Source organism: Rhinoderma darwinii, unplaced genomic scaffold (assembly GCF_050947455.1).
Source record: "Rhinoderma darwinii isolate aRhiDar2 unplaced genomic scaffold, aRhiDar2.hap1 Scaffold_543, whole genome shotgun sequence".
Taxonomy (NCBI): domain Eukaryota; kingdom Metazoa; phylum Chordata; class Amphibia; order Anura; family Rhinodermatidae; genus Rhinoderma; species Rhinoderma darwinii.
The window spans coordinates 59,503-203,681 of record NW_027464093.1 but is presented as its reverse complement, the minus strand read 5'-3'; the positions used below and the strand labels follow the sequence as shown (position 1 = coordinate 203,681).

Here is a 144,179-nt window from a genome sequence, read left to right as displayed (position 1 = left end):
TGCGCAGTATATTTCTCCCAGTGACCTCTGTGCGCAGTATATTTCTCCCAGTGACCTCTGTGCGCAGTATATTCCTCCCGGTGACCTCTGTGCGCAGTATATTCCTCCCGGTGACCTCTGTGCGCAGTATATTTCTCCCAGTGACCTCTGTGCGCAGTATATTTCTCCCAGTGACCTCTGTGCGCAGTATATTTCTCTCGGTGACCTCTGTGCGCAGTATATTCCTCCCGGTGACCTCTGTGCGCAGTATATTCCTCCCGGTGACCTCTGTGCGAAGTATATTTCTCCAAGTGACCTCTGTGCGCAGTATATTTCTCCCGGTGACCTCTGTGCGCAGTATATTTCTCCCAGTGACCTCTGTGCGCAGTATATTCCTCCCGGTGACCTCTGTGCGCAGTATATTCCTCCCGGTGACCTCTGTGCGCAGTATATTTCTCCCAGTGACCTCTGTGCGCAGTATATTTCTCCCAGTGACCTCTGTGCGCAGTATATTTCTCCCAGTGACCTCTGTGCGCAGTATATTTCTCCCAGTGACCTCTGTGCGCAGTATATTTCTCCCAGTGACCTCTGTGCGCAGTATATTTCTCCCAGTGACCTCTGTGCGCAGTATATTTCTCCCAGTGACCTCTGTGCGCAGTATATTTCTCCCAGTGACCTCTGTGCGCAGTATATTCCTCCCGGTGACCTCTGTGCGCAGTATATTCCTCCCGGTGACCTCTGTGCGCAGTATATTTCTCCCAGTGACCTCTGTGCGCAGTATATTTCTCCCAGTGACCTCTGTGCGCAGTATATTCCTCCCGGTGACCTCTGTGCGCAGTATATTCCTCCCGGTGACCTCTGTGCGCAGTATATTCCTCCCGGTGACCTCTGTGCGCAGTATATTTCTCCCAGTGACCTCTGTGCGCAGTATATTTCTCCCAGTGACCTCTGTGCGCAGTATATTTCTCCCAGTGACCTCTGTGCGCAGTATATTTCTCCCAGTGACCTCTGTGCGCAGTATATTCCTCCCGGTGACCTCTGTGCGCAGTATATTCCTCCCGGTGACCTCTGTGCGCAGTATATTTCTCCCAGTGACCTCTGTGCGCAGTATATTTCTCCCAGTGACCTCTGTGCGCAGTATATTCCTCCCGGTGACCTCTGTGCGCAGTATATTCCTCCCAGTGACCTCTGTGCGCAGTATATTTCTCCCAGTGACCTCTGTGCGCAGTATATTCCTCCCGGTGACCTCTGTGCGCAGTATATTTCTCCCGGTGACCTCTGTGCGCAGTATATTTCACCCAGTGACCTCTGTGCGCAGTATATTTCTCCCAGTGACCTCTGTGCGCAGTATATTTCTCCCAGTGACCTCTGTGCGCAGTATATTTCTCCCAGTGACCTCTGTGCGCAGTATATTTCTCCCAGTGACCTCTGTGCGCAGTATATTTCTCTCGGTGACCTCTGTGCGCAGTATATTCCTCCCGGTGACCTCTGTGCGCAGTATATTCCTCCCGGTGACCTCTGTGCGAAGTATATTTCTCCAAGTGACCTCTGTGCGCAGCATATTTCTCCCAGTGACCTCTGTGCGCAGTATATTTCTCCCAGTGACCTCTGTGCGCAGTATATTTCTCCCAGTGACCTCTGTGCGCTGTATATTCCTCCCGGTGACCTCTGTGCGCAGTATATTCCTCCCGGTGACCTCTGTGCGCAGTATATTTCTCCCAGTGACCTCTGTGCGCAGTATATTTCTCCCAGTGACCTCTGTGCGCAGTATATTTCTCTCAGTAACCTCTGTGCGCAGTATATTTCTCCCAGTGACCTCTGTGCGCAGTATATTCCTCCCGGTGACCTCTGTGCGCAGTATATTTCTCCCAGTGACCTCTGTGCGCAGTATATTTCTCCCAGTGACCTCTGTGCGCAGTATATTCCTCCCGGTGACCTCTGTGCGCAGTATATTTCTCCCAGTGACCTCTGTGCGCAGTATATTTCTCCCAGTGACCTCTGTGCGCAGTATATTTCTCCCGGTGACCTCTGTGCGCAGTATATTTCGCCCAGTGACCTCTGTGGGCAGTATATTTCTCTCAGTGACCTCTGTGGGCAGTATATTTCTCTCAGTGACCTCTGTGCGCAGTATATTTCGCCCAGTGACCTCTGTGCGCAGTATATTTCTCTCAGTGACCTCTGTGCGCAGTATATTTCTCCCAGTGACATCTGTGCGCAGTATATTTCTCCCAGTGACCTCTGTGCGCAGTATATTCCTCCCGGTGACCTCTGTGCGCAGTATATTCCTCCCGGTGACCTCTGTGCGCAGTATATTCCTCCCGGTGACCTCTGTGCACAGTATATTTCTCCCGGTGACCTCTGTGCGCAGTATATTTCGCCCAGTGACCTCTGTGGGCAGTATATTTCTCTCAGTGACCTCTGTGCGCAGTATATTTCGCCCAGTGACCTCTGTGCGCAGTATATTTCTCCCAGTGACATCTGTGCGCAGTATATTTCTCCCAGTGACCTCTGTGCGCAGTATATTCCTCCCGGTGACCTCTGTGCGCAGTATATTCCTCCCGGTGACCTCTGTGCGCAGTATATTCCTCCCGGTGACCTCTGTGCACAGTATATTTCTCCCGGTGACCTCTGTGCGCAGTATATTTCGCCCAGTGACCTCTGTGGGCAGTATATTTCTCTCAGTGACCTCTGTGCGCAGTATATTTCGCCCAGTGACCTCTGTGCGCAGTATATTTCTCTCAGTGACCTCTGTGCGCAGTATATTTCTCCCAGTGACATCTGTGCGCAGTATATTTCTCCCAGTGACCTCTGTGCGCAGTATATTTCTCCCAGTGACCTCTGTGCGCAGTATATTCCTCCCGGTGACCTCTGTGCGCAGTATATTCCTCCCGGTGACCTCTGTGCGCAGTATATTCCTCCCGGTGACCTCTGTGCACAGTATATTTCTCCCAGTGACCTCTGTGCGCAGTGTATTCCTCCCGGTGACCTCTGTGCGCAGTATATTCCTCCCGGTGACCTCTGTGCGCAGTATATTCCTCCCGGTGACCTCTGTGCGCAGTATATTCCTCCCGGTGACCTCTGTGCGCAGTATATTTCTCCCAGTGACCTCTGTGCGCAGTATATTTCTCCCAGTGACCTCTGTGCGCAGTATATTTCTCCCAGTGACCTCTGTGCGCAGTATATTCCTCCCGGTGACCTCTGTGCGCAGTATATTTCTCCCAGTGACCTCTGTGCGCAGTATATTCCTCCCGGTGACCTCTGTGCGCAGTATATTCCTCCCGGTGACCTCTGTGCGCAGTATATTTCTCCCAGTGACCTCTGTGCGCAGTATATTTCTCCCAGTGACCTCTGTGCGCAGTATATTCCTCCCGGTGACCTCTGTGCGCAGTATATTTCTCCCGGTGACCTCTGTGCGCAGTATATTTCACCCAGTGACCTCTGTGCGCAGTATATTTCTCCCAGTGACCTCTGTGCGCAGTATATTTCTCCCAGTGACCTCTGTGCGCAGTATATTTCTCCCAGTGACCTCTGTGCGCAGTATATTTCTCCCAGTGACCTCTGTGCGCAGTATATTTCTCTCAGTGACCTCTGTGCGCAGTATATTCCTCCCGGTGACCTCTGTGCGCAGTATATTTCTCCCGGTGACCTCTGTGCGCAGTATATTTCACCCAGTGACCTCTGTGCGCAGTATATTTCTCCCAGTGACCTCTGTGCGCAGTATATTCCTCCCGGTGACCTCTGTGCGCAGTATATTTCTCCCAGTGACCTCTGTGCGCAGTATATTTCTCCCAGTGACCTCTGTGCGCAGTATATTCCTCCCGGTGACCTCTGTGCGCAGTATATTTCTCCCGGTGACCTCTGTGCGCAGTATATTTCACCCAGTGACCTCTGTGCGCAGTATATTTCTCCCAGTGACCTCTGTGCGCAGTATATTTCTCCCAGTGACCTCTGTGCGCAGTATATTTCTCCCAGTGACCTCTGTGCGCAGTATATTTCTCCCAGTGACCTCTGTGCGCAGTATATTTCTCTCAGTGACCTCTGTGCGCAGTATATTCCTCCCGGTGACCTCTGTGCGCAGTATATTTCTCCCGGTGACCTCTGTGCGCAGTATATTTCACCCAGTGACCTCTGTGCGCAGTATATTTCTCCCAGTGACCTCTGTGCGCAGTATATTTCTCCCAGTGACCTCTGTGCGCAGAATATTTCTCCCAGTGACCTCTGTGCGCAGTATATTCCTCCCGGTGACCTCTGTGCGCAGTATATTCCTCCCGGTGACCTCTGTGCGCAGTATATTTCTCTCAGTGACCTCTGTGCGCAGTATATTCCTCCCGGTGACCTCTGTGCGCAGTATATTCCTCCCGGTGACCTCTGTGCGCAGTATATTTCTCCCAGTGACCTCTGTGCGCAGTATATTTCTCCCAGTGACCTCTGTGCGCAGTATATTTCTCCCAGTGACCTCTGTGCGCAGACTCATCCTTCCGGCCTCCGCCTGGATGAACATCCTGCTCTTTGATCCTCCTCCGGAGACTTTGCCTCCTGCGGTTGGAAATCCTTCCTTACTCTTCATCCAGCAGCAAAAATACACAAAAAATCCCGAATTGTCTGAGTGATAGGAAATGCCTGAAATGTATTTACAGCCTCCCGAAGCAGGAAAAACCTTGCGCCTCCGTAATCCCTGGGAGATAATCCTGCTCTGATATGATGCCGGCTGCGAGCCGCACGTTACAGATCCCCACAGATCACACCAGATCCTCAATAAACGGTTTACTGGACTATACCAAGTGATTGACAACAATAATTATCTCAAGTGACATTAATAATGGATCAAACCATTCTCCTGTGTGACAGGTTATCGAATAAATAACGTGCGATTAACCCTTGACATGAAGTGCCGCAGATATCTCATTATAATAATAGGAACCGTAGCGGGATTATATACTGGACACACCGAGAATAACAAACCAGTATACAGAACAGGAGGAGTGGTACTGTGCAGTGTATATATACATATATACAGAATAATACAGATACTGAGAATTACACCCAGTATACAGGACAGGAGGAGCGGGTGTGTGCAGTGTGTATATATATACAGAAAAATACAGACACTGAGAATTACACCCAGTATACAGGACAGGAGGAGCGGTACTCTGCAGTGTATATATACAGAATAATACAGATACTGAGAATTACACCCAGTATACAGGACAGGAGGAGCGGGTGTGTGCTGTCTGTGTGTTGGAGGAAGCTCTTTCCGGGTGTCGGCTCTTTCCTCTCCAGGGAGAGAGTTTGCTGCTTGGGATGAGAGGAAGTTCTTCCCAGCCAAGTGCTTCTCAGCCTCCTGTTACCCGGTCTAGGCCGGCGGGTAGCGGGAGCGTTCAGCAACCGGCCGAAGTTGTGGGGGTGAGAAGATCTAGTCGGGGTCACAGCGATGTGGCCTCGATCCTGCCCCCGCCTGAAACCAGGACAGAAAGCCAGGAAAGCCGCAAGGTTCCTGGTGTTGCAGCCGGCAGGATCGCTCCTGGAGATGTGCAGCAGAGCATGCATGATGGTGTGGAGGCAGATTGGGGTGAACTACGTGCCACGGAGTCAACAACCACCTTTAGCTCCCGTGTTGCGGAGTGCCTCCGTGGGTATGAGGACGCCGGGAAGGCCATTCGGAAGCTCCAGGAGGAGCTGAAAGCAGCCCGGGTTCGGTCGCACGCCACTTCTGGAGCAAAGAGGTTGGTAGTAATGGCGACTATCAGGGATCTCAAATCTGAGGTGGATGCCCTGAAAGAAAAACGGGGATTTATTTTGGAGAATAGTGGACCTTTCAAGGAGAAACTCCTTAATGATGATCGGTTCCGGGCAATGAAGGGTGTCTGTGACCCTGGAAAGCAGACAGATGATGAGGGTGAGGAGGAGGAGATGTGTCCGGGTGCGTCTGGTCAGTGGAGTACGTGCAGCGAGCTGCCTGCAGAGCAAGTGGCTTTACCCATGGACTCCAGCTCAGCTGGTGAGGGGGACACCTGTGACCAGGACATCAGCAGCAGCAATTCAGGTGGGAGGCTGATGGCGGAAATACGGCAGCTCCAGTCTCCGGTGAGCCTGCAGCATTTTTCTTTTGGCGCGGACTTGGGTCCAGAGGAGAAAGTTAATGCCAAGCGCACAGCAAAGCGCAAAGCCCGGCGGCGACTAAAATCCAGAAAGGCTGGAAAAATCGTGGAGGAGGTCAGTTTTAAGTTTGTTCCCCACCCAGTGCTACCCCAGCTGGCCGCAGGGTCAGCTCACTGCACAAGCCCCGTGATCCAGCCTAGCCCGGGCCCTGAAGTGGGTCCGGTGCAGGAAAGCGGGGAGATCAATGATGGCGTGATAATGGAGGCTGATGTCCCTGCTTGTCGTAGTAGCGGTGGCGTTTTTGGTGGCGTTTTTAAGGCGTCAATAGCGCCAGATAATGTTGGTGGCCCAGCGTTGGGTGCAGAACAAAGCTCTGGTGCTCAGGTTTCCTCCTCAGTAATGGGGGGCGGCTCGACACCAGAGCTGGCAGCGAATATTCCAGTGTCCCTGGAACCCGTTGGTGCTACTGAGCTGCGGCAGCATGAAGGGGCTGCTGGGACTGACGGCACGGTTGAATGTCCCCCCAAGCTTGCGGTCATTGGGTCCGGTGGCGCAGTCACTAGTATTCCTATGGTGGCTGCGTCACATGAATCCCCAGCCCGGGAGCCAGCTTTTCCAGGGGTGAGGGCGAGTCTGGGCATTGCTGGCTCTAAGAAGGAAGGATTGTCTCAAGTAAATAAATGTCACGCTAATGAGGTTGAGGGGAAACCTGATGACACCGAGGCGATAACATCCGGCCCAGAAATACTTTTTACTGCTGGTCCAGAGGGTGAGGGTATGAATGGTGCCGGTACAAGTGCTGCTAATAATGGTGAGGGTATGAATGGTGCCGGTACAAGTGCTGCTAATAATGGTGAGGGTATGAATGGTGCCGGTACAAGTGCTGTTAATAATGGTGAGGGTATGAATGGTGCAGGTACGAGTGATATTGATAATGGTGAGGGTATGAATGGTGCCGGTACGAGTGATATTGATAATGGTGAGGGTATGAATGGTGCCAGTACAAGTGCTGTTAATAATGGTGAGGGTATGAATGGTGCAGGTACAAGTGCTGTTAATAATGGTGAGGGTATGAATGGTGCCGGTACAAGTGCTGTTAATAATGGTGAGGGTATGAATGGTGCAGGTACAAGTGCTGTTAATAATGGTGAGGGTATGAATGGTGCCGGTACGAGTGATATTGATAATGGCCCTCTCCTGTGTCTGGGGCCGGGGTGAGTGCTGGGAATGTTACTGCCAGGGGTATGAGGTCTAGTGAGGCCGGTCCATCTGCCACCCCAGGAGTGACTACTCGAAGTTATGCCAGTGTCACTGCTGGGGCCTCCTCCTCATCTTCAGGCTCTGGGGACGGTATTTTACAGCGGCGCCTCCTGGAGGCCCTTAAAAAGGGTGAGAGAACAATAATGGTAGAGGGCCGAGCGGTTGATCTGTCCTTCTGGATAGACAGGCATGGCCTGACTGCTTTCCGAGATGAAAGGGAAGGGGAAACTGTGTGGACCCTTCCGACAGCCGGGCCTGGGGGGGCTCGTAGGAATGTTGTTCGTCTTCGCTGGAGAGGCAATGATACGTGCCCACCTAGGGCAAAAATAGTTGAGCTTCTCTTGAAGATGAATTTCAGGGCGATCGACATCTTTGCCCTGATACATCCCTATGGCACCCCAGTATTTGACATCAGCTTTGTTCGGCCGGAGGGCCTGGAGCTCTTTTGGTCAAATTATGAGCTGGTGAAGAATGAGCCCGGCTGGCGAGACTTCGCTGTACAAGCGTTGTCTCGTCAGAGCGAAATCAAGAAGGTGACCGTCCTAACTTGCAATGAGTGTCTTTCTTGTATGGACATTATGACCTGGCTCAGCAGGTACGGGGAGGTAACGGAGGTCCCCAAAAAAAACAGGGATGAATTTGGCATCTGGTCAGGGGCCTGGACCTTTATGGTTAAATTAAAGCGTTCAGGAAGTACTGTCACCCACATCCCTTCCTCAGCCTTTTTAGGAAGGGACCGAATCCTGGCCTTTTACCAGGGGCAGCCGAAGCTCTGCCACAGGTGTGGTGACCCCACGCACTTCAGTGCCCACTGCAGAGTGCAGAAGTGTGCGTTGTGCGGGGGGATAGGTCATCTTGCCACAGCCTGTGGGGATATTCGGTGTCACCTGTGTGGGGATCTAGGTCACCCATTCAGTCGCTGCCCTCGTTCCTTTGCCAACGCCATGGCGGGCCCAGCGGGAGAAAGCCGAGAGGTTGCTCCTGCCGTGGTTGGCACTGGTGGAGGTGAAGGGGCTGAGGGGCCAGGGAAGAAAGGCAAGTCACCCTCCAAGTTAAGGCGATTGGAGAACCGTCGAAGGAGTAGGGAGCTCGGGGAGCCCCAGGCAACTGGGGTAACCCTTGGCCCTGCTCCGGGGGCGAGTGTCATTGCTACTGAGGCCCTGGGGGAACAGGACTTGAATGAAGAGGTCAGGAGGTTGGAGAGGGAGGAGGAAGCCGCTTCTTCATGTTCCTCGCTATATGAAAGTATGGATGAGGACAGTAGACGGTGGCTAGATGAAAAGCGCAAGCAGGGTGCTAAAAAGAAAAAAAAGGGAGATAAGAAATCTTCTCCTCCCCTGGTCCAGGTGCCTAAGGAAAGCCCAACCGACTCACCTCTTGTTGTTCTCTCAAACCGCTTTCAAACCCTCAAGGACATCTCCTCTTCAGATGAGGAGTGTGGGGGTGAGGATGTGGGGAAGGTGACGAGGGGGTCTGTGGGGGGCGTCCAGCTTCTTGCCTCAGGGCATGCGGAACCCTCAGGGAGAAGCGCTGTCCCGGAGCCTGGAGGTGAGGTTGATAGTGGTGCTGGCGGGGAGGTGGAGGAAGGGAGGGATATGGACACATCAGCATCCCTCAAAAGGGCCCTCGGCTCTTCATCAGACAGTGATAAAAACCAGGGGAAGGGCAAGGGGAAGGGGAAAAAGGTCATCTAATTCAATCACCCAGGATGGCGGCACCCACCCCGTTGACGCTGGCATCTATTAATGTCGCCAGCATTAAATCTGACAAGGCTAGATTTGCGGCCTTTGATTTTCTCGGCCGAATTGAGGCCGACATTTTATTTTTGCAAGAGACCAGGCTGACAGACTTGGCAGCCATACATAAAGCGAAAAAGGAGTGGAGGCGTGGACCATCTTATTGGTCTCTTGCGGCCGAGCCGGGTAGCGGGGTGGCGGTTCTTTTCACCGCATCGGTAGAATGCAGACGGGTTATTGAATTAGAAATGGGGAGGTGCCTGATCTTGGATGTCCTCATGAAGGGACAGGAGCTCAGGCTCATTAACATCTATGGTCCCCAAACCAGCTGGGACCGGAAAAGTCTCTTTATGAGGATCAAGCCCTATCTTTTTACGAGTCGGCAGGTGGTCTTTGGAGGGGACTTCAATGCTGCCACGAGGTCCCAAGATAGGGGAGGTTCCAGAGACAGGCTGACTTATGACTGTGTGGCCCTAAATAGGATAGCTAGTGAGGCTCGCCTGGTGGATGTCCACATCCGGCACACCCCAGGCCACGCGGGATTCACCTTTTATCGAGGTAGTTGTAGGTCTAGAATAGATAGGTTTTATTTAAAGGAGGATGCCATCTCTTCGGCAGTGTCCGTCGTTGAGGTGGAGTTCTCCGACCACTGTTTAATTTTATTTTCTCTGAATGTTGCAGAGACCCCCCGGATGGGAAGAGGCTTTTGGAGGCTCAATTCGTCTCTCTTGGAAGAAGCGGAGATAAGACGGTCCTTTGAGGATTTTTTTCAGAGCCAGGTACCATTACTGGATCTTTGTAGCAGTAAGTCGGAGTGGTGGGAGATGTTCAAAAAAAGGGTGGCGAGTTTCTTCCGCCAGCTCTCGAGCCTCAGGAGCCTGGACAGGTATCGCCTGTATCAGGGCCTGAGGAGGAAACTCGAGCATCTTGTCTCGACTGGAGGTGACCGCGAGGACATTTCCAGAGTGAAATCTTTGCTTAAGAGTTGCCAGTATGATAGACACGCATCTTTAGTTTTTGAGAGGGATTTTGGGAAGTACCGCTCGCCCGACCCCTACAAGAACTGCAAGATGTCAGTAAATAGTAAAGTGGTTTCAGGACTGATGGACAGTACAGGATCCCTGAAAAGGTCCAGATCAGGGATCTTGGAGGTCGTCAGATCCTTTTACTCGCACCTCTTGGGAAAGATGGATCTTGATCGGGATGCGATGTCGGCTTTCCTGGCTGAAACTGTCCCCGAACCAGGAGTAGACCCCTCTCTTGGTGTCTTGGCAGAGGCGATCAGGGAAGAGGAAGTGAGACTGGCGATTGAAGGGCTTGCCCTCAAGAAGTCGCCAGGTCCAGATGGCTTAACGTCTGAATTTTACAAGACCTTTAAGGACATTTTAGTTCCCCTGTTGACTGAGGTGTTGAATGAGTGTCTTTCCTCGGGCACTTTGCCGAAGTCAATGAGGAGGTCGGCCCTGATCATCCTGTCAAAGGGTAAAGACCCATCGCACATTGAGAATTGGCGTCCCATAGCGCTACTCAATGTGGACAGAAAGGTTCTGGCAAAGGTGCTGTTTAATCGGCTGGTGAAATTTGCACCCCGGCTCCTTTCGGGGGCTCAGCATTGCTCTGTTCCAGGCCGCAGCGCGTTTAGCGCTGTACTCGGTGCCCGAGAGGCAGTGGAGCAGAGTAGGGCGGGCCGTTGGAAGGGGTACTTGCTGTCCTTGGATCAGGCAAAAGCGTTTGATCGGGTTGATCACGAGTATCTCTGGTCGGTCCTTCTGAGGTATGGTCTGCCGGGGGGGTTTGTTGATTGGCTTAAGATCTTGTATGCAGGGGCAGAGAGTTTTCCGCTTGTGAACGGTTGGATTGGCCGCTCTTTTGAGGTTGGGTCTGGGGTTCGCCAGGGTTGCCCGCTGAGCCCGCTTTTATACGTGTTCGCGATTGACCCCTTCCTTAGGAGGGTAGATCGTGGACCGTTGGTGGGAGTCAGCATGGACTTGGCAGCCTCGGAAGCCACTCTGAGAGTGGTGGCGTATGCGGATGACGTCACCGTCTTTGTGTCCTCGAGAGGGGAGGCAGAGTGGGTGATGTCTGAAGTTGACCGCTACTCGGAGGCATCCGGGTCCATGATCAACCAGGATAAGTGTAAGAGTCTCTGGCTGGGAGGGGGAGATCCTACCTTTGATCTCTCGGACACTCTTCCAGGGCCTCAGGAGTTTGTAAAAATTCTCGGCATCGAATTTGGCCAGGGGGATTACCCCAAACAAAATTGGGACAGCAGGCTAAAGATCGCCGCTCAGAAGGTCGACCAGTGGAAGGGTTGGTCTTTGACCCTCAGAGAAAGGGTCAACTTGATCAAAACTTACCTGCTCCCTTTGTTAATCTATTTGGGCAGTGTCTGCATCTTGCCAGAACCTCTCTGGACTCGGGTCTACAGCTTGTTCTTCCAGATGTTATGGGGGAATAAGCTGAACCTAGTCAAGAGGGAGGTGACATACCGTACGAGGAGACTAGGGGGGTTGTGTATGGTCAACCCTGTGGTATTCCTGGTTAATACCTTTGTAAAGATCAACATGTCAAACCTCTGGCAAGAGAGGGCTCCTCCGTGGGTAGTCTCCTGCAGGGGGTGGTTTCGGCCTTTCTTCCAGGAATGGGAGACAGGAGGGCAAGTGAAGGACCTTCGCACGCCGCATGGGCATCTTCCGGCTTACGCTACCGTGGTTCTGAAAACAATTCGCCGGTGGGGTCTGGGGATGTGGGAGATCAGGACTCTGTCAAGGAGGCTCCTTGACAACAGGGTTCTGTTGACCCATTTCCAGAAGCCCCTGGCGCTCAGGGACTGCCCAAGTCGGGATCTGGAGGTTGGTTTGAGGGTTTTAAATTCTAGTAGGATCCCTTTAAAGTTTTGGGACTTGGCTTGGCGTTGCTTCCATGGGAAACTGTATGTGAGGGACAACTTGAAACACAGGAACCCTGAGGAAAGGGGTTGTCCCCGGGAGGAGTGTGGCGGCGTGCTGGAAAGCATGGAGCACTTCCTGCTTCATTGTCCCCTCAATACAGGGGTCTACAGCAGGGTGGGTGCCTCCATTGGTTGGCCTGGTCTGACCGGTCTCTCCTATGCGGAATGGGCCTATGGAACATTCAGACACCTGGGTGGTCGAGATCGGGGCACTTTATTCTTAGTCAGCTTAGTGGTCAGGTACGGCACGTGGAACGCACGGTGTTTTGTATCAACCAGACAAAAAACCCTCCCGGAGGAAGAGGTGGTGAGGAACATTCTCGGTGACCTGTGGAAGGTTCGTTCTTTGGAGTTCGAGAGACTGGGCACGAGTAGGGCCTCCATGCTTTGGAGGGGTTTCTCCTTCAGCGTGCCCTAGTCTAGTCGTCTCTATTCCTGGTGGGGGGCTAATGCTGTCACTGTAGCTTTTTGTTTTCTGTATAGTTGATGATGGATATAGGGCTTGCAGGTACCGAACCAGGGCCTTGTGGGTAGGATTTGTTAAGGATGTTTTATGTGTTATGTCAGGTAATGTATGTGTTAGGGATCTGCCAGGTACTTCATCTAGCTATACTCCTGGGATTAATCAATCCACACCTGAGGCCAGACCTGTTCGACTGACACCATCTCCCACCAACCAGGGTGGCAGGCTCAGGAGTGGGAGAGCCTATCGCGGCCTGGTCTCTCGGAGTTAGCTCCGCCCCCTGCCCTTTATTACCTGCCCTGTGCTCTCCCTCAGTGCTTGTAATTCTTTTGGATTCCTGGCCCCACTGCTGCTTGCTCCAGCCTGCTTCTGCCGTGCTTCTGCCTTGCTGCAGTTCTGCTTGACCTGCTTTGCTTGCCCTGGCTTGCTTCTGTCTCCGTGCCCGCTCGGGTGTACTCACTTCGTCCTGGTCCTGACTGTTCGTTCGCCGCCCCGTTTCCTTGGCGTTCCGTGGCTACTGCCCCTTCCCTTGCGTGTTCCCTGTTTGTCTTCCAGTGCACTTAGCCAGCGTAGGGACCGCCGCCCAGTTGTACCTCGTCGCCTAGGGCGGGTCGTTGCAAGTAGGCAGGGACAGGGCGGTGGGTAGATTAGGGCTCACTTTCCCTTCACCTCCTTCCTGCCATTACATAATTACAAGCCCTTACCTAGTCTACCCTTTCTCCTACGCTGACGCTATCATGGACCCCCTTGAGACCCTGACCCAGCAGATGCAGGGCCTCTCCCTACAGGTCCAGGCCCTGGCCCAAAGGGTCAATCAGGGTGACGCTGCTTTAGTAGTACCCCTCACCTCACCTCTAGAACCCGACCTCAAGTTACCTGACCGGTTTTCAGGGGACCGTAAGACGTTTCTCTCCTTCCGGGAGAGTTGCAGACTGTATTTCCGCCTAAAGCCCCACTCCTCAGGTTCCGAGAACCAGCGGGTGGGTATCATCATATCCCGACTCCAGGAAGGGCCCCAAGAGTGGGCCTTCTCCTTGGCTCCTGACGCCCCTGAACTTTCCTCTGTTGATCGTTTTTTCTCTGCCCTCGGACTCATTTACGACGAGACTGACAGGACTGCTTTAGCCGAGAGTCAGCTGGTGACCTTACGTCAGGGTAGGAGACCGGTTGAGGAATACTGTTCTGATTTTAGGAAGTGGTGCGTAGCTTCTCAGTGGAACGATCCGGCCCTAAGGTGCCAGTTTAGGTTAGGATTATCTGACGCCCTGAAGGATCTGCTGGTTAGCTACCCCTCGCCTGACTCCCTTGACCAGGTTATGGCCCTAGCAGTACGACTTGACCGACGTCTCAGGGAACGTCAGCTAGAACGCTTCAGTGTGCTCCCCTCTGACTTTTCTGCGATTCCCCCCGAGGTCCCGTCTCCTCGCCCCTCCACGGAGGACTCGGAGGTACCTATGCAACTCGGGGCCTCCATGTCCCCTCGACAACGTAGGGAGTTTCGCAGAATGAATGGTCTCTGCTTCTACTGTGGGGACGACAAGCATCTACTGAACACCTGTCCCAGGCGCAAGAATAAGAAGCCGGAAAACTTCCGCGCCTAAGTGATCATCGGGGAGGTCACTTGGGCGCACAGGTATTTCCCGTTAATGTGAAACGCAATAAAATTTTGCTTCCCTTTCAGGTCTCGTTTGCTGGCCGGTCTGCCACGGGCAGTGCTTTCGTGGATTCTGGCTCATCTGCTAATATCATGTCTGTGGAATTTGCTATGTCTCTAAAGATGCCTTGTATTGATTTACCTTATCCTATCCCTGTAGTAGGAATCGACTCAACACCCCTTGCTAATGGTTATTTTACACAGCATACCCCTGTTTTTGAACTCCTTGTTGGCACCATGCATTTGGAGCAGTGCTCTGTACTGGTGATGCAGGGATTATCGTCTGATCTGGTTTTAGGCCTTCCCTGGTTGCAGCTGCATAATCCCACGTTTGATTGGAATACTGGGGATCTCACCAAATGGGGTAATGAATGTCTTATGTCATGTCTTTCTGCTAACTCTATTTCTCCCCGGGAGGAGGTAAACACGCTTCCTGAGTTTGTTCAGGACTTCGCCGATGTGTTTTCTAAGGAGGCCTCTGAGGTGTTGCCCCCCCATAGAGATTACGATTGCGCCATCGATTTGGTGCCTGGTGCCAAGCTTCCTAAGGGTAGGATATTTAATCTTTCATGTCCTGAACGTGAGGCTATGAGGGTGTATATCCAAGAATGCCTGGCCAAGGGTTTCATTCGCCCCTCGACTTCTCCTGTAGGTGCTGGCTTCTTCTTCGTGGGGAAGAAGGATGGTGGTCTTAGGCCGTGCATTGATTATCGTAACCTGAATAAGGTCACCGTAAGGAACCAGTACCCACTTCCTTTGATTCCGGATCTTTTTAATCAGGTACAGGGAGCCCAGTGGTTTTCTAAGTTCGATCTACGGGGGGCATATAACCTTATCCGCATCAAAGAGGGGGATGAGTGGAAAACTGCGTTCAACACACCCGAGGGTCATTTCGAATACCTGGTCATGCCCTTTGGGTTGTGTAATGCCCCTGCTGTCTTCCAGAATTTTATTAATGAAATCCTGAGAGATTACCTGGGGATATTTCTTGTTGTGTACCTTGATGACATACTGGTGTTTTCCAAGGACTGGTCCTCCCACGTGGAGCATGTCAGGAAGGTGCTCCAGGTCCTTCGGGAGAATAATCTGTTTGCTAAGACTGAAAAATGTGTCTTTGGGGTACAGGAGATACCATTTTTAGGGCAAATCCTCACTCCTCATGAATTCCGCATGGACCCTGCCAAGGTTCAAGCTGTGGCGGAATGGGTCCAACCTGCCTCCCTTAAGGCGTTACAGTGTTTTTTAGGGTTCGCCAACTATTACAGGAGATTTATTGCCAACTTCTCGGTCGTCGCTAAGCCTCTTACGGACCTCACCCGCAAGGGTGCCGATGTCCTCCATTGGCCCCCTGAGGCCGTCCAGGCCTTTGAGACTCTCAAGAAGTGCTTTATCTCGGCCCCCGTGCTGATTCAGCCCAACCAAGAGGAGCCATTTATTGTGGAGGTTGACGCTTCCGAGGTGGGAGTGGGGGCTGTCTTGTCCCAGGGTACCAGCTCCCTCACCCATCTCCGCCCCTGTGCTTACTTCTCTAGGAAGTTTTCGCCCACGGAGAGTAACTATGATATTGGCAACCGCGAACTTCTAGCCATTAAATGGGCGTTTGAGGAGTGGCGGCACTTCCTGGAGGGGGCCAGACACCAGGTAACGGTCCTTACGGATCACAAGAATCTGGTTTTCCTAGAATCGGCCCGGAGGCTTAATCCTAGACAAGCTCGGTGGGCACTATTCTTTACCAGATTTAATTTCTTGGTTACCTATAGGGCTGGGTCCAAGAATATTAAGGCTGACGCTCTGTCACGTAGTTTCATGGCCAATCCTCCTTCCGAGAAGGATCCCGCTTGTATTTTACCCCCTGGTATAATCGTCTCTGCCACGGATTCTGATTTAGCTTCTGATATCGCGGCTGATCAGGGTGCAGCTCCCGGGAACGTCCCTGGGGACAAACTGTTTGTTCCCCTGCAATACCGGCTGAGGGTACTCAGGGAAAACCATGACTCCGCTCTATCTGGTCATCCTGGCATCTTGGGCACCAAACACCTCATTACCAGAAACTATTGGTGGCCTGGGTTGCCTAAAGATGTTAGGGCTTACGTCGCCGCTTGTGAGGTTTGCGCTAGGTCCAAAACCCCTAGGTCCCGACCTGCGGGCCTACTACGTTCCTTGCCCATTCCCCAGAGACCTTGGACCCATATCTCCATGGATTTTATCACCGATTTGCCTCCATCTCAGGGCAAGTCGGTGGTGTGGGTGGTAGTCGACCGCTTCAGCAAGATGTGCCACTTTGTGCCCCTTAAGAAGCTACCTAACGCCAAGACGTTAGCTTCTTTGTTCGTGAAACACATCCTGCGTCTCCATGGGGCCCCAGTCAATATCGTTTCTGACAGAGGGGTACAATTTGTTTCCTTATTTTGGAGAGCTTTTTGTAAAAAGTTGGAGATTGATCTGTCCTTCTCCTCCGCCTTCCATCCCGAAACTAATGGCCAAACGGAAAGGACCAACCAATCCCTGGAACAATATTTAAGGTGTTTCATCTCGGACTGTCAATTCGATTGGGTCTCATTCCTTCCCCTTGCTGAATTTTCCCTGAATAACCGGGTCAGTAACTCGTCAGGGGTCTCCCCATTTTTCTGTAATTTCGGGTTTAACCCAAGGTTCTCCTCCGTCTCCCCTGGTTGTTCCAATAATCCTGAGGTAGAGGAGGTTCATCGGGAACTGTGCACTGTCTGGGCCCAGGTTCAGAAGAACCTAGAGGCGTCCCAGAGCGCACAAGAGATTCAGGCGGATAGTAGACGTTCTGCTAACCCCCGGTTTGTCGTCGGGGATTTGGTCTGGTTGTCGTCCAGGAACTTGCGCCTTAAGGTCCCGTCCAGGAAGTTTGCTCCCCGATTCATTGGACCTTATAAGATCATTGAAGTCCTCAACCCTGTATCCTTCCGTCTGGAGCTCCCCCCATCCTTTCGCATACATGACGTCTTCCATGCCTCCCTCCTTAAACGCTGCTCCCCGTCCTGGTCCCCCTCGAGGATACCTCCTGTTCCCGTTCTCACCCCTGAGGGGGTGGAATTCGAGGTGGCCAAGATTATGGACAGTAGGATGGTCCAGGGCTCCCTCCAGTACCTGGTCCATTGGAAAGGATACGGGCCGGAGGAGAGGACTTGGGTACCTGCCCGTGACGTTCACGCTGGGGTATTGATCAGGAGGTTCCACCTCCTCTTCCCCACTAAACCGGGTCCCCTTAGTAAGGGTCCGGTGGCCCCTCATAAAAGGGGGAGTACTGTTAGGGATCTGCCAGGTACTTCATCTAGCTATACTCCTGGGATTAATCAATCCACACCTGAGGCCAGACCTGTTCGACTGACACCATCTCCCACCAACCAGGGTGGCAGGCTCAGGAGTGGGAGAGCCTATCGCGGCCTGGTCTCTCGGAGTTAGCTCCGCCCCCTGCCCTTTATTACCTGCCCTGTGCTCTCCCTCAGTGCTTGTAATTCTTTTGGATTCCTGGCCCCACTGCTGCTTGCTCCAGCCTGCTTCTGCCGTGCTTCTGCCTTGCTGCAGTTCTGCTTGACCTGCTTTGCTTGCCCTGGCTTGCTTCTGTCTCCGTGCCCGCTCGGGTGTACTCACTTCGTCCTGGTCCTGACTGTTCGTTCGCCGCCCCGTTTCCTTGGCGTTCCGTGGCTACTGCCCCTTCCCTTGCGTGTTCCCTGTTTGTCTTCCAGTGCACTTAGCCAGCGTAGGGACCGCCGCCCAGTTGTACCTCGTCGCCTAGGGCGGGTCGTTGCAAGTAGGCAGGGACAGGGCGGTGGGTAGATTAGGGCTCACTTTCCCTTCACCTCCTTCCTGCCATTACAGTATGCCATTGTACAGGCTGAGTCTTTACTTACTATATCTTGTAGAGTGTAGTATTTTTGTATAGATGTGAGGGGGTTAGGTGTTCGGTGGGGAGGGGGGAAAGGGGGGAGGGGGGGTACAAATAATAAGAAAAAGCCGGGCCCGATCAAAGAGACATTGAAGGATGGACGATGGTGTCGGTCGGAGCTTAAAGGTACGGACTTTGGACTGGACATTGGTCTTGAATTGGGTATAATGTAGATATTATAGATATTATATATATATATGTATGTTCAGTATTGTTTTGTATATATTGTATATATTGGTTACTAATTGGTATTCATATTGCGGATTTGTGGTTAAGAAAAAGGGTGGAGGGAAAAAAAAAAAAAAAATGTAAAAATGTAAAAAAAAAAAAAAAATTAGAAAAAAAAAAAAAGGGGGGGTTATTTGCCAATTAGGCTCATGTTGTGTTTTCTCATGTAGGAATTTCTCATTTTCTTTGGTTAATATAATTTGATGGGCACATGGACCGGTTAGGGTCAGTTTTTGGGTTTATTGTGGTTTAACAATTTTATTTATTTTTTAGACTGTTACTGATTTTGTTCTTTTGAGGCGTCTGGATTGCTTTGTGACTATGAGTTTTGTGTATTTGTATTTATACTGATGTGAGTGACGTGTGGATGATGAGAGTGATGTGTGGATGATGAGTGATGTGTGGATGATGTGAGTTATAATACAGAAGACTGAGTGCTGGTAGGAATGTGATCTGGACCAGAGAGGAGGCGGCCGAGATTCATAATGTGTTTATAACTTGTTCATTTTGTGTTGGTTTATGACCCGTGTATTGTATGTGCGGATTTATGGCATGTGTATGTTTGTTAACATTTATTAAAAAAGATGAGAAGTGATACTGTGCAGTGTCCATATATACAGAATAATACAGACACTGAGAATTACACCCAGTATACAGGACAGGAGAAGTGGTACTGTGCAGTGTCCATATATACAGAATAATACAGATACTGAGAATTACACCCAGTATACAGGACAGGAGAAGTGGTACTGTGCAGTGTCCATATATACAGAATAATACAGATACTGAGAATTACACCCAGTATACAGGACAGGAGAAGTGGTACTGTGCAGTGTATATATATACAGAATAATACAGATACTGAGAATTACACCCAGTATACAGGACAGGAGAAGTGGTACTGTGCAGTGTATATATATACAGAATAATACAGATACTGAGAATTACACCCAGTATACAGGACAGGAGAAGTGGTACTGTGCAGTGTATATATATATATACAGAATAATACAGATACTGAGAATTACACCCAGTATACAGGACAGGAGAAGTGGTACTGTGCAGTGTATATATACAGAATAATACAGATACTGAGAATTACACCGAGTATACAGGACAGGAGAAGTGGTACTGTGCAGTGTCCATATATACAGAATAATACAGATACTGAGAATTACACCCAGTATACAGGACAGGAGAAGTGGTACTGTGCAGTGTGTATATACAGAATAATACAGATACTGAGAATTACACCCAGTATACAGGACAGGAGAAGTGGTACTGTGCAGTGTATATATATACAGAATAATACAGATACTGAGAATTACACCCAGTATACAGGACAGGAGAAGTGGTACTGTGCAGTGTCCATATATACAGAATAATACAGATACTGAGAATTACACCCAGTATACAGGACAGGAGAAGTGGTACTGTGCAGTGTCCATATATACAGAATAATACAGATACTGAGAATTACACCCAGTATACAGGACAGGAGAAGTGGTACTGTGCAGTGTCCATATATACAGAATAATACAGGTACTGAGAATTACACCCAGTATACAGGACAGGAGAAGTGGTACTGTGCAGTGTATATATACAGAATAATACAGATACTGAGAATTACACCCAGTATACAGGACAGGAGAAGTGGTACTGTGCAGTGTATATATATACAGAATAATACAGATACTGAGAATTACACCCAGTATACAGGACAGGAGAAGTGGTACTGTGCAGTGTGTATATATATATACAGAATAATACAGATACTGAGAATTACACCCAGTATACAGGACAGGAGAAGTGGTACTGTGCAGTGTATATATATACAGAATAATACAGATACTGAGAATTACACCCAGTATACAGGACAGGAGAAGTGGTACTGTGCAGTGTATATATATACAGAATAATACAGATACAGAGAATTACACCCAGTATACAGGACAGGAGAAGTGGTACTGTGCAGTGTCCATATATACAGAATAATACAGATACTGAGAATTACACCCAGTATACAGGACAGGAGAAGTGGTGCTGTGCAGTGTCCATATATACAGAATAATACAGATACTGAGAATTACACCCAGTATACAGGACAGGAGAAGTCGTACTGTGCAGTGTATATATATACAGAATAATACAGATACTGAGAATTACACCCAGTATACAGGACAGGAGAAGTCGTACTGTGCAGTGTTTATCTGAATGGCTATTTTAGAATCTCATCCCATGACCTGCGACTTATTTTAGGGGCTTTACTGAAGGCGGAGTGAGGTAACTGAAATCCCAATAATAACATGGAATCCTTAATTACCCAGAAATCTGTGGGGCAGTCTGCAGGGTGAGGTCTCCTGAAGTGGCGGCCAGGACATGAGCAATAGTCTCCCCTGAGGGTGGATATACTGTATCTTTGTAAACTCCGGGACATTTTTGTACAAATCTCCATTTAGTATCTTGTCACTTTTTATGTTCTCTTCTGTCATTTCTTATACTCCAGTAACATCCAGAGCTGTAGCCACAATGCTACTGGCTACTACAGAGCAGTTCATTGTGGAAGCTCAATTAAAAGTTATAAAGGGCTGAGCTGTAGATCACAAGATGACAGCAGAGTCGCCATAAATGTATTTTTAAAGACACAGCACAATTCTGACTGCAGCTCTGGATGTGAATGGAGTATAAGACATGATGTAAGAATAGTATTGTTACTGCAGCTCTGGATGTGATGTGACTAGAATATAAGACACGATGTAAAAGTAGAATTGTGACTGCAGCTCTGGATGTGACTGGAATATAAGACAATGTATCAGCACATCAGTGATCTACAGCTTTGAATGTGACTGGAGTATAAAACATAATGTGTCAGCAGAATTGTGACTGCAGCTATGCGTGTAGCTAGAGTATAAGGCATAATGTACCAGAAGAATTGTGACTTCAGATTTGGATTTGACTAGAGTATAAAACATGATGTATCAGCAGAATAGTGACTGCAGCTTTGAATGTTACTGTAGTTAGTATAAGACATAATGTAACAGCAAAATTGTGACTGCAGTTCTGAATGTGACTGGAGTATAAGATATTATGTATTAGCAGAATAGTGACTGCAGCTTTGGATGTGACAGGAGTATAAGGCAAGATACTGTGCCCCACCTCTGCACTCTTAGTATTGTATACAGCCTGGTAAGGACCATTGTGCAGTAACCCAGAGCAACGCTCTCCAATCTACACAAGGGAGGGGGTGCATCAGGGGTGCTAATACCCAGGGGTAACATTCTCTGCTGCAGACTTAATGTACAGCCTCATCTTATCTGCTGCTGCCCCCTTGTGGCCATCAGCGGCATCACATGGTATCCGGCCCCACTCACAGCTTGTAATTACAATGTATATGAGTGGCAGAGGGGCACTGACAGCAAAGGGAAGTGTGTCTGGGCCCCTGAGTAAGAAGTGTGTCTGGGCCCCTGAGTAATAAGTGTGTCTGGGCCCCTGAGTAAGAAGTGTGTCTGGGCCCCTGAGTAATAAGTGTGTCTGGGCCCCTGAGTAAGAAGTGTGTCTGGACCCCTGAGTAAGAAGTGTGTCTGGGCCTCTGAGTAACAAGTGTGTCTGGCCCCTGAGTAACAAGTGTGTCTGGGCCCCGGAGTAAGAAGTGTGTCTGGGCCCCTGAGTAAGAAGTGTGTCTGGCCCCTGAGTAAGAAGTGTGTCTGGGCCCCTGAGTAAGAAGTGTGTCTGGGCCCCTGAGTAAGAAGTGTGTCTGGCCCCTGAGTGAGAAGTGTATCTGTCTCTGGAGTAACAAGTGTGTCTGGGCCCCTGAGTAAGAAGTGTGTCTGGGCCCCTGAGTAAGAAGTGTGTCTGGGCCCCTGAGTAACAAGTGTGTCTGGCCCCTGAGTAACAAGTGTGTCTGGGCCCCTGAGTAAGAAGTGTGTCTGGGCCCCTGAGTAAGAAGTGTGTCTGGGCCCCTGAGTAACAAGTGTGTCTGGCCCCTGAGTAACAAGTGTGTCTGGGCCCCGGAGTAAGAAGTGTGTCTGGGCCTCTGAGTAACAAGTGTGTCTGGGCCCCGGAGTAAGAAGTGTGTCTGGGCCCCGGAGTAAGAAGTGTGTCTGGGCCCCTGAGTAAGAAGTGTGTCTGGGCCTCTGAGTAACAAGTGTGTCTGGGCCCCTGAGTAACAAGTGTGTCTGGGCCCCGGAGTAAGAAGTGTGTCTGGGCCCCTGAGTAAGAAGTGTGTCTGGGCCCCTGAGTAAGAAGTGTGTCTGGCCCCTGAGTAAGAAGTGTATCTGTCCCTGGAGTAACAAGTGTGTCTGGGCCCCTGAGTAAGAAGTGTGTCTGGGCCCCTGAGTAAGAAGTGTGTCTGGCCCCTGAGTAAGAAGTGTATCTGTCCCTGGAGTAACAAGTGTGTCTGGGCCCCTGAGTAAGAAGTGTGTCTGGACCCCTGAGTAAGAAGTGTGTCTGGGCCCCTGAGTAACAAGTGTGTCTGGCCCCTGAGTAACAAGTGTGTCTGGGCCCCGGAGTAAGAAGTGTGTCTGGGCCCCTGAGTAAGAAGTGTGTCTGGGCCCCGGAGTAAGAAGTGTGTCTGGGCCCCTGAGTAACAAGTGTGTCTGGACCCCGGAGTAAGAAGTGTGTCTGGGCCCCTGAGTAACAAGTGTGTCTGGGCCCCGGAGTAAGAAGTGTGTCTGGGCCCCTGAGTAACAAGTGTGTCTGGACCCCTGAGTAAGAAGTGTGTCTGGCCCCTGAGTAACAAGTGTGTCTGGGCCCCTGAGTAAGAAGTGTGTCTGGCCCCGGAGTAAGAAGTGTGTCTGGCCCCTGAGTAAGAAGTGTGTCTGGCCCCTGAGTAAGAAGTGTATCTGTCCCTGGAGTAACAAGTGTGTCTGGCCCCTGAGTAACAAGTGTGTCTGGCCCCGGAGTAACAAGTGTGTCTGGGCCCCTGAGTAAGAAGTGTGTCTGGGCCCCTGAGTAAGAAGTGTGTCTGGGCCCCTGAGTAAGAAGTGTGTCTGGGCCCCTGAGTAAGAAGTGTGTCTGTCCCTGGAGTAATAAGTGTGTCTGGGCCCCTGAGTAAGAAGAGTGTCTGGGCCCCTGAGTAAGAAGTGTGTCTGGCCCCGGAGTAAGAAGTGTGTCTGGCCCCGGAGTAAGAAGTGTGTCTGGGCCCCTGAGTAAGAAGTGTGTCTGGGCCCCTGAGTAAGAAGTGTGTCTGGGCCCCTGAGTAAGAAGTGTGTCTGGACCCCTGAGTAAGAAGTGTGTCTGGGCCCCTGAGTAAGAAGTGTGTCTGGCCCCTGAGTAACAAGTGTGTCTGGGCCTCTGAGTAACAAGTGTGTCTGGCCCCTGAGTAAGAAGAGTGTCTGGGCCCCTGAGTAAGAAGTGTGTCTGGCCCCTGAGTAAGAAGTGTGTCTGGCCCCGGAGTAAGAAGTGTGTCTGGGCCCCTGAGTAAGAAGTGTGTCTGGCCCCTGAGTAACAAGTGTGTCTGGGCCTCTGAGTAACAAGTGTGTCTGGCCCCTGAGTAACAAGTGTGTCTGGGCCCCGGAGTAAGAAGTGTGTCTGGGCCCCTGAGTAAGAAGTGTGTCTGGGCCCCTGAGTAAGAAGTGTGTCTGGCCCCTGAGTAAGAAGTGTATCTGTCCCTGGAGTAATAAGTGTGTCTGGGCCCCTGAGTAAGAAGTGTGTCTGGGCCCCTGAGTAAGAAGTTTGTCTGGACCCCTGAGTAACAAGTGTGTCTGGCCCCTGAGTAACAAGTGTGTCTGGGCCCCTGAGTAAGAAGTGTGTCTGGGCCCCTGAGTAAGAAGTGTGTCTGGGCCCCTGAGTAAGAAGTGTGTCTGTCCCTGGAGTAATAAGTGTGTCTGGGCCCCTGAGTAACAAGTGTGTCTGGCCCCTGAGTAACAAGTGTGTCTGGGCCCTGAGTAACAAGTGTGTCTGGGCCCCGGAGTAAGAAGTGTGTCTGGGCCCCGGAGTAAGAAGTGTGTCTGGCCCCTGAGTAAGAAGTGTATCTGTCCCTGGAGTAACAAGTGTGTCTGGGCCCCTGAGTAAGAAGTGTGTCTGGGCCCCTGAGTAAGAAGTGTGTCTGGACCCCTGAGTAACAAGTGTGTCTGGCCCCTGAGTAACAAGTGTGTCTGGGCCCCGGAGTAAGAAGTGTGTCTGGGCCCCTGAGTAAGAAGTGTGTCTGGCCCCAGAGTAAGAAGTGTGTCTGGGCCCCTGAGTAAGAAGTGTGTCTGGGCCCCTGAGTAAGAAGTGTGTCTGGACCCCTAAGTAAGAAGTGTGTCTGGGCCTCTGAGTAACAAGTGTGTCTGGCCCCTGAGTAACAAGTGTGTCTGGGCCCCGGAGTAAGAAGTGTGTCTGGGCCCCTGAGTAAGAAGTGTGTCTGGGCCCCTGAGTAAGAAGTGTGTCTGGCCCCTGAGTAAGAAGTGTATCTGTCCCTGGAGTAACAAGTGTGTCTGGGCCCCTGAGTAAGAAGTGTGTCTGGCCCCGGAGTAAGAAGTGTGTCTGGCCCCTGAGTAAGAAGTGTGTCTGGCCCCTGAGTAAGAAGTGTATCTGTCCCTGGAGTAACAAGTGTGTCTGGCCCCTGAGTAACAAGTGTGTCTGGCCCCGGAGTAACAAGTGTGTCTGGGCCCCTGAGTAAGAAGTGTGTCTGGGCCCCTGAGTAAGAAGTGTGTCTGGGCCCCTGAGTAAGAAGTGTGTCTGGGCCCCTGAGTAAGAAGTGTGTCTGTCCCTGGAGTAATAAGTGTGTCTGGGCCCCTGAGTAAGAAGAGTGTCTGGGCCCCTGAGTAAGAAGTGTGTCTGGCCCCGGAGTAAGAATGGTGTCTGGCCCCGGAGTAAGAAGTGTGTCTGGGCCCCTGAGTAAGAAGTGTGTCTGGGCCCCTGAGTAAGAAGTGTGTCTGGGCCCCTGAGTAAGAAGTGTGTCTGGACCCCTGAGTAAGAAGTGTGTCTGGGCCCCTGAGTAAGAAGTGTGTCTGGGCCCCAGAGTAAGAAGTGTGTCTGGGCCCCTGAGTAAGAAGTGTGTCTGGCCCCGGAGTAAGAAGTGTGTCTGGGCCCCTGAGTAACAAGTGTGTCTGGGCCTCTGAGTAACAAGTGTGTCTGGCCCCTGAGTAACAAGTGTGTCTGGGCCCCGGAGTAAGAAGTGTGTCTGGGCCCCTGAGTAAGAAGTGTGTCTGGGCCCCTGAGTAAGAAGTGTGTCTGGCCCCTGAGTAAGAAGTGTATCTGTCCCTGGAGTAACAAGTGTGTCTGGGCCCCTGAGTAAGAAGTGTGTCTGGGCCCCTGAGTAAGAAGTGTGTCTGGACCCCTGAGTAACAAGTGTGTCTGGCCCCTGAGTAACAAGTGTGTCTGGGCCCCTGAGTAAGAAGTGTGTCTGGGCCCCTGAGTAAGAAGTGTGTCTGGGCCCCTGAGTAAGAAGTGTGTCTGTCCCTGGAGTAATAAGTGTGTCTGGGCCCCTGAGTAACAAGTGTGTCTGGCCCCTGAGTAACAAGTGTGTCTGGGCCCCGGAGTAAGAAGTGTGTCTGGGCCCCGGAGTAAGAAGTGTGTCTGGCCCCTGAGTAAGAAGTGTATCTGTCCCTGGAGTAACAAGTGTGTCTGGGCCCCTGAGTAAGAAGTGTGTCTGGGCCCCTGAGTAAGAAGTGTGTCTGGACCCCTGAGTAACAAGTGTGTCTGGCCCCTGAGTAACAAGTGTGTCTGGGCCCCGGAGTAAGAAGTGTGTCTGGGCCCCTGAGTAAGAAGTGGGTCTGGCCCCTGAGTAAGAAGTGTATCTGTCCCTAGAGTAACAAGTGTGTCTGGGCCCCTGAGTAAGAAGTGTGTCTGGACCCCTGAGTAAGAAGTGTGTCTGGGCCCCTGAGTAACAAGTGTGTCTGGCCCCTGAGTAACAAGTGTGTCTGGGCCCCGGAGTAAGAAGTGTGTCTGGGCCCCTGAGTAAGAAGTGTGTCTGGGCCCCGGAGTAAGAAGTGTGTCTGGGCCCCTGAGTAACAAGTGTGTCTGGACCCCGGAGTAAGAAGTGTGTCTGGGCCCCTGAGTAACAAGTGTGTCTGGGCCCCGGAGTAAGAAGTGTGTCTGGGCCCCTGAGTAACAAGTGTGTCTGGACCCCTGAGTAAGAAGTGTGTCTGGCCCCTGAGTAACAAGTGTGTCTGGGCCCCTGAGTAAGAAGTGTGTCTGGCCCCGGAGTAAGAAGTGTGTCTGGCCCCTGAGTAAGAAGTGTGTCTGGCCCCTGAGTAAGAAGTGTATCTGTCCCTGGAGTAACAAGTGTGTCTGGCCCCTGAGTAACAAGTGTGTCTGGCCCCGGAGTAACAAGTGTGTCTGGGCCCCTGAGTAAGAAGTGTGTCTGGGCCCCTGAGTAAGAAGTGTGTCTGGGCCCCTGAGTAAGAAGTGTGTCTGGGCCCCTGAGTAAGAAGTGTGTCTGTCCCTGGAGTAATAAGTGTGTCTGGGCCCCTGAGTAAGAAGAGTGTCTGGGCCCCTGAGTAAGAAGTGTGTCTGGCCCCGGAGTAAGAAGTGTGTCTGGCCCCGGAGTAAGAAGTGTGTCTGGGCCCCTGAGTAAGAAGTGTGTCTGGGCCCCTGAGTAAGAAGTGTGTCTGGGCCCCTGAGTAAGAAGTGTGTCTGGACCCCTGAGTAAGAAGTGTGTCTGGGCCCCTGAGTAAGAAGTGTGTCTGGCCCCTGAGTAACAAGTGTGTCTGGGCCTCTGAGTAACAAGTGTGTCTGGCCCCTGAGTAAGAAGAGTGTCTGGGCCCCTGAGTAAGAAGTGTGTCTGGCCCCTGAGTAAGAAGTGTGTCTGGCCCCGGAGTAAGAAGTGTGTCTGGGCCCCTGAGTAAGAAGTGTGTCTGGCCCCTGAGTAACAAGTGTGTCTGGGCCTCTGAGTAACAAGTGTGTCTGGCCCCTGAGTAACAAGTGTGTCTGGGCCCCGGAGTAAGAAGTGTGTCTGGGCCCCTGAGTAAGAAGTGTGTCTGGGCCCCTGAGTAAGAAGTGTGTCTGGCCCCTGAGTAAGAAGTGTATCTGTCCCTGGAGTAACAAGTGTGTCTGGGCCCCTGAGTAAGAAGTGTGTCTGGGCCCCTGAGTAAGAAGTTTGTCTGGACCCCTGAGTAACAAGTGTGTCTGGCCCCTGAGTAACAAGTGTGTCTGGGCCCCTGAGTAAGAAGTGTGTCTGGGCCCCTGAGTAAGAAGTGTGTCTGGGCCCCTGAGTAAGAAGTGTGTCTGTCCCTGGAGTAATAAGTGTCTGGGCCCCTGAGTAACAAGTGTGTCTGGCCCCTGAGTAACAAGTGTGTCTGGGCCCCGGAGTAAGAAGTGTGTCTGGGCCCCGGAGTAAGAAGTGTGTCTGGCCCCTGAGTAAGAAGTGTATCTGTCCCTGGAGTAACAAGTGTGTCTGGGCCCCTGAGTAAGAAGTGTGTCTGGGCCCCTGAGTAAGAAGTGTGTCTGGGCCCCTGAGTAAGAAGTGTGTCTGGACCCCTAAGTAAGAAGTGTGTCTGGGCCTCTGAGTAACAAGTGTGTCTGGCCCCTGAGTAACAAGTGTGTCTGGGCCCCGGAGTAAGAAGTGTGTCTGGGCCCCTGAGTAAGAAGTGTGTCTGGGCCCCTGAGTAAGAAGTGTGTCTGGCCCCTGAGTAAGAAGTGTATCTGTCCCTGGAGTAACAAGTGTGTCTGGGCCCCTGAGTAAGAAGTGTGTCTGGCCCCGGAGTAAGAAGTGTGTCTGGCCCCTGAGTAAGAAGTGTGTCTGGCCCCTGAGTAAGAAGTGTATCTGTCCCTGGAGTAACAAGTGTGTCTGGCCCCTGAGTAACAAGTGTGTCTGGCCCCGGAGTAACAAGTGTGTCTGGGCCCCTGAGTAAGAAGTGTGTCTGGGCCCCTGAGTAAGAAGTGTGTCTGGGCCCCTGAGTAAGAAGTGTGTCTGGGCCCCTGAGTAAGAAGTGTGTCTGTCCCTGGAGTAATAAGTGTGTCTGGGCCCCTGAGTAAGAAGAGTGTCTGGGCCCCTGAGTAAGAAGTGTGTCTGGCCCCGGAGTAAGAAGTGTGTCTGGCCCCGGAGTAAGAAGTGTGTCTGGGCCCCTGAGTAAGAAGTGTGTCTGGGCCCCTGAGTAAGAAGTGTGTCTGGGCCCCTGAGTAAGAAGTGTGTCTGGACCCCTGAGTAAGAAGTGTGTCTGGGCCCCTGAGTAAGAAGTGTGTCTGGCCCCTGAGTAACAAGTGTGTCTGGGCCTCTGAGTAACAAGTGTGTCTGGCCCCTGAGTAACAAGTGTGTCTGGGCCCCGGAGTAAGAAGTGTGTCTGGGCCCCTGAGTAAGAAGTGTGTCTGGGCCCCTGAGTAAGAAGTGTGTCTGGCCCCTGAGTAAGAAGTGTATCTGTCCCTGGAGTAACAAGTGTGTCTGGGCCCCTGAGTAAGAAGTGTGTCTGGGCCCCTGAGTAAGAAGTGTGTCTGGACCCCTGAGTAACAAGTGTGTCTGGCCCCTGAGTAACAAGTGTGTCTGGGCCCCTGAGTAAGAAGTGTGTCTGGGCCCCTGAGTAAGAAGTGTGTCTGGGCCCCTGAGTAAGAAGTGTGTCTGTCCCTGGAGTAATAAGTGTGTCTGGGCCCCTGAGTAACAAGTGTGTCTGGCCCCTGAGTAACAAGTGTGTCTGGGCCCCGGAGTAAGAAGTGTGTCTGGGCCCCGGAGTAAGAAGTGTGTCTGGCCCCTGAGTAAGAAGTGTATCTGTCCCTGGAGTAACAAGTGTGTCTGGGCCCCTGAGTAAGAAGTGTGTCTGGGCCCCTGAGTAAGAAGTGTGTCTGGACCCCTGAGTAACAAGTGTGTCTGGCCCCTGAGTAACAAGTGTGTCTGGGCCCCGGAGTAAGAAGTGTGTCTGGGCCCCTGAGTAAGAAGTGGGTCTGGGCCCCTGAGTAAGAAGTGTGTCTGGACCCCTGAGTAAGAAGTGTGTCTGGGCCTCTGAGTAACAAGTGTGTCTGGCCCCTGAGTAACAAGTGTGTCTGGGCCCCGGAGTAAGAAGTGTGTCTGGGCCCGAGTAAGAAGTGTGTCTGGGCCCCTGAGTAAGAAGTGTGTCTGGCCCCTGAGTAAGAAGTGTATCTGTCCCTGGAGTAACAAGTGTGTCTGGGCCCCTGAGTAAGAAGTGTGTCTGGCCCCGGAGTAAGAAGTGTGTCTGGCCCCTGAGTAAGAAGTGTGTCTGGCCCCTGAGTAAGAAGTGTATCTGTCCCTGGAGTAACAAGTGTGTCTGGCCCCTGAGTAACAAGTGTGTCTGGCCCCGGAGTAACAAGTGTGTCTGGGCCCCTGAGTAAGAAGTGTGTCTGGGCCCCTGAGTAAGAAGTGTGTCTGGGCCCCTGAGTAAGAAGTGTGTCTGGGCCCCTGAGTAAGAAGTGTGTCTGTCCCTGGAGTAATAAGTGTGTCTGGGCCCCTGAGTAAGAAGAGTGTCTGGGCCCCTGAGTAAGAAGTGTGTCCGGCCCCTGAGTAAGAAGTGTGTCTGGCCCCGGAGTAAGAAGTGTGTCTGGCCCCGGAGTAAGAAGTGTGTCTGGGCCCCTGAGTAAGAAGTGTGTCTGGGCCCCTGAGTAAGAAGTGTGTCTGGGCCCCTGAGTAAGAAGTGTGTCTGGGCCCCTGAGTAAGAAGTGTGTCTGGGCCCCTGAGTAAGAAGTGTGTCTGGGCCCCTGAGTAAGAAGTGTGTCTGGCCCCTGAGTAACAAGTGTGTCTGGGCCTCTGAGTAACAAGTGTGTCTGGCCCCTGAGTAACAAGTGTGTCTGGGCCCCGGAGTAAGAAGTGTGTCTGTCCCTGGAGTAACAAGTGTGTCTGGGCCCCTGAGTAAGAAGTGTGTCTGGGCCCCTGAGTAAGAAGTGTGTCTGGGCCCCTGAGTAAGAAGTGTGTCTGTCCCTGGAGTAATAAGTGTGTCTGGGCCCCTGAGTAAGAAGAGTGTCTGGGCCCGTGAGTAAGAAGTGTGTCCGGCCCCTGAGTAAGAAGTGTGTCTGGCCCCGGAGTAAGAAGTGTGTCTGGGCCCCTGAGTAAGAAGTGTGTCTGGGCCCCTGAGTAAGAAGTGTGTCTGGACCCCTGAGTAAGAAGTGTGTCTGGACCCCTGAGTAAGAAGTGTGTCTGGCCCCTGAGTAACAAGTGTGTCTGGGCCTCTGAGTAACAAGTGTGTCTGGCCCCTGAGTAACAAGTGTGTCTGGCCCCTGAGTAACAAGTGTGTCTGGGCCCCGGAGTAAGAAGTGTGTCTGGGCCCCTGAGTAAGAAGTGTATCTGTCCCTGGAGTAACAAGTGTGTCTGGGCCCCTGAGTAAGAAGTGTGTCTGGCCCCGGAGTAAGAAGTGTGTCTGGGTCCCTGAGTAAGAAGTGTGTCTGGGCCCCTGAGTAAGAAGTGTGTCTGGCCCCGGAGTAAGAAGTGTGTCTGGGCCCCTGAGTAAGAAGTGTGTCTGGGCCCCTGAGTAAGAAGTGTGTCTGTCCCTGGAGTAATAAGTGTGTCTGGGCCCCTGAGTAAGAAGAGTGTCTGGGCCCCTGAGTAAGAAGTGTGTCCGGCCCCTGAGTAAGAAGTGTGTCTGGCCCCGGAGTAAGAAGTGTGTCTGGGCCCCTGAGTAAGAAGTGTGTCTGGGCCCCTGAGTAAGAAGTGTGTCTGGGCCCCTGAGTAAGAAGTGTGTCTGGCCCCTGAGTAAGAAGTGTGTCTGGCCCCTGAGTAAGAAGTGTGTCTGGCCCCGGAGTAAGAAGTGTGTCTGGGCCCCTGAGTAAGAAGTGTGTCTGGGCCCCTGAGTAAGAAGTGTGTCTGGGCCCCTGAGTAAGAAGTGTGTCTGGCCCCGGAGTAAGAAGTGTGTCTGGCCCCTGAGTAAGAAGTGTGTCTGGCCCCGGAGTAAGAAGTGTGTCTGGGCCCCTGAGTAAGAAGTGTGTCTGGGCCCCTGAGTAAGAAGTGTGTCTGGCCCCTGAGTAAGAAGTGTGTCTGGACCCCTGAGTAAGAAGTGTGTCTGGGCCCCTGAGTAAGAAGTGTGTCTGGCCCCTGAGTAACAAGTGTGTCTGGGCCTCTGAGTAACAAGTGTGTCTGGGCCCCTGAGTAACAAGTGTGTCTGGGCCCCGGAGTAAGAAGTGTGTCTGGCCCCTGAGTAACAAGTGTGTCTGGGCCCCTGAGTAAGAAGTGTGTCTGGGCCCCTGAGTAAGAAGTGTGTCTGGGCCCCTGAGTAAGAAGTGTGTCTGGGCCCCTGAGTAAGAAGTGTGTCTGGGCCCCTGAGTAAGAAGTGTGTCTGGGCCCCTGAGTAATAAGTGTGTCTGGGCCCCTGAGTAAGAAGAGTGTCTGGCCCCTGAGTAAGAAGTGTGTGTGGCCCCGGAGTAAGAAGTGTGTCTGGCCCCTGAGTAAGAAGTGTGTCTGGGCCCCTGAGTAAGAAGTGTGTCTGGCCCCTGAGTACGAAGTGTGTGTGGCCCCGGAGTAAGAAGTGTGTCTGGGCCCCTGAGTAAGAAGTGTGTCTGGGCCCCTGAGTAATAAGTGTGTCTGGGCCCCTGAGTAAGAAGTGTGTCTGGGCCCCTGAGTAAGAAGTGTGTCTGGGCCCCTGAGTAAGAAGTGTGTCTGTCCCTGGAGTAATAAGTGTGTCTGGGCCCCTGAGTAAGAAGTGTGTCTGGGCCCCTGAGTAAGAAGTGTGTCCGGCCCCTGAGTAAGAAGTGTGTCTGGCCCCGGAGTAAGAAGTGTGTCTGGGCCCCTGAGTAAGAAGTGTGTCTGGGCCCCTGAGTAAGAAGTGTGTCTGGACCCCTGAGTAAGAAGTGTGTCTGTCCCTGGAGTAATAAGTGTGTCTGGGCCCCTGAGTAAGAAGAGTGTCTGGGCCCCTGAGTAAGAAGTGTGTCTGGGCCCCTGAGTAAGAAGTGTGTCTGGCCCCGGAGTAAGAAGTGTGTCTGGCCCCTGAGTAAGAAGTGTGTCTGGCCCCGGAGTAAGAAGTGTGTCTGGGCCCCTGAGTAAGAAGTGTGTCTGGGCCCCTGAGTAAGAAGTGTGTCTGGGCCCCTGAGTAAGAAGTGTGTCTGGCCCCGGAGTAAGAAGTGTGTCTGGCCCCTGAGTAAGAAGTGTGTCTGGCCCCGGAGTAAGAAGTGTGTCTGGGCCCCTGAGTAAGAAGTGTGTCTGGGCCCCTGAGTAAGAAGTGTGTCTGGCCCCTGAGTAAGAAGTGTGTCTGGACCCCTGAGTAAGAAGTGTGTCTGGGCCCCTGAGTAAGAAGTGTGTCTGGCCCCTGAGTAACAAGTGTGTCTGGGCCTCTGAGTAACAAGTGTGTCTGGGCCCCTGAGTAACAAGTGTGTCCTGCCCCGGAGTAAGAAGTGTGTCTGGCCCCTGAGTAACAAGTGTGTCTGGGCCCCTGAGTAAGAAGTGTGTCTGGGCCCCTGAGTAAGAAGTGTGTCTGGGCCCCTGAGTAAGAAGTGTGTCTGGGCCCCTGAGTAAGAAGTGTGTCTGGGCCCCTGAGTAATAAGTGTGTCTGGGCCCCTGAGTAAGAAGAGTGTCTGGCCCCTGAGTAAGAAGTGTGTGTGGCCCCGGAGTAAGAAGTGTGTCTGGCCCCTGAGTAAGAAGTGTGTCTGGGCCCCTGAGTAAGAAGTGTGTCTGGCCCCTGAGTACGAAGTGTGTGTGGCCCCGGAGTAAGAAGTGTGTCTGGGCCCCTGAGTAAGAAGTGTGTCTGGGCCCCTGAGTAATAAGTGTGTCTGGGCCCCTGAGTAAGAAGTGTGTCTGGGCCCCTGAGTAAGAAGTGTGTCTGGGCCCCTGAGTAAGAAGTGTGTCTGTCCCTGGAGTAATAAGTGTGTCTGGGCCCCTGAGTAAGAAGTGTGTCTGGGCCCCTGAGTAAGAAGTGTGTCCGGCCCCTGAGTAAGAAGTGTGTCTGGCCCCGGAGTAAGAAGTGTGTCTGGGCCCCTGAGTAAGAAGTGTGTCTGGGCCCCTGAGTAAGAAGTGTGTCTGGACCCCTGAGTAAGAAGTGTGTCTGTCCCTGGAGTAATAAGTGTGTCTGGGCCCCTGAGTAAGAAGAGTGTCTGGGCCCCTGAGTAAGAAGTGTGTCTGGGCCCCTGAGTAAGAAGTGTGTCTGGCCCCGGAGTAAGAAGTGTGTCTGGCCCCGGAGTAACAAGTGTGTCTGGCCCCTGAGTAAGAAGTGTGTCTGGGCCCCTGAGTAAGAAGTGTGTCTATCCCTGGAGTAATAAGTGTGTCTGGGCCCCTGAGTAAGAAGTGTGTCTGGCCCCGGAGTAAGAAGAGTGTCTGGGCCCCTGAGTAAGAAGTGTGTCTGTCCCTGGAGTAATAAGTGTGTCTGGCCCCGGAGTAAGAAGTGTGTCTGGGCCCCTGAGTAACAAGTGTGTCTGGGCCCGGAGTAAGAAGTGTGTCTGGGCCCCTGAGTAAGAAGTGTGTCTGGCCCCGGAGTAACAAGTGTGTCTGGCCCCTGAGTAAGAAGTGTGTCTGGCCCCGGAGTAACAAGTGTGTCTGGCCCCTGAGTAAGAAGTGTGTCTGGGCCCCTGAGTAAGAAGTGTGTCTATCCCTGGAGTAATAAGTGTGTCTGGGCCCCTGAGTAAGAAGTGTGTCTATCCCTGGAGTAATAAGTGTGTCTGGGCCCCTGAGTAAGAAGTGTGTCTGGGCCCCTGAGTAAGAAGTGTGTCTGGCCCCTGAGTAAGAAGTGTGTCTGGACCCCTGAGTAAGAAGTGTGTCTGGGCCCCTGAGTAAGAAGTGTGTCTGGCCCCTGAGTAACAAGTGTGTCTGGGCCTCTGAGTAACAAGTGTGTCTGGGCCCCTGAGTAACAAGTGTGTCTGGGCCCCGGAGTAAGAAGTGTGTCTGGCCCCTGAGTAAGAAGTGTGTCTGGCCCCTGAGTAACAAGTGTGTCTGGGCCCCTGAGTAAGAAGTGTGTCTGGGCCCCTGAGTAAGAAGTGTGTCTGGGCCCCTGAGTAAGAAGTGTGTCTGGGCCCCTGAGTAAGAAGTGTGTCTGGGCCCCTGAGTAAGAAGTGTGTCTGGGCCCCTGAGTAATAAGTGTGTCTGGGCCCCTGAGTAAGAAGAGTGTCTGGCCCCTGAGTAAGAAGTGTGTGTGGCCCCGGAGTAAGAAGTGTGTCTGGCCCCTGAGTAAGAAGTGTGTCTGGGCCCCTGAGTAAGAAGTGTGTCTGGCCCCTGAGTACGAAGTGTGTGTGGCCCCGGAGTAAGAAGTGTGTCTGGGCCCCTGAGTAAGAAGTGTGTCTGGGCCCCTGAGTAATAAGTGTGTCTGGGCCCCTGAGTAAGAAGTGTGTCTGGGCCCCTGAGTAAGAAGTGTGTCTGGGCCCCTGAGTAAGAAGTGTGTCTGTCCCTGGAGTAATAAGTGTGTCTGGGCCCCTGAGTAAGAAGTGTGTCTGGGCCCCTGAGTAAGAAGTGTGTCCGGCCCCTGAGTAAGAAGTGTGTCTGGCCCCGGAGTAAGAAGTGTGTCTGGGCCCCTGAGTAAGAAGTGTGTCTGGGCCCCTGAGTAAGAAGTGTGTCTGGACCCCTGAGTAAGAAGTGTGTCTGTCCCTGGAGTAATAAGTGTGTCTGGGCCCCTGAGTAAGAAGAGTGTCTGGGCCCCTGAGTAAGAAGTGTGTCTGGGCCCCTGAGTAAGAAGTGTGTCTGGCCCCGGAGTAAGAAGTGTGTCTGGCCCCTGAGTAAGAAGTGTGTCTGGCCCCGGAGTAAGAAGTGTGTCTGGCCCCGGAGTAAGAAGTGTGTCTGGGCCCCTGAGTAAGAAGTGTGTCTGGGCCCCTGAGTAAGAAGTGTGTCTGGGCCCCTGAGTAAGAAGTGTGTCTGGCCCCGGAGTAAGAAGTGTGTCTGGCCCCTGAGTAAGAAGTGTGTCTGGCCCCGGAGTAAGAAGTGTGTCTGGGCCCCTGAGTAAGAAGTGTGTCTGGGCCCCTGAGTAAGAAGTGTGTCTGGCCCCTGAGTAAGAAGTGTGTCTGGACCCCTGAGTAAGAAGTGTGTCTGGGCCCCTGAGTAAGAAGTGTGTCTGGCCCCTGAGTAACAAGTGTGTCTGGGCCTCTGAGTAACAAGTGTGTCTGGGCCCCTGAGTAACAAGTGTGTCCTGCCCCGGAGTAAGAAGTGTGTCTGGCCCCTGAGTAACAAGTGTGTCTGGGCCCCTGAGTAAGAAGTGTGTCTGGGCCCCTGAGTAAGAAGTGTGTCTGGGCCCCTGAGTAAGAAGTGTGTCTGGGCCCCTGAGTAAGAAGTGTGTCTGGGCCCCTGAGTAATAAGTGTGTCTGGGCCCCTGAGTAAGAAGAGTGTCTGGCCCCTGAGTAAGAAGTGTGTGTGGCCCCGGAGTAAGAAGTGTGTCTGGCCCCTGAGTAAGAAGTGTGTCTGGGCCCCTGAGTAAGAAGTGTGTCTGGCCCCTGAGTACGAAGTGTGTGTGGCCCCGGAGTAAGAAGTGTGTCTGGGCCCCTGAGTAAGAAGTGTGTCTGGGCCCCTGAGTAATAAGTGTGTCTGGGCCCCTGAGTAAGAAGTGTGTCTGGGCCCCTGAGTAAGAAGTGTGTCTGGGCCCCTGAGTAAGAAGTGTGTCTGTCCCTGGAGTAATAAGTGTGTCTGGGCCCCTGAGTAAGAAGTGTGTCTGGGCCCCTGAGTAAGAAGTGTGTCCGGCCCCTGAGTAAGAAGTGTGTCTGGCCCCGGAGTAAGAAGTGTGTCTGGGCCCCTGAGTAAGAAGTGTGTCTGGGCCCCTGAGTAAGAAGTGTGTCTGGACCCCTGAGTAAGAAGTGTGTCTGTCCCTGGAGTAATAAGTGTGTCTGGGCCCCTGAGTAAGAAGAGTGTCTGGGCCCCTGAGTAAGAAGTGTGTCTGGGCCCCTGAGTAAGAAGTGTGTCTGGCCCCGGAGTAACAAGTGTGTCTGGCCCCTGAGTAAGAAGTGTGTCTGGCCCCGGAGTAACAAGTGTGTCTGGCCCCTGAGTAAGAAGTGTGTCTGGGCCCCTGAGTAAGAAGTGTGTCTATCCCTGGAGTAATAAGTGTGTCTGGGCCCCTGAGTAAGAAGTGTGTCTGGCCCCGGAGTAAGAAGAGTGTCTGGGCCCCTGAGTAAGAAGTGTGTCTGTCCCTGGAGTAATAAGTGTGTCTGGCCCCGGAGTAAGAAGTGTGTCTGGGCCCCTGAGTAACAAGTGTGTCTGGGCCCGGAGTAAGAAGTGTGTCTGGGCCCCTGAGTAAGAAGTGTGTCTGGCCCCGGAGTAACAAGTGTGTCTGGCCCCTGAGTAAGAAGTGTGTCTGGCCCCGGAGTAACAAGTGTGTCTGGCCCCTGAGTAAGAAGTGTGTCTGGGCCCCTGAGTAAGAAGTGTGTCTATCCCTGGAGTAATAAGTGTGTCTGGGCCCCTGAGTAAGAAGTGTGTCTGGCCCCGGAGTAAGAAGTGTGTCTGGGCCCCTGAGTAAGAAGAGTGTCTGGGCCCCTGAGTAAGAAGTGTGTCTGTCCCTGGAGTAATAAGTGTGTCTGGCCCCTGAGTAAGAAGTGTGTCTGGCCCCGGAGTAAGAAGTGTGTCTGGGCCCCTGAGTAAGAAGAGTGTCTGGGCCCCTGAGTAAGAAGTGTGTCTGTCCCTGGAGTAATAAGTGTGTCTGGGCCCCTGAGTAAGAAGTATGTCTGTCCCTGGAGTAAGAAGTGTGTCTGGCCCCTGAGTAAGAAGTGTGTCTGGACCCCTGAGTAAGAAGTGTGTCTGGGCCCCTGAGTAAGAAGTGTGTCTGGCCCCTGAGTAACAAGTGTGTCTGGGCCTCTGAGTAACAAGTGTGTCTGGGCCCCTGAGTAACAAGTGTGTCTGGGCCCCGGAGTAAGAAGTGTGTCTGGCCCCTGAGTAACAAGTGTGTCTGGGCCCCTGAGTAAGAAGTGTGTCTGGGCCCCTGAGTAAGAAGTGTGTCTGGGCCCCTGAGTAAGAAGTGTGTCTGGGCCCCTGAGTAATAAGTGTGTCTGGGCCCCTGAGTAAGAAGAGTGTCTGGCCCCTGAGTAAGAAGTGTGTGTGGCCCCGGAGTAAGAAGTGTGTCTGGCCCCTGAGTAAGAAGTGTGTCTGGGCCCCTGAGTAAGAAGTGTGTCTGGCCCCTGAGTACGAAGTGTGTGTGGCCCCGGAGTAAGAAGTGTGTCTGGGCCCCTGAGTAAGAAGTGTGTCTGGGCCCCTGAGTAATAAGTGTGTCTGGGCCCCTGAGTAAGAAGTGTGTCTGGGCCCCTGAGTAAGAAGTGTGTCTGGGCCCCTGAGTAAGAAGTGTGTCTGGGCCCCTGAGTAAGAAGTGTGTCTGTCCCTGGAGTAATAAGTGTGTCTGGGCCCCTGAGTAAGAAGTGTGTCTGGGCCCCTGAGTAAGAAGTGTGTCCGGCCCCTGAGTAAGAAGTGTGTCTGGCCCCGGAGTAAGAAGTGTGTCTGGGCCCCTGAGTAAGAAGTGTGTCTGGGCCCCTGAGTAAGAAGTGTGTCTGGACCCCTGAGTAAGAAGTGTGTCTGTCCCTGGAGTAATAAGTGTGTCTGGGCCCCTGAGTAAGAAGAGTGTCTGGGCCCCTGAGTAAGAAGTGTGTCTGGGCCCCTGAGTAAGAAGTGTGTCTGGCCCCGGAGTAACAAGTGTGTCTGGCCCCTGAGTAAGAAGCGTGTCTGGCCCCGGAGTAACAAGTGTGTCTGGCCCCTGAGTAAGAAGTGTGTCTGGGCCCCTGAGTAAGAAGTGTGTCTATCCCTGGAGTAATAAGTGTGTCTGGGCCCCTGAGTAAGAAGTGTGTCTGGCCCCGGAGTAAGAAGAGTGTCTGGGCCCCTGAGTAAGAAGTGTGTCTGTCCCTGGAGTAATAAGTGTGTCTGGCCCCGGAGTAAGAAGTGTGTCTGGGCCCCTGAGTAACAAGTGTGTCTGGGCCCGGAGTAAGAAGTGTGTCTGGGCCCCTGAGTAACAAGTGTGTCTGGCCCTGGAGTAACAAGTGTGTCTGGCCCCGGAGTAAGAAGTGTGTCTGGCCCCGGAGTAACAACTGTGTCTGGCCCCTGAGTAAGAAGTGTGTCTGGGCCCCTGAGTAAGAAGTGTGTCTATCCCTGGAGTAAGAAGTGTGTCTGGCCCCGGAGTAAGAAGTGTGTCTGGGCCCCTGAGTAAGAAGAGTGTCTGGGCCCCTGAGTAAGAAGTGTGTCTGTCCCTGGAGTAATAAGTGTGTCTGGCCCCTGAGTAAGAAGTGTGTCTGGCCCCGGAGTAAGAAGTGTGTCTGGGCCCCTGAGTAAGAAGAGTGTCTGGGCCCCTGAGTAAGAAGTGTGTCTGTCCCTGGAGTAATAAGTGTGTCTGGCCCCTGAGTAAGAAGTGTGTCTGGCCCCGGAGTAAGAAGTGTGTCTGGGCCCCTGAGTAAGAAGTGTGTCTGGCCCCGGAGTAAGAAGTGTGTCTGGGCCCCTGAGTAAGAAGTGTGTCTGGGCCCCTGAGTAAGAAGTGTGTCTGGGCCCCTGAGTAAGAAGTGTGTCTGGCCCCGGAGTAAGAAGTGTGTCTGGGCCCCTGAGTAAGAAGTGTGTCTGGGCCCCTGAGTAAGAAGTGTGTCTGGCCCCTGAGTAAGAAGTGTGTCTGGGCCCCTGAGTAAGAAGTGTGGTATTGGAGAGACATGATGAGACAGTCAGTGATGGAGGGTCATGATGAGACAGTCAGTGATGGAGAGACATGATGAGACAGTCGGTGATGGAGAGACATGATGAGACAGTCGGTGATGTAGAGACATGATGAGACAGTCAGTGATGTAGAGACATGATGAGACAGTCAGTGATGGAGAGACATGATGAGACAGTCCGTGATGTAGAGACATTATGAGACAGTCAGTGATGGAGAGACATGATGAGACAGTCAGTGATGGAGAGACATGATGAGACAGTCGTGATGGAGAGACATGATGAGACAGTCCGTGATGTAGAGACATTATGAGACAGTCAGTGATGGAGAGACATGATGAGACAGTCAGTGATGGAGAGACATGATGAGACGGTCGGTGATGGAGAGACATGATGAGACAGTCAGTGATGGAGAGACATGATAAGACAGTCAGTGATGGAGAGACATGATGGGACAGTCAGTGATGGAGAGACATGATGAGACAGTCAGTGATGGAGAGACATGATGAGACAGTCAGTGATGGAGAGACATGATGAGACAGTCAGTGATGGAGAGACATGATGAGACAGTCGTGATGGAGAGACATGATGGGACAGTCAGTGATGGAGAGACATGATGAGACAGTCGTGATGGAGAGACATGATGGGACAGTCAGTGATGGAGAGACATGATGAGACAGTCGGTGATGGAGAGACATGATGAGACAGTTGTGATGGAGAGACATGATGGGACAGTCAGTGATGGAGACACATGATGAGACAGTCAGTGATGGAGAGACATGATGAGACAGTCAGTGATGGAGAGACATGATGAGACAGTCAGTGATGGAGAGACATGATGAGACAGTCAGTGATGGAGAGACATGATGAGACAGTCAGTGATGGAGAGACATGATGAGACAGTCGTGATGGAGAGACATGATGGGACAGTCAGTGATGGAGAGACATGATGAGACAGTCGTGATGGAGAGACATGATGGGACAGTCAGTGATGGAGAGACATGATGAGACAGTCAGTGATGGAGAGACATGATGAGACAGTCGGTGATGGAGAGACATGATGGGACAGTCAGTGATGTAGAGACATGATGAGACAGTCAGTGATGGAGAGACATGATGAGACAGTCAGTGATGGAGAGACATGATGAGACAGTCAGTGATGGAGAGACATGATGGGACAGTCAGTGATGTAGAGACATGATGAGACAGTCAGTGATGGAGAGACATGATGAGACAGTCGGTGATGGAGAGACATGATGGGACAGTCAGTGATGGAGAGACATGATGAGACAGTCGGTGATGGAGAGACATGATGGGACAGTCAGTGATGGAGAGACATGATGAGACAGTCGGTGATGGAGAGACATGATGAGACAGTTGTGATGGAGAGACATGATGGGACAGTCAGTGATGGAGAGACATGATGAGACAGTCAGTGATGGAGAGACATGATGAGACAGTCAGTGATGGAGACACATGATGAGACAGTCAGTGATGGAGAGACATGATGAGACAGTCAGTGATGTAGAGACATGATGAGACAGTCAGTGATGGAGAGACATGATGAGACAGTCAGTGATGGAGAGACATGATGAGACAGTCAGTGATGGAGAGACATGATGAGACAGTCAGTGATGGAGAGACATGATGAGACAGTCGGTGATGGAGAGACATGATGGGACAGTCAGTGATGTAGAGACATGATGAGACAGTCAGTGATGGAGAGACATGATGAGACAGTCAGTGATGGAGAGACATGATGAGACGGTCAGTGATGGAGAGACATGATGAGACAGTCGTGATGGAGAGACATGATGAGACAGTCAGTGATGGAGAGACATGATGAGACAGTCGGTGATGGAGAGACATGATGAGACAGTCAGTGATGGAGAGACATGATGAGACAGTCAGTGATGGAGAGACATGATGAGACAGTCAGTGATGGAGAGACATGATGAGACAGTCGGTGATGGAGAGACATGATGGGACAGTCAGTGATGTAGAGACATGATGAGACAGTCAGTGATGGAGAGACATGATGAGACGGTCAGTGATGGAGAGACATGATGAGACAGTCGTGATGGAGAGACATGATGAGACAGTCAGTGATGGAGAGACATGATGAGACAGTCGGTGATGGAGAGACATGATGAGACAGTCAGTGATGGAGACATGATGAGACAGTCAGTGATGGAGAGACATGATGAGACAGTCAGTGATGGAGAGACATGATGAGACAGTCAGTGATGTAGGAGCGCTCTCTTTCAAGGTCAGTAGTGATTCCTCCAGCTGTGGGGCTGCGCTCCTTTCTCCTCCGTTATCTCCTCCTCTTCCTCCTCCTCTTGTTTCCCTCCCATCTTCCCTGGGAATCTCTCCCATCCTCGGGCACCTGCAGCATCCTTCCCTGCCATCCCTCCTGCCCCTGCCCCCTCCCTCCTGCCCCTGCTCCGCTCTGCTCCGTGTGTGTCCTGTGTGTGTCCTGTGTGTGTCCTGTGTGTGTCCTTTGTGTGTCCTGTGTGTGATGTTTGCCCTTTATGTGTGTGACAGGTGAGGACCTGGTCGGTGACACGCAGCCCTACACATGTGTGAACAGCCGCACCAGAGATGTGACATGGACCCTCACACTCGCCACAAGCCCCAGATCTGTGGGGGCTCCCTGCGGAGGGTGGGGGAATGACTCTCCCTCCGGATCACAGCTGGATCTCAACTCCATCCTCCTGGATTGGGCCTTGGACCCGACACTTTCCTACAGACCTTGGCCATGTCGCCACCGGCATCAGCGGCCAGCGAGAGCAGCACCGGATCCGTACCGCAGGAAAGCACCGATGCTGCACGAGAACTGGTGAGCAGACCCGACTGAGGCGTACCACCGGCGACACAGAGCTGTCACCCCGACATGACACAACACCACAATTTATCTACAATACACTATGTCACCCCGTATAACACACTGTCACCCCACTACAATACACAGCTGTCACCCCGTATAACACACAGCTGTCACCCCACTACAATACACAGGTGTCACCCCGTATAACACACAGCTGTCACCCCACTACAACACACAGCTGTCACCCCGTATAACACACTGTCACCCCACTACAATACACAGCTGTCACCCCGTATAACACACAGCTGTCACCCCACTACAATACACAGCTGTCACCCCGTATAACACACAACTGTCACCCCACTACAATACACAGGTGTCACCCCGTATAACACACAACTGTCACCCCACTACAATACACAGCTGTCACCCCGTATAACACACAACTGTCACCCCACTACAACACACAGCTGTCACCCCGTATAACACACAACTGTCACCCCACTACAATACACAGCTGTCACCCCGTATAACACACAACTGTCACCCCACTACAATACACAGGTGTCACCCCGTATAACACACAACTGTCACCCCACTACAATACACAGCTGTCACCCCGTATAACACACAACTGTCACCCCACTACAACACACAGCTGTCACCCCGTATAACACACAGCTGTCACCCCACTACAATACACAGCTGTCACCCCACTACAACACACAGCTGTCACCCCGTATAACACACATCTGTCACCCCACTACAATACACAGGTGTCACCCCGTATAACACACAACTGTCACCCCACTACAATACACAGGTGTCACCCCGTATAACACACAGCTGTCACCCCACTACAATACACAGCTGTCACCCCGTATAACACACAACTGTCACCCCACTACAATACACAGCTGTCACCCCGTATCACACACAACTGTCACCCCACTACAATACACAGCTGTCACCCCGTATAACACACAACTGTCACCCCACTACAACACACAGCTGTCACCCCGACATGACACAACACCACAATTTATCTACAATACACTATGTCACCCCGTATAACACACTGTCACCCCACTACAATACACAGGTGTCACCCCCGTATAACACACAACTGTCACCCCACTACAATACACAGCTGTCACCTCGTTTAACACACAACTGTCACTCCACTACAATACACAGGTGTCACCCCGTATAACACACAACTGTCACCCCACTACAATACACAGCTGTCACCCCGTATAACACACAACTGTCACCCCACTACAATACACAGCTGTCACCCCACTACAACACACAGCTGTCACCCCGTATAACACACAGCTGTCACCCCACTACAACACACAGATGTCACGCCGTATAACATACAGCTGTCATCCAACTACAGCACACAGCTGTCACCCCACTACAACACACAACTGTCATCCTGTATAATAAAGAGCTGTCACCCCACTACAACACACAGCTGTCACCCCACTACAACACACAACTGTCACCCCGTATAACACACAACTGTCACCCCACTACAACACACAGCTGTCACCCCACTACAATACACAGCTGTCACTCCGTATTACACACAGCTGTCACCCCACTACAACACACAGCTGTCACCCCACTACAACACACAGCTGTCACCCCACTACAACACACATCTGTCACCCCGTATAAAACACAACTGTCACCCCACTACAACACACAGCTGTCACCCCGTATAACACACAGCTGTCACCCCACTACAACACACAGCTGTCACCCCACTACAATACACAGCTGTCACCCCGTATGACACACAACTGTCACCCCACTACAACACACAGCTGTGACCCCACTACAACACACAACTGTCACCCCGTATAACACACAACTTTCCCCCCACTACAACACACAGCTGTCACCCCACTAGAACACACAACTGTCACCCCACTACAACACACAGCTGTCACCCTACTACAATACACAGCCACCCCGTATGACACAGAACTGTCACCCCACTACAACACACAGCTGTCACCCCAGTACACCACACAGCTGTCACCCCACTACAACACACAGCTGTCACCCCGTATAACACAGTCACCCCACTACAATACACAACTGTCACCCCACTACAATACACAGGTGTCACCCCGTATAACACACAACTGTCACCCCACTACAATACACAGCTGTCACCCCGTATAACACACAACTGTCACCCCACTACAACACACAACTGTCACCCCACTACAATACACAGCTGTCACCCCGTATAACACACAGCTGTCACCCCACTACAACACACAGCTGTCACCCCATATAACACACAGCTGTCACCCCACTAAACCACACAAATGTCACCCACTACAACACATAGCTGTCATCCCGTATAACACACAACTGTCACCCCACTACAACACAAAACAGTCACCCCACTACAACACACAGCTGTCACCCCAGTACAACACACAGCTCTCACCCCACTACAACACACAACTGTCACCCCGTATAACACACAACTGTCACCCACAAACAACACACAGCTGTCACCCCACTACAATACACAGCTGTCACCCCGTATGACACACAACTGTCACCCCACTACAACACACAGCTGTCACCCCAGTACAACACACAGCTGTCACCCCACTACAACACACAGCTGTCACCCCACTACAATACACAGCTGTCACCCCGTATGACACAGAACTGTCACCCCACCACAACACACAGCTGTCACCCCACTACAACACACAGCTGTCACCCCACTACAACACACAGCTGTCACCCAACTACAACATACAACTGTCACCCCACTACAACACACAGCTGTCACCCAACTACAACATACAACTGTCACCCCACTACAACACACAACGGTCACCCCGTATAACACACAGCTGTCACCCCACTACAACACACAGCTGTCACCCCACTACAACACACAGCTGTCACCCCACTACAACACACAACTGTCACCCCGTATAACACACAGCTGTCATCCCACTACAACACACAGCTGTCACCCCACTACAATACACAACTGTCACCCCACTACAACACACAACAGTCACCCCACTACAACACACAGCTGTCACCCCAGTACAACACACAGCTCTCACCCCACTACAACACACAACTGTCACCCCGTATAACACACAACTGTCACCCACAAACAACACACAGCTGTCACCCCACTACAATACACAGCTGTCACCCCGTATGACACACAACTGTCACCCCACTACAACACACAGCTGTCACCCCAGTACAACACACAGCTGTCACCCCACTACAACACACAGCTGTCACCCCACTACAATACACAGCTGTCACCCCGTATGACACAGAACTGTCACCCCACCACAACACACAGCTGTCACCCCACTACAACACACAGCTGTCACCCCCACTACAACACACAGCTGTCACCCAACTACAACATACAACTGTCACCCCACTACAACACACAGCTGTCACCCAACTACAACATACAACTGTCACCCCACTACAACACACAACGGTCACCCCGTATAACACACAGCTGTCACCCCACTACAACACACAGCTGTCACCCCACTACAACACACAGCTGTCACCCCACTACAACACACAACTGTCACCCCGTATAACACACAACTGTCACCCCATTACAACACACAGCTGTCACCCCGTATAACACACAGCTGTCATCCCACTACAACACACAGCTGTCACCCCACTACAATACACAGCTGTCACCCCACTACAACACACAGCTGTCACCCCACTACAATACACAGCTGTCACCCCGTATGACACAGAACTGTCACCCCACTACAACACACAGCTGTCACCCCACTACACCACACAGCTGTCACCCCACTACAACACACAGCTGTCACCCCGTATAACACACAACTGTCACCCCACTACAACACACAGCCGTCACCCCGTATAACACACAACTGTCACCCCACTACAATACACAGCTGTCACCCCACTACAACACATATCTGTCACCCCATATAACACACAGCTGTCACCCCACTAAACCACACAAATGTCACCCCACTACAACACATAGCTGTCATCCCGTATAACACAAAACTGTCACCCCACTACAACACACAACAGTCACCCCACTACAACACACAGCTGTCACCCCAGTACAACACACAGCTGTCACCCCACTACAACACACAACTGTCACCCCGTATAACACAAAACTGTCACCCCACTACAACACACATCTGTCACCCCACTACAACACACAGCTGTCACCCCGTATAACACACAACTGTCACCCCACTACAATACACAGCTGTCACCCCGTATGACACACAACTGTCACCCCACTACAACACACAGCTGTCACCCCAGTACAACACACAGCTGTCACCCCACTACAACACACAGCTGTCACCCCACTACAACACACAGCTGTCACCCCACTACAACACACAGCTGTCACCCCACTACAACACACAGCTGTCACCCCACTACAACACACAGCTGTCACCCCACTACAACACACAGCTGTCACCCCACTACAACACACAACTGTCACCCCGTATAACACACAACTGTCACCCCACTACAACACACAGCTGTCACCCCACTACAACACACAGCTGTCACCCCGTATGACACACAACTGTCACCCCACTACAACACACAGCTGTCACCCCAGTACACCACACAGCTGTCACCCCACTACAACACACAGCTGTCACCCCACTACAACACACAGCTGTCACCCCACTACAACACACAACTGTCACCCCACTACAACACACAGCTGTCACCCCACTACAATACACAGCTGTCACCCCGTATGACACACAACTGTCACCCCACTACAACACACAGCTGTCACCCCACTACAATACACAGCTGTCACCCCGTATGACACACAACTGTCACCCCACTACAACACACAGCTGTCACCCCACTACAACACACAGCTGTCACCCAACTACAACATACAATTGTCACCCCGTATAACACACAACTGTCACCCCACTACAACACACAGCTGTCACCCCACTACAACACACAGCTGTCACCCACTACAACACACAACTGTCACCCCACTACAACACACAGCTGTCACTCCATATAACACACAGCTGTCACCCCACTACAACACACAACTGTCACCCCACTACAACACACAACTGTCACCCCGTATAACACACAACTGTCACCCCACTACAACACACAGCTTTCACCCCACTACAACACATAGCTGTCACCCCGTATAACACACAGCTGTCATCCCACTACAACACACAGCTGTCACCCCACTACAATACACAGCTGTCACCCCACTACAACACACAGCTGTCACCCACTACAACACACAACTGTCACCCCACTACAACACACAGCTGTCACTCCATATAACACACAGCTGTCACCCCACTACAACACACAACTGTCACCCCACTACAACACACAACTGTCACCCCGTATAACACACAACTGTCACCCCACTACAACACACAGCTTTCACCCCACTACAACACATAGCTGTCACCCCGTATAACACACAACTGTCACCCCACTACAACACACAGCCATCACCCCGTATAACACACAGCTGTCACCCCACTACAACACATATCTGTCCCCCCGTATAACAAAACTGTCACCCTGTATAACATAGATGTCATCCCACTACAACACACAGCTGTCACCCCGTATAACACACAGCTGTCACCCCGTATAACATACAGCTGTCATCCAACTACAACACACAGCTGTCACCCCATATAACAAAACTGTCACCCTGTATAACATAGATGTCATCCCACTACAACACACAGCTGTCACCCCGTATAACACACAACAGTCACCCCACTACAACACACAGCTGTCACCCCGTATAACACACAACTGTCGCCCCATTACAACGCACAGCTGACACCCCACTACAACACACAGCTGTCACCCCGTATAACACACAGCTGTCACCCCGTATAACACACAACTGTCACCCCATTACAATGCACAGCTGACACCCCACTACCACACACAGCTGACACCCCACTACAACACATAGTTGTCACCCCGTATAACACAAACCTCTCATCCTGTATAACACACAGCTGTCACCCGACATGACACAACACCACAATTTATCTACAATACACTATGTCACCCCACTACAACACACAGATGTCACGCCGTATAACATACAGCTGTCATCCAACTACAACACACAGATGTCACCCCACTACAACACACAACTGTCACCCCACTACAACACACAGCTGTCACCCCGACATGACACAACACCACAATTTATCTACAATACACTATGTCACCCCACTACAACACACAGATGTCACGCCGTATAACATACAGCTGTCATCCAACTACAACACACAGATGTCACCCCACTACAACACACAACTGTCACCCCACTACAACACACAGCTGTCACCCCACTACAATACACAGCTGTCACCCCGTATGACACACAACTGACACCCCACTACAACACACAGCTGTCACCCCAGTACACCACACAGCTGTCACCCCACTACAACACACAGCTGTCACCCCACTACAACACACAGCTGTCACCCAACTACAACATACAACTGTCACCCCGTATAACACTCAACTGTCACCCCACTAAAACACACAGCTGTCACCCCACTACAACACACAACTGTCACCCCACTACAGCACACAGCTGTCACCCACTACAACACACAACTGTCACCCCACTAAAACACACAGCTGTCACCCACTACAACACACAACTGTCACCCCACTACAACACACAGCTGTCACCCCACTACAACACACAGCTGTCACCCCACTACAACACACAGCTGTCACCCACTACAACACACAACTGTCACCCCACTAAAACACACAGCTGTCACCCACTACAACACACAGCCGTCACTCCATATAACACACAACTGTCACCCCACTACAACACACAGCTGTCACCCCACTACAACACACAGCTGTCACCCCACTACAACACACAACTGTCACCCCGTATAACACACATCTGTCACCCCACTACAACACACAGCTGTCACCCCGTATAACACACAGCTGTCACCCCACTACAACACACAGCTGTCACCCCGTATAACACACAACTGTCACCCCACTACAACACACAGCCATCACCCCGTATAACACACAGCTGTCACCCCACTACAACACATATCTGTCCCCCCGTATAACAAAACTGTCACCCTGTATAACATAGATGTCATCCCACTACAACACACAGCTGTCACCCCGTATAACACACAGCTGTCATCCAACTACAACACACAGCTGTCACCCCATATAACAAAACTGTCACCCTGTATAACATAGATGTCATCCCACTACAACACACAGCTGTCACCCCGTATAACACACAACTGTCACCCCATTACAATGCACAGCTGACACCCCACTACCACACACAGCTGACACCCCACTACAACACATAGTTGTCACCCCGTATAACACAAACCTCTCATCCTGTATAACACACAGCTGTCACCCGACATGACACAACACCACAATTTATCTACAATACACTATGTCACCCCACTACAACACACAGCTGTCACCCCATATAACACACAACTGTCACCCCGTATAACACACAACTGTCACCCCGTATAACACACAACTGTCACCCCGTATAACACACAGCTGTCACCCCACTACAACACACAGATGTCACGCCATATAACACACAGCTGTCACCCCGTATAACACATAGCTGTCACCCCGTATAACACACAGCTGTCACCCCACTACAACACACAACTGTCATCCTGTATAATAAAGAGCTGTCACCCAACTACAACACACAGCTGTCACCCCACTACAACACACAACTGTCACCCCGTATAACACACAGCTGTCACCCCACTACAACACACAACTGTCATCCTGTATAATAAAGAGCTGTCACCCAACTACAACACACAGCTGTCACCCCACTACAATACACAGCTGTCACCCCGTATAACACACAGCTGTCACCCCACTACAACACACAGCTGTCACCCCACTACAACACACAACTGTCACCCCACTACAATACACAGCTGTCACCCCGTATAACACACAGCTGTCACCCCACTACAACACACAGCTGTCACCCCACTACAACACACAGCTGTCACCCCACTACAACACACAACTGTCACCCCGTATAACACACAACTGTCACCCCACTACAACACACAGCTGTCACCCCGTATAACACACAGCTGTCACCCCACTACAACACACAGATGTCACGCCGTATAACACACAACTGTCACCCCGTATAACACACAGTTGTCACCCCACTACAACACACAGCTGTCACCCTATATAACACACAACTGTCACCCTATATAACACACAGCTGTCACCCTGTATAACACACAGCTATCAATGTCATCCCATATAAAACAGAGTTATCCCCCCATATAACACTCGACTGTCACCACAGAATAAGGCATAGATGTCACCCCAATATAAAACACAGGGCTCACACAAATGCACAGACACCTCTCCATTTAGTCTACACCTGGATGCTGCCAACTTGACTGGCAGAACATGGGGGTCTGGGGACCCCGACTGATCAGGATTCATGACATCTCTTGCGGATGATGGGAAGACTTGTCCAATAAACGTGGCTACGTACAGTATGTAGGTGGAAACTTGTGTTTATCCTGGGGGCAGCCAAACAATAACTCCCACCTCTTACACTACCCTATACAAGACACCGTCCCTGAAATATTACCCCACCGCTGCGTATTACCCCAATACAAATACAAACTGTCCTAAATACCCCCCTACAAGTGTCTAATGGCTGCAGCTCGAAAAAACAAAACAGCATCACACCCCAAAATCCCCCCTACAAAGCCCAATTCTAGAAATCATTCAGATCACCCATAAATGGCTGAATCCTAAAAAACACCCCATGGTCCTGTCCTAGAGAACATCCTGTCATCCGAACATGGGCCAACCCTGGGAAAAAAACTTCTACATGGACCAAAGACCCCAAATCACCCCAAATCACTCGTACATGGTCCAATCCTAGAAAACACCCCAAATCACCTGTACATGGTCAATACTAGAAAATACCCCAAATCACCAGTACATGGTCCAATACTAGAATATACCCCAAATCACCCGTACATGGTCCAATACTAGAAAATACCCCAAATCACCCGTACATGGCCCAATACTAGAAAATACCCCAAATCACCCGTACATGGTCCAATACTAGAAAATACCCCAAATCACCCGTACATGGTCCAATACTAGGAAATACCCCAAATCACCCGTACATGGTCCAATACTAGAAAACACCTCAAATCACCCGTACATGGTCCAATACTAGAAAATACCCCAAATCACCCGTACATGGCCCAATACTAGAAAATACCCCAAATCACCCGTACATGGTCCAATACTAGGAAATACCCCAAATCACCCGTACATGGCCCAATACTAGAAAATACCCCAAATCACCAGTACATGGTCCAATACTAGAATATACCCCAAATCACCCGTACATGGTCCAATACTAGAAAATACCCCAAATCACCCGTACATGGTCCAATACTAGAAAACACCCCAAATCAGCCGTACATGGTCCAATACTAGAAAACACCCCAAATCACCCGTACATGGCCCAATACTAGAAAATACCCCAAATCACCCGTACATGGCCCAGTACTAGAAAACACCCCAAATCACCCGTACATGGCCCAATACTAGAAAATACCCCAAGTCACCCGTACATGGTCCAATACTAGAAAATACCCCAAATCACCCGTACATGGCCCAATACTAGAAAACACCCCAAATCACCCGTACATGGCCCAATACTAGAAAATACCCCAAATCACCCGTACATGGTCCAATACTAGAAAACACCCCAAATCACCCGTACATGGCCCAATACTAGAAAATACCCCAAATCACCCGTACATGGTCCAATACTAGAAAATACCCCAAATCACCCGTACATGGCCCAATACTAGAAAACACCCCAAATCACCCGTACATGGCCCAATACTAGAAAATACCCCAAATCACCCATACATGGCCCAATACTAGGAAATACCCCAAATCACCCGTACATGGCCCAGTCCTAGAAAACACCCCAAATCACCCGTACATGGCCCAGTCCTAGAAAACACCCCAAATCACCCGTACATGGCCCAGTCCTAGAAAACACCCCAAATCACCCGTACATGGCCCAGTCCTAGAAAACACCTCAAATCACCCATACATGGCCCAGTCCTAGAAAACACCCCAAATCACCCGTACATGGTCCAATACTAGAAAATACCCCAAATCACCCGTACATGGCCCAATACTAGAAAATACCCCAAATCACCCGTACATGGCCCAGTCCTAGAAAAGTCCCCAAATCACCCGTACATGGCCCAGTCCTAGAAAAGTCCCCAAATCACCTGTACATGGACCAATCCTAGAAAAGAAGCCACAACCACTGCTTCATGGCCCCATTCTATAAAACACCCCAAATTAACTCTACACGACCAATCATATAAATCATCCCCCGGGCAGGGACCAATCATAGAAAACATCCCCCGGGCAGGGACCAATCATATAAATCATCCCCCGGGCAGGGACCAATCATATAAATCATCCCCCGGGCAGGGACCAATCATATAAATCATCCCCCGGGCAGGGACCAATCATAGAAAACATCCCCCGGGCAGGGACCAATCATATAAATCATCCCCCGGGCAGGGACCAATCATATAAATCATCCCCCGGGCAGGGACCAATCATATAAATCATCCCCCGGGCAGGGACCACTCATATAAATCATCCCCCGGGCCGGGACCAATCATATAAATCATCCCCCGGGCAGGGACCAATCATATAAATCATCCCCCGGGCAGGGACCAATCATAGAAAACATCCCCCGGGCAGGGACCAATCATATAAATCATCCCCCGGGCAGGGACCAATCATATAAATCATCCCCCGGGCAGGGACCACTCATATAAATCATCCCCCGGGCCGGGACCAATCATATAAATCATCCCCCGGGCCGGGACCACTCATATAAATCATCCCCCGGGCAGGGACCAATCATATAAATCATCCCCCGGGCAGGGACCAATCATATAAATCATCCCCCGGGCAGGGACCAATCATATAAATCATCCCCCGGGCAGGGACCACTCATATAAATCATCCCCCGGGCAGGGACCAATCATATAAATCATCCCCCGGGCAGGGACCAATCATATAAATCATCCCCCGGGCAGGGACCAATCATATAAATCATCCCCCGGGCAGGGACCACTCATATAAATCATCCCCCGGGCAGGGACCAATCATATAAATCATCCCCCGGGCAGGGACCAATCATATAAATCATCCCCCGGGCAGGGACCAATCATATAAATCATCCCCCGGGCAGGGACCACTCATATAAATCATCCCCCGGGCAGGGACCAATCATATAAATCATCCCCCGGGCAGGGACCAACCCTAGAAAACACCCCAAATCACTTGTACATTTTTTGCGCTGATTTTGACACCGAAACCGCGTTGGAATCATCACCAAAAAATATCCGAAACCGCCTCCCATTGATTTCAATGGGAGGCAGAGGCGTTTTGTTTCATCGCGGCGGCTTTTAGCTGCTCGCGGTAAAAAACAGGCGTGCTCTTCCTTGCCGCAGTTACGTGAAATCAATGGGAGGCAGAGAAAGCGATGTTCATGGCGTTTTATGCCCATGGCACTCAATGGCCGCGGGCTAAAAACGCAGCGACTATTGCGGCCAGAAATTGCAGGCAGGTCAAAATCTGCACATTTTTCTGCCTGCAAAAAAAACTCTGTGTGAACAGGGCCTAAAAAAAAGGCAGGTTCACACAGAGTTTTTTACAGGAGGAAAATCTGCCTCAAATATCTGTCTGGAATTTTGAGGCAGATTTTGCTCTCCCTGCACGCCGATTTTCGTGACGTTTTTCGCCCACAGTCATTGAGTGCCACGGGCAAAAAACGCTGCGAAATACGCTTTCTCTGCCTCCCATTGATGTCAATGGGAGGTCCGAGGCGTAAACGCCCGAATATAGGGCAGGTCCCTTCTTTCTCCCGCGAGACGGTTTTTCCGCTTGCGGGGAAAAAAACGCCTCCGCCTCCCATTGAAATCAATGGGAGGCATTTTTGGCTGTTTTTTGGCGCATTTTCCGACGCGGTTTCCGCGTCAAAAAGCTCGTCAAAAAACTCTGCAATTTCTGGCCGCGATATTCAACAGCTAAACATCAATCCACGTCCAATATAAACATCACAATAAGAAATCCACAGAATACATAATAACAATAATAAGGCCGGGTTCACACGCACTATTTACGGATGTAATTCAGCCGTATTAGCCCCGAATTACGTTTAAAATGTGGCTCAATAGCGTCAGCAAACATCTGCGCATTCATTTGAATGGGTCTCACGATGTTCTGTGCTGACGGTCATTTTTTTTACGCGCCGATGTCAAAAGACGGCGCGTAAAAAAGACGCCCGCGTCAAAGAAGTGCCGGTCTCTTCTTGAGATGTAATTGGAGCCGTTTTCCATGGACTTCATAGAAAAACAGCTCCAAATACGTCCGTAATGGACGCAGCGAAAGACGCCGGCACATGACATTACGCCTGAAATGACGGAGCGGTTATCGCCTGAACGTAACGGAGGCTGCCGTGTGAACACGCCCATATGGTAATAATCATAATATGACAATCCCCACTAACAGTGAACATTCTATTGGCCGCTGTCGCTGCAGCTCCAACGACTTCATAAACCGACATCATTACCTTATTGCAGAGGAATTAAACGATGACTAAAAATGCTCCATAATATCACCCTCCACTATCCAAGAACTCTTCTATCCCTCATCATCTCAAAACTTCCCAACGGACCTCCCACCATAGACCTAGCTTTCCTAATCAGCTTGTTGTATAGGGTTCAGTCCTAGAAAACACCCCAAATCACCCGTACATGGCCCAGTCCTAGAAAACACCCCAAATCACCCGTACATGGCCCAGTCCTAGAAAACACCCCAAATCACCCGTACATGGCCCAGTCCTAGAAAACACCCCAAATCACTCGTACATGGCCCAGTCTTAGAAAACACCCCAAATTACCCGTACATGGCCCAGTCCTAGAAAACACCTCAAATCACTCGTACATGGCCCAGTCCTAGAAAACACCCCAAATCACCCGTACATGGTCCAATACTAGAAAACACCCCAAATCACCCGTACATGGCCCAGTCCTAGAAAATACCCCAAATCACCCGTACATGGCCAAGTCCTAGAAAACACCCCAAATCACCCGTACATGGTCCAATACTAGAAAACACCTCAAATCACTCGTACATGGCCCAGTCCTAGAAAACACCTCAAATCACCCGTACATGGTCCAATACTAGAAAACACCCCAAATCACCCGTACATGGTCCAATACTAGAAAATACCCCAAATCACCCGTACATGGTCCAATACTAGAAAATACCCCAAATCACCCGTACATGGCCCAATACTAGAAAATACCCCAAATCACCCGTACATGGCCCAATACTAGAAAACACCCCAAATCACCCGTACATGGCCCAATACTAGAAAATACCCCAAATCACCCGTACATGGCCCAGTCCTAGAAAACACCCCCAAATAATCCGTACATGGCCCAGTCCTAGAAAATACCCCAAATCACCCGTACATGGCCCAGTCCTAGAAAATACCCTAAATCACCCGTACATGGCCCAGTCCTAGAAAACACCCCAAATCACCCGTACATGGTCCAATACTAGAAAACACCTCAAATCACTCGTACATGGTCCAATACTAGAAAACACCCCAAATCACCCGTACATGGTCCAATACTAGAAAACACCCCAAATCACCCGTACATGGTCCAATACTAGAAAATACCCCAAATCACCCGTACATGGTCCAATACTAGAAAATACCCCAAATCACCCGTACATGGCCCAATACTAGAAAATACCCCAAATCACCCGTACATGGCCCAATACTAGAAAACACCCCAAATCACCCGTACATGGCCCAATACTAGAAAATACCCCAAATCACCCGTACATGGCCCAGTCCTAGAAAACACCCCCAAATAATCCGTACATGGCCCAGTCCTAGAAAATACCCCAAATCACCCGTACATGGCCCAGTCCTAGAAAATACCCTAAATCACCCGTACATGGCCCAGTCCTAGAAAACACCCCAAATCACCCGTACATGGTCCAATACTAGAAAACACCTCAAATCACTCGTACATGGTCCAATACTAGAAAACACCCCAAATCACCCGTACATGGTCCAATACTAGAAAACACCCCAAATTACCCGTACATGGTCCAATACTAGAAAATACCCCAAATCACCCGTACATGGTCCAATACTAGGAAATACCCCAAATCACCCGTACATGGTCCAATACTAGAAAATACCCCAAATCACCCGTACATGGTCCAATACTAGAAAATACCCCAAATCACCCGTACATGGTCCAATACTAGAAAACACCTCAAATCACCCGTACATGGTCCAATACTAGAAAATACCCCAAATCACCCGTACATGGCCCAATACTAGAAAATACCCCAAATCACCCGTACATGGTCCAATACTAGAAAATACCCCAAATCACCCGTACATGGTCCAATACTAGAAAATACCCCAAATCACCCGTACATGGCCCAATACTAGAAAATACCCCAAATCACCCGTACATGGTCCAATACTAGAAAATACCCCAAATCACCCGTACATGGTCCAATACTAGAAAATACCTCAAATCACCCGTACATGGTCCAATACTAGAAAACACAACAAATCACCCGTACATGGTCCGATACTAGAAAATACCCCAAATCACCCGTACATGGTCCAATACTAGAAAACACAACAAATCACCCGTACATGGTCCAATACTAGAAAACACAACAAATCACCCGTACATGGCCCAGTCCTAGAAAAGTCCCCAAATCACCCGTACATGGCCCAGTCCTAGAAAACACCCCAAATCACCCGTACATGGTCCAATACTAGAAAACACCTCAAATCACTGGTACATGGTCCAATACTAGAAAATACCCCAAATCAGCCGTAAATGGCCCAATACTAGAAAACACCCCAAATCACCCGTACATGGCCCAATACTAGAAAATACCCCAAATCACCCGTACATGGCCCAGTCCTAGAAAATACCCCAAATCACCCGTACATGGCCCAATACTAGAAAACACCCCAAATCACCCGTACATGGCCCAATACTAGAAAATACCCCAAATCAGCCGTAAATGGCCCAATACTAGAAAACACCCCAAATCACCCGTACATGGCCCAATACTAGAAAACACCCCAAATCACCCGTACATGGCCCAATACTAGAAAATACCCCAAATCACCCGTACATGGCCCAATACTAGAAAACACAACAAATCACCCGTACATGGTCCAATACTAGAAAATACCTCAAATCACCCGTACATGGTCCAATACTAGAAAACACCTCAAATCACCCGTACATGGTCCAATACTAGAAAACACCCCAAATCACCCGTACATGGTCCAATACTAGAAAACACAACAAATCACCCGTACATGGTCCAATACTAGAAAATACCCCAAATCCCCCGTACATGGTCCTATACTAGAAAATACCTCAAATCACCCGTACATGGCCCAGTCCTAGAAAACACCCCGAATTACCCATACATGGCCCAGTCCTGGAAAACACCCCAAATTACCCATACATGGCCCAATCCTAAAAAACAACCTAAATCACCCAAACAAGGCGCAATCCTCGATAACACCCCAAATCATCTTTACATGATTCAATACTAGAAAATACCCCAAATCACCCGTACATGGCCTAATCCTAGAAAGTACCCCAAATTACCCGGTTCGCTGCTAGAAAACACCAAAAAGCCGACAGTGTTAGGGCGGGTTCACACGTGGCGGAATTTCACTTAAATTCCGCTGCGGACACTCCGCAGCGTTAATCCGCAGCGGTGCCGTTTCTCCATTGACTTTCACTTTAATTTAGCAGTGTTAGTTTAGACGAGGCGTAAAATTCCGCTGCGGAGCATAGGCTGCGGAGCGGAATTTGGTGTCCGCAGCATGCTCTGTCTGTTGCGGAGCAGTGGCGGACTGGTTGCGGACTCATGGCGGAATTTCTCCATTGACTTCAATGGAGAGTCAAAATTCCGCAATGAAGTCCGCAAATCTTATGTGTGCTGCGGAGCGTATTGGTTTTACTACCGTGACATTTCTTCATTCTGGCTGGACCTATGTATTTCTAGGTCTACAGCCAGACTGAGGAAGTCAATGGGGCTCCCGTAATGACGGGAGCGTTGCTAGGAGACGTCTGTAAATAGTCACTGTCCAGGGTGCTGAAAGAGTTAAGCGATCGGCAGTAACTGTTTCTGCACCCGGGACAGTGACTACCGATCCCAATATACATGTATCTGTAAAAAAACATATAAGTTCATACTTACCGAGAACTCCCTGCGTCTGTCTCCAGTCCGGCCTCCCAGGATGACGTTTCAGTCTAAGTGACGGCTGCAGCCAATCACAGGCCAAGCACAGGCTGCAGCGGTCACATGGACTGGCGCGTCATCCAGGGAGGTCGGGCTGGATGCCGAAAGAGGGACGCGTCACCAAGACAACGGCCGGTAAGTATGAAATTCTTTTACTTTCCCTAGGGAAAGTGCTGTCCCTTCTCTCTATCCTGCACTGATAGGGAGAAGGGAAGCACTTTTCCCGCAGTCCGCAGCAGCCAGTCCGCATCAATTTACTGCACATTTTGTGCAGATCCGCTGCAGAATCTGCAACGCAGATTCTGTGCGGCATTGATGCGGACAGTTGCGGAGGAAATCCGCCACGTGTGGTCATGCCCTTAATGGCCCAATCATAGAAAACACCTCAAGTCAACCGTACATGGTTCAATCCTAAAAGATACCCCAAATCACCCGTACATGGTCCGATACTAGAAAATACCCCAAATCACCCGTACATGGTCCAATACTAGAAAATACCCCAAATCACCCGTACATGGCCCAATACTAGAAAATACCCCAAATCACTCGTACATGGTCCAATACTAGGAAATACCCCAAATCACACGTACATGGTCCGATACTAGAAAATACCCCAAATCACCCGTACATGGTCCAATACTAGAAAATACCCCAAATCACCCGTACATGGCCCAATACTAGAAAATACCCCAAATCACCCGTACATGGTCCAATACTAGAAAACACCTCAAATCACTCGTACATGGCCCAATACTAGGAAATACCCCAAATCACCCGTACATGGTCCAATACTAGAAAATACCCCAAATCACCCGTACATGGTCCAATACTAGAAAATACCCCAAATCACCCGTACATGGCCCAATACTAGAAAATACCCCAAATCACCCGTACATGGTCCAATACTAGAAAACACCTCAAATCACTCGTACATGGTCCAATACTAGGAAATACCCCAAATCAGCCGTACATGGTTCGATACTAGAAAACACCCCAAATCACCCGTACATGGCCCAGTCCTAGAAAAGTCCCCAAATCACCCGTACGTGGCCCAGTCCTAGAAAACCCCCCAAATCACCCGTACATGGTCCAATACTAGAAAACACCTCAAATCACTCGTACATGGTCCAATACTAGAAAATACCCCAAATCACCCGTACATGGCCCAATACTAGAAAACACCCCAAATCACCCGTACATGGTCCAATACTAGAAAATACCCCAAATCACCCGTACATGGTCCAATACTAGAAAATACCCCAAATCACCCGTACATGGTCCAATACTAGAAAATACCCCAAATCACCCGTACATGGCCCAGTCCTAGAAAAGTCCCCAAATCACCCGTACATGGCCCAGTCCTAGAAAACACCCCAAATCACCCGTACATGGTCCAATACTAGAAAACACCCCAAATCACCCGTACATGGTCCAATACTAGAAAATACCCCAAATCACCCGTACATGGTCCAATACTAGAAAATACCTCAAATCACCCGTACATGGTCCTATACTAGAAAATACCTCAAATCACCCGTACATGGCCCAGTCCTAGAAAACACCCCGAATTACCCATACATGGCCCAGTCCTAGAAAACACCCCAAATTACCCATACATGGCCCAATCCTAAAAAACAACCTAAATCACCCAAACAAGGCGCAATCCTCGATAACACCCCAAATCATCTTTACATGATTCAATACTAGAAAATACCCCAAATCACCCGTACATGGCCTAATCCTAGAAAGTACCCCAAATTACCCGGTTCGCTGCTAGAAAAGACCAAAAAGCCGACAGTGTTAATGGCCCAATCATAGAAAACACCTCAAGTCAACCGTACATGGTTCAATCCTAAAAGATACACCAAATCACCCGTACATGGTCCGATACTAGAAAATACCCCAAATCACCCGTACATGGTCCAATACTAGAAAATACCCCAAATCACCCGTACATGGTCCAATACTAGAAAACACCTCAAATCACTCGTACATGGTCCAATACTAGGAAATACCCCAAATCACCCGTACATGGTCCAATACTAGGAAATACCCCAAATCACCCGTACATGGTCCAATACTAGAAAATACCCCAAATCACCCGTACATGGCCCAATACTAGAAAATACCCCAAATCACCCGTACATGGTCCAATACTAGAAAATACCCCAAATCACCCGTACATGGCCCAATACTAGGAAATACCCCAAATCACCCGTACATGGTCCAATACTAGAAAACACCCCAAATCACCTGTACATGGTCCAATACTAGAAAACACAACAAATCACCCGTACATGGTCCAATACTAGAAAACACAACAAATCACCCGTACATGGTCCGATACTAGAAAATACCCCAAATCACCCGTACATGGCCCAGTCCTAGAAAATACCCCAAATCACTCGTACATGGTCCAACACTAGAAAATACCCCAAATCACCCGTACATGGTCCAATACTAGAAAATACCCCAAATCACCCGTACATGGTCCAATACTAGAAAACACAACAAATCACCCGTACATGGTCCAATACTAGAAAACACCTCAAATCACCCGTACATGGTCCAATACTAGAAAACACAACAAATCACCCGTACATGGCCCAGTCCTAGAAAACACCTCAAATCACTCGTACATGGTCCAATACTAGAAAATACCCCAAATCACCCGTACATGGTCCAATACTAGAAAATACCCCAAATCACCCGTACATGGCCCAGTCCTAGAAAACACAACAAATCACCCGTACATGGTCCAATACTAGAAAACACCTCAAATCACTCGTACATGGTCCAATACTAGAAAATACCATAAATCACCCGTACATGGTCCAATACTAGAAAATACCTCAAATCACCCGTACATGGTCCAATACTAGAAAATACCGCAAATCACCCGTACATGGCCCAATACTAGAAAATACCCCAAATCACCCGTACATGGTCCAATACTAGAAAATACCCCAAATCACCCGTACATGGTCCAATACTAGAAAATACCCCAAATCACCCGTACATGGTCCAATACTAGAAAACACCTCAAATCACTCGTACATGGTCCAATACTAGAAAATACCATAAATCACCCGTACATGGTCCAATACTAGAAAATACCTCAAATCACCCGTACATGGTCCAATACTAGAAAATACCCCAAATCACCCGTACATGGCCCAATACTAGAAAATACCCCAAATCACCCGTACATGGTCCAATACTAGAAAATACCCCAAATCACCCGTACATGGTCCAATACTAGAAAATACCCCAAATCACCCGTACATGGTCCAATACTAGAAAATACCCCAAATCACCCGTACATGGTCCAATACTAGAAAATACCCCAAATCACCCGTACATGGTCCAATACTAGAAAACACCCCAAATCACCCGTACATGGTCCAATACTAGAAAACACCCCAAATCACCCGTACATGGTCCAATACTAGAAAACACCCCAAATCACCCGTACATGGTCCAATACTAGAAAACATCCCAAATCACCCGTACATGGTCCAATACTAGAAAATACCCCAAATCACCCGTACATGGTCCAATACTAGAAAATACCCCAAATCACCCGTACATGGTCCAATACTAGAAAATACCCCAAATCACCCGTACATGGCCCAATACTAGAAAACACCCCAAATCACCCGTACATGGTCCAATACTAGAAAACATCCCAAATCACCTGTACATGGTCCAATACTAAAAAAATACCCCAAATCACCCGTACATGGTCCAATACTAGAAAACACAACAAATCACCCGTACATGGTCCAATACTAGAAAATACCCCAAATCACCCGTACATGGTCCAATACTAGAAAATACCCCAAATCACCCGTACATGGTCCATCACTAGAAAATACCCCAAATCACCCGTACATGGTCCAATACTAGAAAACATCCCAAATCACCCGTACATGGTCCAATACTAGAAAATACCCCAAATCACCCGTACATGGTCCAATACTAGAAAATACCCCAAATCACCCGTACATGGTCCAATACTAGAAAATACCCCAAATCACCCGTACATGGCCCAATACTAGAAAACACCCCAAATCACCCGTACATGGTCCAATACTAGAAAACATCCCAAATCACCCGTACATGGTCCAATACTAGAAAATACCCCAAATCACCCGTACATGGTCCAATACTAGAAAACACAACAAATCACCCGTACATGGTCCAATACTAGAAAATACCCCAAATCACCCGTACATGGTCCAATACTAGAAAATACCCCAAATCACCCGTACATGGTCCAATACTAGAAAACATCCCAAATCACCCGTACATGGTCCAATACTAGAAAATACCATTACTATATATTCAGCGCCAGATACAAGGTGTCACTACACCGCAGGACGATGATCACTACTTACATGGGGCGGGATGGAGGTAGAGAAGGTTACATGGTAAAGAGAGACAAGGATTCAATGAAGGTCGGGGGATGGGATGGCAGGCGCTGTCTCACAATGGTTACCTTTGGTGTTGATTGTCACCAGTCTTCTCATCTGAAGGTGCCGGGATTGGGGTGTCAATTCTTTCATGCAGGGGTCACGCTTTTTTTTTGATATGTTCCACTATTTTGCAATGTGAAGGCTACTCCACCAGTCTAGGCGATTCCTTTTAGGCCACTCCGTTCTCCCTCGGGAGGGGTAGTCTGTGTTTTGCCTTCTTGTACATGTGTTCAGGTTTCATATTGTAGCAGAATTGGAGATGTGGAGGGATTGTGTAGGATGTGGAGTGGCATTTCTTGGTCTCCTATATTCGGGGTCCTGATTTTGGACACTTCCCCCCCTGAAGTTGATCCCCATCTCTTTGGTTTTTGAGTCTTCAGGGCAGGGTTGTGGTCATTGCTGTAGTCGATGATGTCCGGATTCATCTTGAGCTCTACGTTAGCAATGTCAACTCGAAATTTGAAGATAATTGGGGGAGAATGGGTAATACTGTCACAGACAGGATAAAACTAGCCCGGACGGGCAGGAACTGCACCAGATATATCACAAGGGTGCAAACTATCATCAATTTGGCTCATTTTGCTGGACATGTTAGAATATTTTCTCTTCCTTATGCGACCTCTTGGCTGACATACTTTAAATTAATATTTTCTGCTCTTAGCCACGCCCCTCTTAGGCACTCCCTATTCACCACGCCCCTCTTAGTCACACCCTATTAGCCACGCCTCTCTATAAACGTTTTAAAACTGTCGAGGAAAGTGAAGAAAGTGTCCAAAACATAATAAATTTGGCACACGCCCTGTACGGCAGTTTTGGTTGCAATTTGTGCCAGAATTCTGACGCTAGTCCCGTACTGTAATCATGTTTTCAGTACGGGACAGTAGTTCCACAGAGAGGCAGGGACTCCGAGCGTCGTACATAACTATGATGCTAGGAGCCCGGCTCCCTGCAGTGTGTTCGGTCCGGGACTTGCGGCCGAAATACGTTCCGTCCTTTACGGACCGAACATGCTCGTGTGAATCCAGCCTGAATCTGATCACTGCCGGTGACTTTATCTGAACACTGCCGGTGACTTTATCTGAACACTGCCGGTGACTTTATCTGAACACTGCCGGTGACTTTATCTGAACACTGCCGGTGACTTTATCTGAACACCGCCGGTGACTTTATCTGAACACTGCTGGAAACCTTATCTGAACACTGCCGGAGACTTTATCTGAACACCGCCGGAGACTTTATCTGAATTCTGCTGGTGACTTTATCTGAACACTGCCGGTGACTTTATCTGAACACTGATGGTCACTATATCTGAACACTGATGGTCACTATATCTGAACACTGATGGTCACTATATCTGAACACTGATGGTCACTATATCTGAACACTGATGGTCACTATATCTGAACACTGATGGTCACTATATCTGAACACTGCCGCAGACTTTATCGGAACACTGCCAATGACTTTATCTGAACACTGCCGGTGACTTTATCTGAACACTGCCGGTGACTTTATCTGAACACTGATGGTCACTATATCTGAACACTGATGGTCACTATATCTGAACACTGATGGTTACTATATCTGAACACTGATGGTCACTATATCTGAACACTGATGGTCACTATATCTGAACACTGATGGTCACTATATCTGAACACTGATGGTCACTATATCTGAACACTGATGGTCACTATATCTGAACACTGCCGCAGACTTTATCGGAACACTGCCAATGACTTTATCTGAACACAGCCGGTGACTTTATCTGAACACCGCTGGAAACCTTATCTAAACACCGCCGGTGACTTTATCGGAACACCGCCGGTAACTTTATCTGAACACCGCCGGTGACTTTATCGGAACACCGCCGGTGACTTTATCTGCACACCGCCGGAGACTTTATCTGAACACCGCCGGAGACTTTATCTGAACACTGCCGGAGACTTTATCTGAACACTGCCGGAGACTTTATCTGAACACTGCCGGTGACTTTATCTGAACACCGCCGGTGACTTTATCTGAACACTGCTGGAAACCTTATCTGAACACTGCCGGAGACTTTATCTGAACACCGCCGGAGACTTTATCTGAATTCTGCTGGTGACTTTATCTGAACACTGCCGGAGACTTTATCTGAACACTGCCGGAGACTTTATCTGAACACCGCCGGTGACTTTATCTGAACACCGCCGGAGACTTTATCTGAACACCGCCGGAGACTTTATCTGAACACCGCCGGAGACTTTATCTGAACACCGCCGGAGACTTTATCTGAACACCGCCGGAGACTTTATCTGAACACCGCCGGAGACTTTATCTGAACACCGCCGGAGACTTTATCTGAACACCGCCGGAGACTTTATCTGAACACCGCCGGAGACTTTATCTGAACACCGCCGGAGACTTTATCTGAACACCGCCGGAGACTTTATCTGAACACCGCCGGAGACTTTATCTGAACACCGCCGGAGACTTTATCTGAACACCGCCGGAGACTTTATCTGAACACCGCCGGAGACTTTATCTGAACACCGCCGGAGACTTTATCTGAACACCGCCGGAGACTTTATCTGAACACCGCCGGAGACTTTATCTGAACACCGCCGGAGACTTTATCTGAACACCGCCGGAGACTTTATCTGAACACCGCCGGAGACTTTATCTGAACACCGCCGGAGACTTTATCTGAACACCGCCGGAGACTTTATCTGAACACCGCCGGAGACTTTATCTGAACACCGCCGGAGACTTTATCTGAACACCGCCGGTGACTTTATCTGAACACTGCCGGACACTTTATCTGAACACTGCCGGTGACTTTATCTGAACACTGCCGGTGACTTTATCTGAACACTGCCGGTGACTTTATCTGAACACGGGCAGAGACTTTATCTGCATGTTGCCGGTGACTTTATCTGCACGCTGCCGGTGACTTTATCTGCATGCTGCCGGTGACTTTATCTGCACGCTGCCGGTGATTTTATCTGAACGCTGCTGGTGACTTTATCGGAACGCTGCCGGTGACTTTATCGGAACGCTGCCGGTGACTTTATCTGAACACCGCCGGAGACTTTATCTGAACACCGCCGGAGACTTTATCTGAATTCTGCTGGTGATTTTATCTGAATTCTGCCGGTGATTTTATCTGAATTCTGCCGGTGACTTTATCTGAATTCTGCCGGTGATTTTATCTGCACTCTGCCGGTGACTTTATTTGCACACTGCCGGTGACTTTATCTGAATTCTGCTGGTGATTTTGTCTTAACTCTGCCGGTGATTTTATATGCACACTGTCGGTGACTTTATCGGCAAATTGCTGGTGACTTCTATGACTCAACTTGCTTGAGACATTCTTGTACCTCCTGCTGCCACACATGAAGGTGGTGATGTTTGGCTCCTCAGGGGTAGGATAGATGTGTCATTATTAGAGGCATCCAATAGATACATAGATGGTGGCAGTCATCTGGGAGGTTCGGTTGTGCTCCTGTGTCGGCTCTTGTGGTCTGGACTGCTTATCATAGTGGTGAATTCACAAAAAAAAATCATTGTGGCATTGTGTCTTGTCAGCATCCTGCTGGGACTGGTGCTTGAACCAGCCATGTATCAGTAAGTTTGGCCTTTCAAAATTCTATCACTAATCGATGTAGGTTTAGGTTGGTATTGCACTGTAGAAGAGCACGGGTTGGCCTTCCTTTCACCTCTACTGGGTATAAAGATATCCTTTCCTTTAGGACATACTGATTAATGGCACCTTCCACATCCAAGAGCCACATCCAGGGGGCGTTCAGTAGCCTTGAGGTAAGGCTGGATAGCTTGCCCAGTCCTGTGTCCTGCCATAGGTGGAACTGTTTTGGCAGGTTGTCTGGTCTTAATTTGTTTGCATGTACTCCACTTGGGCCACACATAGGTCAGCGTGAAGGGTGTCTGTACCACAGCTGTCTCATCTGCAGTCCTTTTCTTTAGACAGGTCAGAGAACAGGTATCGTTTGGAGGCCATCTATGGTTTTATCCATGAAGTTGATGGGTAGATTAAGACTGTCTTTGGCACCGTTCATCCTCATCCATGCTGCAGTGTGTAATATCACTAATGTCACTGGAGGGGCGCGCTGATGACTTACTACTCTAGTGGCACATATAGTGGTGTGAGTTGCTCTCATCTGTTCCATTTTGACATCTTCTAGGCCTTCCACTAGGGACATCAGGGAAGGGCACGTTTGGCATGTTGGTTGCTATGCCAGATGGGGATGGGATGTAGGTGGCATCATTCCGTAGTTGCATTTCCATTTTGATTGGATTTGTGTAGCGCTATGGTTGGTAATGGTGTATGGAACTGAGAAGTCCTGGACAGACGAGGCCAGGAAATGTAGATGCATGGAAACCCCTTGAATTGATGTCTCGACATCAAGGTCCTTTTGACATCTTGGTAATAGAAAGTCGTTCTACTGGAGAACCTAACCACGGATATGAAACGAGCCAGTGACCCGGAATGGATCGTCTTCAATTAGGGCACCATTCCATCTATCAAATGACCCCGGAAGTGGCAAACTGGTGGCTGGGAGAAGTGAGACGCACCTCTAACACCATACATATTGTGTCATACATATAACCTTATATAACAACGTATAACACATACTGTATATTTACCCCATATGTATAACCCTGTGTGTATATATAGGGTACCATAGGTAAATGTATCCCACATGATTTGCTGCTGAACATACAGATTGAGCCCCCCTCCCCCCGCCGATTATTCTTCTCCATATTTATGAGTCTGGGAAATAATCAGGGAGGATTCTATGAGTGAAGTCAATAATGGGGGCGTCTGATTATTTCTTACATAGTTCTCAGCTCTGCTATGTTTAGCTTCACTTCATGATCACATCCGTCATCTGGACCTACTTATTATATCTGGAAACATGAGGTCATAATGCCCCCCCATATTGCCCCTCATTATCTTTCATTAATACCCCCATGACTTGACCCTCGTTCTGCTGCTCATTCACCCTCATCATATCCCGGCCGGACTATTGCAACCTCCTCCTCTGTAATCAAAACCCGACTGCATGTGATCTGTGGTTGTCCTGGAAGAGACAAGTAAAGCCACGGAGCGAGACGCAGAGGCTGCTGGGTAATGGGATGTGATGATAGTGAGGAGATATACATTATTAAAGTGTTTATTAACCCTGCATTGTCCGGGCACCGAGCGACGCTCCTTTCGCCGTTCACAGCTCCGTGTCTGGGTGTCACGCTCAGCAGCTGACTTTCTCACTTAATCCTGATCCGTTTGTGGGATTAGATGAGATTACAGACTGCCGCTAAGTGCAATTAAGGAATTTAACGTGGATCAGTTTGGTATTTCCCTCTTCTGTAATATGGGTCTTACCCTGATATTTGGAGCCCACGGAGGGTACAAGACAGGGACGGGTAGAGACGGGCAGTGACAACTCCACAACTTGTTATTACAGTGAAGCTCCACCGTAGAGGGACATTCACTGTTATGTTATGGAATGGTATTCTAAGCAATTCTCCGTCCTCCCTTTATGCCCGGGAGTAATAGAGCTTCTTCCTCCCAGGGCCGGCAGCACAATACATAAACTGTTTAGACACCAGTAGTTAGCAGAGGGGTAGCAGATAGCGGGGGCAATGGGAGAGGTTATTGATGACCGGATAGGAGGACGTTGCGTTATTCAAGATGTTACATCGGTCTGAACTACGAGCAGTCGCGTCAGTCAGGGAGGGGGGATCCCCAGGATGTCTCCAAAGTCTGAGTTGTTTTGAGTGGGCGCAACCTGGTCCTCAGCCAGGACTACAGCAGCCGCAGATTGATACTGATCACAAGGCTCATCCTGCATTGATCTCACCTCTAATAGTCACTTTTATTCTGTATCATCCCTCAATTCCATGCAATCTGGCAGAACCTATAGCTCTGTTTATCCCGAGATTCCCAACTGAAGGCCAGAGCTGCAGTGAACACTGACACAGGCCGAGCAGGGGGAGGTAGAGGCCCAGGGGTACATGTGCCATCAGGAGATGTACAAAGATGGGTGACAACCCCCACCGAAACCATAATAGCTGCCGTCTGTGGTCGTCACTGAACATCACGATAACTCAGACGTCTCACATCTCATGGAGGGATATTTCTAGCCATTTTTTATTATTAATTAAGTGCAACGCGGCCTAATGAGGTCTTATATAATTGTGGTGTGACAGAATCTAGAGATTCTACCACTCATCACCGACTACACGTTTCCTGGAACGACCTTATGTCCTTGATCATTTCCAGTTACAGGTCGGAATGGGAATTCTATCCCTTTGCAGACCTCAGCTGAAATCCCCCATCCATTCCTTCTTCTTGCAGGTCTTAGTCAGAATTGAGTTGGCGTCTCTTGGTTGACGGGTCAATAAGACAGCACCCCCAGCAGACTGTTAGCAGCCATTGCAGTCTGCTGAATTGAGGCAACAGCTCAAAAAAACAGGAGAACCCGGAGACATCTGTGACCAAATCCTTGTTATGGCTGACTCTTCTCTAATGTTTAGGTGATTGGATATTCTCAGTTCTGTAGTAGAAATGATCAGTATGAGTAATCCCAGGTCTCTACATGTAACAGCACGGGATCGTGGGATAGGAAGTGTGAACCATTTGGCCAATTAGTCATAGTCCAGGGACTTCATGCGCAACCACTTTTATTATGAACGTGTCCAACCATTCACACATACAGTAGATGGGACCATGGTCTAGAGCTATATATAAGGTCATTCAGGCCACGTTCACAGGATACAGACCACGAGTATCCTCAGTCTCTGTAGGAATGACAGCCACCAGTGACACGTGATATATTCTACCTGAATGCTTTCTGAATATTTTTTCTCTTCTTACTTGCAGCAAAGGCCGGTGAAGCAGTCACTCAGCAAGTCCCTATGCCGTGAATCTCATTGGAAATGTCTCCTGTTGTCTCTCCTCATCTATGGCTGCATGGGTGCCATGACCTGGTGCCATGTTACCAAAGTCACTCGCTTGACCTTTGACAGTGCCTATAAGGGTAACTCCATGATGTATCACGACAGTCCCTGCTCCAACGGCTACATCTACATCCCCCTGGCCTTCCTCGTTATGCTGTATGTGGTCTACCTGGTGGAGTGCTGGCACTGTTACACACGAAATGAGCTGCAATATAAAGTGGATGTTGAGAGTGTACAGGAACGAGTGCAGAGGATGCAGCAGGCGACACCATGCATCTGGTGGAAGGCTATCAGCTACCATTATGTACGCAGGACTCGTCAGGTAACTCGTTATCGAAATGGAGATGCGTACACCACTACCCAAGTCTACCACGAGCGTGTCAATACTCATGTGGCGGAATCAGAGTTTGACTACAACAACTGTGGAGTGAAAGACGTCTCCAAAGACCTGACTGACTTAGACAGCTATCCAGTCACACGGCTAAGGTTCACCAAATGCTTCAGTTTTGCGAATGTGGAGTCAGAAAACTCATACTTGACCCAGAGGGCAAGGTTTTTCACAGAGAATGAGGGTTTGGATGACTACATGGAGGCTCGAGAAGGCATGCACCTAAAAAATGTGGACTTCAAGGAATACATGGTTGCGTTTTCTGATCCGGATAACATTCCATGGTACGTGTCCCACTACATCTTCTGGGTGGCAGCTCTCCTAACGCTGTCCTGGCCACTAAGGGTTCTCAATGAGTACCGCACTTCGTGTGTTCACTACCATGTAGAAAAGCTCTTTGGCTTCGACTTTACGCCAGTGACACCGGCTGATGATCGTACCATATGCCAAAGAATGCCACGTGTTAACACAATCGACAGTACAGAGCTGGAGTGGCACATACGGTCCAATCAGCAACTGGTGCCCAGCTACTCTGAGGCTGTTCTGATGGATCTAGTGGGCATCTCTTCAGGTTATACATCCTGCACGTACACTCGTGGTTATCGCCAGAACTGTGAGCGGTGTCATCGCACTATGAGCAGCTCTTCCATTTTTTCCCGTAGTGCCCTCAGTATCTGTAATGGCAGTCCCAGAATCCCCTTCAGCAGCAGTCGCTTCTCTCTGGGACGTTTATATGGATCTCGCCGGAGTTGTTTGTGGCAGAGCCGCAGTGAAAGCCTCAATGAGCAGAGTTGTCCAACAGAACAGACCCGGCTGTCCAGCCAGGTGACTGTGGAGGAGGAGGAACCTCCACCATACCAAGACGCTCTCTACTTCCCCATCCTCATTGTCCATCGTAATGAAGGCTGTACAAACCACGACCACCGACGTCTCCACCGTAACGGCTCTTGTGTAGAAACATCACTGTGATAGGCTTGTTACCATGTTCCAGGATATTTCTGTGTCTCCACCACAAGAGTGATGATCATGGACAGCCCAGTACCATGCAAAACACCCCACAGGTGGAACCTCATAAATACTATGGCGTCTTTGCATCTGTGAAGAACACGAAAGTAAAGCAAGCAGATCCATAGATGATTCTCAGAGAATGCCTCAGCTCATGGATTCTTTAAAGACTATCACGTAGACAAGCTATGACACAAGGATATTGAGCACATTTTTATGCGGAGACCTAGATGTGGATTGAGCCATAGTGAACCCTGTACAATGTCAGAATGGGGATCGGGCAGCAAAGACTGACAAATGTGACCAAAACACTGGAGAATCCAGTTACTGATCTTTAATACAAGCCTGGTTGGGGTGTCAGAGATCAGGTGCTATGTGGACCAGTACAGGACTAAGTATTTCACATATAGTAGCAAACAATTAGGCAATAGTCCATGGACCAATGAGCATCATCCATTCATCCGCAGATCATCTCCAACAGCATTTAGTAAAGTTCTAGGGTCAATCGCTGGTCGCCGGTGAACGGTCCATCGCAGGGTTATCCTACTGCGGGGACTGCAAGATGAAGGCCTGTCTATATGGGAGGAATAAGTGGACTATACACATCACTACAATGCGAGGGCCGGTGCAGGTGGGATCACGATGGACTCTTCACTCTCACTTCTCTCTTATTTTTACACTTCCGCCAAACATAAAATGCATTGAATATTTATGTCCACTCAGCGTAAGGAGGACGCATCTGCTCTACGTATATTCAGCATGAAGAACTTCAGGTTGTATATACACAAGTATAGTTCTCACTTCTCTGAAATGATCTTTTATTGCATGTCACGTTTCTCTTGAGTTCTGGATGTAACACACACTGGACACGTATGTGGCGTGATCCCTGAAGCTGCGGTGCGTTCAGATATCATGTCCGCCGCAGGAATCATCAGTATTGTACATATCAGCCGACACTTATTTGTCTCTGAGTAGCTGTAGTCTCCCGATGCGACGCTGGTCAGTGGATAAGATAGGAGACTCGGCCATCGTCTATACACGGAGACACGGGAACCTCTCCGAATACTAGAATATACCTCACAAGCCTTAAGAGCAAACCCCTGGACCCCCGCAGATTAGGAAATACTGGAACTTTAGACTTGGCTACATGATGACGACGAGTCACTTGTGACTATCAAACAATTTCCTACCGTGTCAGGAATTTTGTAATATTTGCAAAGTCTCTTGTAAGTTTTTTCCCCATAGGAAATAATTAAAGTCAAACTGTGATTTCCTGTGACTTTTAGTCCCCGTGTAGCCTGAGCCTAAATACAGTCTCATTTTACAAAAATATTTGGAAGTCGCTGAAATAGTGAAGTTGCAATCAGTCATATTGTTATTTCAGTTACCGACAGGTCCCATATTGTTACATTTAGTTACAAACAGTCCCGTATTGTTACATTAAATTACAGAATCCCGTATTGTTACATTCGGTTACCGACAGTCCCATATTGTTACATTAGATTACAGAGAGTCTCATATTGTTACATTAGATTACAGAGAGTCTCATATTGTTACATTAGATTACAGAGAGTCTCATATTGTTACATTCGGTTACCGACAGTCCCGTATTGTTACATTAAATTACAGAGAGTCCCGTATTGTTACATTCGGTTACCGACAGTCCGGTATTGTTACATTAAATTACAGAGAGTCCCATATTGTAACATTCAGTTACCGACAGTCCCGTATTGTTACATTAAATTACAGAGAGTCCCATATTGTAACATTCAGTTACCGACAGTCCCGTATTGTTACATTAAATTACAGAGAGTCCCGCATTGTTACATTCGTTTACCGACAGTCTCGTATTGTTACATTAAATTACAGAGAGTCCCATATTGTAACATTCAGTTACCGATAGTCCCGTTTTGTTCAATTCAGTTTCTGACAGTTCCGTATAGTTACATTCAGTTACATAGTTACTAGGTTGAAAGAAGACAAATGTCCATCAACTCATCCTCTGTCAGATCCAGAAAATTAGTCCAGAGGAAGCAATTTCCAACTTTATAGACAAGTCTTTGGATGGGTCATGTACACAGTTAGGGCCCCTATATATAAGAGGCACGGCCTATATATGTCATATACCCTTCCACATTCCGAGAAAACCTTCATTCAGCTATTTACATCTATTGTTCATTCCTATGCGGGATCATTTTTGGAGATTTCTGAAAGTTTGGAAGATGTGTATATATATATATAAATAAAGATGGTAATAGACGGTTTGATGGGTTCATACAGTAGGAGTACAAGCTGTTCACTATAATTCTAATGCCAGGGACACCTTCACGGCCTACAGGAACAGCTTCTCGTATAGGAAACTCTGTGCTGGAGTGAGGAGCTCAATCTCATACTGAAGAGGTTCTGCGTTTCCTCTTAATCTCCGCCCCTTGCGACTTATCATGTCACCAGGGGATTTCTGGGAATGAATCATATAGAAATTAGGATGCCAGGCTACAATGAGAGGGACAACTTCTTTAGCATTAGGAGAAAATCAAATCCTAGTTAAGTCTTAGAGACCTTCATATAATGCCTAGGAAAGGTTGTATTCCAGACACTACACCCCCACTGCAGACTGCTATACATATTACTACAGCAGTGGAGGGTCCGCACAGGAAATGAGGGCTTGTTCTTCAAAAGATTCCAGTTGTTTAGAGCAGGAAATCCAGAAAGGGACATTCCATGAGACTGAACCTTTCACAGGTGATATTTGTAATATAGAGACACTGACCACAGGCAGAAACTACTATAGTTGAATAGTAAGAGGCAGGTGCTAATACAGGCAGACGTTAAAGGGCAGGCACCACGACAAGCGGTTAGTGAGAGGCAGTAGATACTATAAGAGGCAGGAGCTATTACAGGCGGACAGTGGGAGGTAGGAGCTACTACAGGCGGACAGTGGGAGGCAGGAGCTACTACAGGCGGACAGTGGGAGGCAGGAGCTACTACAGGCGGACAGTGGGAGGCAGGAGCTACTACAGGCGGACAGTGGGAGGTAGAATTTATCACAGGCAGACAGTGAGAGGCAGGACTAATTACAGGTGGACAATGAGAGGTAGGAGCTATTTCAGGTGAACAATAAAAGGCAATAGCTACTACAGGCGGACAGTGACAGGCAGGAGCTACTACAGGCGGACAGTGACAGGCAGGAACTACTACAGGCGGACAGTGAGAGGCAGGAGCTACTACAGGCGGACAGTTAGAGGCAGGAGCTACTACAGGCGGACAGTTAGAGGCAGGAGCTACTACAGGCGGACAGTTAGAGGCAGGAGCTACTACAGGCGGACAGTTAGAGGCAAGAGCTACTAAAGGCGGACAGTGAGAGGCAGGAGCTACTAAAGGCGGACAGTGAGAGGCAAGAGCTACTAAAGGCGGACAGTGAGAGGCAGGAGCTACTACAGGCGGACAGTGAGAGGCAGGAGCTACTACAGGCGGACAGTGAGAGGCAGGAGCTACTACAGGCGGACAGTGAGAGGCAGGAGCTACTACAGGCGGACAGTGAGAGGCAGGAGCTACTACAAGCGGACAGTGAGAGGCAGGAGCTACTACAGGTGGACAGTGAGAGGCAGAAGCTACTACAGGCGGACAGTGAGAGGCAGGAGCTACTACAGGCGGACAGTGAGAGGCAGGAGCTACTACAGGCGGACAGTGAGAGGCAGGAGCTACTACAGGCGGACAGTGAGAGGCAGGAGCTATTACAGGCTAACAGTGAGAGGCAGGAGCTACTACAGGTGGACAGTGAGAGGCAGAAGCTACTAAAAGACAGTGAAAGGCAGGAGCTGCTACAAGCGGACAGTGAGAGGCAAGAGCTACTACAAGCGGACAGTGAGAGGCAGAAGCTACTACAGGCGGACAGTGAGAGGCAGAAGCTACTACAGGCGGAGAGTAAGAGGCCTGAGCTACTACAAGCAGACAGTGAGAGGAAGGACATACTACAGACAGACAGTCAGAGGCAGGATCTATTACATGCAGATAGTGAGGAGCTACTACAGGCGGACAGTGAGAGGCAGAAGCTACTACAGGCGGACAGTGAGAGGAAGAACCTACTACAGGCGGAGAGTAAGAGGCCTGAGCTACTACAAGCAGACAGTGAGAGGAAGGACATACTACAGACAGACAGTCAGAGGCAGGATCTATTACATGCAGATAGTGAGGAGCTACTACAGGCGGACAGAGAGAGGCAGAAGCTACTACAGGCGGACAGTAAGAGGAAGAAGCTACTACAGGCGGACAGTGAAAGGCAGGAGCTGCTACAGTGGGACAGTATAAGGCAGGAGCTACTACAAGCGGACAGTGAGAGGAAGGAGCTATTACAGGTGCCAGTAAGAGGCAGGAGCTTCTACAGGCAGACAATGAAAAGCGGGAGCTACTACAGGCAGACAGCGAGAGGAAGTAGCTACTATAGGTGGACATTGAAGGGCAGGAGCTGCTACCAGCAGACAGTGGGAGGAAGGAGCTATGACAGGTGCACAGTGAGAGGCAGGAGCTATTACAGGAGGACAGTAAGTGGCAGGCGCTACTACAAGCGGACAGTGAGAGGAAGGAGATACAGACGGACAGTGAGAGGCTATTATAGCTGGCAGTGAGAGGCAGGAGTTACTACAGGCAGACATTGAAAGGCAGGAGCTGCTATAGGTGGACAGTGAGAGGAAGGAGTTTCTAGAGCCAGCGAGAGAGAGGCAGGAGGTATTACAGGAGCATAGTGAGAAGGAGCTACTACAGGCGGACAGTAAGAGGAAGAAGCTACTACAGGCGGACAGTGTGGGTCAGGAGTTATTACAGGCGGACACTGAAAGGCAGGAGCTTCTATAGGTGTACAGTGAGATGCAGGAGCTGCTACAGGCAGACAGCAAGAGGAAGGAGAGGCAACAGGCGGATATTGACTGGCAGGAGCTATTACAGGCAGGCATTGAAGGGCAGGAGCTATTACAGGCAGGCATTGAAGGGCATGAGTTATTACAGGTGGGTAGTGAGAGGCAGGAGCTACTATAGGTGGACAGTGAGAGGAAGGAGCTTCTAGAGCCAGCGAGTGAGAGGCAGGAGGTATTACAGGAGCTTAGTGAGAAGGTGCTACTACATGTAGACAGTAAGAGGAAGAAGCTACTACAGGCAGACAGTGTGGGTCAGGAGTTATTACAGGCGGACACTGAAAGTCAGGAGCTGCTATAGGTGTACAGTGAGATGCAGGAGCTGCTACAGGCAGACAGCGAGAGGAAGGAGCAGCAACAGGCGGATATTGACTGGCAGGAGCTATTACAGGCGGGTAGTGAGAGGCAGGAGCTACTATAAGTAGACAGCAAGAGGCAGTAGCTGTTATAGGCAGACATTGAAGGGCAGGCAGTTAGTGAAAGGCAGGAGCTACTATAATTTGACTGTAAGAGGCAGGAGCTACTGCAGGTGGACAGTAAGGAGCAGGAGCTAATACAGGTGGGTACATGATGGGTGTAGAAGAGGAAGGAGTTACTACAGGCAGACTGTGAGCTCATAGTATCTTGGTGTATCAGGGAGGCAGGAGGTTATACAGGTGGACACTTCGTACATTATGTGTGAGCTGCCAAATGTAGAAGGGTCATGTGTGGAAGCTGTAGGAGTGTGGAGCAGAATCGATACAGGTAGATAGGTGGCGGTCACAGCCGGTAGTGTGCAGGCAGGAGACCGGTTTCCCCTGTAATAACACTTATCTACAGACACAGTGAGTGATACACACAGCATGGCTGGGCAGACATTACTGGGTACAATCTGATCACAGACATAAAATTGGCTTTAGTTGCGTGTTTAACTTTCGACGCTCCCATCAGAAATGCTCAGTGAGGATAAAACTGCAGCACAGGGTTCCCCAAAACCATGTCAAGCGTCAGACATTCTGTGTAGTGATGACACTTTGTCACAGTCAGACCAGAAGTGTTTCCACGTTGACTTTCCAGCGTGCGCCTGAACTGTACGGCATGATGGCATCCCTGGCCTTGAAGGCAATAATCTCATTATCAATCTCCCCATTGCCTCTACCACCCTCAGTATCATGTGACCCCCACATAGATGCAAGCCCTGCGAGTGTCACCACTCCAGTATCTGCACTGCACATACAATTTTACAATATGTTTTGTGACGATTTTCTATGTCTTTTGTTACGTATCTGATGATATAACAAGGTATATATATATATATGTATATAGCTTTTACCACAATGTTGCCTTTTGGCTGCAATATTGAAGATTGTAAATGACATCTGTGTAATAAAGTCACAGACGAATCACTGACACTTTCATGTCGGCTTCTGGTGTCTTCATTAGTGATGAGCGAATATCTCAAAATTAGTTTCGTTGTCCGATTCGGTTGAACCTTCTTTCAGTTTCGTCTCAGTCCGAATAAATTAGTTGTGAATCAAAAGTGCCCTGAAAAGCCGTGTATGACTCTCTGAGGTCTTCTAGGACAGGATCCAATCTCTTTCAAGCTTTTTAAGGCCGAGACAGCAACATATATGGATATAGTAAATGGATGGTAACCGCCGGTCTATGCGCACTGCACTGTCAAGTATTTTTACAATTAAAAAACAGTTAAAAAAATGATCAATTTTTGGGAGTAGCAACAAATTTGGTGTCAATGTAAGAAAAAATAAATAATAGTATATATATATATATATTCCACCACTTTCAGCCCCACGACTACATGTGCCAGTGACCGCGTGCCTCATCGTCCTGGAAAGCGAAGGCGTAATGGCATTTTCTCTATTTGTAAAACATTGTCACTTGGACACAAACTACGCTGTATAACTGCTTGATACAGAATAATACGACAACTTTTGGTGCCAATATTATTAGCAGTTAGATATATGCAAAACAATGAGTGTAGAATGCCCGCGGTCGCTGACCACTGGAACTTCCCACTTACACCCTATGCAACCGCAGGGTGCGCGCGCTCAGTCACGGTCTTAAAGGGCCAGCACGCGCACCTGTCTGTTTCCCAATCAACCCACTGACACCCTGGACTTTAAAAAGTGTTCCGCCCTTCCTCTCTTTGACTGAGCCTTATTTGTATTCCTGCGTTCATCTGTGCAAATGGTCCCTTAGTTGTATCCTGCTCCCAGTGTTTCGGTATCCTGCTTCCCATATCCTGTTGCTATGTTTGTTCCGGAGCCTAAGTCTATTGTTGGAGTTGTGTGTGCCTCATTTGCCACGTCTGTTACCATCTCCCACGTTCGGTGTCATCTATGCCTGCTTCACCATGTCTGCTACTCCGAGTATCTGCCTGATCATCTACCCAGCGGCCTAATGGGTCCACATACCCTACAGACGTGACAGAGTGACATCATGTCTGTACCTGCAGGCAGCGGCACGCTATCATCACCAGGATTGATATTATCGAAGAAAATTTGTTAACAATGTGATGAAGATTGGTGATTCACAAATTAGTGTAAGAATTGTATAGCTGCAGCAGCACTAACTCACAGCAATGGCTCCCTGTCTAACACACGGATACTGACTGACTACTATCTCTCTATCAAATTATTATAAATCTAACTATTCTGTTCTCCGCAGTGTGAAACACACTCACTGACACTAATCCACTATCTGTATTCTGTGTTTTACTATCTCTCACTCTCTGTCTGACGTCCTCTTTCTCCTCTGTATTCTGTGTTTTACTTTCACTCTCTCTAAGACGTCCCCTCTCTCCCCTCTGTATCCCCACAAAGCAGCAGCATTTTCTGGATGGGCTGTTTATAGTGGCTAAGACACATATAACTGTCATCAGGCAGTGGGTACCTGTTCTTCACCGTGATCTGGTTGAGGCCTCGGTAGTCAATGCAGGGTTGTAGGGATCCATCTTTCTTCCTGACAAAGAAGAACCCAGCTCCGGCCGGGGATGAGGATTTACGAATGAAGCCCCTCTCCAGATTCTCTTTAATGTAGGATGACATAGACTGGGTCTCCAGCGGGGAGAGAGGATACACTCTACCGCGAGGAGGAGACGACTCAGGAACCAAGTCGATCGGACAATCATACGCTCAATGTGGTGGCAAGGACTCAGCTCCCTTCTTATCGAAGACATCGGAGAACATGGAGTTACAAGAAGGCAACCCTGCCAATGACTGAAGTGGAGGAGGCTGCGGCGAATGGATATGACCCAGACAGCGGTCAAGACACTTGGGACCCCACTGGAGAAACTCTCCAGAGTTCCAATCCAGGACTGGGGCGTGCAAACGGAGCCAAGGCGAACCCTGCAGCACGGGGTTGACGGCCTTGGACAGGACAAACAGGGAGATGAGCTCAGAATGAAGAGCTCCCACTTGAAGTCTTAATGGCTTGGTCACAGACACGACTGGGTCAGGCAATGGCAGTCCATCTACCGAGGCAACGATCAACGGCCTTTCCGGATGGACAGTGGGCAACTGAAGAAGTTCCACAAGGTCTTGGCAGATGAAATTGGCTGCAGAGCCGGAGTCCAGGTAGGCAGAGACCGGATGGGGCTTCTCGCCAGCAATGATGGTTACGGGAATGAACAGTTTGGAGGAGAGTTCTCGGTTAAATGCAGTAGCGCCCAGTGTTGTCTCTCCAGCCAAACCTGTTTTTTTTTTGGCTTCTGAGGACACAGACACACGACATGGCCAGCGAGGCCACAATATAAACAGAGTCCAGAGGTGCGCCTACGCTGTTTCTCCTGGACGGACAATTTTAGCCGATCCACTTTCATCGGAACCTCGGGCAAAGCAGTAGAAGGAGGCAAGAGGGGTTGCTGGAAGTTGGGCGCCAGTCTAGGAAGACGTCTCTCCTGACGAACCTCATGAGATCTGTCCCTCAGCCTTATGTCCACCCGAGTATCAAGCAGAATCAGGTCATTCAAGGCAGGTGGCAGATCTAGAGCGGCAAGTTCGTCCTTGATCTTGGGCGATAGGCCATGCCAGAAGGATGCCACCAAGGCTTCATTGTTCCAGGATAGTTCTCCTGCCAGGGTCCGGAACTGGATGGTGTATTCGCCCACGGAGGTTTCCTCCTGGCGAAGGTTAACGATAGCAGTGGCTGCTGATGATACTCGTCCTGGCTCCTCGAAAACAGTCTGGAATAACCGCACGAACCCCTGGAAGTCTTGGGTCTCGGGTCCCTGACGTTCCCAGATAGGATTTGCCGGCAAGTGGAGACATGATGAAGGCGATCTTGGTTCCGTCCGACGGAAATGCTCGGGCGTGCAGGGTAAAATGGATATAGCATTGACTTGCGTCTCCATAGAACCGAAAAGGTAATGGCAGCGAGAACCGAGGATCCGAGCCGGAACTGCCAGGAGATGTAGCAGGAGGATCGATCTGAGGAGCTTGCATAGACGCAGGAAGGGAAGCAGCTAGTGACCCTAGCTGCTGTGCCAAGGAGTCCACTGCCACAAGAAGTTGATCCGGTCTTGCTTGGAGATCCTGCAGGTCCGCCTGCATGGCTTGGGAGGGTGACATGCCCTTGAATTGGCCAGCGGAGTCCATGGCCTGAGCGTACTGTCACGATGCAGGGTGTAGACCCACTGGACTGTACTGCGTAGCGGAACGGCAGCTGACCAAACAGGTAAGTACAGAGTCTATAGTCCAGAGAGGGTACCTGTCGCAACTTGGACAGCAGAAAGGCAGTCTCGGCTGGCGGCAGGTAGACGTCAGGCGTGAAGTGGCAGAACAGGTGTGGTATACAGCACAGAACGACAACAGCTCAACACGGTACTGGATCTGGATAGCACGGGAAACAGGATACAGGAAGAGGGAACACTAGGAAACTAGAAGACACTAGGGGACCATTAGCAAGACGAACTTTGGGAAACAAACAACGCTCAGGCAAAGAACAAGGGGGCAGGGCCCTTTTTATAGCCCAGTAGCCTTTCTGGGCTAGATTGCAGACTTCCTGCAATATGCGCGCCCTCCGGGAGACAGTCTCGAAACCAGGAAGTGAGTGCCGGCGCCTCACAAGAGGACGACGCTGCCAGGAACTCAGATGTCCATGGCCACGGCCATCGAGGGGCAAGTCAGAACGACGGGCCGTGGCCATAGACGTTACAGTTACTCACACCTATACCGCTCGTGATTGGTAGAGCTAGAGAAAGGGGTTTCTGAAAGGCATTATGGGGAAGCCCACCAGCTCATATTATCCTTCTTTTCTGTCTTCTGAACTGTAAGTTGGTGGCTGGCATTTTAAGCGACTTGTCTGGAATAAATCCCCAACTTTCGGAGCATTTGTAACAAATTCAATTTGTGTGGAACCGATTTACTCATCTCTAGTCTTCATTGACAATCAAGTCTGCCAGGAGCAGAATTAATGTAAATCATATGTAATACCTTCCAGATATAGGCACTTATTTTCTGCGTCATAGCTAATCAATGTACAGGAGCAAATGAAAGCTTAAAGAGACCATGTAGTCATACCAAAAAATGACACAGATTAACCCGCCGGTAGGAGACCGGTGATAAACAGCCCTGGAAAGTGTAACATTAAAATATATAAACCTGTGATGATCATTTCCAACTGTCCCGGGCAGAGCTTGACTGTCACACGACTGAGGGCATCCATGTAGAGAAATAACGTAAGAGCCGGCGTCTGACACCGCCATGCTGGTGCAAAATCCGAATCATGGAGAGAACAGCTACAATGTAGAGACCATACTGTAACAGTGAGGAGCTTTTATGTAGTTATATAATATGGACAGACAATGGAGCGCACTATTCCTACTATTCCATCTATTTCAGCCTCCCCGGTATCTACCCCAGTGTTCACTTGTCCCTGGTCCTAGCAATGACTGGATGGCAATGTCAAGTGAACAATGTAGGAAACTAGTGTTTATTTAGAGTCTATAGTGAATAGACAACGGGGGTAATAATAATCAGGGTCCGGGGTCTTCTCCAGCTCACTAATCCAATATTGATGTGAACAACTGTGTCTGCTGGGCCTGGACCCGGCTGCGCTCCTGATTACCCCTTAGAACCTGATTCATGTAGAACTCACTCTCCTGCCCCACGTCCGTCAGACGAAGATCAAACTCCAACATCGTCTTGTTCTCAGACATTCCTTCCAGGAGCTGCTTCCCGCCATCCTGTGGGCAAGACGTGCAAATAAGAACACATGACCCCGGGAGGACACAGATCACATGACAAATAAGAACACATGACCCCGGGAGGACACAGATCACATGACAAATAAGAACACATGACCCCGGGAGGACACAGACCACATGACAAATAAACACATGACCCCGGGAGGCCACAGATCACATGACAAATAAACACATGACCCCGGGAGGACACAGATCACATGACAAATAAACACATGACCCCGGGAGGATACAGATCACATGACAAATAAACACATGACCCCGGGAGGATACAGATCACATGACAAATAAACACATGACCCCGGGAGGACACAGATCACATGACAAATAAACACATGACCCCGGGAGGACACAGATCACATGACAAATAAGAACACATGACCCCGGGAGGACACAGATCACATGACAAATAAACACATGACCCCGGGAGGACACAGATCACATGACAAATAAACACATGACCCCGGGAGGACACAGATCACATGACAAATAAGAACACATGACCCTCAAGGACACAGATCACATGACAAATAAGAACACATGAGCCCAGATGATACAGATCACATGACAAATAAGAACACATGACCCGGGAGGACACAGATCACATGACAAATAAGAACACATGACCCCAGATGATACAGATCACATGACAAATAAGAACACATGACCCGGGAGGACACAGATCACATGACAAATAAACACATGACCCCGGGAGGATACAGATCACATGACAAATAAGAACACATGACGCCAGAGGATACAGATCACATGACAAATAAACACATGACCCCGGGAGGATACAGATCACATGACAAATAAACACATGACCCCGGGAGGATACAGATCACATGACAAATAAACACATGACCCCGGGAGGATACAGATCACATGACAAATAAACACATGACCCCGGGAGGATACAGATCACATGACAAATAAACACATGACCCCGGGAGGACACAGATCTCATGACAAATAAACACATGACCCCGGGAGGACACAGATCACATGACAAATAAACACATGACCCCGGGAGGACACAGATCACATGACAAATAAACACATGACCCCGGGAGGACACAGATCACATGACAAATAAGAACACATGACCCCGGGAGGACACAGATCACATGACAAATAAACACATGCCCCCCGGGAGGACACAGATCACATGACAAATAAGAACACATGACCCTCAAGGACACAGATCACATGACAAATAAGAACACATGACCCCAGATGATACAGATCACATGAGAAATAAGAACACATGACCCGGGAGGACACAGATCACATGACAAATAAGAACACATGACCCCAGATGATACAGATCACATGACAAATAAGAACACATGACCCGGGAGGACACAGATCACATGACAAATAAACACATGACCCCGGGAGGATACAGATCACATGACAAATAAACACATGACCCCGGGAGGACACAGATCACATGACAAATAAACACATGACCCCGGGAGGACACAGATCACATGACAAATAAGAACACATGACCCCGGGAGGACACAGATCACATGACAAATAAACACATGACCCCGGGAGGACACAGATCACATGACAAATAAGAACACATGACCCCGGGAGGACACAGATCACATGACAAATAAACACATGACCCCGGGAGGACACAGATCACATGACAAATAAACACATGACCCCGGGAGGACACAGATCACATGACAAATAAGAACACATGACCCCGGGAGGACACAGATCACATGACAAATAAACACATGACCCCGGGAGGACACAGATCACATGACAAATAAACACATGACCCTGGGAGGACACAGATCACATGACAAATAAGAACACATGACCCCGGGAGGACACAGATCACATGACAAATAAGAACACATGACCCCGGGAGGACACAGATCACATGACAAATAAGAACACATGACCCCGGGAGGACACAGATCACATGACAAATAAACACATGACCCCGGGAGGACACAGATCACATGACAAATAATAATTAATCCGCCTCATATGGAGAGGTTACCCTGTGACCTGGCTTGTACTTTTGTGATTGATCATTTGGGCAAAAGTTCGATGTTATTGGTTATTTAAAAAATTCCCTAATAATGACTTAAATAAGAAAATAAATATCATCAGTTGATGCGTCTGGTGCCTACCAGGCCGATGCGGTTGCAGGAGATGTTGACGCTCTTTAACGATGCGTTGTGGGAGAGGACGTGTGTGAGGACGGTCGCCGTGGCTTCAGACAACTCATTGCTGCCGATATGAAGCACCTCCAGGCTGGTGTTCTGCAGCAGAGCATTGCACAGAGCCTGCCCACCCTCGTCCCCCATGTGGTTGAGCCGTAGATTCAGGATCCGGAGGGTGTTGTTCTTGGTGAGGGCGTGAGCGATGGCCTGCGCCCCGGGCGCCCGGATCTTGTTGTTGCACAGGTTCAGGATCTGGAGTTGGCTTTGGTTGAGCAGCTTCCCAACTGCACGGGCCCCTCTGTCGCAGATCTGGTTGTGTGAGAGGTCAAGGTGAACCAGGGTCGGGTGGTGGAGAAGACTCCTGATCAGAACACGAACCTTCTGGTCATCAACCTCACTCCTGTGCAGCCTGAACACCTTCAAAGAGGAGACAAGAAAGATGTCAGACAAATGTTCTCTAACCTCCTCCTGTGTGACCGGTTTACTCGGCCCCCCAGCAACAAGATGGATGAAGGACAAGACCCAAGAACATGGAGAAGACTCGGGGCTCAACACACAAGACTGGACATTCAGAAGAAACGCGGGTCATCCGGTCACCAGAAACCACTTGATATAATCATCGTACAATGAAACGTTCCGCAACCTGCTAATAGACAGTTCACACTTCTGCTTGCTGCCAGTGAATGTAAACATTCATTGTTTATATCCAGAGGCTGAAAATCCATCCAGACCTAAGAAGCGGCGCTCACCAAGGGTGGTATAAAATCCTTTATTGTGATCCTAAAAGGTATCACAGTGGGAAATCCAGGACTACATCATACTAGGACCACAGTAAAGGATTTTATACGACGCTTGGTGAGCGCCGCTTCTTTCTTCTGGACTTTTATTGTGCGGCATTGCCTGTACCCGTCTGAGCAGCGCCCTTGCCGCCTCTTGTGGGCTTCATACCCTACCCCCCCGGAATTTGTCAGACAGCGGATTATGGGGTAGTGTCAGCCGTCCACCTACTTTGTTTTCCATCCCGACCTAATACTTCTCATCCTCTGAACACCCTGGACTCCAGACTTATACAATTTACCTGCGCTGATACACTGTAACAAACTATCAGAACAGATGAGACATTTGTTCTGTTGATGTCTTTATTCTCACAGAGTCTAACTACACTGTACATTGTAACAAACTCTCAGCTGTAAGAAATAACAGGTTCTGCTGCTGCTGTTTAGAGGACAGAGAATTGTCTAGACTGGTTTTCTCACAGCTGACGCTTTGTTACAATTTATCCAATTTGGTTCTAATAATAATAATAATAATAATAATATTGGCTTTAATCAGTATCTATGGCTACAGCTGTTCTCCAATCAGTTAGCCATTATTCACACGACAGGGTTTCCCGTCCGGGTGACAGCCGTTCATAAATCGTCCGTCACCCGGCTGCAGTAGGAACAATAGACTCCTAATGAGGCCATTCACACAACCAATTTTTTGACGGCCCGGGAAACCTGGCCGTCAAAAAATGAAACATGCCCTATTTTCGGCCGTTTACCCAGCCGCCCGGCTCCCATAGAAGTCTATGGGGCCGGGTAATACACGGCCATCACCAGAATGTGTCCCGAGTGATGGCCGGGTCTACCGTCGCTCACGCTCTCTCTCCTCCTCCTCCTCCTCACAGTGCAGAGTGCATGTGAGGAGGAGGGTCTTTTTACGCTCCCTGTAGAAGTCGGAATCTCCAATCCCCCGCCGGGGATTGGGGATTCCGCTACAGGAGAAGTGCGTGACTACACTGTCCATATATGGACATTGAAGTCAGTGACTTCTCCTGGAATGTGGGGGGGGGGGGGTGCAACCTACAGGGGACTTGGTGGCATCACCTACAGGGGACTTGGTGGCATCACCTACAGGGGGCTGGGTGGCATCACCTACAGGGGGCAGGGTGGCATTACCTACAGGGGACTGGGTGGCATCACCTACAGGGGACTTGGTGGCATCACCTACAGGGGGCTGGGTGGCATCACCTACAGGGGGCAGGGTGGCATTACCAACAGGGAGCTGGGTGGCATTACCTACAAGGGGCTGGGTGGCATTACCAACAGGGAGCTGGGTGGCATCGCCTGCAGGGGGCTGGGTGGCATTACCTGCAGGGGGCTGGGTGGCATTACCTGCAGGGGGCTGGGTGGCATTACCTGCAGGGGGCTGGGTGGCATTACCTACAAAGGGCTGTGTGTGTCAACAAAGTTAAATTAAATTCATCCGATTTTAAAACGGACAGGGAAAAAAAACGGATGCAAAACGGGTCAAAATCGGCCGTTAAAAACGGCAACACGGCCCGGAACGGAATCGGTACGGATGCAAACCGGCCCTGTCGTGTGAATGAGGCCTTACCTTCAGGTTCTTGAATGTCCTGAGCGTGTTGGCGAGCAACGCACAGTCCCGATCAGTGAACCTGAAAAGGTTCCACTCAAAGTTCATGCCGCAACCCCTCACTCCGTAGACCAGGTGCAACTCGTGCAGGTCACACAGGGAAGCGGCAATAAGGTTCAGATCGAAGTGGTCCACGGAGGGTGACTCCGCACCGGCCTCACTGCCGGAGTCCGACACGTCCTCAGCCTCGTCCTCCTTCCTCTTCTCCACCTTCACCGGCGGGAGCAGCTGCCGGATCTCCAGTCTTCTCACATAGTTCTTGCTGAGTTCTGCCGCGTTACAGATGGGTTCTGGGTCTGTCAGGTCCGGGATAAAGCGCTCAATGAGGTTCTCCAGGTGTCTCTCAAAGTAAAGCCTCTTCCAGCTGTGGCCGTAGTGGGAGATGTCGCAGGAAGGCCAGCGCTCCGTGCCGCAGCGCCTCCAGTAATCCTCATGGCTGATCAGGTTGGCAGTCACTGGCAGGGGCAGCGCGGTGGAGAGCCGCTCCAGGACCCGCGATCTGTGCTTGGGAAGAAGCTTTTCCAAGATGGGATTGTCTGCAGGTCAGAAGTACAAGAGGCAAAACAGAACAGAACACAATTATGTTTTTGAAAAAGTTCAATTAAAAATCTCCCTCCGATCCCTCCTTATAGACGGAAGCCCCCCAGATACAGCGTTATTACCATTTACAGCCATGACGTTTTACCGCGTCCTCCCACAACTCCACGCTCAGCAATAATTCCCCGAGAGAGACCTAGAGCTCATCCTATGATTATCAGTTCATAAATAGAATGCCAGCTCTACAGTGGAGACTGACACACAGGTAGTGCAGCAAGGCCGTGTCTAACACTGTGGATTGACATGCTATGTCTGGATCTGTGGAGAGCTGGCTGCTGTGATATATAAAGGATTGCTTACTTCAGGAACGTCAGGCTACGTGTAGTCTCCCTTTCATCTGCTAACATACACAACGTATACAACGATCAACAAGTGTGACGAGATGAAGAGCAGTCTCTGAGGGGGGGCACGCGGAGGACTGGAGGATCCAGTACAAGTCCTCCCGGCGGACCCCTCGATAGCACAGGACTGGAGGATCTAGTACACGTCCTCCCGCGGACCTCTCGATAGCACAGGACTGAAGGATCTAGTACACGTCCTCCCGCGGACCCCTCAATAGCACAGGACTGAAGGATCTAGTACACGTCCTCCCGCGGACCTCTCGATAGCACAGGACTGGAGGATCTAGTACAAGTCCCCCCGGCGGACCCCTCGATAGCACAGGACTGGAGGATCTAGTACACGTCCTCCCGCGGACCCCTCATTAGCACAGGACTATATGCGTGTATATTGTATGTACGTGTGCTGTATGTATATATGTATGTGTATGTATGTAAGTGTATACCGTATGTATGTATATATATATATATGTATGTATGTATATATATGTGTGTATGTGTATATATGTATGTATGTGTACTGTATGTATGTGCATATATCTCCCCATGTCATCACGTGTTGTGCAGGGCGGTGCTAACGTAGCAGATGATGCCTGTGGATAAGCGGCATCTTCAGAGCGGACATTATACTGCGTGCATTAGAAGCTTCTTCCCTGAGGATCATTACTGCAGAGATGATCAATTATGAATAACTGGGAGGATTTTCTCTGCTGGTAACGGCCCGAGGAGATGATCTGCACCCGGGGTAACCCCTTCACTGCCAGAGATGATCTGCACCCGGGGTAACCCCTTCACTGCCAGAGATGATCTGCACCCGGGGTAACCCCTTCACTGCCAGAGATGATCTGCACCCGGGGTAACCCCTTCACTGCCAGAGATGATCTACACCCGGGGTAACCCCTTCACTGCCAGAGATGATCTGCACCCGGGGTAACCCCTTCACTGCCAGAGATGATCTGCACCCGGGGTAACCCCTTCACTGCCAGAGATGATCTGCACCCGGGGTAACCCCTTCACTGCCAGAGATGATCTGCACCCGGGGTAACCCCTTCACTGCCAGAGATGATCTACACCCGGGGTAACCCCTTCACTGCCAGAGATGATCTGCACCCGGGGTAACCCCTTCACTGCCAGAGATGATCTGCACCCGGGGTAACCCCTTCACTGCCAGAGATGATCTGCACCCGGGGTAACCCCTTCACTGCCAGAGGAGATGATCTGCACCCGGGGTAACCCCTTCACTGCCAGAGATGATCTGCACCCGGGGTAACCCCTTCACTGCCAGAGATGATCTGCACCCGGGGTAACCCCTTCACTGCCAGAGATGATCTGCACCCGGGGTAACCCCTTCACTGCCAGAGGAGATGATCTGCACCCGGGGTAACCCCTTCACTGCCAGAGGAGATGATCTGCACCCGGGGTAACCCCTTCACTGCCAGAGGAGATGATCTGCACCCGGGGTAACCCCATCACTGCCAGAGGAGATGATCTGCACCCGGGGTAACCCCTTCACTGCCAGAGATGATCTGCACCCGGGGTAACCCCTTCACTGCCAGAGGAGATGATCTGCACCCGGGGTAACCCCTTCACTGCCAGAGGAGATGATCTGCACCCGGGGTAACCCCATCACTGCCAGAGGAGATGATCTGCACCCGGGGTAACCCCTTCACTGCCAGAGATGATCTGCACCCGGGGTAACCCCTTCACTGCCAGAGGAGATGATCTGCACCCGGGGTAACCCCTTCACTGCCAGAGGAGATGATCTGCACCCGGGGTAACCCCTTCACTGCCAGAGGAGATGATCTGCACCCGGGGTAACCCCTTCACTGCCAGAGGAGATGATCTGCACCCGGGGTAACCCCTTCACTGCCAGAGGAGATGATCTGCACCCGCGGTAACCCCTTCACTGCCAGAGGAGATGATCTGCACCCGCGGTAACCCCTTCACTGCCAGAGGAGATCTGCGCTCGGGGTAACCCCTTCACTGCCAGAGGAGATGATCTGCACCCGGGGTAACCCCTTCACTGCCAGAGGAGATGATCTGCACCCGGGGTAACCCCTTCACTGCCAGAGGAGATGATCTGCACCCGGGGTAACCCCTTCACTGCCAGAGGAGATGATCTGCACCCGGGGTAACCCCTTCACTGCCAGAGATGATCTGCACCCGGGGTAACCCCTTCACTGCCAGAGGAGATGATCTGCACCCGGGGTAACCCCTTCACTGCCGGAGGAGATGATCTGCACCCGCGGTAACCCCTTCACTGCCGGAGGAGATGATCTGCACCCGGGGTAACCCCATCACTGCCAGAGGAGATGATCTGCACCCGGGGTAACCCCTTCACTGCCAGAGATGATCTGCACCCGGGGTAACCCCTTCACTGCCAGAGGAGATGATCTGCACCCGCGGTAACCCCTTCACTGCCAGAGGAGATGATCTGCACCCGGGGTAACCCCATCACTGCCAGAGGAGATGATCTGCACCCGGGGTAACCCCTTCACTGCCAGAGATGATCTGCACCCGGGGTAACCCCTTCACTGCCAGAGGAGATGATCTGCACCCGGGGTAACCCCTTCACTGCCAGAGGAGATGATCTGCACCCGGGGTAACCCCTTCACTGCCAGAGGAGATGATCTGCACCCGGGGTAACGCCTTCACTGCCAGAGGAGATGATCTGCACCCGCGGTAACCCCTTCACTGCCAGAGGAGATGATCTGCGCTCGGGGTAACCCCTTCACTGCCAGAGGAGATGATCTGCCCTCGGTGTAACCCCTTAACTACCAGAGGAGATGATCTGCCCTCGGGGTAACCCCTTCACTGCCAGAGGAGATGATCTGCACCCGGGGTAACCCCTTCACTACCGGAGATGATCTGCACTCGGGGTAACCCCTTCACTGCCAGAGGAGATCTGCACCCGGGGTAACCCCTTCACTGCCAGAGGAGATGATCTGCACCCGGGGTAACCTCTTCACTGCCAGGGGAGATGATCTGCACCCGGGGTAACCTCTTCACTGCCAGGGGAGATGATCTGCACTCGGGGTAACCCCTTCACTGCCAGAGGAGATGATCTGCACTCGGGGTAACCCCTTCACTGCCAGAGGTACAATACAGGCAAATGGAGGATGAGCAGAAGTCGGGGAGAAAACATATTGGGGCTCATATACAAAAACATAAAAAGTGACATATTTGCGCCATCTGCAGATGAAAATGAATGTGTGTGACAACACCTGCATTACAGGTGGAGGGGATGGATGCGGATTTGGCGCATGTCCTGCACTTTACAAACCCCCATGTATAGCTGCCTGGAGCTGTGAGTCCACTATGGGGTCGGGACACACGAGGCATAAACACTGCGGATTTCGTGTTGTACAGCAGCAGAATGGATGAGATTTTAACAAATCCGCCCAAAAATGTTTTCATAAATTCACCTCCGATGCATTTTTTTAAGTCGTTGAATGTCAATTTATGCGCTGGAATCGCTGCTCTTCTGTTGCGGGTTTTCTCTAATGAATTCAGTGTAGAGGTAGAACCCGCAACAAACGGCCATGTGTTGCAACTTTTGCGTTGGAAACGGTTTCTTCTGTTCTTCTTCCAGCCCAACGTTTCATCCCATGTGACTGAGCAGCCAATCAATCAAAGGCTGCAGCGGTCACATGGCCTACAGCGTCATCCCAGGAGGCCGAGGTGCGGTCAGAAGAGGAGGACTACGGCCGGGTAAGTATAATCTTTTTGTTTTTATTGCTGCAGGATTTCCGCAGCAGACAAGTCACACGGAAAACTGCACCACAATTTGTTGTTTTTTTGGACAGAATGTATATACTTTTACTCAGCATATCCGCCTAGTGTGCTCGTAGCCTTAAGGCCGGGTTCCCCCCGTAGTGTAAACGCTGCTGAATTTCCGCAGTATTTACTGTACCAACAGAATGAATGAGATTTAGAAAATCTTCGTCCTGCGCTGAGGGAAAAAACGCAGTGAAAATGTTCATAGATTGACCTGCGGTGCGGATTATAAATCCCTGTCAGTTTATGCTGCGTTTTCGTTTCTGTTGCGGCTTTTCCTCATTTAATTCAATGGGAGGTAAAATCAGCAAAAACATAGCCAAGTGTTACAGAGATTCTGTGTCAACATTCACAACTCAGAAAAAAAAAGCTCACACTTACAAGCCGGTGTTGTCATAACGACGCTTTCTTCTTCCAGCCCGGCCTCCTGGGATGACGCTTCATTCCATGTGACGGCTGCAGCCAATTACAGACAGCAGGGGTCACATGGGCCGCAGCGTCATCCTGGGAGGCGGACTGCACCTCAATGTGGGGGGGAAGCGTCGCCATGACTACAGCCGGGGTGTATGATTTTTACTAGTGCTGCTTTCTGCAGTGGAAATTCCACCCGTGTTACCGCACTATGATGTGGTGCGGTTTATCAGCCGGAAGGTGCTGCGGGTTCTAGGTCGGATGAGCTTTCCCATGAGAGCCCGGCCTCAGCGAGTTTCCACAGGTAAAATATGCAGCAGATTTTCTGCAGCAAAAAACATGCAATGGAATCTCAACAAAAGCTCGGTTATTTCAGTCACAGAATGCGGCGTTTTTGCGGCGCACACGGAGCAGAAATGCTGGTGTTTTTACCTGCGGATTTAGTGTCGAGCTGATTCTGACAGGAAACAAGTGTCGGACTCGGCGTGCAGAAAACGCCACATAAACGGGATACGCGGCTTCTCGCACAGCGTCCAGCAGCTTCTAGGGCCGGGTGACCGCGGCCATTCCCTCCCGCCAATGCCCAGACAGGTGACCTGCTCTTTGGTCAGGTGATTATCTGTTTTGTTGGTAGTTTTTAACCCCTCCAGAGAAGACGCTGCCGCCCTGAAAGCGTGAATTAAATGAGGCCCAATTTAAGACAGAAAAACCCCTCGAGCTCCAAATTTGTAATTCTTCTCCGTAACCCATCAACTTGAATAGTGAAACACTTTATTGCGACACCACGACAAGAAAGGACCGGCCGACAACAGCGACACCGCAACAAGAAAGGACCGGCCGACAACAGCGACACCGCGACAAGAAAGGACCAGCGGACAACAGCGACACCACGACAAGAAAGGACCGGCCGACAACAGCGACACCGCAACAAGAAAGGACCGGCCGACAACAGCGACACCGCGACAAGAAAGGACCGGCCGACAACAGCGACACCACGACAAGAAAGGACCGGCCGACAACAGCGACACCACGACAAGAAAGGACCGGCCGACAACAGCGACACCGCGACAAGAAAGGACCGGCCGACAACAGCGACACCGCGACAAGAAAGGACCGGCCGACAACAGCGACACCGCGACAAGAAAGGACCAGCGGACAACAGCGACACCACGACAAGAAAGGACCGGCCGACAACAGCGACACCGCGACAAGAAAGGACCGGCCGACAACAGCGACACCGCGACAAGAAAGGACCGGCCGACAACAGCGACACCACGACAAGAAAGGACCGGCCGACAACAGCGACACCACGACAAGAAAGGACCGGCCGACAACAGCGACACCGCAACAAGAAAGGACCGGCAGACAACAGCGACAAGAAAGGACCGGCCAACAACAGCGACAAGAAAGGACCGGCCGACAACAGCGACAAGAAAGGACCGGCCGACAACAGCGACACCGCGACAAGAAAGGACCAGCGGACAACAGCGACACCACGACAAGAAAGGACCGGCCGACAACAGCGACACCGCGACAAGAAAGGACCGGCCGACAACAGCGACACCGCGACAAGAAAGGACCGGCCGACAACAGCGACATCACGACAAGAAAGGACCGGCCGACAACAGCGACACCACGACAAGAAAGGACCGGCCAACAACAGCGACACCACGACAAGAAAGGACCGGCCGACAACAGCGACACCGCAACAAGAAAGGACCGGCAGACAACAGCGACACCACGACAAGAAAGGACCGGCCGACAACAGCGACAAGAAAGGACCGGCCGACAACAGCGACAAGAAAGGACCGGCCGCCAACAGCGACACCGCGACAAGAAAGGACCGGCCGACAACAGCGACACCGCGACAAGAAAGGACCAGCGGACAACAGCGACAGCGCGACAAGAAAGGACCGGCAGACAACAGCGACACCGCGACAAGAAAGGACCGGCCGACAACAGCGACACCACGACAAGAAAGGACCGGCCGACAACAGCGACACCACGACAAGAAAGGACCGGCCGACAACAGCGACACCGCAACAAGAAAGGACCGGCAGACAACAGCGACACCACGACAAGAAAGGACCGGCCGACAACAGCGACAAGAAAGGACCGGCCGACAACAGCGACACCGCGACAAGAAAGGACCGGCCGCCAACAGCGACACCGCGACAAGAAAGGACCGGCCGACAACAGCGACACCGCGACAAGAAAGGACCAGCGGACAACAGCGATAGCGCGACAAGAAAGGACCGGCAGACAACAGCGACACCGCGACAAGAAAGGACCGGCCGACAACAGCGACACCACGACAAGAAAGGACCGGCCGACAACAGCGACACCGCGACAAGAAAGGACCGGCCGACAACAGCGACACCATGACAAGAAAGGACCGGCCGACAACAGCGACAAGAAAGGACCGGCCGACAACAGCGACACCGCGACAAGAAAGGACCAGCGGACAACAGCGACACCGCGACAAGAAAGGACCGGCAGACAACAGCGACACCGCGACAAGAAAGGACCGGCAGACAACAGCGACACCGCGACAAGAAAGGACCGGCAGACAACAGCGACACCGCGACAAGAAAGGACCGGCCGACAACAGCGACACCACGACAAGAAAGGACCGGCCGACAACAGCGACACCACGACAAGAAAGGACCGGCCGACAACAGCGACAAGAAAGGACCGGCCGACAACAGCGACACCACGACAAGAAAGGACCGGCAGACAACAGCGACACCGCAACAAGAAAGGACCGGCAGACAACAGCGACACCACAACAAGAAAGGACCGGCCGACAACAGCGACACCACGACAAGAAAGGACCGGCAGACAACAGCGACACCGCGACAAGAAAGGACCGGCCGACAACAGCGACACCGCGACAAGAAAGGACCGGCAGACAACAGCGACACCACGACAAGAAAGGACCGGCCGACAACAGCGACACCGCAACAAGAAAGGACCGGCCGACAACAGCGACAAGAAAGGACCGGCCAACAACAGCGACACCGCAACAAGAAAGGACCGGCAGACAACGGCGACACGACGTCAAGAAAGGACCAGCAGACAACAGCGACACCGCGACAAGAAAGGACCGGCCGACAACAGCGACACCACGACAAGAAAGGACCGGCCGACAACAGCGACACCGCGACAAGAAAGGACCGGCCGACAACAGCGACAAGAAAGGACCGGCTGACAACAGCGACACCACGACAAGAAAGGACCGGCAGACAACAGCGACACCGCAACAAGAAAGGACCGGCAGACAACAGCGACACCACGACAAGAAAGGACCGGCCGACAACAGCGACACCACGACAAGAAAGGACCGGCAGACAACGGCGACACCGAGACAAGAAAGGACCGGCAGACAACAGCGACACCGCGACAAGAAAGGACCGGCCGACAACAGCGACACCGCAACAAGAAAGGACCGGCAGACAACGGCGACACCGAGACAAGAAAGGACCGGCCGACAACAGCGACACCACAACAAGAAAGGACCGGCCGACAACAGCGACACCGCAACAAGAAAGGACCGGCAGACAACAGCGACACCACGACAAGAAAGGACCGGCCGACAACAGCGACACCACGACAAGAAAGGACCGGCAGACAACAGCGACACCGCGACAAGAAAGGACCGGCCGACAACAGCGACACCGCGACAAGAAAGGACCGGCAGACAACAGTGACACCACGACAAGAAAGGACCGGCCGACAACAGCGACACCACGACAAGAAAGGACCGGCCGACAACAGCGACACCGCAACAAGAAAGGACCGGCCGACAACAGCGACAAGAAAGGACCGGCCAACAACAGCGACACCGCAACAAGAAAGGACCGGCAGACAACGGCGACATGACGTCAAGAAAGGACCAGCAGACAACAGCGACACCGCGACAAGAAAGGACCGGCAGACAACAGCGACACCACGACAAGAAAGGACCGGCCGTCAACAGCGACACCACGACAAGAAAGGACCGGCAGACAACAGCGACACCGCGACAAGAAAGGACCGGCCGACAACAGCGACACCGCGACAAGAAAGGACTGGCCGACAACAGCGACAAGAAAGGACCGGCCGCCAACAGCGACACCGCGACAAGAAAGGACCAGCCGACAACAGCGACACCGTGACAAGAAAGGACCAGCGGACAACAGCGACACCGCGACAAGAAAGGACCGGCAGACAACGGCGACAAGAAAGGACCGGCCGACAACGGCGACAAGAAAGGACCGGCCGACAACGGCGACACCGCGACAAGAAAGGACCGGTCGACAACAGCGACACCACGACAAGAAAGGACCGGCCGACAACAGCGACACCGCGACAAGAAAGGACCGGCAGACAACAGCGACACCACGACAAGAAAGGACCGGCAGACAACAGCGACACCACGACAAGAAAGGACCGGCCGACAACAGCGACACCACGACAAGAAAGGACCGGCCGACAACAGCGACACCGCAACAAGAAAGGACCGGCCGACAACAGCGACAAGAAAGGACCGGCCAACAACAGCGACACCGCAACAAGAAAGGACCGGCAGACAACGGCGACACGACGTCAAGAAAGGACCAGCAGACAACAGCGACACCGCGACAAGAAAGGACCGGCCGACAACAGAGACACCGCGACAAGAAAGGACCGGCCGACAACAGCGACAAGAAAGGACCGGCAAACAACAGAGACAAGAAAGGACCGGAAGACAACGGCGACACCAAGACAAGAAAGGACCGGCCGACAACAGCGACACCGCAACAAGAAAGGACTGGCAGACCACAGCGACACCACGACAAGAAAGGACCGGCCGACAACAGCGACACCACGACAAGAAAGGACCGGCCGACAACAGCGACAAGAAAGGACCGGCCGACAACAGCGACAAGAAAGGACCGGCCGACAACAGCGACACCGCGACAAGAAAGGACCGGCCGACAACAGCGACACCGCGACAAGAAAGGACCGGCCAACAACAGCGACACCGCAACAAGAAAGGACCGGCAGACAACGGCGACACCACGTAAAGAAAGGACCAGCAGACAACAGCGACACCACGACAAGAAAGGACCGGCCGACAACAGCGACACCACGACAAGAAAGGACCGGCCGACAACAGCGACAAGAAAGGACCGGCCAACAACAGCGACACCGCAACAAGAAAGGACCGGCAGACAACGGCGACATGACGTCAAGAAAGGACCAGCAGACAACAGCGACACCGCGACAAGAAAGGACCGGCAGACAACAGCGACACCACGACAAGAAAGGACCGGCCGTCAACAGCGACACCACGACAAGAAAGGACCGGCAGACAACAGCGACACCGCGACAAGAAAGGACCGGCCGACAACAGCGACACCGCGACAAGAAAGGACTGGCCGACAACAGCGACAAGAAAGGACCGGCCGCCAACAGCGACACCGCGACAAGAAAGGACCAGCCGACAACAGCGACACCGTGACAAGAAAGGACCAGCGGACAACAGCGACACCGCGACAAGAAAGGACCGGCAGACAACGGCGACAAGAAAGGACCGGCCGACAACGGCGACAAGAAAGGACCGGCCGACAACGGCGACACCGCGACAAGAAAGGACCGGTCGACAACAGCGACACCACGACAAGAAAGGACCGGCCGACAACAGCGACACCGCGACAAGAAAGGACCGGCAGACAACAGCGACACCACGACAAGAAAGGACCGGCAGACAACAGCGACACCACGACAAGAAAGGACCGGCCGACAACAGCGACACCACGACAAGAAAGGACCGGCCGACAACAGCGACACCGCAACAAGAAAGGACCGGCCGACAACAGCGACAACAAAGGACCGGCCAACAACAGCGACACCGCAACAAGAAAGGACCGGCAGACAACGGCGACACGACGTCAAGAAAGGACCAGCAGACAACAGCGACACCGCGACAAGAAAGGACCGGCCGACAACAGAGACACCGCGACAAGAAAGGACCGGCCGACAACAGCGACAAGAAAGGACCGGCAAACAACAGAGACAAGAAAGGACCGGAAGACAACGGCGACACCAAGACAAGAAAGGACCGGCCGACAACAGCGACACCGCAACAAGAAAGGACCGGCAGACCACAGCGACACCACGACAAGAAAGGACCGGCCGACAACAGCGACACCACGACAAGAAAGGACCGGCCGACAACAGCGACAAGAAAGGACCGGCCGACAACAGCGACAAGAAAGGACCGGCCGACAACAGCGACACCGCGACAAGAAAGGACCGGCCGACAACAGCGACACCGCGACAAGAAAGGACCGGCCAACAACAGCGACACCGCGACAAGAAAGGACCGGCCGACAACAGCGACAGCGCGACAAGAAAGGACCGGCAGACAACGGCGACACCACGTAAAGAAAGGACCAGCAGACAACAGCGACACCACGACAAGAAAGGACCGGCCGACAACAGCGACACCACGACAAGAAAGGACCGGCCGACAACAGCGACACCGCAACAAGAAAGGACCGGAAGACAACAGCGACACCACGACAAGAAAGGTCCGGCAGACAACAGCGACACCGCAACAAGAAAGGACCGGCAGACAACAGCGACACCGCAACAAGAAAGGACCGGCAGACAACAGCGACACCACGACAAGAAAGGACCGGCCGACAACAGCGACACCACGACAAGAAAGGACCGGCAGACAACAGCGACACCGCAACAAGAAAGGACCAGCGGACAACAGCGACACCACGACAAGAAAGGACCGGCCAACAACAGCGACAAGAAAGGACCGGCCGACAACAGCGAAAAGAAAGGACCGGCAAACAACAGAGACAAGAAAGGACCGGCAGACAACGGCGACACCGCGACAAGAAAAGACCGGCCGACAACGGCGACAAGAAAGGACCGGCCGACAACAGCGACACCGCGTCAAGAAAGGACCGGCCTACAACAGCGACACCGCGACAAGAAAGGACCGGCCGACAACAGCGACAAAAAAGGACCGGCAAACAACAGAGACAAGAAAGGACCAGAAGACAACGGCAACACCGCGACAAGAAAGGACCGGCAGACAACGGCGACAAGAAAGGACCGGCCGACAACGGCGACAAGAAAGGACCGGCCGACAACGGCGACAAGAAAGGACCGGCAGACAACGGCGACAAGAAAGGACCGGCAGACAACGGCGACAAGAAAGGACCGGCAGACAACGGCGACAAGAAAGGACCGGCAGACAACGGCGACAAGAAAGGACCGGCAGACAACGGCGACAAGAAAGGACCGGCAGACAACGGCGACAAGAAAGGACCGGCCGACAACGGCGACAAGAAAGGACCGGCAGACAACGGCGACACCACGACAAGAAAGGACCGGCCGACAAGAGAGAAATTACGACAAGAAAGGACCGGCAGACAACAGCGACACCACGACAAGAAAGGACCGGCAGACAACGGCGACACCACGACAAGAAAGGACCGGCAGACAACGGCGACACCACGACAAGAAAGGACCGGCAGACAACGGCGACACCACGACAAGAAAGGACCGGCAGACAACAGCAACACCACGACAAAGGACTGGCAGACAACAGCGACACCGCGACAAGAAAGGACCGGCAGACAACAGAGACACCACGACAAGAAAGGACCGGCAGACAACAGCGACACCATGACAAGAAAGGACCGGCCGACAACAGCGACACCGCAACAAGAAAGGACCGGCAGACAACAGCGACACCACGACAAGAAAGGACCGGCAGACAACGACGACACCACACATACAACCCATAAACAGCAGCAACACCACGACCTGTAAAACCAACAGATGGCAGTGACTCCACAACACGTATGACCCACAGACAGCAGTGACACCATGACACAAACAACCTGCAGACGGTAGCGACAGCACAACCCCCCCCCCCCCCAGATGACAGCGCCTCCACGACATGTATGACCCTCAGACGGTAGGGACTCCACAACCCATTAGACCCACAGCCATCAGCGACTCCATGACACGTAGGACCCATAGACGGCAGGGACCCCATGACAGGTACGACCCACAGACATTGACTTACGCTCAAAGTTGTGGATAATGTGCTGTAGAGAGAGGTCGCTGAGCAGGGGGACCATGGCCAAGGACCAGCTGTAATCCTCAGTGATGATCCGCCGCATCTTCCTCAGGTCACAGGCCGCATTCCTCTGATGAACAGGTGATGGCTCAGAGGCCGAAACCTTCCCAACCAATGGAGAGTCCGGCATGATGAAGAGTAGAGCAGAGGCGGTCAGTGACACATCCCTGGAGAAGACACCGACTATGTCAGGAATACTGCGATACGCCTGTCTATAAATATGTTACACGCCTGACTATGTATATGTTACACACCTGACTATGTACATGTTACACACCTGACTATGTACATGTTACACACCTGACTATGTACATGTTACACACCTGACTATGTACATGTTACACACCTGACTATGTACATGTTACACTCCTGACTATGTATATGTTACTGACTATGTACATGTTACACTCCTGACTATGTATATGTTACACTCCTGACTATGTACATGTTACACGCCTGACTATGTACATGTTACACGCCTGACTATGTACATGTTACACGCCTGACTATGTACATGTTACACGCCTGACTATGTACATGTTACACGCCTGACTATGTATATGTTACACTCCTGACTATGTACATGTTACACGCCTGACTATGTATATGTTACACTCCTGACTATGTACATGTTACACACCTGACTATGTACATGTTACACACCTGACTATGTACATGTTACACTCCTGACTATGTACATGTTACACTCCTGACTATGTACATGTTACACTCCTGACTATGTACATGTTACACGCCTGACTATGTACATGTTACACGCCTGACTATGTACATGTTACACTCCTGACTATGTACATGTTACACGCCTGACTATGTACATGTTACACTCCTGACTATGTACATGTTACACACCTGACTATGTACATGTTACACTCCTGACTATGTACATGTTACACTCCTGACTATGTACATGTTACACTCCTGACTATGTACATGTTACACTCCTGACTATGTACATGTTACACTCCTGACTATGTACATGTTACACTCCTGACTATGTACATGTTACACTCCTGACTATGTACATGTTACACTCCTGACTATGTACATGTTACACTCCTGACTATGTACATGTTACACTCCTGACTATGTACATGTTACACTCCTGACTATGTACATGTTACACTCCTGACTATGTACATGTTACACTCCTGACTATGTACATGTTACACGCCTGACTATGTACATGTTACACGCCTGACTATGTACATGTTACACGCCTGACTATGTACATGTTACACGCCTGACTATGTACATGTTACACTCCTGACTATGTACATGTTACACTCCTGACTATGTACATGTTACACGCCTGACTATGTACATGTTACACGCCTGACTATGTACATGTTACACTCCTGACTATGTATATGTTACACTCCTGACTATGTACATGTTACACACCTGACTATGTACATGTTACACTCCTGACTATGTACATGTCACACACCTGACTATGTACATGTCACACTCCTGACTATGTACATGTCACACTCCTGACTATGTATATGTCACACACCTGACTATGTATATGTCACACTCCTGACTATGTATATGTCACACTCCTGACTATGTATATGTCACACACCTGACTATGTATATGTCACACTCCTGACTATGTATATGTCACACTCCTGACTATGTATATGTCACACTCCTGACTATGTATATGTTACACTCCTGACTATGTATATGTCACACTCCTGACTATGTATATGTTACACTCCTGACTATGTACATGTTACACTCCTGACTATGTATATGTTACACTCCTGACTATGTATATGTCACACTCCTGACTATGTATATGTTACACTCCTGACTATGTATATGTCACACTCCTGACTATGTATATGTCACACTCCTGACTATGTATATGTTACACTCCTGACTATGTATATGTCACACTCCTGACTATGTATATGTCACACTCCTGACTATGTATATGTCACACTCCTGACTATGTATATGTTACACTCCTGACTATGTACATGTTACACTCCTGACTATGTATATGTTACACTCCTGACTATGTACATGTTACACTCCTGACTATGTATATGTCAAACTCCTGACTATGTATATGTCACACTCCTGACTATGTATATGTCACACTCCTGACTATGTATATGTCACACTCCTGACTATGTACATGTTACACTCCTGACTATGTACATGTTACACTCCTGACTATGTACATGTTACACTCCTGACTATGTACATGTTACACTCCTGACTATGTACATGTTACACACCTGACTATGTACATGTTACACACCTGACTATGTACATGTTACACTCCTGACTATGTACATGTTACACGCCTGACTATGTACATGTTACACGCCTGACTATGTACATGTTACACGCCTGACTATGTACATGTTACACGCCTGACTATGTACATGTTACACGCCTGACTATGTACATGTTACACTCCTGACTATGTACATGTTACACACCTGACTATGTACATGTTACACACCTGACTATGTACATGTTACACTCCTGACTATGTATATGTTACACTCCTGACTATGTACATGTTACACTCCTGACTATGTATATGTTACACTCCTGACTATGTATATGTTACACACCTGACTATGTATATGTTACACTCCTGACTATGTATATGTTACACTCCTGACTATGTATATGTTACACTCCTGACTATGTATATGTTACACTCCTGACTATGTACATGTTACACTCCTGACTATGTACATGTTACACTCCTGACTATGTATATGTTACACTCCTGACTATGTATATGTTACACTCCTGACTATGTATATGTTACACTCCTGACTATGTATATGTTACACTCCTGACTATGTACATGTTACACTCCTGACTATGTACATGTTACACTCCTGACTATGTACATGTTACACTCCTGACTATGTACATGTTACACTCCTGACTATGTACATGTTACACTCCTGACTATGTACATGTTACACTCCTGACTATGTACATGTTACACTCCTGACTATGTACATGTTACACTCCTGACTATGTACATGTTACACTCCTGACTATGTACATGTTACACTCCTGACTATGTACATGTTACACTCCTGACTATGTACATGTTACACTCCTGACTATGTACATGTTACACTCCTGACTATGTACATGTTACACTCCTGACTATGTACATGTTACACTCCTGACTATGTACATGTTACACTCCTGACTATGTACATGTTACACTCCTGACTATGTACATGTTACACTCCTGACTATGTACATGTTACACTCCTGACTATGTATATGTTACACACCTGACTATGTATATGTTACACTCCTGACTATGTACATGTTACACTCCTGACTATGTACATGTTACACTCCTGACTATGTATATGTTACACTCCTGACTATGTATATGTTACACTCCTGACTATGTATATGTTACACTCCTGACTATGTATATGTTACACTCCTGACTATGTACATGTTACACTCCTGACTATGTACATGTTACACTCCTGACTATGTACATGTTACACTCCTGACTATGTATATGTTACACTCCTGACTATGTATATGTTACACTCCTGACTATGTATATGTTACACTCCTGACTATGTATATGTTACACTCCTGACTATGTATATGTTACACTCCTGACTATGTACATGTTACACTCCTGACTATGTACATGTTACACTCCTGACTATGTACATGTTACACTCCTGACTATGTACATGTTACACTCCTGACTATGTACATGTTACACTCCTGACTATGTACATGTTACACTCCTGACTATGTACATGTTACACTCCTGACTATGTATATGTTACACTCCTGACTATGTACATGTTACACTCCTGACTATGTACATGTTACACTCCTGACTATGTATATGTTACACTCCTGACTATGTATATGTTACACTCCTGACTATGTACATGTTACACTCCTGACTATGTACATGTTACACTCCTGACTATGTACATGTTACACTCCTGACTATGTACATGTTACACTCCTGACTATGTATATGTTACACTCCTGACTATGTATATGTTACACGGCTGACTATGTATATGTTACACTCCTGACTATGTACATGTTACACTCCTGACTATGTACATGTTACACTCCTGACTATGTACATGTTACACTCCTGACTATGTACATGTTACACTCCTGACTATGTACATGTTACACTCCTGACTATGTATATGTTACACTCCTGACTATGTACATGTTACACTCCTGACTATGTACATGTTACACTCCTGACTATGTACATGTTACACTCCTGACTATGTACATGTTACACTCCTGACTATGTACATGTTACACTCCTGACTATGTACATGTTACACTCCTGACTATGTACATGTTACACTCCTGACTATGTACATGTTACACTCCTGACTATGTATATGTTACACTCCTGACTATGTACATGTTACACTCCTGACTATGTACATGTTACACTCCTGACTATGTATATGTTACACTCCTGACTATGTATATGTTACTGACTATGTATATGTTACACTCCTGACTATGTACATGTTACACTCCTGACTATGTATATGTTACACTCCTGACTATGTACATGTTACACTCCTGACTATGTATATGTTACACTCCTGACTATGTATATGTTACACTCCTGACTATGTATATGTTACACTCCTGACTATGTACATGTTACACTCCTGACTATGTACATGTTACACTCCTGACTATGTACATGTTACACTCCTGACTATGTATATGTTACACTCCTGACTATGTATATGTTACACTCCTGACTATGTACATGTTACACTCCTGACTATGTACATGTTACACTCCTGACTATGTACATGTTACACTCCTGACTATGTACATGTTACACTCCTGACTATGTATATGTTACACTCCTGACTATGTACATGTTACACTCCTGACTATGTATATGTTACACTCCTGACTATGTACATGTTACACTCCTGACTATGTACATGTTACACTCCTGACTATGTATATGTTACACTCCTGACTATGTACATGTTACACTCCTGACTATGTATATGTTACACTCCTGACTATGTATATGTTACACTCCTGACTATGTATATGTTACACTCCTGACTATGTATATGTTACACTCCTGACTATGTATATGTTACACTCCTGACTATGTATATGTTACTGACTATGTACATGTTACACTCCTGACTATGTACATGTTACACCCCTGACTATGTATATGTTACACTCCTGACTATGTACATGTTACACTCCTGACTATGTACATGTTACACTCCTGACTATGTATATGTTACACTCCTGACTATGTACATGTTACACTCCTGACTATGTACATGTTACACCCCTGACTATGTATATGTTACACTCCTGACTATGTACATGTTACACTCCTGACTATGTACATGTTACACTCCTGACTATGTACATGTTACACTCCTGACTATGTACATGTTACACTCCTGACTATGTATATGTTACACTCCTGACTATGTACATGTTACACTCCTGACTATGTACATGTTACACTCCTGACTATGTACATGTTACACTCCTGACTATGTACATGTTACACTCCTGACTATGTATATGTTACACTCCTGACTATGTATATGTTACACTCCTGACTATGTATATGTTACACTCCTGACTATGTATATGTTACACTCCTGACTATGTACATGTTACACTCCTGACTATGTACATGTTACACTCCTGACTATGTATATGTTACACTCCTGACTATGTACATGTTACACTCCTGACTATGTATATGTTACACTCCTGACTATGTACATGTTACACTCCTGACTATGTACATGTTACACTCCTGACTATGTACATGTTACACTCCTGACTATGTATATGTTACACTCCTGACTATGTATATGTTACACTCCTGACTATGTACATGTTACACTCCTGACTATGTATATGTTACACTCCTGACTATGTACATGTTACACTCCTGACTATGTATATGTTACACTCCTGACTATGTACATGTTACACTCCTGACTATGTATATGTTACACTCCTGACTATGTATATGTTACACTCCTGACTATGTACATGTTACACTCCTGACTATGTATATGTTACACTCCTGACTATGTACATGTTACACTCCTGACTATGTACATGTTACACTCCTGACTATGTATATGTTACACTCCTGACTATGTACATGTTACACTCCTGACTATGTACATGTTACACTCCTGACTATGTACATGTTACACTCCTGACTATGTATATGTTACACTCCTGACTATGTACATGTTACACTCCTGACTATGTACATGTTACACTCCTGACTATGTACATGTTACACTCCTGACTATGTACATGTTACACTCCTGACTATGTACATGTTACACTCCTGACTATGTATATGTTACACTCCTGACTATGTACATGTTACACTCCTGACTATGTACATGTTACACTCCTGACTATGTATATGTTACACTCCTGACTATGTACATGTTACACTCCTGACTATGTATATGTTACACTCCTGACTATGTACATGTTACACTCCTGACTATGTATATGTTACACTCCTGACTATGTATATGTTACACTCCTGACTATGTATATGTTACACTCCTGACTATGTACATGTTACACTCCTGACTATGTACATGTTACACTCCTGACTATGTACATGTTACACTCCTGACTATGTATATGTTACACTCCTGACTATGTATATGTTACACTCCTGACTATGTATATGTTACACTCCTGACTATGTATATGTTACACTCCTGACTATGTATATGTTACACGGCTGTCTATGTACATGTTACACTCCTGACTATGTATATGTTACACTCCTGACTATGTATATGTTACACTCCTGACTATGTATATGTTACACTCCTGACTATGTACATGTTACACTCCTGACTATGTATATGTTACACTCCTGACTATGTACATGTTACACTCCTGACTATGTATATGTTACACTCCTGACTATGTATATGTTACACTCCTGACTATGTATATGTTACACTCCTGACTATGTATATGTTACACTCCTGACTATGTATATGTTACACTCCTGACTATGTACATGTTACACTCCTGACTATGTACATGTTACACTCCTGACTATGTACATGTTACACTCCTGACTATGTATATGTTACTGACTATGTATATGTTACTGACTATGTATATGTTACACTCCTGACTATGTACATGTTACACTCCTGACTATGTATATGTTACACTCCTGACTATGTACATGTTACACTCCTGACTATGTATATGTTACACTCCTGACTATGTATATGTCACACTCCTGACTATGTATATGTTACACTCCTGACTATGTACATGTTACACTCCTGACTATGTATATGTCACACTCCTGACTATGTATATGTTACACTCCTGACTATGTACATGTTACACTCCTGACTATGTACATGTTACACTCCTGACTATGTATATGTCACACTCCTGACTATGTATATGTTACACTCCTGACTATGTACATGTTACACTCCTGACTATGTACATGTTACACTCCTGACTATGTACATGTTACACTCCTGACTATGTATATGTTACACTCCTGACTATGTACATGTTACACTCCTGACTATGTATATGTTACACTCCTGACTATGTATATGTTACACTCCTGACTATGTATATGTTACACTCCTGACTATGTATATGTTACACTCCTGACTATGTACATGTTACACTCCTGACTATGTATATGTTACACGGCTGACTATGTATATGTTACACTCCTGACTATGTATATGTTACACACCTGACTATGTACATGTTACACTCCTGACTATGTATATGTCACACTCCTGACTATGTATATGTTACACTCCTGACTATGTATATGTTACACTCCTGACTATGTACATGTTACACTCCTGACTATGTATATGTTACACCCCTGACTATGTACATGTTACACTCCTGACTATGTACATGTTACACTCCTGACTATGTACATGTTACACTCCTGACTATGTACATGTTACACTCCTGACTATGTATATGTTACACTCCTGACTATGTATATGTTACACTCCTGACTATGTACATGTTACACTCCTGACTATGTATATGTTACACTCCTGACTATGTATATGTTACACTCCTGACTATGTACATGTTACACTCCTGACTATGTATATGTCACACTCCTGACTATGTATATGTTACACTCCTGACTATGTATATGTTACACTCCTGACTATGTACATGTTACACTCCTGACTATGTATATGTTACACACCTGACTATGTACATGTTACACTCCTGACTATGTATATGTTACACTCCTGACTATGTACATGTTACACTCCTGACTATGTATATGTTACACTCCTGACTATGTACATGTTACACTCCTGACTATGTACATGTTACACTCCTGACTATGTATATGTTACACTCCTGACTATGTACATGTTACACTCCTGACTATGTATATGTTACACTCCTGACTATGTACATGTTACACTCCTGACTATGTATATGTTACACTCCTGACTATGTATATGTTACACTCCTGACTATGTATATGTTACACTCCTGACTATGTACATGTTACACTCCTGACTATGTACATGTTACACTCCTGACTATGTATATGTTACACTCCTGACTATGTATATGTTACACTCCTGACTATGTATATGTTACACTCCTGACTATGTATATGTTACACTCCTGACTATGTACATGTTACACTCCTGACTATGTATATGTTACACGGCTGACTATGTATATGTTACACTCCTGACTATGTATATGTTACACACCTGACTATGTACATGTTACACTCCTGACTATGTATATGTCACACTCCTGACTATGTATATGTTACACTCCTGACTATGTATATGTTACACTCCTGACTATGTACATGTTACACTCCTGACTATGTACATGTTACACCCCTGACTATGTACATGTTACACTCCTGACTATGTACATGTTACACTCCTGACTATGTACATGTTACACTCCTGACTATGTACATGTTACACTCCTGACTATGTATATGTTACACTCCTGACTATGTATATGTTACACTCCTGACTATGTACATGTTACACTCCTGACTATGTATATGTTACACTCCTGACTATGTATATGTTACACTCCTGACTATGTACATGTTACACTCCTGACTATGTATATGTCACACTCCTGACTATGTATATGTTACACTCCTGACTATGTATATGTTACACTCCTGACTATGTACATGTTACACTCCTGACTATGTATATGTTACACACCTGACTATGTACATGTTACACTCCTGACTATGTATATGTTACACTCCTGACTATGTACATGTTACACTCCTGACTATGTATATGTTACACTCCTGACTATGTACATGTTACACTCCTGACTATGTACATGTTACACTCCTGACTATGTATATGTTACACTCCTGACTATGTACATGTTACACTCCTGACTATGTATATGTTACACTCCTGACTATGTACATGTTACACTCCTGACTATGTATATGTTACACTCCTGACTATGTATATGTTACACTCCTGACTATGTATATGTTACACTCCTGACTATGTACATGTTACACTCCTGACTATGTACATGTTACACTCCTGACTATGTATATGTTACACTCCTGACTATGTATATGTTACACTCCTGACTATGTATATGTTACACTCCTGACTATGTATATGTTACACTCCTGACTATGTATATGTTACACTCCTGACTATGTACATGTTACACTCCTGACTATGTACATGTTACACACCTGACTATGTATATGTTACACTCCTGACTATGTATATGTTACACTCCTGACTATGTACATGTTACACTCCTGACTATGTACATGTTACACTCCTGACTATGTACATGTTACACTCCTGACTATGTACATGTTACACTCCTGACTATGTACATGTTACACTCCTGACTATGTATATGTTACACTCCTGACTATGTATATGTTACACTCCTGACTATGTACATGTTACACTCCTGACTATGTACATGTTACACTCCTGACTATGTACATGTTACACTCCTGACTATGTACATGTTACACTCCTGACTATGTATATGTTACACTCCTGACTATGTATATGTTACACTCCTGACTATGTATATGTTACACTCCTGACTATGTACATGTTACACTCCTGACTATGTACATGTTACACTCCTGACTATGTACATGTTACACTCCTGACTATGTATATGTTACACTCCTGACTATGTATATGTTACACTCCTGACTATGTACATGTTACACTCCTGACTATGTACATGTTACACTCCTGACTATGTACATGTTACACTCCTGACTATGTATATGTTACACTCCTGACTATGTATATGTTACACTCCTGACTATGTACATGTTACACTCCTGACTATGTATATGTTACACTCCTGACTATGTATATGTTACACTCCTGACTATGTACATGTTACACTCCTGACTATGTATATGTTACACTCCTGACTATGTATATGTTACACTCCTGACTATGTACATGTTACACTCCTGACTATGTACATGTTACACTCCTGACTATGTACATGTTACACTCCTGACTATGTATATGTTACACTCCTGACTATGTATATGTTACACTCCTGACTATGTACATGTTACACTCCTGACTATGTACATGTTACACTCCTGACTATGTATATGTTACACTCCTGACTATGTATATGTTACACTCCTGACTATGTATATGTTACACTCCTGACTATGTACATGTTACACTCCTGACTATGTACATGTTACACTCCTGACTATGTATATGTTACACTCCTGACTATGTACATGTTACACTCCTGACTATGTATATGTTACACTCCTGACTATGTATATGTTACACTCCTGACTATGTATATGTTACACTCCTGACTATGTACATGTTACACTCCTGACTATGTACATGTTACACTCCTGACTATGTACATGTTACACTCCTGACTATGTACATGTTACACTCCTGACTATGTACATGTTACACTCCTGACTATGTATATGTTACACTCCTGACTATGTACATGTTACACTCCTGACTATGTATATGTTACACTCCTGACTATGTATATGTTACACTCCTGACTATGTATATGTTACACTCCTGACTATGTACATGTTACACTCCTGACTATGTATATGTTACACTCCTGACTATGTACATGTTACACTCCTGACTATGTATATGTTACACTCCTGACTATGTATATGTTACACTCCTGACTATGTATATGTTACACTCCTGACTATGTATATGTTACACTCCTGACTATGTATATGTTACACTCCTGACTATGTACATGTTACACTCCTGACTATGTATATGTTACACTCCTGACTATGTACATGTTACACTCCTGACTATGTATATGTTACACTCCTGACTATGTATATGTTACACTCCTGACTATGTATATGTTACACTCCTGACTATGTATATGTTACACTCCTGACTATGTACATGTTACACTCCTGACTATGTACATGTTACACTCCTGACTATGTACATGTTACACTCCTGACTATGTATATGTTACACTCCTGACTATGTACATGTTACACTCCTGACTATGTATATGTTACACTCCTGACTATGTACATGTTACACTCCTGACTATGTATATGTTACACTCCTGACTATGTATATGTTACACTCCTGACTATGTACATGTTACACTCCTGACTATGTACATGTTACACTCCTGACTATGTATATGTTACACTCCTGACTATGTACATGTTACACTCCTGACTATGTACATGTTACACTCCTGACTATGTACATGTTACACTCCTGACTATGTACATGTTACACTCCTGACTATGTATATGTTACACTCCTGACTATGTATATGTTACACTCCTGACTATGTATATGTTACACTCCTGACTATGTATATGTTACACTCCTGACTATGTACATGTTACACTCCTGACTATGTACATGTTACACTCCTGACTATGTACATGTTACACTCCTGACTATGTACATGTTACACTCCTGACTATGTATATGTTACACTCCTGACTATGTACATGTTACACTCCTGACTATGTATATGTTACACTCCTGACTATGTACATGTTACACTCCTGACTATGTATATGTTACACTCCTGACTATGTATATGTTACACTCCTGACTATGTATATGTTACACTCCTGACTATGTATATGTTACACTCCTGACTATGTACATGTTACACTCCTGACTATGTACATGTTACACTCCTGACTATGTACATGTTACACTCCTGACTATGTATATGTTACACTCCTGACTATGTATATGTTACACTCCTGACTATGTATATGTTACACTCCTGACTATGTACATGTTACACTCCTGACTATGTATATGTTACACTCCTGACTATGTATATGTTACACTCCTGACTATGTATATGTTACACTCCTGACTATGTATATGTTACACTCCTGACTATGTATATGTTACACTCCTGACTATGTACATGTTACACTCCTGACTATGTACATGTTACACTCCTGACTATGTATATGTTACACTCCTGACTATGTATATGTTACACTCCTGACTATGTATATGTTACACTCCTGACTATGTATATGTTACACTCCTGACTATGTATATGTTACACTCCTGACTATGTATATGTTACACTCCTGACTATGTATATGTTACACTCCTGACTATGTATATGTTACACTCCTGACTATGTACATGTTACACTCCTGACTATGTATATGTTACACTCCTGACTATGTACATGTTACACTCCTGACTATGTATATGTTACACTCCTGACTATGTATATGTTACACTCCTGACTATGTATATGTTACACTCCTGACTATGTATATGTTACACTCCTGACTATGTATATGTTACACGCCTGACTATGTACATGTTACACTCCTGACTATGTATATGTTACACTCCTGACTATGTATATGTTACACTCCTGACTATGTATATGTTACACTCCTGACTATGTATATGTTACACTCCTGACTATGTATATGTTACACTCCTGACTATGTATATGTTACACTCCTGACTATGTACATGTTACACTCCTGACTATGTATATGTTACACGCCTGACTATGTACATGTTACACTCCTGACTATGTACATGTTACACTCCTGACTATGTATATGTTACACTCCTGACTATGTATATGTTACACTCCTGACTATGTACATGTTACACTCCTGACTATGTACATGTTACACTCCTGACTATGTATATGTTACACTCCTGACTATGTACATGTTACACTCCTGACTATGTATATGTTACACTCCTGACTATGTATATGTTACACTCCTGACTATGTATATGTTACACTCCTGACTATGTACATGTTACACGCCTGACTATGTATATGTTACACTCCTGACTATGTACATGTTACACTCCTGACTATGTATATGTTACACCCCTGACTATGTACATGTTACACTCCTGACTATGTATATGTTACACTCCTGACTATGTATATGTTACACTCCTGACTATGTACATGTTACACTCCTGACTATGTACATGTTACACTCCTGACTATGTACATGTTACACTCCTGACTATGTATATGTTACACTCCTGACTATGTATATGTTACACTCCTGACTATGTACATGTTACACTCCTGACTATGTATATGTTACACTCCTGACTATGTACATGTTACACTCCTGACTATGTACATGTTACACTCCTGACTATGTACATGTTACACTCCTGACTATGTATATATTACACTCCTGACTATGTACATGTTACACTCCTGACTATGTACATGTTACACTCCTGACTATGTACATGTTACACACCTGACTATGTATATGTTACACTCCTGACTATGTACATGTTACACTCCTGACTATGTATATGTTACACTCCTGACTATGTATATGTTACACTCCTGACTATGTATATGTTACACTCCTGACTATGTACATGTTACACTCCTGACTATGTATATGTTACACTCCTGACTATGTACATGTTACACTCCTGACTATGTACATGTTACACTCCTGACTATGTATATGTTACACTCCTGACTATGTATATGTTACACTCCTGACTATGTATATGTTACACTCCTGACTATGTATATGTTACACTCCTGACTATGTACATGTTACACTCCTGACTATGTACATGTTACACTCCTGACTATGTACATGTTACACTCCTGACTATGTATATGTTACACTCCTGACTATGTATATATTACACTCCTGACTATGTACATGTTACACTCCTGACTATGTATATGTTACACTCCTGACTATGTATATGTTACACTCCTGACTATGTATATGTTACACTCCTGACTATGTATATGTTACACTCCTGACTATGTACATGTTACACTCCTGACTATGTACATGTTACACTCCTGACTATGTACATGTTACACTCCTGACTATGTATATGTTACACTCCTGACTATGTACATGTTACACTCCTGACTATGTACATGTTACACTCCTGACTATGTACATGTTACACTCCTGACTATGTACATGTTACACCCCTGACTATGTATATGTTACACCCCTGACTATGTACATGTTACACTCCTGACTATGTATATGTTACACTCCTGACTATGTATATGTTACACTCCTGACTATGTACATGTTACACTCCTGACTATGTATATGTTACACTCCTGACTATGTACATGTTACACTCCTGACTATGTATATGTTACACTCCTGACTATGTACATGTTACACTCCTGACTATGTATATGTTACACTCCTGACTATGTACATGTTACACTCCTGACTATGTATATGTTACACTCCTGACTATGTATATGTTACACTCCTGACTATGTATATGTTACACTCCTGACTATGTACATGTTACACGCCTGACTATGTATATGTTACACTCCTGACTATGTATATGTTACACTCCTGACTATGTACATGTTACACACCTGACTATGTATATGTTACACTCCTGACTATGTATATGTTACACTCCTGACTATGTATATGTTACACTCCTGACTATGTACATGTTACACTCCTGACTATGTATATGTTACACTCCTGACTATGTATATGTTACACTCCTGACTATGTACATGTTACACGCCTGACTATGTATATGTTACACTCCTGACTATGTACATGTTACACTCCTGACTATGTACATGTTACACTCCTGACTATGTACATGTTACACTCCTGACTATGTACATGTTACACTCCTGACTATGTACATGTTACACTCCTGACTATGTACATGTTACACTCCTGACTATGTACATGTTACACTCCTGACTATGTATATGTTACACTCCTGACTATGTACATGTTACACCCCTGACTATGTACATGTTACACTCCTGACTATGTACATGTTACACTCCTGACTATGTATATGTTACACTCCTGACTATGTATATGTTACACTCCTGACTATGTATATGTTACACTCCTGACTATGTACATGTTACACTCCTGACTATGTACATGTTACACTCCTGACTATGTACATGTTACACTCCTGACTATGTATATGTTACACTCCTGACTATGTATATGTTACACTCCTGACTATGTACATGTTACACTCCTGACTATGTACATGTTACACTCCTGACTATGTACATGTTACACTCCTGACTATGTACATGTTACACTCCTGACTATGTATATGTTACACTCCTGACTATGTACATGTTACACTCCTGACTATGTATATGTTACACTCCTGACTATGTATATGTTACACTCCTGACTATGTATATGTTACACTCCTGACTATGTATATGTTACACTCCTGACTATGTACATGTTACACTCCTGACTATGTATATGTTACACTCCTGACTATGTACATGTTACACTCCTGACTATGTACATGTTACACTCCTGACTATGTACATGTTACACCCCTGACTATGTACATGTTACACTCCTGACTATGTATATGTTACACTCCTGACTATGTATATGTTACACTCCTGACTATGTATATGTTACACTCCTGACTATGTATATGTTACACTCCTGACTATGTACATGTTACACTCCTGACTATGTATATGTTACACTCCTGACTATGTATATGTTACACTCCTGACTATGTACATGTTACACTCCTGACTATGTATATGTTACACTCCTGACTATGTACATGTTACACACCTGACTATGTACATGTTACACGCCTGACTATGTACATGTTACACGCCTGACTATGTACATGTTACACGCCTGACTATGTACATGTTACACTCCTGACTATGTACATGTTACACTCCTGACTATGTACATGTTACACTCCTGACTATGTACATGTTACACTCCTGACTATGTATATGTTACACTCCTGACTATGTATATGTTACACTCCTGACTATGTATATGTTACACTCCTGACTATGTACATGTTACACTCCTGACTATGTATATGTTACACTCCTGACTATGTACATGTTACACTCCTGACTATGTACATGTTACACTCCTGACTATGTACATGTTACACTCCTGACTATGTATATGTTACACTCCTGACTATGTACATGTTACACTCCTGACTATGTACATGTTACACTCCTGACTATGTACATGTTACACTCCTGACTATGTATATGTTACACTCCTGACTATGTATATGTTACACTCCTGACTATGTATATGTTACACTCCTGACTATGTATATGTTACACTCCTGACTATGTATATGTTACACTCCTGACTATGTATATGTTACACTCCTGACTATGTACATGTTACACTCCTGACTATGTACATGTTACACTCCTGACTATGTACATGTTACACTCCTGACTATGTATATGTTACACTCCTGACTATGTATATGTTACACTCCTGACTATGTACATGTTACACTCCTGACTATGTATATGTTACACTCCTGACTATGTATATGTTACACTCCTGACTATGTATATGTTACACGGCTGTCTATGTGCGATACCTCTTCATCTGACGGTCTCCACAGTGTGTACAGTCTCTATGACAGCCGGTTACTATAGATACGAAGCGGCGGGACTGACGTCATTCTGAACCCGCCCTCTTTCATTTTCCCGCTGAAAGGTCACATGATGAGGTCACATGATGAGGTGACGAGCTGCGCTCTGAGGCGATGTCCGCGGCGGTTCCTGTGTGTGGATTAATGGCAGCGGCGACGTATTATATCATGTCCGACCACGTTATATGATGTCTGGACGGGTCACGTGTCGGGTCTGGATGGATAGTCCTGTATAGGGTCACGTGTCGGGTCTGGATGGATAGTCCTGTATAGAGTCACGTGTCGGGTCTGGACGGATAGTGCTGTATAGGGTCAGGTGTGGATGGATAGTCCTGTATAGGGTCAGGTCTGGATGGATAGTGCTGTATAGGGTCAGGTCTGGATGGATAGTCCTGTATAGGGTCACGTGTCGGGTCTGGATGGATAGTCCTGTATAGGGTCACTGTATAGGGTGACGTGTCGGGTCTGGACGGATAGTGCTGTATAGGGTCAGGTCTGGATGGATAGTCGTGTATAGGGTCAGGTCTGGATGGATAGTGCTGTATAGGGTCAGGTCTGGATGGATAGTCGTGTATAGGGTCACGTGTCAGGTCTGGATGGATAGCCCTGTATAGGGTCACTGTATAGGGTGATGGGTCTGGACGGATAGTGCTGTATAGGGTCAGGTCTGGATGGATAGTCCTGTATAGGGTCAGGTCTGGATGGATAGTGCTGTATAGGGTCACGTGTCTGGTCTGGATGGATAGTCCTGTATAGGGTCAGGTCTGGATGGATAGTCCTGTATAGGGTCAGGTCTGGATGGATAGTCCTGTATAGGGTCACGTGTCGGGTCTGAATGTATAGTCCTGTATAGGGTGACGTGTCGGGTCTGGACGGATAGTGTTGTATAGGGTCAGGTCTGGATGGATAGTCCTGTATAGGGTCAGGTCTGGATGGATAGTCCTGTATAGGGTCACGTGTCGGGTCTGAATGTATAGTCCTGTATAGGGTCACTGTATAGGGTGACGTGTCGGGTCTGGACGGATAGTATTGTATAGGGTCAGGTCTGGATGGATAGTCGTGTATAGGGTCAGGTCTGGACGGATAGTCGTGTATAGGGTCAGGTCTGGACGGATAGTGCTGTATAGGGTCAGGTCTGGATGGATAGTCCTGTATAGGGTCAGGTCTGGATGGATAGTCCTGTATAGGGTCACGTGTCAGGTCTGGATGGATAGTGCTGTATAGGGTCACGTGTCAGGTCTGTATAGATAGTCCTGTATAGGGTCACGTGTCATGTCTGGATGGATAGTCCTGTATAGGGTCACGTGTCCGGTCTGGATGGATAGTCCTGTATAGGGTCACGTGTCCGGTCTGGATGGATAGTCCTGTGTAGGGTCACGTGTCCGGTCTGGATGGATAGTCCTGTATAGGGTCACGTGTCCGGTCTGGATGGATAGTGCTGTATAGGGTCACGTGTCATGTCTGGATGGATAGTCCTGTATAGGGTCACGTGTCAGGTCTGGATGGATAGTGCTGTATAGGGTCACGTGTCAGGTCTGGATGGATAGTCCTGTATAGGGTCACGTGTCGGGTCTGGATGGATAGTCCTGTATAGGGTCACGTGTCCGGTCTGGATGTATAGGGTCACGTGTCGGGTCTGGATGGATAGTCATGTATAGGGTCACGTGTCGGGTCTGGATGGATAGTGCTGTATAGGGTCACGTGTCAGGTCTGTATAGATAGTCCTGTATAGGGTCACGTGTCGGGTCTGGATGGATAGTCCTGTATAGGGTCACGTGTCTGGTCTGGATGGATAGTCCTGTATAGGGTCACGTGTCGGGTCTGGATGGATAGTGCTGTATAGGGTCACGTGTCATGTCTGGATGGATAGTGCTGTATAGGGTCACGTGTCAGGTCTGGATGGATAGTCGTGTATAGGGTCACGTGTCATGTCTGGATGGATAGTCCTGTATAGGGTCACGTGTCATGTCTGAATGGATAGTCCTGTATAGGGTCAGGTCTGGATGGATAGTGCTGTATAGGGTGACGTGTCAGGTCTGGATGGATAGTCCTGTATAGGGTCAGGTCTGGATGGATAGTCCTGTATAGGGTCACGTGTCCGGTCTGGATGTATAGGGTCACGTGTCGGGTCTGGATGGATAGTCCTGTATAGGGTCACGTGTCCGGTCTGGATGGATAGTGCTGTATAGGGTCACGTGTCTGGTCTGGATGGATAGTCATGTATAGGGTCACATGTCGGGTCTGGATGGATAGTGCTGTATAGGGTCACGTGTCAGGTCTGTATAGATAGTCCTGTATAGGGTCACGTGTCGGGTCTGGATGGATAGTCCTGTATAGGGTCACGTGTCTGGTCTGGATGGATAGTCCTGTATAGGGTCACGTGTCGGGTCTGGATGGATAGTCCTGTATAGGGTCACGTGTCAGGTCTGGATGGATAGTGCTGTATAGGGTCACGTGTCATGTCTGGATGGATAGTACTGTATAGGGTCACGCGTCAGGTCTGGATGGATAGTCGTGTATAGGGTCACGTGTCATGTCTGGATGGATAGTCCTGTATAGGGTCACGTGTCATGTCTGAATGGATAGCCCTGTATAGGGTCAGGTCTGGATGGATAGTGCTGTATAGGGTGACGTGTCAGGTCTGGATGGATAGTCCTGTATAGGGTCAGGTCTGGATGGATAGTCCTGTATAGGGTCACGTGTCAGGTCTGGATGGATAGTCCTGTATAAGGTCACGTGTCAGGTCTGGATGGATAGTGCTGTATAGGGTGACGTGTCAGGTCTGGATGGATAGTGCTGTATAGGGTCAGGTCTGGATGGATAGTCCTGTATAGGGTCACGTGTCAGGTCTGGATGGATAGTGCTGTATAGGGTCTGGTCTGGATGGATAGTCCTGTATAGGGTCGCGTGTCAGGTCTGGATGGATAGTGCTGTATAGGGTCACGTGTCAGGTCTGGATGGATAGTCCTGTATAGTGTCAGGTCTGGATGGATAGTCCTGTATAGTGTCAGGTCTGGATGGATAGTCCTGTATAGTGTCAGGTCTGGATGGATAGTGCTGTATAGGGTCACGTGTCAGGTCTGGATGGATAGTCCTGTATAAGGGACAGGTCTCTTCATATTCTACAGTCTCTCTGTATAGTAGACAGTCTCTTCATGTTCTACAGTCTCTGTATAGTAGACAGTCTCTTCATGTTTTACAGTCTCTCTGTATAGTAGACGGTCTCTTCATGTTCTACAGTCTCTCTGTATAGTAGACGGTCTCTTCATGTTCTACAGTCTCTGTATAGTAGACAGTCTCTTCATGTTCTACAGTCTCTGTATAGTAGACGGTCTCTTCATGTTCTACAGTCTCTCTGTATAGTAGACGGTCTCTTCATGTTCTACAGTCTCTCTGTATAGTAGACGATACACTCTCCCTGGGACTGCAGCGCTGCTCCCGACGTCCATATTTGGTCAATTCAGGGGTTCCCGGGTGGAGCATCAGCTGATGCTCTGCCTGCTCGGGGACTCCAGCATTTCTGCCCATGTCCCTGTCCATATATGGACCATGACGTCGGCAGCAGTACTGGAGTCCCAGAGCAGAGCATCAGCTGATGCTCTGCTTGGGAATTCCAGGGATAGGGAACCTCTGAAGTCACTGACCAAATGTGTACAGTCACGTCGGGAGCAGGGCTGGAGTCCCCCGGGCAGAGCATCAGTTGATTCTCTGCCCGGGGGGGTCTCCAGTGATACCAAACCCTTGAATTGACCAAATATGGACGTCGGGAGCAGCGCTGCAGTCCCAGGGAGAGCGCTAGCTGATGTCCTGGTCGGGACTCAAGCAATAGGCAATGTGACAGCCTCTTGTGGTCGTGTTCAGGAACAGCACATGAAGCAAGTCCTCAGTCACGTGGGGCCGTGTCGGAGCGTCATCATTATTAGAATAGCTCCAGCACTTCCCGAATAATTCACGAGGTTTGAACTGCAACATTTAGTACTGAATTTAAATTAAAGCACATTAGTAAGAGACTTAGTTTCACATAAATATATTATTGCAATATTAGGTTCCTGGATAACCCCTTTAAGTCCTGTATAGGGTTATCGCCGTGTCTGGGTGGACCCTTATGTGGTTGCGGGCCAGGTCCGGATGTTCCTGTATGGGTTTGCAGTCAATGGGTGTGTCAAAATCACGCAGCAAACACCGATGACACACGGGACTGCAACGCGCCAAAAACACACACACACACACAGTCGTGTGAATAAGGCCTAAGGCTGGATACAAACAGCTGTAATGCCAAAGTGGCCGCGTGATCCGGACCTTCCGAGGACCTCCTGAACTGTGGGGATTCCGGGTGTTGCAGAAATAATACGGATGCTAAAATGTGTCCTTATACAAGTGACGGCCTCGTGTTCAGTGGAGACATCTTACAGGTACTGGAAACGCAATGTTTATACAGAAGCAAAGGCAAAATGACAGCGGCTCCTCTGTAATCCCATATACAAAACAATGCAACCTATAGCTGGACCTGAAGAAGCGAACAAACTAATCCTAAAAGCCAAAATGACTGCGCCGTAAGGGTGTGTTCACACAGTGACCAGAAACGGCTGAAAATACAGAGCTGTTCTCAGGCGAAAGCAGCTCCTGATTTTCAGACGTTTTTGGAGCTGTTTTTCGATGGAGTCAATGAAAAACGCCTCCAAAAACGTCCCAAGAATTGTCCTGCATATAATGTATATAAGTGTCCTGCACTTCTTTTGATGAGCCGTCATTTTACGCGCCGTATTTTGACAGCGACACCTAAAATAAAGGCTCGTGGGAACAGAACATCGTAATTCCCATTGAAAGCAGGGGGAGATGTTTGTAGGCGGTTTTTCAGGCGTAATTCGAGGCATAAAACGCCTGAATGACATCTGAAACCACTGCGTACCTTAAGGGTATGTTCACACGGCTTATTTTCAGCCTCCGGAGCAGAACGCCTCCAAACATCTGCCCTCTGATTTCAATGGGAAAAACGGCGTTCTATTCAGGTAGGCTGTTTTTTTACGCGGCTGTTTTGAAAAACAGCCGCAAAAAAGTGCAGATCATGTCGGGACGTTTTTGGAGCCATTTTTCATAGACTTTCTAGAAAACAGCTCCAAAAATGTCGCGGAAATCGTGAGTGGCTTTTCCCCTGAAAAGAGCTCCGTATTTTCAGACAGTTTTGAGTGCGTGTGAACAGAGCCTTACACTGTCGTGTCTCTATCATTGTGCTCACATCCCGTTACCATATAAGCCAGGAAACTCCCGGCATACCCAGGACGTGTCCGTACGGCTCTTTTATCCCGACTGTCCCTTCGGCCTCCCTCAGGCTGGTATACTTTTTGTTTTCTAGGCATAGCAGACTAGGTTATTGCATATAATGGGATCCCGCAAAAAAACAGGTACCACGTGGTCTACTTTTTTTTAACATGGGATCCTATGTGTGAAAATGCCAATGGATTGCATAAATCACCGGCATCCGCTAAACAAATTCATCATGACATGCATTAAACAAATTCCATATGAGCCTATAGGTGACGAATGGCTGACGGGGGCAGAGGATTTTATAGAATCTGTTTACCACATACATAATGAAAGGACATGAGTTCATAAGTATATTCAGCCCCCCAGGCGATGATGCCGCTGGAAGGCTCTGCACACATAATAAAGCACGTCTCACAATGCGGGGCTGTTATCAAGGGGAACCGGCTCCTGATTCTCAGACGGTTTTTTTAATCCAAGTCGCGTTTTTCGTGGAGTTTTTAACAGCCGTTTTTCTATAGGGCCTATGAAAAACCACCGTGTAAAAAACGCCCCGCCGGAACAGAACGCTGGTTTCCCCATTGAAATCAATGGGCAGATGTTTGGGGGCGTTCTGCTTCCGATAATTCAGCCGTTTTTCTGGACGTTTACGGCCCAAAAACACTCGGTGTGAACATACCCTTAGGCCTGCGTTTAACGTATACATCGGGAGCTGGTCCTGGAGTAAATGTTAAAGGTGCAGAAGCGTGAATGGGGCCTAAGTCTGATCTCTAAATAACTCCTTCTAGAGGTGAACCATTTACCCCTGTCCTGCTCTCTGCCGCACTCACAGAGGACATCAGAGATCACACTACACGGACATGATTAATCATTGATGAGCATTTCTCCACAAATAGCTTCACTTCAGAAGCGTTCTGGCAGCGTCCGCTCACACAAGACATCACAACTGGTGGAGGATGCGGGCAACTTTATGAAGCACGGGAGGAAACCCCACGAGGAGGGAGATGGGAGAGAAAATGCAGAAATAAAGAAATCGTGAAGCCCCAGTAATTGTCAGGAGGAAATTCACTGTAACTTTAAACCGGGACAAACTGATGTAAAGTTAAAGCCATAATGGCACGAGGGCGGCGCAGCGCGCTCATAGTCACACGGACTGGACCTCCGGCCCGCAAGAGACGAACTGCCCCTAGTGACATCTCATCCTGGACATCGGGAAAGACGCAGCCGGCGGGTCACAAACTGAACGCAACACATAGAAAAGCCTCTTAACCCCTTCCTGCCGCAGCCATTTTTCGGACTTTCACTTTTGTTTTTGTCCCCACCTTCCAAAAGCCATAACTTTTTCTTTTTCCGTTGATATTGCTGATCGGGCTTGTTGTAGATTTTCACTGCCCCGTTTCTTGTACCGTGTCATTTAGCGAGAAACTGGAAAATAATTATTTGTGGGGTGCAATAGGGAAAAAACGGATCAATCTTTTCGGGGGCTTTGTTTTTATGCCGCACACCACGTGGTAAACACGTCATCTCTTTATTCTGCCGGTCAGTACGATTACAGCCGTGGCCAAATTTATATATTTTTTGATATTTTACAAGGAAAATATTGTTAAAATACAATTTGAGATTTGTCGCCGTATTCTGAGCCATAACTTTATTTTTCTGGCGATTGAGCGGTACGAGGGCTTATTTTTGTGGGGCGAGCGGTATTTTCTATTGATACCATTTTGGGGTGCATGAAACTTTCTATTCCATTTTTGTGGGAGGTGAAGTGACCAAAAAACAGCAATTCTGACGTATTTATTTCTTTTTTAGATTGTACTCGGGGAAACGGGAAAAGGTTTTTTTTAAACTTTTAATATATGTTTTTATTTATTAAAAAACCTTTTATTTTGCTGTATTTAACTTTTTTTACTTGTCCCCCTAGGGCAGCGGTCCCCGACCTTTTTTGCATCAAGGACCAGTTTCGTGCAAGACACTTTTTCCACTGGGGGGGGGGGGGGCGTTTCGGGTCAGTTCACACATTGCGTAAATACTGCGGAATTAGTTGCTGAAAAACCGCAGCATAATCGGGTAGCAGCAAAGTGGATGAGAGAGAACAAATCTCCGCACGCCGCGTGAATAGTGAGCGGAAAAACTGCTTAGAAATTGCCCGGCGCTGCGGAGTTTTATTTCGCTGCTTGTCAATTGTATTTGCGTAAACGCTGCTTATATGTTCACTGGGAGCTAAAACCGGCAACAAATAGCAGTTATTACGTTTATTGCGGCGGAATCACAGCGATTGTTGCAAAAATCGTAACTCCGAAAAATAAATCTTATCCTTACTCAGAAAGTCTGTTACTTCCTCCGGGGATAACGTTTCAGCCCATGTGACAGCTGCAGCCAATCACCGGCTGCAGCCAATCACAGGCCAGTCACCAGCTGCAGCCAATCACAGGCCAATCACCGGCTGCAGCCAATCACAGGCCAATCACCGGCTGCAGCCAATCACAGGCTGCAGCCAATCACCGGCCAATCACAGGCTGCAGCCAATCACCGGCTGCAGCCAATCACAGGCCAATCACCGGCTGCAGCCAATCACAGGCCAATCACCGGCTGCAGCCAATCACCGGCCAATCACAGGCTGCAGCCAATCACAGGCCAATCACCGGCTGCAGCCAATCACCGGCTGCAGCTAATCAATCACAGGCTGCAGCCAATCACCGGCTGCAGCCAATCACAGGCCAATCACCGGCTGCAGCCAATCACAGGCCAATCACCGGCTGCAGCCAATCGCAGGCCAATCACCGGCTGCAGCCAATCACAGGCTGCACGATCTCCTGGGATAAAACGTCACCCTCGTAGGCCGGCCGGCTGAACGCTCTGCGATTCTCAGAAACAACGGTGATGGCACCAAATATTACTGCACCTTCTTAAATTTTTTTTCAGTTTATACATAAAAATTTTGAGTTTTTAAAGAAAAATTCCGGCACCGCTATTTTTTTGAACAGCCCAGGATTAACCCGTTAGTGACCGGCCCATCGTATTTCTACGTCGGTCACTAACGGGCCTTATTCTGATGCAATAGACTTTTTACGTCTCGGCATCGGAATAAGTAAACAGAGCAGGGAGCTGTCAGATCTCCCTGCTCTCCGCTGCCAGATGTAGCTGGAGGCGTCCCTGCTCTGCCGGGTGAGATCGATATTAGTATCAATCTCACCCATTTAACCCCTCAGATGCGGTGCTCAATAGCGAGCACCGCATCTGAGTGGTTTTGGAGAGAGGGAGGGAGCTCCCTCTCTCCCCCACCGACACCCGGCGATACGATTGCCGAGTGTCTGTGTCTCCAATGGCAGCCGGGGGTCTAATAAAGGCCCCCAGGCTGCCTGGAGTGAATGCCTGCTAGATCACCTAGCAGATGCCTGTCCGTGTTAAACGGACAGGCAGTAATACACTGCAATACAGAAGTATTGCAGTGTATTATAATAGCGATCGCAGAATCGCATATTAAAGTCCCCTAGTGGGACTAGTAAAAAAGTTTAATAAAGTTAATTTAAAAAAAATGAAAAACCCAGCTTTTCCCCTTACAAAATGCTTTACTATAAAAAAAAAACAAAATAAAGTTAAAAAGTGACACATATTTGGTATCGCCGCGTCCGTAACGACCCCGACTATAAATCTATTACATTATTTAACCCGCACGGTGAACGCCGTAAAAAATTAATAAAAAACTATGGAAAAATTGCTGTTTTCTGTGAATCCTGACTTTAAAAAAAAGTGATCAAAAAGTCGCATCTACTCCAAAATGGTACCAATAAAAACTACAAGTCTTCCCGCAAAAAAAAAGCCCTCGTACAACCGCATCGGCGTAACAATAAAAACGTTCCGGCTCTTCAAATCTGGAGACACAAAAACAAATAATTTTGAAAAAAATGTGTTTTTCCTGTGTAAAAGTAGGAAAACATAGAAAATCTATACAAATTTGGTATCGTTGCACTCGTAACGTCCCGCTGAATACAGTTATTGTGTTATTTATACCACACGGTAAACGGTGTAGATTTAAGACGCGAAAGAGTGGTGAAATTTCAGGTTTTTTTCTATTTTCCCCCCAAATGAAAGTTAATCAATAAATAATGTCCCCCAAAATGGTGCTATTAAAAAATACAACTTGTCCCGCAAAAAACAAGACCTTATACAGCGATGTCGACGCAAAAATAAAAACTTTATAGCTCTTGGAATGCGACGATGGAAAAACGTAAAAAATAGGCTGGTCATTAAGGGGTTAACACAAGCTGGAGAAATGTAGTTATTGTTTTGATTTGGAGTTTAACCCCTTCCCGCACCTTAACGCAGTTACGTCGGTACTTTGACTGTTAACCGCGGCGCTACACCGCAGCGGTGGTTAACTGCACAGGGTGTCTGCCCTGAATTCCCTGTTGCCGATCAGCGGCCCATCGCCGCCGATTTCGGCAGTTAACTCCTCAGATGCAGCGTTCGATTGCGATCGCCGCATTTAAGGTGTTCAGTGCAAATCGGTAGCCCCAAAGTGAGATCACGGGGGCTGACGATGGTACCCATGGCAACCGGACGCCAGACAATGGCTTCTGGGCTGCCATGTACAGAAGCCTATGAGGACCAGCCGGAGGCTTCCTGTCAGAGTGCCGGTCACGTCTCAATGACCGTGGGAACACATTACACTACGTCGGTCGGAGCTGCAGGTCGAATAGTCCCCTCGTGGGACAAGTAAAAAAAGACGACAAAAAGGTTTTATAAAAGTTATAAGAGACATAAACCAGAAATGATTTTTTTCCTATAAGAAGTCTTTTATTATAGGAAAAAATGAACTCGTTGAAAAAGTACACACATGTGGTATCACCGCGTCCGTAACGACCCCAACTATGAAACTATAACGTTATTTTTCCCGCACGGTGAACACTGCAAAAAGTAAAGCCAGAATCACCACCAAATCTACACTCCAAAAGCCAAATGGCGCTCCCTCCCTTGTGAGCCCCGCAGCGTGCCCAGATAGCAGTTTACGTCCACCAATATGGCATCGCCAACCCAGGGAGAACCCGATTCATATTTTATGCGGTTTTTGCCTTTAGTAGCACAACATATAGTTCACTAAATGGCATATCATAGTAAAATTGTAATTTTCACTCCGCACCACCCGTTGCACATTAACCCCTTCGTGCACCACGACTTAATAGCATGTCGTGGGGGGGGGGGGGTGTATGGAGCGGCTCACGCGCTGAGCTCGTGCCATACATTGCGGGTGTTAGCTGTGTATTACAGCTGACACCCGGGACTAACGGACAGAAACAGTGATCGCGACGTTACAGGAGCCTTTAAAAATGACATTATACTGCAATACATTAGTACTGCAGTGTATTCTACTAGTGATCTAACGATCGCTGGTTCAAGTCCCCTAAGGGGAACTAATGAAATGTGTAAAAAAAAAAAAATGGAAATAAAAGTTTAGTGAAAAATTTTTTATAAATATTTAAAGTCCAAAAGAAAACCCTTTTACAATTGTTTTGCTGTAATGTAAAAAATACACAAAATTGGTATTTCTGCGTCCATAAAAGTCCGAACTATTACAATATGGCGTTATTGAACTCACACGGTGAACGCCGTAAATAATAAAGAATTTAAAACACCAAAATCGCTGTTTTTTGGTCACCTTGGCTCTACCAAGAAATGTAATAAAAAGTGATCAAAAAGTTGTATGTACCAAAAAATGGTATCAATAAAAACTACAGCAAAAAAGAAGCCCCCGCACCGCTCAATCGTTTAACGTTCTGCCTCCCGGAATGCGGTGAAACAAAACGATTTTTTTTTAAAATAGTTTTTACTGTGGAAAAGTAGTAAAATATTTCAAAAAAACATGGTATCGCAGTTATCGTATTAAGTCTCAGAAAAAAATGAAGTTGTCGTTTTTACCGCACGGCGAAAGCCGTAAAAACGAAACCCAAAAAGCAATGGAGGAATCGCAGTTTTTTCCAGTTTCAGCCCGCAAAGATTATTTTTTCAGTTTCCCAGTACAATAAATGGTGTCAATAGAAACTACAACTCCTCCCGCAAGAAATAAGCCCTCGCACCGCGCCACTGACGGAAAAAGAAAAAAGTTCTTGGAAGGCGGGGAGTGAAAAATGAAAATAAAAAAGCAAAAAATGTATCAGTCCAGAAAGGGTTAATTAATTTCTAATAAAAATCATTTATGACCCCATGTGAGGCATCGCCGCACCCGGGAGAAATTGCTTTACAAATGTTGGGCGCTTTTTCCTCCATTATTCTTTGTGAAAATTAAAAAATTCAACATTTTAGTGGAAATAATGTTGATATTCATTTTCACAGCCTAATTCTAATAAATTCTACAAAAGACGTGTGGGGTCTAAATGCTCACTATACCCCTAGATAGATTCCTTAAGTGGTGTAGTTTCACAAATAGGGTCACTTTTGGGGGGGTTTCCACTGTTTTGATACCTCAGGGGCTTTGCAAATACGACATGGTACCCGAAAACCATTTCCGCTAAATTTGAGCTCCAAAAGCCAAATGGTGCTCCTTCCCTTCTGAGCCCCGCTATGGGTCCAATCAGCAGTTTATTTCCACGTATGGTGCATGGCCGTAATCGGGAGAAATTGCTTTACAAATGTTCGGGTGCTTTTTACATACATTTAGCAAACAAACTGGGGTCAAAATTCTAACTATACCACAAGGTAAATTCATTGAGGGGTGTAGTTTCCAAAATGGGGTCAGTTTTGGGGGGTTTCCACGATTTTGGTCCCTCCAGTTCATTGCAGACGCGACACGGCACTGAGAACCAATCCAACAAAATCAGCGCTCCAAAATCCAAATGGTGCTCCTTCTCTTCTGAGCCCCGCTGTGGGTCCAAACAGCAGTTTATTACCACATTTGGGGTATTCTCGTAATTGGGAGAAATTGCTTTACAAATGGGGGGGGGGGGGGGGGGTTTCCTTTATTCCTTGTAAAAATTGAGAATTTCTATGCTTTTTTCAGAAAAAAAGTAGATTTTCATCTTCATAGACTATTTCAAATCCACTTAGCAAAAAAACTGTGAGGTCAAAGCGCTAACTATAGGTAAATTCATTAAGGGGTGTAGTTTCCAAAATGGGGTTAATTTTTATTTTTTTTCTAATTTCGGTACCACAAGACGTCTTCAAACCTGACATGGCGCCTAAAATATATTAAAAAAAGGAGGCCCCAAAATCCTCCAGGTGCTCCTTTTGCTTCGGAGGCCGGGGCTTCAGTCCATTATCACACAGGGCCACATGGGGGATATTTCTAAAAACTGCAGAATCCGGGCAATAAATATTGAGTTGTGTTTCTCGGGTAAAACCTTCCGTGTTACAGGAAAAAAATGTATTACAAATGACTTGGCAAAAAAAAAGAATTTTGTAAATTTCACCTCTGTTTTTCTTTAAAGGAACAGTGTCATCACAATTTATTTTTTAATATGTTAAAGATGTTAGTGCTTTATTAAAAACGTTTATATTTATTTATGTGTTTGTGTTTTACTTTTTCTTATTTTTACACTTTTTCTTCCCTATGCGGCTGCCATTTTTTTTTCCATTTCTGTATGTGTCGATTAACGACACATACAGACATGGAATACGGCAGCCACAGTCCCATAGGGACTGCGAACGGGTCCCGTCCCATCCACTTCTGTGTACGCCGTCTGTGTGGGAACTGCGCATGCGCCGCTCCCACACAGTCCAATTTGAAATGCGGGCCGTCCGGCGCCATTTTCCTGTGGACCGGAAGTTGCGGCCGGACAGTAATATTACTACTTCCGGTCGCGGCTTCCGGACTTGTGCACATGGAGCAGCGGCAGCAGACGGAGCGGACGGGCTGGAGGGAGCCGCGGCGGCAGGAGCAGGTAAGAGATTTCTATGTGTGTTTGTGTGTGATTACTACTGTATGTAAACCTTCTACACTGTGTGTTAGCTCAAAAAATGGCGACACACAGTGTAGGAGGTTAGACCGTTCAATCACCTCATTTCTCCCGGCACTAGCCAGGATAAAGGAGGGGGGGATGCTGAGAGCTCACTAGAGCGAGTGAATTTTCCCAAATTTTGCAGCATAAAGCAATGAGGTTGCTTTACCACATGCAATGCTGCAATTTTGGGAATAGCTCCATCTAGTGACCAGCGATGGGAAATATTATAAATTAGAATCTAATTTTTATAATATTTCCTGACTCGTGAAAAAAAAATAAATAATTTTAACAATGTTTAATCACTTACACACTAATTGTTTAACTAAAAAAAAAAAAACATGTTTTGCTGGCAACACATTCCCTTTAATTCCTGAGAAACGCCTAAAGGGTGAAAACCCTTTGTGAATGCTGTTTTGGATGCTTTAAAGGGTGCAGTTTTCAAAATGGGGTGATTTATGGGGACTTTCTAATATATAAGGCCCTCAAAGCCACTTCAGAACTGACCTGGCCCCTGTAATAACGGCCTTTTGACATTTTCTTGAAAATGTGAGAAATCGCTGCTAAAGTTCTAAGCCTTGTGATGTCATAGAAAAATAAAAGGATGTTCAAAAAACTGCAAACACCGTACACATATGGGATATATGAAATAGTAACTATTTTGGGTGCTATTATCGTCTGTCTTGCAAGCAGATACATTTAATTTTAGAAAAATGTTGGTGTTTTTCACACACAAATATTGAATTTATTGTCCAAATATTTTTCCACTATCATAAAGTACAATATGTCACGAGAAAACAATCCCAGAATCACGTGGCTAGGTAAAAGCATTCCGGAGTTATTACCACATAAGGTAACACGTCAGATTTGAAAAAATCGCCTTCGTCCTCAAGGCCAAAACAGGCTCAGTCCTGAAGGGGTTAATGAGTAGGATTTCCAGTGCATTTAGGAAAATAAGTTATGATTTAGGCCTCGTTCACATCTGTGTTGCGGTCCCGTTCTGACGTTCTGTCTGAGCTTTCCGTCAGAACGGGACCCTGAACTGACACAAAGGGAAACCAGAGGTTTCAGTTTCCATCATTATTGATTTCAATGGTGACGGATCCGGTGCCCGTGGTTTCAATTTGTCTCTGTTGTGCACCGGACCTGCCGTTTTGCCGGAAGCAATAGCGCAGTCGACTACGGGTCCGGTGCACAACAGAGACAAACGGAAACCATGGGCACCGGATCCGTCACTATTGCACAAATAAGACAGAACGTATATACAGCCAGCGCGCTCCTACCGTGGTAACATACCTGGGGTTCAATGGAGAAAAGGCCAGAAATATGTGTCTGAGCGGCAACAAGGAGATGCTAACAAGAACTATTTACTTCTTCACAACCACCAACAATAGCTCAAAAGTATTCACCAATAGTAGACACGTATGACAGCAGCACAGAGTGTTTCAAGAGAGGAGTGTTGGAAGTCACAGAATGCAATTTACATAGTGGAAAGAGCAGAGTCCCCGGCAGAACAGAGTATTTTAGGAAAGGAGTGCGGTAATCTTGTGGGAGGACACAGAGTTCTGTAAGGAGCAGCGTCCTCACCAGCAGCACAGGGTATTTCAGGAGAGGAACATACTGATCTTGGGGCATCTCCCCATTGAGAACACAGTTAAGGTGGCCATACACATTAGATGACCAGTGACCGCCGGCATCTCCTACCGGCGGTCTGTTCATCCTCGCCGGTGTCTCCCTTCCCAGGGACGCCAGTGCGATCTGCTCCCTGCCTCTCTTGTACAGTGCCAGTGGGGTGTGCGTGTCGTTCTTACCATTTCTTAAAGGGCCAGCGTGCACCGGTAAAAGTTTCCCCTGCACACCCAGGGCTTTATAAGTGACCTGCGCCTTTCCCCAGTGCCTGAGCAAAGTTGGACAAGCCTAGTGTTATCCTGCGAAGGTTCTGTATCCGGAGTCCTTTATCTGTTGGTATGCTATATCCTGAGTCCGTTACTGAACAGTGTACTGTATTCTGAGTCTGTTACCTGTCGGTATCCCATGCTTCCAGTAATCCGGCACCAGCCTGCCTCCAGTAATCCGGCACCAGCCTGCCTCCAGTTATCCGGCACCAGCCTGTATCCTGCTACCACCAAGGTACCATCTGTCTGTCTCTGCCGAGCTTGTTTGGCCAGCAGCTACTCCGCTGGGACCACCTCAAGAGGTAGCGACCTGGCAGTCTCCCCGCATCAAAAAACAGATCCCTGTAGAGGGGTTAAAGGGTGAAGACCGGGGAGGCTGCTTAGGCAACGCCCTTATAGGTGGCCTATGCCAATCCGGCAGAGTAGTCCAGTGAGTCCACAAACCTGCTGGTCGTTACAGTTTGCTCAGGCCATGGACCCTGCTGGCAAACCCAAGGCTGCTGTTAAAGTCATGCAAGGAGATATGCGAGACCTGCGATTACGCCAGGATCAGCTATTGCCGGCGGTTAACACCATAGCCAATCGCCTGGACACCGGCAGCTCCACAAGCTGTAGCTTCATCTACTCCTCAGTCAGCTCCAGAGCCTGAATTCAATTTCCGGTTCATAAAGCCCATCGAGGTTTTCAATCAGTTCAAGATCCACTTTAAATTGCATCCCCATCTGTTCCCCACAGACCAGACGTAGATCGCATTCATCGTCTCCCTGTTGTTTGGCAAGGCATTGGCATGTGTGAATCCGCTCTGAGAACATGAAGGATCGGAGTCCGCTAATTTTCAGCTTTTCCTGGACACCTTCTGCACCGTCTTTGAAGAACCAGGCGGTACGTCCTCAGACGCTATTTCCAATATGTCACTACATCAAGCAACTTCGACTGTTGAGAATATTCCATCCAATTCTGTACTCGCAGCGGAGCTTGCCTGGAATAATGAGGCCATGGGGGCAACCTTCAGGCAAGGATTAGCCAATAGGATCAAAAATGAGCTGGCAGGTCCTGATCACCCCTCTACTCTGGATGCCCTAATTCTGTTGGCTACCCGCATAGACCTGAGGCTCCAGGAACACTCCAGAGAAGCCCTCCAAGAGAAAGTCCCCTAGACTGGTGCCTAACTCTCAGCCCTCAGCTTCCTCCCTCCACTACTGCCTCTGAAGATCCTATGCAGGTTGACCGGGTTAGAATATTGGATCAGGAGCAGTAGCACAGACACGCTGCTAAGGGCCCTTTTACATCACCGTTTCTTTCCGCTGAGGGGTTCCGTCAGGTTTGCGTCTGGGTAACCCCTCAACGGAAAGACAAACTGAAACCTTAGGTTTCCGTCACCATTGAGTTCAATGGTGAGGAAAACGGAAGCTAACGAATGGTTTGCGTTTGTCACCGTTGTAACAGGGTTCCGTCGTTTTTTGATGGAATCAATAGCGCAGTGACTGTAGAGTGTGCACACGCGTTTGTGAAGTTTCTTAAATGGCCAGCGTGCGCACCAGTAAAAGTGTCCCCAGCCTATCCCTGCACACAAAGGGCTTTAAAAGTAACCTTGCCCCAGTTCCAGAGCAAAGTTGGACAAACCTAGTGTTATCCTGCAAAGGTTCTGCACCATGTATGCTGAGTCAGTTACATGTCGGTATTCTGAGTCCGTTACCTGTCGGTATCCCGTGCCCTCTGGGTGCTTCCAGTAATCCGGTACCAGCCTGTCTCCAGTAATCCGGCACCAGCCTGTTACCACCAAGGTACCATCTGCCTGTCTCTGCCTAGCATCTGTTTGGCCAGCAGCTACTCCACAGGGACCACCTCAAGAGATAGCGACCTGGCAGTCTCCCCGCATCGAAAACCAGATCCCTGTAGAGGGGTTGAAGGGTGAAGACCGGGGAGGCTGCTTAGGCCATGACCTTAGAGGTGGCCTACGCCACTCCGGCAGAGTAGCCCTGTGGGTCCACAAACCTGCTGTCAATACAATATGTATGTCAGACAATTTTGGTGGGACCGGTCGACCATCTAATGTGTATAGTGGTGTCCTGACTCTCCCCCGACAGCAGGTGGCAGGAGAGAGAAGGATTAGGCTGTTTAATTTCAACATGTCCGATCCTTGTTTGCATGTAGATAAGCCGCTGTCAGAGGAGTCCAGCAACGGCTTTTACTTTTCCTTACAACCTCACAAATCTATCACAACTATAAGGGCCTCCATTATCTACATGTGCCTCCCATTCCATACATATTCTGCATCTTTCCAGCAGAGAAAAACAATTGTGCCATATTCTAGGGGAGAGTATCTTCTCCGACATAAAGCACCGCACAGAGAGCCATACAGGGGAAGAGTCCCTGCAGCCCCACAGCACAGAGCCACAGCCTCCTGCATTCACATCTGCACAGAGCATTAACCCTGTTCACACTGGCGTCATGACTTCAGATTTTAAGAAGAGCCGCTTTATACAACCGGTCAATAATATTTTTTTTCTCTACGGCTTCCATTTTTTCTTACTATATAGTCAAAAAGCAAGAAGCCAAACACCGTGCAGAGCGCGCTTACATGTGATGGAAAATTTCTGCTGCAGAATTTGCCACAACTCAACAGCAAAATCTGCATATGTTACACGCATCGTAAAGGGTGAAAACTGCAATATATAGAGCATACAGCCAATTCTGTTCAGCCACATTGTTGCAGCTCCATGAACTCACTATTCTGCTAGTGGAGTCACTGTGTACATACATTACATTACTTATCCTGTACTGATCCGGAGTTACATCCTGTATTATACTCCAGAGCTGCACTCACTATTCTGCTGGAGGAGTCACTATGTACATACATTACATTACTTATCCTGTACTGATCCTGAGTTATATCCTGTATTATACTCCAGAGCTGCACTCACTATTCTGCTGGTGGAGTCACTGTGTACATACATTACATTACTTATCCTGTACTGATCCTGAGTTACATCCTGTATTATACTCCAGAGCTGCACTCACTATTCTGCTGGTGGAGTCACTGTGTATATACATTACATTACTTCTCCTGTACTGATCCCGAGTTATATCCTGTATTATACTCCAGAGCTGCACTCACTATTCTGCTGGTGGAGTCACTGTGTACATACATTACATTACTTATCATGTACTGATCCCGAGTTATATCCTGTATTATACTCCAGAGCTGCACTCACTATTCTGCTGGGGGAGTCACTGTGTACATACATTACATTACTTATCCTGTACTGATCCTGAGTTACATCCTGTATTGTACTCCAGAGCTGCACTCACTATTCTGCTGGTGGAGTCACTCTGTACATGCATTACTTATCCTGTACTGATCCTGAGTTACATCCTGTATTATACTCCAGAGCTGCACTTACTATTCTGCTGGGGGAGTCACTGTGTACATACATTACATTACTTATCCTGTACTGATCCTGAGTTACATCCTGTATTGTACTCCAGAGCTGCACTCACTATTCTGCTGGTGGAGTCACTCTGTACATGCATTACTTATCCTGTACTGATCCTGAGTTACATCCTGTATTATACTCCAGAGCTGCACTCACTATTCTGCTGGTGGAGTCACTGTGTACATACATTACATTACTTATCCTGTACTGATCCCGAGTTATATCCTGTATTATACTCTAGAGCTGAACTCACTATTCTGCTGGTGGAGTCACTGTGTACATACATTACTTATCCTGTACTGATCCTGAGTTACATCCTGTATTATACTCCAGAGCTGCACTCACTATTCTGCTGGTGGAGTCACTGTGTACATACATTACATTACTTATCCTGTACTGATCCGGAGTTACATCCTGTATTATACTCCAGACCTGCGCTCACTATTCTGCTGGTGGAGTCACTGTGTACATACATCACATTACTTATCCTGTGTTATATCCTGTATTATACTTCAGAGCTGCACTCACTATTCTGCTGGTGGAGTCACTGTGTACATACATTACTTATCCTGAGTTATATCCTGTATTATACTCCAGAGCTGCACTCACTATTCTGCTGGCGGAGTCACTGTGTACATACATTACATTACTTATCCTGTATTATACTCCGGAGCTGCACTCACTATTCTGCTGGTGGAGTCACTGTGTACATATATTACTTATCCTGTACTGATCCTGAGTTACATCCTGTATTATACTCCAGAGCTGCACTCACTATTCTGCTGGCGGTGTCACTGTGTACATACATTACATTACTTATCCTGTACTGATCCGGAGTTACATCCTGTATTATACTCCAGAGCTGCGCTCACTATTCTGCTGGTGGAGTCACTGTGTACATACATCACATTACTTATCCTGTGTTATATCCTGTATTATACTTCAGAGCTGCACTCACTATTCTGCTGGTGGAGTCACTGTGTACATACATTACTTATCCTGAGTTATATTCTGTATTATACTTCAGAGCTGCACTCACTATTCTGCTGGCGGAGTCACTGTGTACATACATTACATTACTTATCCTGTATTATACTCCGGAGCTGCACTCACTATTCTGCTGGTGGAGTCACTGTGTACATATATTACTTATCCTGTACTGATCCTGAGTTACATCCTGTATTATACTCCAGAGCTGCACTCAATAGTCTGCTGGCGGAGTCACTGTGTACATACATTACATTACTTATCCTGTATTATACTCCAGAGCTGCACTCGCTATTCTGCTGGTGGAGTCACTGTGTACATACATTACTTATCCTGTACTGATCCTGAGTTACATCCTGTATTATACTCCAGAGCTGCACTCACTATTCTGCTGGTGAAGTCACTCTGTACATACATTACATTACTTATCCTGTACTGATCCTGAGTTATATCCTGTATTATACTCCAGAGCTACACTCACTATTCTGCTGGTGGAGTCACTGTGTACATACATTACATATCCTGTACTGATCCTGAGTTACATCCTGTATTATACTCCAGAGCTGCACTCACTATTCTGCTGGTGGAGTCACTGTGTACATACATTACTTATCCTGAACTGATCCTGAGTTACATCCTGTATTATACTCCAGAGCTGCACTCGCTATTCTGCTGGTGAAGTCACTGTGTATATACATTACATTACTTATCCTGTACTGATCCTGTATTATACTCCAGAGCTGCACTCACTATTCTGCTGGTGGAGTCACTGTGTACATACATTACATTACTTATCCTGTACTGATCCTGAGTTACATCCTGTATTATACTCCAGAGCTGCACTCGCTATTCTGCTGGTGAAGTCACTGTGTATATACATTACTTATCCTGTACTGATCCTGAGTTATATCCTGTATTATACTCCAGAGCTGCACTCACTATTCTGCTGGTGGAGTCACTGTGTACATATATTACATTACTTATCCTGTACTGATCCTGAGTTACATCCTGTATTATACTCCAGAGCTGCACTCACTATTCTGCTGGTGGAGTCACTGTGTACATACATTACTTATCCTGTACTGATCCTGAGTTACATCCTGTATCTCTTTATTTTATATAAATTTACAAAACATAAACTGAAAAACAAATACATAACTAATTCCATATAACCAAAAAGTCACAACCCAATTCTTATAAACAAATTTTCTTATATACATCTCTGTATATGAGAAGAGAAAACCATACCAGACCCGGCCACATACACCCCACTCTTATATACTTACATCTACACTTCGTCCGAAACTAAACAATAACTAGAATATATATACATCATATAAACGTAATCAAAAGTACCAACAGAAAATCCCCCGACCCGCGTCACCAAGGGCCTAAAGAAACAACATAATAATGATGATAATAATAAAACAACAACATAATAATAATAAAATAATAATAATAATAACCAAAAAAATCCAAAATATAATAATACTAATCCCAATTTTTTTTTTTTTTCCAATTTTTTATTTTTATAATATTTTTTTATTTTTATTTTTTGTTATTTTTTAAACACACTATACACATCCTGACTTTCCCTAACCTTACCCTTCTTACCTAAACTCCACCACCCCAGCCAGCATCTCGCCTCATGTCCTCTCACGTCCGCATAGTCCAGATGCTGGCCCCAACCACCACACCCAACACCCCAGCCCGGCCCCCCGCCCCATGTCCTCCCATGTCCGCATAGTCCGGGGCTGGGTCAGGCAAACCCCCCCCCCCCGACCCCCTCCCAACCTATCTATTAACCCCCTTAAGTCTATCCCTATTCTAACAACATTTTTACAATATAATACAATACACATCACCAACTTGTCCAAATACCAAACCATATACAAAATACACCGTACCCGAAAGCACCAAGTTCGGTCGCTTGTAAACCTTTTTCCTGCCATTTCAATCCTAAACAAAACAAAAATCTTCCAGTGCTTACCTAGCCCATCACCAGATAGAGAGAAGGGAAAGCCCCCCCCAGCACCCCCCCAGAGGCCAAGGTACCACGTCCACCGCTGCACCCTCCCTATCGCTTGCCCTATCTCCTTACCCTATTACTAGCCCTTTCTTGACCCTATTGAAAGCTGACCCTATGCTGACCCTCACCTTTCCCTTATTCCGAGCCCTATCGCTATATTTTTTTTTTTGGTGCCTCAGCGGAACGCAGACCCCACCTCCAGTTGAGCACCGGTGACGACCCCCCCCCCTCCCTCATGAAGGCAGACACATTAAGGCACCCTAAAGGAAAAGCCCCTCCAAAGACGAGAGGCTTTGGATGCTCCCAATCTGCCAACCTCCAAAGAATGCACCTTCACCAGGTCACCCATGATATTGCTAACAACCTCATCCACTAGGAGGATTTTCTTCTGGGTAGAAACTAGACATCGTGCATTCCACATAAAGTGCCTGACCACTATACTGACTAGAAACAAGGTGCAATGGTCCCTACCACCGAGGTCTCCGAACACTCCATAGGCCCACCCAGCATAGGAGAGGCTGGTTAGGCCTGGCCAACCAATGGAGGCTCCCACCCTTTTGTATACCTCTGTATTGAAAGGGCAATGAAGCAGGAAATGCTCCATGCTTTCCAGCACTCCGCCGCACTCCTCCCGGGGGCAATCCCGATCATCGGAGCTTCTGCACTTTAGATTGTCCCTCACATACAGTCTCCCATGGAAGCAACGCCAAGCCAGATCCCAAAACTTCTGGGGAATCCTCGCTGAATTTAAAAGTTTTAATCCCACCCCGAGGTCACTACTTGGGCAGTCTTTGAGCGCCAGGGGCTTCTGGAAGTGGGTCATCAGGACCCTCTTGTCAAGAAATTTTCTCGACATGGTCCTGATCTCCCACACCTCCAGACCCCACCGGCGAACAATCTTCAGCGCCAGGGTGGCATAAGCCGGGAGATGTCCGTGAGGTGTACGCAGGTCTTTCACTTGCCCTCCTCTCTCCCATTCCTGGAAGAAAGGCCGAAACCACCCCCTGCAGGAGGATATCCACCAAGGAGCCCTCTCTTGCCAGAGGTTTGCCAGGTTGATCTTAACAAAGGTGTTCACTAGGAACACCACCGGGTTAACCATACCTAACCCGCCTAGTGTCCTTGGTAGGTAAGTAACCTCCCTCTTGATTAGGTTGAGCCTGTTCCCCCATAACAGCTGGAAGAACAGGCTATAGACCCGAGTCCAGAGAGGTTCTGGCAAGATGCACACACTGCCCAGGTAAAGCAACATGGGCACCAGGTAGGCCTTGGCCAAGTGAACCCTTTCCCTCAGGGTTAAGGACCAACCCTTCCATTGGTCGACCTTCTGGGCAACTAGATTCAGCCTATCCTCCCAGTTCTTCTTGGGGTAATCACCCGGGCCAAATTCGACTCCTAAGATCTTAGCAGACCCCTGAGGCTCTGGAAGGGTGTCCGGGAGATCAAAACCAGGATCTCCTCCTCCCAGCCAGAGACTTTTGCACTTATCCCGGTTGATCTTGGACCCAGATGCCAATGAGTAACGCTCTACTTCCGACATCACCCACTCTGCCTCCCCTCTCGAGGAGACAAAAATGGAGACGTCGTCTGCGTACGCAACCACCCTCTGAGTGGCCTCCGGCCCCTCCAGGCCGGCCCCGACTCCCGCCAATGGCCCACGATCGATCCTTTTAAGAAAAGGATCAATTGCGAACGCATATAGCAAAGGGCTCAAGGGACAACCCTGGCGGACACCAGACCCAACCTCAAAGGGGGTTCCAACCCAACCGTTCACCAGCGCAAAAGTCTCAGCCCCAGTGTATAAGGTCTGTAGCCAATTGACAAACCCCCCCGGTAGGCCGTACCTCAGAAGGACCGACCAGAGGTACTCGTGGTCCACCCGGTCAAAAGCCTTGGCCTGGTCCAAGGACAGGATGTACCCCTCCCACCGACCAGAATTTCCCTGCTCCACTGCCTCTCTGACACTGAGGACAGCACTAAATGTGCTGCGGCCTGGAACAGAGCAAAGCTGGACCGGCGAAAGGAGCCGGGATGCAAACTTCACCAGCCGATTAAACAGCACCTTTGCGAGAACCTTTCTGTCCGTATTGAGCAGCGCTATGGGACGCCAATTCTCAATACGGGTCGAGTCTTTACCCTTCGACAAAACGATCAAGGCCGACCTCCTCATTGACATTGGCAAAGTACCCGAGGAAAGGCACTCATTAAACACCTCAGTCAAGAGGGGAACTAGGGTTCCTTTAAAAGTCTTATAAAACTCGGATGTTAAGCCATCCGGCCCTGGCGATTTTTTGAGGGCAAGCCCATCAATCGCCAATCCCACTTCCTCTTCCTTGATCGAGTCTATCAAAACACCGAGAGAGGGGTCTACCCCTGGCTCAGGGATGGTTTCAGCCAGGAAAGCCGACATCTCGTCTCGGTTTGGATCTTGCTTCCCCAAGAGGTGCGAGTAGAAGGATCTGACGACCTCCAAGATCCCTGATTTGGATCTCTTCAGAGATCCTGTACTATCAATCAGTCCTGTCACAACCTTACGACTCACTGACATCTTACAGTTCCTGTAGGGGTCGGGCGAGCGGTACCTCCCGAAATCCCTTTCAAGAACTAAAGATGTGTACCTATCATACTGACACCTCCTGAGCAAAGCTTTCACCACGGAGATCTCCTCCCCACTACCCCCGGTTGAGACCAGATGTTCGAGTTTCCTCCTCAGTTCCTGATATAGGCGGTACCTACTCATGGACCTGAGGCTCGAGAGCCTGCGGAAAAATCCTGCCACCCGGACTTTAAACAACTCCCACCACTCAGACTTAGTACCACTGAGATCCAACAAAGGTACCTGGCTCTGAAGAAAATCCTCAAAGGCCTGTCTTATCTCCGCTTCTTCCAAGAGAGTAGAATTCAGCCTCCATATACCTCTTCCCATCTGGAGGGACTCTGCAATGTTCAAAGAGAAAATAATCATACAGTGATCGGAGAACTCCACCTCAACAACGGACACTGGTGAAGAGATGGCTTCCTCCTTCAAAAAAAACCTGTCTATCCTAGACCTACAACTACCTCTACGATAGGTGAAACCCGAGTGGCCTGGGGTATGCCTGATGTGGATATCCACCAGGCGAGCATCGCTAACTATATTTTTTAATGCTACACTATCATAGGTCAATTTTTTATCTCCGGAACCTCCTCTATCTCGGGGCCTCACGACAGTATTGAAGTCCCCTCCAAAGATAACTTGTCGACCTGAAAAAAGGAAAGGCTTAATCCTCATGAAGAGACTTTTACGGTCCCATTTGCTCTGGGGTCCGTATATATTGATTAGTCTTAATTCCTGTCCCCTCATGAGGACATCTAAGATCAAGCACCTCCCCATTTCTAAATCAATCAACCGTCGGCATGTTACCGGTGCGGTGAAAAGGACCGCCACTCCGCTATAGGGCTCAGCCGCAAGAGACCAGTAGGAGGGCCCGCATCGCCACTCCCTCCTAGATTTAACGACGTCTGCCAAAAGTGACAGCCTGGTCTCCTGCAAAAACAAAATGTCGGCTTCAACTCGGCCAAGAAAATCAAAGGCTGCAAATCTCGCCCTATCTGACTTAATGCTGGCAATGTTAATTGATGCCAGCGTCAACGGAGTGGGTGCCGCCATCATGGATGTTTGAGTTAGACGGCTTTCTTCTTCCCACCCCCCCCCCCTCTATCTGATGAGGACCCCCCTTCTTTGCCTCGCTTCTTGCAAACTGAGGAGTCCATACTCACCACCCTATTCCCATCTTCATCCCCAAGTACCGGGTCAACCTCCCCCTCTGGGGGCAACGGCCCCTGCAGCAGGGGAGGCTCAACGACTCTAGGGTGCCCTACCATGCCCTCCCTCTTAGTATGAGAGGCTGGAACGTCCACAAGAGCATGGTATCGATCAGTAGAGCGCACCAGGGGGGTACAGGATTTACCTTCCTGGGCCAGGGCGGGGCCAGATGTATTTGGCCCTTGGGTTTTGCCCGGTGTCCCTTTTGCTGTAGGCTGAGTCCTCTCTTCCTCTCCCACACTTTCATAGTGGGAGGACTGAGAGTCCTCAGCCCTCTGCTCCCTTTGGATCCTCCTCATCTCCTCGTTCAATTCGACCTCCCCAGGGGCATCAGCTTCAAGGGGGGCATCCAGATCCGAATCAGAGGTCGTCCCAGTTTCCTGGAGCGCCCTCCGAATCCTCTCCTTCCTTCGCTTCTCCGCCCTTCTCTGGCGAGAAGGGGGACCCTTCTTTGCATTCTTCCCTTGCCCCTGTGCCCCATCATCCCTGCCCGCACCCTCACCCACGGAGGCCTCCCTCCTCTCATCCTCTGCAGGTTTGGAACAAGCATTGACAACAGAGCGAGGACACCGACTGAACGGGTGACCTAAGTCACCACACAGGTTGCAGCGAATACGGTCACACGATGCGGCTAGATGACCAATCCCCCCACAATGAGCACACTTCTGCACCTTGCAGCCTGCACTCAAATGTGAGGGGTCGCCACACCGGTGACACAACTTCGGCTGCCCCTGGTAGAAGACAAGGATCCGATCTCTTCCCAGGAAAGCAGACGATGGTATGTGGGACACCGTCTGTCCCAGACGCTTTAGTTTAACCATGAACGTCCAGGCCCCTGACCAGATGCCAAACTCATCCATGTTCTTCCGTGGCATCTCTACTACCTCTCCGTACCTTCCCAACCAGGTCATGATATCAATACAAGAGAGTGACTCGTTACGGGTAAGAACGGTCACTCTCTTGGGACCACTTTGGCGAGATATTGCTTGTGCAGCAAAGTCTCGCCAGCCAGGCTCGTCCTTCATCAGCTCGTAGTTCCCCCAGAAGACCTCAAGGCCCCCTAGGTGAACAAAGCTGATGTCAAACTCGACCGAGCCATGAGGATGTATCAAGGCAAAGATGTCACTCGCCTTGAAGCCCATCCCCAGCAGCAGCTCCACCACCCTCTTTCTGGGAGGGCACGCATCAGTGCCACGCCACCGGAGACGGACCACATTCCTCCTGGCTACAGCCTGCCCGGCTGTTGGGAGCGACCACTGATCTCCTCGTTGCTCTCGGAAGGCATTTAGACCATATCTGTCTATCCAGAAAGACAGGTCCTTCTGCACTCCCCCTATGGTTAGGGTTTGCTTTCCCTCTCTTAAAGCGTCCAAGAGACGTTGTTGCAAGTTACCGTCCCCGCACCTTGAGGATGAAGATGGGTGGGCCCGCTGTCCCCCCGCTGCCACACCAGCATAAGACCTGCCGGATGTCACAGCAAGAGGAGCGCCAGGCCCATTGCCCCTGGTTGATACCCCATCCCCACCACCCACCACCTCACCACCTACAGACACAGCACTCAACACCCCATTACCAGCAGACACTCCAGCATCTTTATTTACAGACACCTGCATACCCCCAGCAGTTCCCACATCCACAGCCGCAACTTTTTTATTTAACCCACCAGGTCCCCCTGCAGTCATCCTTCTGGCCAGGCCTGGTCCCATGTTATGTATTTTTTCTGTACATTTTGTGTGGGTAGACACTGCTTCAGTCTCCGCATCATCAGGCACCTTTGCAGGGACGCCACCAGATGTTATAAGCGGTGTCCCCGCTGTGCCCTCCGCCTCATTAACCTCCATCTTTTCTATGTGCGGAACATTTTTGGGAAAGGGGCCACCGCCGCCCCCGACGCCAGCAGCCCCCTTCTCG

At 48.5% G+C, this 144,179-nt stretch overlaps 3 protein-coding genes across 4 annotated transcripts; 2 read left to right on the top strand and 1 right to left on the bottom strand.

Annotated features, from left to right (window-relative positions):
* The first annotated feature begins 40,846 nt into the window (after positions 1-40,846).
* TMEM151B (transmembrane protein 151B) lies at positions 40,847-74,186 on the top strand. 2 transcript variants are annotated; one of them, XM_075848917.1, is made up of 3 exons: positions 40,847-40,919; positions 41,198-41,492; positions 69,384-74,186. In XM_075848917.1, exons 2-3 carry the CDS (start codon positions 41,412-41,414, stop codon positions 70,815-70,817), a joined length of 1,515 nt encoding a protein of 504 aa, XP_075705032.1. In that variant the 5' UTR covers positions 40,847-40,919; positions 41,198-41,411; the 3' UTR covers positions 70,818-74,186. The 2 variants fall into 2 exon arrangements, with proteins under 2 accessions (XP_075705032.1, XP_075705031.1); XM_075848916.1 differs by lacking the exon at positions 40,847-40,919 and having other exon boundaries at positions 41,000-41,492.
* LOC142722931 (uncharacterized) lies at positions 70,892-77,157 on the top strand. The gene is made up of 2 exons (XM_075848915.1): positions 70,892-70,960; positions 74,186-77,157. Exons 1-2 carry the CDS (start codon positions 70,892-70,894, stop codon positions 75,476-75,478), a joined length of 1,362 nt encoding a protein of 453 aa, XP_075705030.1. The 3' UTR covers positions 75,479-77,157.
* A 4,513-nt stretch (positions 77,158-81,670) lies between these two features.
* DRC5 (dynein regulatory complex subunit 5) lies at positions 81,671-117,023 on the bottom strand. The gene is made up of 5 exons (XM_075848918.1): positions 116,869-117,023; positions 99,779-99,999; positions 86,537-87,111; positions 84,125-84,574; positions 81,671-81,944 (listed from the first exon to the last, which is right to left on the bottom strand). Exons 1-5 carry the CDS (start codon positions 116,874-116,876, stop codon positions 81,762-81,764), a joined length of 1,437 nt encoding a protein of 478 aa, XP_075705033.1. The 5' UTR covers positions 116,877-117,023; the 3' UTR covers positions 81,671-81,761.
* Between the last annotated feature and the right edge of the window lie 27,156 nt (positions 117,024-144,179).

Coding starts and splice junctions, on each gene's coding strand:
- TMEM151B (XM_075848917.1), top strand. CDS start 41,412: ATGTCGCCACCGGCATCAGCGGCCAGCGAGAGCAGCACCGGATCCGTA. Junction 41,493..69,383: donor CCGATGCTGCACGAGAACTG/GTGAGCAGACCC, acceptor TCTTACTTGCAG/CAAAGGCCGGTGAAGCAGTC.
- LOC142722931 (XM_075848915.1), top strand. CDS start 70,892: ATGCAAAACACCCCACAGGTGGAACCTCATAAATACTATGGCGTCTTT. Junction 70,961..74,185: donor CATCTGTGAAGAACACGAAA/GTAAAGCAAGCA, acceptor GCGGACAGTTAG/AGGCAAGAGCTACTAAAGGC.
- DRC5 (XM_075848918.1), bottom strand. Junction 87,112..99,778: donor CATTATCCACAACTTTGAGC/GTAAGTCAATGT, acceptor TCTGACCTGCAG/ACAATCCCATCTTGGAAAAG. Junction 84,575..86,536: donor GGACATTCAAGAACCTGAAG/GTAAGGCCTCAT, acceptor TCCTCTTTGAAG/GTGTTCAGGCTGCACAGGAG.